Genomic DNA, 124,306 nt, shown 5'->3' with positions numbered 1-124,306 from the left:
AAGTCAGCGAGTCTGACCATCCTATCCCGTTAGTCGCCTGTTACGACAAGTATGGGTTACTGAAGACCGGTTCTAACCCGAATCGTCACGGGTTATTTGTCTTTGGACCATATGACGAGATTGAAATGCATAGAATTAATAGTGTCAGTTCCTCGCAAAAGACTGGGCATTACACTGTTCGTTCACTCAGACTCGTGGACCGTAGGTTCTTTTTTCCAGCTTGAACTTACTTCGTCAAATTGGTCAAGTTAGTCTGTCGGCGATTACAACGGAGCTTTTAGCTACATATCGCACGACATCCAGTGTTTTTCTTAATGGGACTTAAATATTAACATTTTTAAACTTTTCCAGAATAAACGTGACCTTGAAAAAGAGACACTGATGACCTTCTGCATGTGATATCCTTCTGTACAAGAAAATCTGGACTTGATTTACTTAAAAACATTACTATTACAAAGCCCAACGGCAGCCACGGAGACCCTATTACCATAAAGGAACATCCGCTTACAATTGGCAAGATGTTCAACATGGCAATCAGGTTAAGCAACACGACGTGCACGGTACGATGCTAGTCTATATCAGCGTTTCATTATCGCCTGGTGTCATAACTGATATTCCGGCAGTGGGGTAGCCTAGTGGTCAAAGACCCGGGTTCGATTCCCCACATGATGTATTTCTGGTGTCTCCGCCGTGAGTTTGCTGGAATATTGTAAAAAAGGCGGTGTAAAACCATACTCACTCATTCATAACTGATATTCAGTGATCCATTCATATATTGTATAGCCTCTGACAAGTACAGGAATTAATCTAGACTGGTTGCTCTCTTTCATTGACGTTAGATATGAACCAAATCTAACATTAAACCATTTAGGATACATAATGTTATAATGTTCTCTTTCATGACTGACTGACTGACTGAGTTTAGTTTTACGCCGCTTTTAGCAATATTCCAGCAATGTCACGGCGGGGGACACCAGAAATGGGCTTCACACATTGTGCCCATGTGGGGATTCGAACCCGGGTCTTCGGCGTGACGAGCCAACACTTTAACCATTAGGCTACCCCACCGACAAGATTTTTATGAAACATAATTACGAAAAATATTAATAAGATGTGTTCATTCCCTGCTTCTTGATTGAACCGGATATAACCAGTTCCAAAAGACAAGAAGCAGGTTTCCAATACTTCGGAACCAAAGCATTGTCTGAATATTAGAATGGAAACGTTTAAATTGTTGCTCAGGTAGTTCCGGCTCCAACTGCAGCACCGTTGATATTAGTCGAAGTATTGCAGTTTTGGTTTTACAAGCTGTTATAATAATTGTGTTTTTCGAAAAAATGGTACACGATATAACATGCCTTCCTAAACAAACTGATTTTCCAGGTGTTGCTGGATGGACAAGTTCTCGGTCGACTTAAAGTACGGCTGCAAGATTCGAAACCAAAAAACGATTGAGATAAAAAACTTAAAACACTTGACACGTGTTGAAATCTTCCAATAGCATCTCGCCGATATCAGATGAAAACTGGCCAGAAGTCTGACTGTATTTGGAATTAAGACACTTTGATTGACAGGGACATTATATGGAAGAGTACGATTTTTGTATTGTATTTGAAATTTGTTGTCGTGTAAATGATATATGTTTACTTGCAAGCTTCAACATTGGACATTGTAATAAAATCACGAACGTAGTAAGTTGTTTCTGTTGAGTTATTCGCATTGGATACCATTAAAGACAATACACTAGACGGATGTCAACTTCTTTATCACATTATGATGCGATGTTCTTTTACAACACAGGGCAGACATGTATCTAATATGGCTTACCAATAACCATCCTCGATAATCTCCAGGGTATACGTTACGATCACTCTCCACTCAACCCTGGATGCATCCACGGCTTGGCCCGATAATTTTATTACCTCCCTTTGCTGGCTCCGCATTCTCACAGTAGCCAATCAGCTAAGCCGCCGTTACATCCGAGCTTGCCAGTGTCAACAAAGATAGCAATCGCAGTCGCGAAGGTTTGTTCGCAGTGCCACTCATATTTTTGGGAGAAATAATACAGACAAATTGACAGATCTGAAACTTTAAAAAATATATGAAAGAACTCCTTCTACCTCTTTCAGAGTACCTCTGCATCAATTGTGTTGCCAAATTTAAACGGTTAGATAATTTAAGAAGCGAAAGTGAGTTGTGATTGGTTTGCTCAACTTCCCAGCGTAGACACCTGATTGGATAAAAAGCCAGCTAAGGGAGGTAATAAAATCATAAGCCGTGGATGCATCCAGGGTATAGTGGAGATTGATCGTAACGTATGCCCTGGAGATTATCGAGGATGAACAATAACATGATCATGATGATGGGGAATAACAACAGCAGCACTGAAAGCGGACATGGTGACCAATACTGTAACAGCTGGAGGAACAAAGGTTCTAAAGTAGAGAAGCTATCCATGCCATTTGTGTACGCTGGCAAGCCAACAACAGTCAGCTGTCAATCATGAAGAGCATCCTACACGTGGTGGGGGGTGCTGGGCAACGCTAAGAGCTTTACCCCTGTAGAATATAGGTCCCCATTGCTGGTCACAAAGAGCAAATGGATTGTTTCCCGTGGGTTGCGAACCTGTGTCTGTGGTGGGAGGGATTCTGGTGTTTGAGGGCGCTTGTTCCAGGAATAACGTTAAAGAACGAATAAACTTTTGTTTTTTGTACATATGAAAGACTTGTGGTTAGTCTGTAGTGGAACACCAACTTCATACTTAAAAAAACTTGTGGTTAAGTAATACCAAGCGATTAAGAGTTGCCAAAAAGTCGTCTGCTTCACTCTCGCCCGCCAACGAAACCCTAGACAGGTTATGTAACTCTGTCGCCAGAGGCACTGCAGCGAACCGGAAGTGCAATATGTGAGGAAGGATTTTCAGTGTAACAAGGTCGTCATTTTGTTAATTTCTCGACGTTTTCATCGAGTAAAAAAATAAAAACTACTTACTAGGTGTAGTAAAATATGTATGTGATTGATGACCAAAAGGATTTTGCATGACACAACTTGTAACATAACGATTTCTTCCTCGGAAGCGAGGTTGTGGCCGAAGTGACAATAATATTGTAAGTAGTATTATATTGCCACCCACCTCGCTTCCAAGAGAGAAATTGTTATGTTGTATGTTATTGTTATATCTATGCCATGCAAAATCCTATTGGCCATCAATCAAATACATATTTTACTACCAGTAGCAAGTAGTTCTGATTTTGTAACTGGGTGAAAACAAACCTAAATAGCATTTATTCTCAGACTGCCGGATGTTCGCGACAGGGTGCCGCCATTTATAAAAATCGTGACGGCACGGGCTAAAGTCTGTTCGAGAATCAATATGATCATGGTTTGTTTTCATCAAGTTAAAAAATCAATACTACTTTCTACTCTTAGTTAAATATGTATTTAAATCATGACCAAAAGGATTTTACATGACACAACTTGTAACATAACGATTTCTTCCACGGAAGCGAGGTGGGGGTCGAAGTGAGCTATTGCTCGATGAATTTCTTGCTACATTCGCGTGGTTAACGTCCACTCACCACTGTGTAGATAGTAGTCGATCTTCTTCCTGTAACCCTGATGAGCGATTCTGATCATCGTTACTATCACTATCGTCAGCCTAGCTATTGTTTCTTCAATGAAGATTGAATGGAAAGATTGTCGCTGTCTCAATTATGTCAGGGTCTGCTTTGTACCGAAATGCCAACCCACTGTATTCACCATATTTAAATCACTTGACATGACATGAATGGTTACACACCCGAGTAAATTGGAGAACAAAAGCCAGACCTAGCCAATAGGTAACCCTTATGACAACAAGAGATTTTGACAGAATCGTCTATGAAAACAAGTCGGAAGCTAGACAAAGCAGGTGACAAGATTAAATGACAGTAGATTGTGAAAACATAAAGCTTTCATTTTTCACAACAATTCTCACGATTTCAGGTTTAGACAAAACTGTAAAGAAGATAATTTACCCCCGGAAATGTACATGAATTCTACAGCGCCCATCACATGCATACCTGAGATTGCGTCATGCACGAAGACGCGCCCCTCCAATTTTGGTTGAAATTTCGTTCGGGGGAGAGAATTGTGCACTGTTGTCAAAAAGGTCGATTTAAGTTAATTAAATGTCGAAATGAGTAGTTTTAATGACGGGGTTTCATTTACAACAATGCCAAACATTTGTAGCGGCAGAGCCTCATTTTTAGATTTCCACGATTTCCATGTTACTGTTTGTCAGTACTCGCTGTACGACAGAGCACGCTGCACGACATGTTTGCAAGGATTAGAAGGAGCGTAGTGTTCCAATATACAAGTGCTTAGATGTATCACAATACTGATTAATATTTATGTATCCAGTTAAATGAATTGGTCTCAAAATTCTGGACTGGTTCTTGTACTAAGTTGTGCAATAGGACGGAACCCAGTCAACAGAAAACGAGACTGTTGTGTAATCAATGTTTTGACTTGCACCACCACCACCACCACAACCACCACCACTACTACTACTACTATAGGTGGTGGGGTAGGCTAATGGGTAAAGCGTTCGCTCGTCACGCCGAAGACTCGGGTTCGATTCGATTCCCCATATGGGCACAATGTGTGAAGCCCATTTCTGGTGTCCTCCGTCTTGATATTGCTAAAATATTGCTAAAAGCGGTGTAAAACTAAACCCACTCACTACTACTATTACTTATGCAGATGTATTGCACAAGGATCATGCATCGAATTGCTGAAAAGCATGTGCAAATATCGTGCATGTGAGCAGCTGCGTTCTGGTGTAAAGTTTTGTTGAGACTTCACCAATTTTTACTGATTTTTATCATTTATTGACCTCATGACAACGTTTCAACGTTACGAAGTTGTTTTACAATACATTAGTTCATGTGTAAACAGTTACTGAGCACCTTTAAACAGTATGGAATATTTGGCAAAATGTAGTTTAGCACATTTGCCTGAAGTAAGTGCCTATATTTACACAATTTACACAAGACAAATGCTGGGCGCTTATCCCAGTATAACCGATCTTTCCTGCCTTCTGTTGTTAAAGCATGGAATGCACTTGATATCAATATCAGAAATGTAGATTCCCTATCTAGGTTCAAACAATTGATTTCCACAGATATTCAGATTTCTTCAAATTTTATATACATTGCTAGTTATGGCCAGCGACAATACCAAGTGATCCTATCCAGAATTAGGCTAGGTTGTAGTGATTTAAAAGCACACCTATTTGACAGATTCCTGATTGATGATCCCACTTGTCCATGTGGCCATAACAGAGAAGATGCTATCCATTTTTTTCTGTCATGTCCCCGCTATGCCCAGTTTAGACCCGACAAATACTTTGTCCTTAACCACCTCAGCATATATACCATACTTCACGGCAATGACGACTTATCTCCTCTAGACAATGAAAACCTAATAAAATCCGTACAGAATTATATAACTGAAACTAACCGCTTTACGGAATTCAAGTAACAACCTATAAACATAAAATGCACTTGGTATCTTGTTCTTTATTTTCTTTTCTTTATTTTTATTTTGTTTTGATTCATTCGTTAATGTTCTATTGTCTGCTCCATACAATTAAGTCACGGTAATAATGAATTATATGCGGAGAAGCATTGACATAGGCCATATGGCCTGTTTGCTGATCCTATTTCCATTTTCTTATGTTGTGTACTCTGAAAAATGTAGACATTATTGGAAATAAAATACTGTTTAAATCATATTTACACTAGTGAGTCTAAACTTTTGAAACTAAGTACACCCATGTAATATATTGACAAGGGGGGCAGTCATGTGCTATATACACTTAGAGTTCTGAAAGGCACTGTAATACAAATACTGTTATTATGGAAAGGTCCAAACCGTTACACTGCCTGGTTCATTCAGCTGACGTTACAAGACCAGTATATTTTTGATGGTCACTTTCTAGTTCTACCCAGTTCTCAGCCGGGGCCTACAGTTGCAGTCAGGTGACCGTATTGTCTGTATTGCTATAATTATTATTATAGAGTATTGTTATTGTGTTTGTACTGCCATTACAACTCTTTGCAGTGGTTTGTATTGATTTTAAAAGTGTCTAATTTTAAACTACAATTGCTAATAGTATACCTTTTCTTTGTTGTTAGTTGGTTTCTACCTGAATTCTTTTGGGTATAGAGATCTGGGTTAATATATCTTTCTATCTGGAGCAAGATAGAAACAATATCCAGTGTTGTAGAATATACATGCCTAAAATCAGTACTAATTGTTAGTGTCAGACATATCATCTGTGTGATGACAGTGCCAGGTAAGCATTGTTTCTAACAAAAAATCACACGTTACATGTTCGAAAAAGTAGGTGTTGTTTAATGCCCATGAATATAGTATTTTGGCTAAGGTCAGAGACCTCCAGCCTCGGACCAAGTTCGTTCCAGCCCATTCAGTGTGTTCCATCAGTCTCAGTAAACTTAGGCTCAACACTGCCTTACTGAGTCCAACAAACCCTAGTAGAAGGTCGCGTCAGCTAACCTTTGAGCGCCCTATGACCGTCCAATCGGCTTGTCCCGGAATAACACGAGTTGGTCACGAATGTAGCTACTCGTGAATATCGGTGTAACCTTGCTGTCACACCCCTGGTGGAATTTCAAATGAATTCGATGAAAAAAATATGAATGACCAAAAAACACTCAGACTAAAAGATCCCCAGAGCTATGAAATATAAGCCCAATGTTAAAGATTAAGGTTGATTAGTTACATACAAATACGATATTATTGTTTTGAAACTCATAGCGATCATAATTACATTTCCTAAAATTGGTCGAAGCGCAGGTACAATCTGCATAACAAGCCCGCAAGATCGTCAGAAATACACTCAGTTGGATCCATGAGAGCAGTGATGTCAACAAACGCACGTGCGTGTATTTGAATCTCTCACCGTCAATCGCATGATTCTTATTAAAAACGTCATAATAGGCAGCAAACTCCTTTTAGCTATGTTCTTTGTACTTTCAATATGACGATATATGTTTTTCATGATTCTTTAAACAATGACATAATGCCATAAACGATTTAAGTACTCGGGATTATTTTTATCAAAGCACCGCGCTCATTTACGCGCGTTCTGGTTGGTTTGTCGTATTTTCGCACATAACAAGTATCGAGTGGGGGACGAGTCTTCTTGGAGGTTACGGAAAGGGGCGAGCGGTGACGAATGGAGTCGCTATTCGGCTTGTCCCGGAATAACACGAGTTGGTCACGAATGACAAAATGGTGACCAACTCGTGCTATTCCGGGACGTTACGGAAAGGGGCGAGTGGTGACGAATGACAAAATGGATTTTCTCTTCCCCATTCGTGACCAACTCGTGCATAAATCTGCATAACAAGCCCGCAAGATCGTCAGAAATACACTCAGTTGGATCCATGAGAGCAGTTATGTCAACAAACGCACGTGCGTGTATTTGAATCTCTCACCGTCAATCGCATGATTCTCATTAAAAACTTCATAATAGGCAGAGAAATCCTTTAGCTACGTTCTTTGTACTTTCAATATGACGATATATGTTTTTCATGATTTTTTAAACAATGACATAATGCCATAAACGATTTAAGTACTCGGGATTATTTTTATCAAAGCACCGCGCATTCGTAACTACTCGCCTCGTAACTAAGACTCGTACCCCTATCGTACGCCATTATTGCCCAGAATCGTGGCAAACCAATAAAATCTCGCGTAGTAAAACGCATTTAGAAGCATGAAAATGGCGGCACCGTTGAAGTTTGAAACTTCGCTAAAACTATGCAAAGCACAATTTAAACATAAACTTTGAGCTATAGGATCAGAAACTTTAAACACTGAAACATATTTTCAAAGGAAATGACTGTATTGCTGTTTTGCCCACGGGATATTGGATATTTTAAGTGCCATGTTTGAAAATTCAGAGTGATCTTTCCTTGGTAATAGTTCTAGACTATCTTCATCTCCATGCCCGTTTGCGCTTAGACAGAGCCCAGTCGTAAACACGGCCACGAGAGGTGTACGAGACGCCATTCGGCTTGCTGGAATGACACAAGTAGTTACGAATGAGCACCGCGCTCATTTACGCGCGTTCTGATTGGTTTGTCGTATTTTCGCACATAACAAGTATCGAGTGGGCCGTCTTCTTGGAGGTTACGGAAAGGGGCGAGTGGTGACACTGATCTCTCAACAGACGAAAATCCGCATAAAACACAGATGTTTGACCTGCAGTATATATACGCTTAGGGGCTTCTGATGACATGTTTACTATCAGCTTATAGTTCCGCCAAATGACATGCTGGAATATTTACAAAAACGCTATTCTATTTTCAGCATGAGTTACTGTTTACTCACTTTGGTGAATAACATTTGGCGTCCTCCATGTGTATAAATTGGAAGCGATCGTGCGGAAAATAGCATTCGGAATCGTTCGAGTACAAACGTTTCAGGTTACGGAAAGGGACGAGTAGTTACGAATGGTTTTTAAGGTAAATGTTCAAACGGTATTTCAACTTTCGAGATTTGGTAATCTGTGTTACTTTCTCAGTAAAGTACAGATTCCACTACTTTGATGGGTTGAGTCCAATCCGAGATTCGAACCAACACCTCAGAATCACCAGCACACTTCGAGGGTGTGGGTTGAAATCCCAGATGGGACTCAACCCAACAAAAGTACTAGAATCAGTCAGAACTTAACTGAGAAAGTGTAATCCCAAATATAACATGCTACATTTGACCACTTTCCAAATGGCGCGCTGTATTCATAGATAAACATGCTAAAAGCACTCATTTAGAAAATATCCTAAAACATGAAAAAGGATCTCAATTTGCTAAAATTGGCTGTACAGGTGCAGGTGTTGTCATGGGCGCTCTTTGTAGTAGTAAATTGGATGTGTTGAGAATTTCAGGTATATGCTAAAACATGTGTAAAGTACACCAAAAGTTTAAAAATAGAACAGGTGAGGTGAGGTGAAATGGGGTTTAACGTTGTACTTAAGAATATTTCACTCTTATGACGTGTGTATGTGTGGCTGCTTGTACTAGCCCAGACTTAAGATGGTTTTATAGTGCTAGCCCACTGAGATACCATGCCGCAGTGAAGCATGAATACCCCACTCAGACACATTATACTGACTCTGAGCCGACCAGTCCTTGTTGTACCCATTAATGCCCAGCGTCAGGCAGGTACCAACAAGTACCATATTTAAACGTCTTTTGGTATGACCGGCCAGGATCAAACCCGCGACCATCCGCTCACCGGGTGTACTACACCACGGAGGCCGTTACGACAGTCTGCTCTTTCTTCATATTGGTATGTCTGCTTCCAAACAAAAGAAATGTACCATCATGTCATATGTGTGGCAGAGGGACAATGCTGCCATCACTGTGCTGTCCTCCTTGATCTGCCCACAAATTAATAACACAAGAAATAAATCTCTGAATGAAATTTTATTTACAGCTTACAAGTTTTGACTGCGCTGACAACCAAAGACAAGAGAGACGAACAGTGTACAAATGAACTTTCTTACAAATATCCATTAGGACTGTTTACTAATTCCACTGTTACCTAACTGAAAGGCACCATGCATCAGATAACAGTCACCAAGGAACCAGAACCAGTCTCTTCGTGGCCTGATTCTGTCAGTCGTCACACACAATTACAGAAGAAAGAAGATCTTGAACAGGAGTACCATTTCAAAGATATATAGCAAGTTTGTGATGGAATGAAGAAAAATTAGAACAAAGTTTAACTAAAGAGTTGCCAGGACCACAGATGATCACTCTGCTTCATGTCCTGGTATGTACACAACGACTTCGAAACAGACATCACAGAAATAGTGAATAACTATCAGCGGCAGTCATAAAAAGTGGAGGTCACATGACTTGGGTCACATGACCAGCATGACATCACATACTGTACATACATACATTCCACTTGGTGACTGACTACCATGGCAGCGAAAGATACAATGCGTTGAACATTATCTGCAGGGTTCGAAGTTAACAAGTATCTTAATATCATCATCTTGAAGTTCCATTGACACATGTCTCAAGAAAGTAAGGGAGACCTAATATGCAAAAACATCAACAACTGTGGCATTAGAAAACCCGCCTTAATTTCCAACCCTGTAGCGTGTCCCCTTGGACCAGGTAGGGTTTTCTGGATGGGAGGAACCAGTGTCACAAATTAAGGGCGTCCTTGGGTTGTTGAGGTCCTCATATATTATTTGAATGTTGGGACGAATTCAATCTTAACATACCTTAGTAACTTTTAACATTAGGGTTCTGACAAGGACCCTTGGACTTTCTTGCTTAATTTGGGCCACTGGTAACAAAAGTATGAACTCGGCAGGAGCAACAGTTAACGAATGTTTTGGTGCTTCTGCAAAATGTTGACTTAACCTAGAGTCTTTATGACATATGCATTCTGCAAAGATCTTATATAATGTACACTATACATGTTACTTTCTTGACAGGACAGACTTGAAGAACAGCCATGGAGCAACAAAACTGCATTTCCTTAGACCAAATGATTATGCAAAGTGCAGTTGTTTTGTTTCCTTCTCTGACAAAGCAGTTGAAGTTTACAAACCGAGATCCGCCAAAATGAGAATGAACATGAAAGAATAGCATGAAGCAGCATGTGTCTGAAACATATCTATACACAAAACATGTTCACCTTGTAATACAGTGCAAATGGTCTTCAGATTTGGAAAACAATGACTGTTTGATGCAGTTGATTTCCTCATGGTATCAAACCAACTGGAGACTGTCAGAGCTAGTGATAAGCTCCGGCAGGGGATATGTTTCAACTGAAAGAAACGACTAATTCCTGACCCACCCAACAATGATGACCCACCCAACACAAGGAACTTCATCATGTTCTCACAACAGTCATGCATGCAAGGACACAATTGACATAAGTGAACTTTGACCCAGTGGTCATTTACACACAGCAAGCTATTTACAACTATATAATTACAAGTAGGTTTATATATATATATATTCCTATATACATTTAAAACTTCCAAACATACAATGGTTAAAAATGGCAGAGCATTTTCTACCTGACGTTCAGGAATATGTTAAGATGTAACCTAGGCCGACTTGGGACTCCAGGTGTCAAATGGGACAGACATGTGCAAGTAGCCATGGAGAACTGACACAACCTTTCCTCTTGTTACAGACTAGATGTGATCATGGGGGATAAACAAGCAGAATCAGATTCAATCAACTCTTGAGATCATGTAATTTGGGTGTACCAGGTTGTACTGTTGGGCCCAGATGGTATATCTTATAAAAGTATTAAGTACAAAAGAGTTCTATGCACTGGACTACATAATGGGAATGCAAGACCTTTCAGGTTCTGAACAGTACAAAAGCTCACGATGTGTAATCAGTGCAACATATTCTTGATGACGATGAGGATGTAGATCAAGAGTTGGTTGATAATACTACAGTCTACAGGGAAGATAACAAAACAACAGGGGGAATTAACAAATGATAAAACTCAGCTAAAATGACAAAAAGTGTATTCATTTGTGATTGCAATCAGTAACAAGTGAACCTAAAACCTGGATTCGTGCAGTGGAAACCTAAAACTGTCTCATGCCATTTGCTACAGGGCAGTGGTTATGACGCCTTCATCGATACTGGCGATAGTGCTTGTTTCATAATCCTTATCAGTAAAGATTGCTTGAACCCAAATGACCAACTGTCTGTCGTTGGCTGTCAAAGCATCCTGCTCTCAAGTCACATCAATTCCCACATAATTTCTGACATTAATACTTGAACAGTGTGCAAACAGTGTTCCAAGAATATGAAATATGCTGTTACAGAAAAAATGGTGTTTGATTAACCAAAGTTCACATTAGCTGAAAGATTTTTGACACTGGCATGAGTATGTAATGCTATTTAAGTTTGATATTACTTTGCGTCCAACTATGGCTTCAGACTGACTGCATGGGTGAAGGAAGTGCTCAACTAACTCTCAACTCTATACTATGATCAATTGTTTGGTGTGTGATATGGTCTCAAAACATTGCTGGCTAAGTAGGCATAATAGCCTTAAAAGTTACAGCCAGTTTAAATTTTACTAAGTTGTGACAATTTTTTTTTTGCACAATACTTGGCATGGGTTATCACATCAATTCATTTCTTTCATCTTGTTTTAGCATTTACAGAAATGGGAAATGTTTCCTAATCTAAACAATTCCATAAAAAATTCAATAGCCAGTGTTTGGCTGAATCTTCTGAAAGGTCCCAGACTTAAACTTCACAAGCCACAGGCTAGTGGGCAGGCATTGATTTCACTCAACTCTGTTGGAAGAATTGTCTCAACAAGACTGAAAATAGTTCACAGTCAAACATCAACAATGATTACACTGACAGGTTTGGATCAGGGATGACAGAAATTCCATGTGTTTTGGTGCAACTTGGACCTTGATGGACAAGCAGCCCTGAAAGGTTACAATTAATAAAGTAGTCACACAAAAAGATGTGTTCAAATATTGCATAATCAAATAGTTAATTGTGTAGAAAATAATCATGGAAAAAACATTATGTCTGACAATATCATTGTAAAATTTGGAAGATATTTCATCTTGACAGGATATCATTTCTGTATCAAGCTGTGTTGACCATCAAGCAACGTCTTCATTTGACTGACATATCAATTAACATAGTGCTCCCTACTCCAGTTGCACAGACAGGTCTTCCCGAAGACTCAATGTCAGCAGATCAGATGATCAGCAGGCTACGGTTTGCAGTAAGTACGGAGTCCAAATCAGGTCATTTACAGCGAAGATGTTACTTTCAAAAGTTGATGTGTAAAACACAAGCTAAAATAGAATCATACTTCCAATCGCCACAGCGACAGAAACAGACAAGCCAACTGCAGTTTTCCCGAATACCCTGATCAAGAACATCAATTTGGCATCCACCCACCTGTCATTCAGCACCAAGGTAATTTACACTAGGACCACATACACAGGGGTAATGTTGGCAACTAATACTACTTCAGATGTCAATATCACCTTGACCTGACTTAAAGATTACCTGATAAAGTGAGCGAGATAAGTTCACAGCCACAGTATTTCACTTATATGTAGGTGTGTCAGCTAGACGTGGGTGGACAGCCTTAAGTGATGCTGGGTCCTTATTTTCGAAACGTTCGTAGCCCTAAGAATTCTTAACTTTTATCGTAGCCAACCTGTTAAAAATGGGCTTAAGAAGTTCGTAGGGCTACAAACATTTCGAGAATAGCTAGCTAGGTCTCAGACTTTTACCACTTTGCTTTAACCCATGAGCATTGGCATAATGCTGATTAACCCAGAATATAACCACACAAGTAACCAATATGTTTTTGGTGTGCCTAAGGTGGGCAACTGCTCAGTGAATAGTGGCGCCTTAGCTGACTGAACCAAACATGCCCACTTTCACCCCACCCCTACCATCCAAAAGTGATCCTATCCTTGAAAGGATATTTCTGGTTACATACCAGATTAACTTTTGTCAGTTTTTGGATACAGACTTGGAAAAAAAGTGTCGTGTTGATTCAAATAATTCTTACTTGGACTCAATTTTATAACCATCTCAACAGTACAAGGAATTTGACCATGTGCGCAATACATATGGTGGGAACCCACAAACCCTTAAATATTATTACCCTAAAACATACAAGAACTACCCCTTAACACATGTAAGGAAGGTTGATGGACTGTGGTGTCAAATGACCTGTGTGTATTTGGACTTACAAGAACCAATGTGTCTATGATCAGTCTCATGGTGCATATGGCTGCTCTGACTGTTCATTGGGGCTTCGTTATCCTAAGTCTCGTAAAGATGTCATGTTGCAGCACACCACCACTGTACATGTCAATCCACACACACACCCACACACACACCTGTCACACCACATGGAAACACACTCTCCTGATTCACAAGTACAGACTTAAAAACAGTCAACATAATCAACAAGTTTAATATACTGGTAAAAATATGGCTTGATTGGATCTCATTGAATTCCAAGCAACCTACTATTACAGCCTCCTCAATCAGATGATGAAGTTGGCTCTCCTGAAGAGATGGGCAGGCTACACAAGAGTTGCACTAGATGTTGGTGTGTGTCCGTGATAGGATGAAGACGATGGTTCACAGTGTTGACCAGTGACTCACCACAATGACCACAGTTGTTGACAACACAAGGTGAAGAAGCTGGACTGGACACAGCTGTCCCAATGCCCAATACTGCACAGACACAGATAGAATAAGTCAGTCCAACAATTCTTCACAACTACATGTAACAATCCCAATTCCCTTCAGCAACAATGGCTTGCAATCAACCATACAGATGCATGTCACAGCCTCCATTCAAAATGTCTGTTTCTATGAGGAGGAACAACTCTGACAGTCACTGCAAAATATTCAGAGTTCTCTCCCCTTTCACTGCAACAGGTATCCATTCACCTAAAATCATTGTATGTTCATGGCATCAGCACATAACTCTGCTCCAACACTACCGAGCATGATCTAGTCGAGTCAGAAAGGGTGTTTCCTTCTCCTCGTCCTCTTCTCACCTGTCCCCTCACATCCCACCTGGAGAACACAATCTCCCACTGCAGTAGCTTTCTCAACAACAGTGCACAGCAAGCGACTGGACACTCAACATCCAGCCCTTAATTCATGGTGGGTGTATTGCAACAAGTCAACAAGTCATGATTGTAACATGTGATTCATATAAATAATAGTTGGGGTGGTAACCTAGTTGGAGCCTGCCTCATGCCGAGGTTCCAGCGGCCGCAGCAGCCCCTTGTGACGATGTGGCATCTCCGCCTGGGTTTTGTGATTTGCTGTCGTCTCCGACTTGGTCTGCTGACGAGTTGCTTTCAACATTTCTCACGTGGGGAGGTATTAAGGTTGCGTTAAGAGATGGGGCAATACTCAGTTCTGAAAGAGAATCATTATTGTATGAGCATTAAAAAGCAAGTTTGCCTTAAGGTATCTAAATCATAGCTGATCATAAAACACTGTATGATCACAACACCAGGTACTCTTTGTACCACTTGTCTCTTAAATCGACGAAAAGCAGAGCTAACCATCATTATCAGTGACAAAACTCAAGTCTACTTAACCAACCTGTCATCATTTATAGTAGATTTGTGTGTTCTGGACTATTAGCAAAGCTTATTAAACCGAAAGAAAAAATCAAAATCATGGTTTTAAGACTGATCCAGGCGTGCATGTGATGTGAGCCACCACACTCAACAATGCCCAGCCATATAATGGCAGCCCGTAAATAATGAGTCTCAACCAATGATTCATTACATCGAGGTATGGTGACACCCAATAAACCAAGATGCTTCTTACAAAAGGCACAGCTTGTTGGAAACCAATAGTGGCCCCCAACCCTGCATGATTCCATGCCTGCAGTTTAAAATGAGTACGTGTCTGGTACATGCTCCTCACCTTCTTGAGTGAAGTTGAAAAGTGGGGGTAAGGGTTTTTGGTTAGGCAGTCTTGTTGCTGGGTCCCTCAGTTCATGGAAGAAGGCATGTGCGCAGGCTTCCAGTGGAGAGATACGACTTGACGGGGTGTATTCCAGTAGCCTGCTCACCAGGTTAATAGCCTCGGCTGGAGTTCGCTGTCTAAAAACCTTCAAGAAAATTGAAAAGGAAAACTCCCGAATTATCACAGAACAGCCAGACCATGCTCAAACGCCCACCACCAAAACACCCTACTTACATCTGGTTGTTATGTGATCCCGACATGGATACCTTGTTGCAGTGTGTGGCATTCATAAATAACATGTAGCAGTCATAGTTACCAGCCTGGGTGCCATTGTTCAAAACAACCTTAACGCCAAGGTGATCGTAATTCCCATACCTTAACAGAGACTTACGATAGTCTTAGCCCTAAGGTTGTTTTGTACAACGGCACCCTGGTAAACCTGACTTCTACCTGGGTACCGTTGTTTAAAACAACCTTAGCGCCAAGGTGATCGTAATTCCCATACCTTAACAGAGACTTACAATAGTCTTAGCCCTAAGGTTGTCTTGTACAACAGCACCCTGGTAAACCTGATTTCACCTTATACTTGTAAGAGCATTAGGATATGGTCATGGTTTTTCTAAAATCTTCTGAAAATCTTCTCTAATTACAAGTAGGCACCATTAGTAATATCAAACCTGTCTGAGGTTCATATCAATCTAGTAGTCATCTAAAGGTTTGGGAGAAAACTATTTGTCTGTATAAGTGTTCTGTCAGATTAACAGACTGGAGGCAGGGTCTATCTCATACCAACCACCATTACATTTTAATAATTTCTAACAGTCGTCAGTCAATGTGCTAGAAAATACACTGGTCTGAATCCTTGGATATTAAGTACCAAATTTTGTTAAATATTTTGAGTGTTACCTTCAACTCTTTTACTGATCAATGTAATCTACCAGCTTACAGAGACTCTCAGGTATTGGCTAAAAGACAATAAACTGACTTAATTATGATTAAATGGATCAACGTGCAATGTCATTAAGCATATACAGAGACTGTCTGCTGCTTGGTTGTTTTGTAAACCTGAATATTAAGACCATGCATTACTCACAAAATTAATTCACTCTCATTTAAGAATTAATTCAAAAATGAATTAGTGTGTTATGAGAGTCTGTAAACAATGTGAGTTTATTAGACTATTACAAACAAAACTGATAACATGTTACTATTCTGTGAAAACAATAGCTACAAAAACATGCTGAAAGAGCATTTCAAATCCTTAAAATAATACATGCCTCAGTTAGCAAACAACTGATAGCAAAGCAAAGTGTGTATCATGCAACTTCACATAAAGACCACTTTGGACCAAATTTTTAACATTTTGGCATTATGAACAATCTGGATTATTTCCTTTTCCTCGTTTGAAGCTCCTACATTTCAATTCAATAAAAAAAACGGAATCATGGAGCAAATGGCTTGGCGGGACCAGAAGACACTTCTCATACACCTATTTCACGTCATATTTGAAATTGTAATAGGACTGAATAGTAATATGTAATGTCATACCTAAGTTTTAGAGATCAATTATATTAATATGCATGGAGTGAGTTCGGTTCAAACAGCTATTAAATATTCCTGCAATATTACGGTAGGGGACACTCGAAGACGGCTTCACAAAATGTGTCATTGTGAGGAATGGAACCCGTGTCTTCTGCGTGGCAGGCAAACGCCTCAACCACTAGGCTACTCCACCGCCACTATTAACATGTAACTGAAATGTTAGGATTGGAAACTGAGGAAGACATTCCAGGGTTCTTGCAATGATCCTAATATCACAAATAAACTATGATAATGAAAATATCCATTTGAGTTTCTTGCTTAGTGCCACAGACATATACCAGCCGTACATGGCCACCCGCCGTACATGGCCACCCCACATATACCAGCTGTACATGACCACCCGCCGTACATGGCCACCTGACATATACCAGCCGTACATGGCCACCCGCCGTACATGGCCACCTGTAATAATCAGCCATACATGGCCACCCGTAAATAATCAGCCATACATGGCCACCCGTAAATAATCAAGTCTTGGTCAAACATTCAAGTGAGCCAAGTTGTGAGCATCTGTCCACAGACATATACCAGCCATACATGGCCACCCGTAAATAATCAGCCATACATGGCCACCCGTAAATAATCAAGTCTTGGTCAAACAATCAAGTGAGCCATGTTGTGACCATTTGTCCACGACATCTGGTAACATGACAGCCATGAACCAAGTTAAAGAGTCTAACCATCTGATTCAAATAGTCGCTTCTTATGTCCTGTACAGGTTGCTGGGGACCTATTCTAAACCAGATTCCCTAAGAGTTCAAGAATGCCACATGATTTCTAACACTGCAAGTACATACTGAAGAACATTCATTAGTTGCTAGGCTAGTTCAACGGGTATCAACACAACAAACCAGAAGCAAGCATGACCAAAATTCACACTGATTGTCGGTGGTTGATGCTTACTTTTGTCCAGGGATGAGCTTTGATCTGTGGGAACTTAAACTCGGAATAGTTGGGATTCATCTCTCGGATCTGCTCCCGTGTTGGTGTACCAAGGACCTTGATGATTTCTACCAGCTGGTCAACGCCGCTGTCCCCTGGAAAGATGGGCTGACCCAGAAGTAGCTCTGCCAAAACACATCCTGCTGACCAGACATCTGTAAAAATAACACTAAAATATACCTGGCTGGAATATTGCACAAATCCTGTAGTCTTTAACAAACTGCTGATCAGACATGTGACATTACAGAAACATGATCAAGTCTGTAACGGCAGCTGACTAGAATTATATAACACTAAAACTGTAGTCCGTCACACAACACAGTAGACACCGTCAAAATAACCATGAATACAAAAGGCATCAGCCTTCCTCACTTTGTCTACGCTTACATCACCATTACATAAATTCAGTGACCTAACTGACTAAAATGGAAGTCTGATAACTGGTAGTCCAGATAACATACTTGTATTCCCCTCCGAGCGAGAGAGTTAGGTTTTACGCCACTTATATATTTAAGTAGCAATATTCCAGCAATATTGCGAAGGGGGACACCAGAAATGGGCTTCACACATAGTACCCATGGGATTCGAACCCAGGCCTTCAGTGTGACCTAATTCCCCCTCTGACTCAAAGTAGAATCTGCATATAACTGAGACAGTGTCATTCCAAATATAACATCTCACAGATGATCACTTTCTAAAGGAATTGTGTAATTACACACACAATACACATACCTAGCAACATAATCAACACCACTTTGTAGGCAACACACAGCCCTTGAGGTCAGCCAGGTAGTGATATCCTGGCCCCCAAACTACCATCACTACCCACCTATTTGTGCTGTGTAGTCTGTTGCCCCAAATATCAGCTCTGGGGCTCTGTAGTAACGTGAGCAGATGTATGATACATTTGGTTCTCCCTTAACAAGCACTTTAGCACTGAAACAAAGTCATATGTACAATTATTGAAAAAAGTCATTTCCAGGGCAGATTGTGATCCTAAGAATTCATAAAAATCTGGAATATATTGAGAAGAATGTTCTACCAAAGGCTGATAAAAACGTCCTATTGACATACATATCTTGCAAAAATCAATGAAACACGTCAAAGTGTTTCTTCAGAAAACACTGAAGAATGTGACAGCAAAACTGTGTAATGTGAACTGAGAATGGTTAAGATGGATCTTCACAAATATATCAGATCAAAGTGGACAATACTTGTGTCATTCAAGCTTCTAGTTGAAACAAAGCAGACCTGTTCAACTTAATCAATACAAGACTCATACATTGTTCATCCCATATTCAAAGAGTATAATACAGATACCACACATCTCATGTATATTTCAGTCAAGAAACCTACCTTCCAAAATCACACAGTTTCAGTATCCCAGTTTCTGGGTCTAACAAGAGGTTTTGAGGTTTGATATCCCGATGGCAAACTCCTTGTGAATGGATGTATGCAAGACTTCGCGGAACAGTTGATACATATACAACTGGAATAAAATTCATTATCATTAATAGAACATTTGTGACAAAAAACATTTACACACTCCCACAGCTGAGTTACCCTCATTGCTAGGCATCAGTTCTGCTGTATTTTGTAAGTCAATACTAGGGCTGCAACGAATACACTATGAGGCGAATATGATACGTATCATGAATATTGGGTAACGAATACGAATAGTTATTACGAATACAATATTGTAGTTAAGTGATTGATGTACAATATGGAACGCCCATGTTGACAGTTTTGATTTGTCACAGCAATAACTAGTGATCTTATGACACTCAAATTTGGTATGTAATAGTTATAATCGACAGTATCATGTGCAGTCTTGGCAAACTAACATGACTTGCACTACTGCAATGCTAGTACATGTTCCACAATGGAAAAGGACATATGGGTCAAGTAAAACATGCTCCCTTAAAAGAATCGTAAATATTCGTTAATATTCGGTTTTGGTGACCACGAATAACGTAATGAATTCATGAAGGGCTACGGTTCGATTCACCGAATATGCGAGTGAATCGTTACAGCCTTAGTCAATACTATATTGTGCCATAAGTTCTCTTGTATACACCAGCTATGAGATGTCCCCTAATTCGTTTATTGTTAAATATCAGCTTGTTAATGTCACAAATGGGTGCATGGGATGTCCAGACTGTGACATAGTATCTCCTGCACACAACAGTTTTGTTTTATCTCTTCACAGATTCATTGTTTAATATCACTTCTTTTAGATATCACTTCTCGGGGTTTTAGCTGGCTGCTTGAGCTTAGACAGTGATGTGACTGACTGACTGACTGAGTTTGGTTTTACGCCGCTTTTAGCAATATTCAAGCATCATCAAGGCTGGGGACACCAGAAATGGGCTTCACACATTGTACCCATGTGGGGATTCGAACCCGGGTCTTCGGCGTGACGAGCCGACGCTTTAACCACTAGGCTACCCCACCGCCCAGACAGGGATGTGAACAAAATGGGGTCAGATTGTTATGTATTAATGTATTTATTTTTTCAGTGTATGCATGTGTGCAAGTGAAACTACCAGTAACACTGTATACCTTGATGAAGAGCAGCGGGACCGAGTTCTTGCTCTTGCTGTAGTGTCTTGCTACCCTGTAGACAGTTTCTGGGACATATTCCAAGACCAGGTTGAGGTACACCTCATCTTTCTACAACACAGAAGCATCCCTGTTCATGCACACTGTAAATACAACATTTCTGTCCACATGTGATGGTCTCAGATTGAAACACGAGGAGATTGATGTTGTAGGTCGGGTCTTAACCTAAATAAACCTCAGGTCTTATAAACTTGCATGATTCACCGCAGGTGTTGAAAGCACATAATCTTAAACAATGCATAGTACATACCTGAGATCATTTTCTTGTTGGCTGAGATTTAGAAAACCCTTTTACAAGAAATGTTCAACTGAACAAAATCATCAGACCTGCAATTCTCCATCCTAATCACCAATGCAATAATCTATGAAGCACTGTTGTGATACTTATCAATCTTCATGTTTATGAAACATCTTCAGATCAGAATTCTGGAAGAATACTGTGGTGGTTCTTTTAAACACAAAAACTCAGGATGAACACAGGTAAGAATATAGATCCCGATCAACATATGCTTGTACCTGCAGGTGACTAAATGGATCAAGGTAATCTGGTGACTTGGTTGATTGTCATCTCAAATTTTGAAAATCACTAGATTGTCTGATCCAGCGAAATTGTTTACATACACTCATATAAATGGAATACTATTAATAAAGAAGAAAAGCTCCTGAGATTGAAAGTAATACTTGTTTTAAAATACCACTGATATAGCTACGAGGTAACTCATAGTGGCAAATTCTGCCAGAATTGATACTACGAGCATACTCGTGCTGGCAGTCAATGTGTTAAATTTAGTCATTAATACTGTTCACGGACATATCAGTGAAAACGTATGAAATGGCATGCTTATTTCGCCTCATTCTATATGCGTACAACCAGTGTATGACATAAACCAAAAATCCAGCCAGACATCAGGGCTCGTAACTTCAAAATGTTACCAGCCCAAAATGGATTTAACCAGACCAGACACCAAGATATGGTGAATTTACTCAGATGTATGGAACATCTAAACAAGAGTCATCAGAAGATGACATATCCCCCCGGCCCCCACATCTTTGAAAGAACAAATCATCTGACAGTTACTTAAAGTCCAGCTTGATTTTAGACTAAGTGCAAATCGTTTCCATGGAAATCATGAAAAAAATAAATGACAAAAATCTGCAAATAGCAAAAGGCACCACTTTGGGATCTGCCTCACATATCTGCTAAGTTTTGCTGAAAGATATTGAGAAATTTTCAAGTTGTGCTCCGGAAACGAAACCCACCCCTCCTTTAGGGACTAAGTCCGAATCGTTTCCATGGAAACCGAGAAAATAATAATATGCTCCGGAAACAAAATGATTACAGACGGACAGACAGACGGACGAGGCGACGACTATATCTCACCGCATTACATGCCGGTGGGATAAAAATTTACCAGACCATCAGGCTGGCTAGCTGTAAATCTAGACCGTCTGTCTCAGGCAGTCGGACAGGCCTTATTTCATACACTGGTACAACATCCGCTTACCATTTTGTGAGGGTCTGATATTCGCTCCTACAGAGATAGCACCAATTTCACAATATTCTCAGCAATCATGAACTGAATACCGTCTCGTCACCCATGGACCCCAAGACCAGCGTTACTGACGTATTGAAATCATATTTGACAGTTGTCAACATTTTGTTTTGCAATCAGAGTGGCATGTACCGCGGAAAGTCAACGGTGACATGTCAAACAGTGTCATGGGTAAAGTGTCTCCAGCCACGCAACCAAAGTGCTGAGCCTATGTTAATTATGTTAAATATGTACTTTGCGTGCAGACTCTCCCAGTGTTGTCACAGCCCCTAGTGTACAGTACACATCCCTGTGCACTTAGAAGAACCCACGAATCCGTTGGTACATGACCAGATGGTGGCCACATGAATACGTGCAAACACCTAGTTGCGGGTACAGCAACATGCAGTAAACTTGGACAAAATACTGTAATCATAGTTATTTTCGTGTTGGATTAATTTTCACGCTCTTAGCACAAAAAGATTGTGCGCCAATAATCATACCACGCGCGAAATATTCATGGTCAAGTCATGACAAACACTCAAGTAGGAATTTATTCTCTCAGATAACAACATCAAAACAATACATTAAGGAATAGAGGCATATATACTAGTAATAGCGATCACAATCAACAAATGTTTGTTATCAATTGATTGACAGCTGAATCACTCGTAATCACAACATGAACAAAGCTCACTTACGTCAGTCACAAATCACAATAGTCCAGCTTGAGTGAAACCACTCTTGATCAGGTCACTTTGCTTGGAGATGTTGTCATGGGTAGTGATTATCCACTGGGCGTGTGAAGAGGTTTAACAACACTTGTCTTGATGTCAACATCAATTGTCGATGTGGGATCGTCACATCTAACTAGTGTTTCATTTCATCTTTGAAAGTCTTGTTCATGGCGAGATCTAGAGGTCGCAACTTGTCAGTGCAAGAGGCAGGCACATACACAAATACAATGTTCTTTTTCGCCAACAGTTTCTGCACGGGTTCCACACGATGAGTACGATACACATAAAAAATGCAAAGTGCCTTCTGTTTCTTTGGTAAGCCAAGCCGAGCATGTGTCGCTGTCACGTCGGGGTCAATGACTTGAATGATGTACCTCATCATATATTCCTCGTTGCTCCAATGTGTGTCCGTATGTGTAACATCCCAATCCTCGGGAAATTTCACTGATGGGTGACATCGGTCCGTTTTACCACCATAAATCAGTTGGGATGGCAGGAATTCTCCGGACTTCGTGATGACGAGAAGGGCAGTGATTTGACGCTTGTCACCAATTCCAGAGATCGTCACTTGTTTAGTACCACGTTCGTCCCAAGTCCAGTCACCTCCAGGCACAAGCGACAGTCCAGTTTGATCCCAGTTTATTACGAGTTCATCAAATATCGTGATTCTCAATCACTTTTGACACTCGGTTGATGAATTCTGTCTTGATGTCTTCAAAATCAGCTGGTAGTCGTTTCACATCTTTCGTACCCTTCCGCTTGACAAAATCCATTCTACAAAGTAGTGGCTGGGCCCATGATTCTGTCAGCTCGATGTTCCCTCCAAATTCTTTGAGAAGCGATTCATGTCGTTTTTTCTTGATTCCATAAGCAGCTGCTAACAAAGTTCTTGTATTTATTGCTCCACCTGAGAGTCAAGTTTTTCGAACCCATGCCCTAATATCTTCTTCATGTTCAACTTTGGCATTTGACCTCTGACAGCTTTGACCAATCGGCATGGAGATTCGCCAGTTTTCATTTGCTGTTTTCGAAAACTTTTTTGTTTTTCATTCCCCTCACTGTCGACTCGCTAACTTTCCACTTTAATTCAGATGAAAATTTTCTGGATGCTTTCATCATGCCATTTTCAATTGCATAGACAGCAATTTTACCCCTAATTTCTTCATTGTAATTGGTGTACTCGCCACATTTTCTTTTTTTGTTAGATGAACTTTCTGACATTTCTTCCATTTTGTCAACTGCGTTATTGGCCGCTATGGTCACTTCAAAATCACCCTCGTCTTTACAGCAATTCGGATCAGGTAATCCAGGTGTCTGAGATTTAGGAGCCTTCGCTAACCACATTCGTAATACCATCCTGATTCCAGATTTCTATGCATAAGGTGAGATATTGAAATTGAATCATATATACACCACAAATTGAAACAAAGACAAGAAATGCAGCCAATCAACGATTTGGCCATGTGAACAACATGTGTTCATGAACAACAAACACTACTTTATGATTTCTATGTTTAATTATTGTAAGTACTTGTATACACTCTTCCTTAATTCGTTGTCACTTGATCTCGCATATAGGACAGGTGTTGTCATGTTGACATAAGTATAATCCCACCTCTCTCTCTGATTTTTTAGTAAGTGTTCAAAGTGTCGAAAAGTGTTCAAAGTGTCGTGGTGACGGCGTTGGACAACAAAAACATGACCAGTCAACCTCTCTTGATATCTTGCTCTTTAGTTGTTCAAACACACAAATATTTTCAAGACTGACTTTGACCTTGACATGAATGTCATAGTGTATGAAATATGCAAAGGGGTACCAAAGAAATTGAATATTGAAAAACATTCAACGGAAGTCTTGAAAGTCTATGAAGAAAATCCAGTGAATTCAGGTTAACATGCTGAAGTCTTCAAAGTGTCGCAGTGACCTTGAAAATTATGTGAAGGTCACCAAAATCGACTGGGCCTTGCATTTTGCCTAGATGAAGCTTGGTGTCAAATATGAAGAAAGTCCAGTGAATGTTTTTTGAGATATCTCACTGACCATCTTAACATGCAGGTTAACATACTGAAATCTTCAAAGTGCCGTGGTAACCTTGAAAATTAAGTGAAGGTCACCAAAATCGACTAGGCCCAGCGCCTTCCCTGGATGAAGCTTGGCGTCAAATATGAAGAAAATCCAGTTAATGGTTCTTGAGGTATCTCGGTGACAAGCATAACATGCAGGTTAATATGCTGAAATCTTCAAAGTATCACCATGACCTTGAAAATTATGTGAAGGTCACCAGTCAGCAGATCTTAAGATACTCCAATTCGTACATACGAACGGACGGACGGACGGACAGAGCCTAATTATAAATAAATAAATAAATAAATACTGTATATTACAACAGATAAGCCAAAGTTTGAAGACAACAAGCATTGTCACTAAGGTGACATAATCCCCTGCCGCAAATTATCAAATCAAACTTATAAAGTAATGAAAGTTTAAGTTAAATGTCAACAAAAACATGACCAGTCAACCTCTCTTGATGTCTTGCTCTTTAGGTGTTCAAACACACACATATTTTCAAGACTGACTTGGACATGAATGTCATAGTGTATCAAATATGCAAAATTAGTACTAAAGAAATTGCTTTTTGAAAAACATTTAAGGGAAATCTTGAAAGTTTTGAAGAAGATCCAGTGAACTGTTTTTGAAATATCTTGCTGACAATTCAGGTTAACATGCTCAAATCTTCAAAGTGTCTCTGTGACCTTGAAAATGAAGTGAAGGTCACCAAAATCGACTGGGCCCTGCGCCTTCCCTACATAAAGCTTTGTTTTGAATATGAAGAAAATCCAGGGAATGGTTCTTGAGATAGCTGAACATGTGGGTTTACATGCTGAAATCTTCAAAGTGTCGCCATGACCTTGAAAATTATGTGAAGGTCACCAAAATCGACTGGGCCCTGCGCCTTCCCTACATAAAGCTTTGTATTGAATATGAAGAAAATCCAGGGAACGGTTCTTGAGATAGCTTAACATGCAGGTAAAACGTAGAAGTCCCCTTGTGACCCTGAAATTAAGGTCAAGGTCACCAAACCTGACTTGGACCTTTCTTATACTGTGATGAACCTAGGTACCAATTATGAAAAGAATCTAGTGAACGGTTCTTAAGATATTCCAATTTGTATGTACGTACGTACGGACGGACGTAGCCTAATACTATATCCCCCGCTTCGCGCTAAACGCGTGGCGGGGGATAAAAAAACCCATGCAGCCTGTAGAAGGGGGTCAGATTATCTGGGGTTAACACTTTTGTCAAATATTTCTCTGGTGATCAAAAAGAAAAAGACATTGTATTGTTTCGCGTGAACAAAAAAGAGAAAACTACTTTGTCAGTGAAGACATCAAATTTGCAACTAAAACATCACTAGATAACATTATTTACCTTTTCAGTCCTAATTTGTTTTTGCTAGGCATTTTATTATGCAGGGATTAAGATTATCGCGTGTATTTGCCTCGTATATAGAGCTGGAAATAGCAATCAGCTGTGCACACATTTCCCGGCGATCTAGTTAAAACATACCCAATAATATAACAGGATGAATTCTGACGTAGTGATCGGTAAAATATAATATCTAAAACTATTATTTTACCAATATAAAATATATATCCCAGCATTGCGTTATATGGACCCTCACGAACATGGTAAGCGGAAGTTGTATGCGCATGGCCTCCATGGAGGGTGAGGCGGTAATCAGTACGTGATAGTTGAGAATAATGGTGCTATTGCAGTTGGAACGAACATGGTAAGAGGAAGTTGTACGCACATATGGAACGATGTGAAATAAGCATGCCAGTTTGTTGACATGTGAAACAAAATGTATATATAAACGTATCCATTTTCTGTCAACTAAACTTCCTTTTGAAGCAATATGATTGTAATTTCTGTGAATAATGCGGACCGAAGTTATAATTATTAGTAACTGTCAGTTGACCAGACAAACCAGTGATTGATCCATGTTTCGCCAAGTCAATGACATGCAAACCATGCAAGTCACCTCTTAAGAACAAAACAGATACCGTGGGACTAGCAATTCTCACCTGGAATCCCTATCACTATTTAGTCACCTCTTACAACCATGAATGGGTGCTGGGGACATATTCTACCAAAAAAGTCCAAAGGATAATAGGGATCTGGAGGCCTACTTGTATTCTCCCTATCTCCCTTGAAAATTATCTAAGTAATCATTTTGAGGATGATGAAAAGGAAGAAAGAGTAACAGTCTTCCTCAAGTACAAGTATGTTTTGACTTCAACCTGGAAAAGTTATGACAACATGTAAACAACTGGACACTACAAACAACTAACGCAATCAACAATGTTAGAGCAACTTGCTAAATCTAAAGGTTGTTAGACCAAGCAGAATGAAAAGTACTATCTCATAATGTCTATTGGTAGGATGAAGCCTGGGGCTGACCTTGGGCTCTCCAGCTAGACGCTCTATCTACTTAGTAACTCAACCAACAAACTACATCACTCAATGACCACTACTTGGAAAGTGTAAACTTCTATAAACAACTGATGATGATTAACACAAAATGATAGACTGTTGCATTCAGAGTTGGGAAGTCAGAAACTATTATTCTGTGTCAACAGGTGCAGGTTTGGGGCTTACCAAAATTGTATTGAAGTTAATCTTCACAGATAAGCCACAATATTAGTTTGTTAGTGTTTGCATTTTACAAGACTCATTCATCATATGCTTACTCCTCAATTAAGACCAGAGATTCAATTCTGTTATAAAAATGGAGATATGAAGTACTGCTTATAGAATGTTTCAGTCATATTTTACATCCGTTTTTTATACAAAGAATATGTTATCTGAATGCAACGGTCTTGTACTGCAGGATACAAATACTATTTACATCTGCTAATAAACATAAATCTGTCATAATATATAAGTGTTCACAATTTTTCAGGAATTTCGAGAGAGATATGTTGAAAACTATGCTGTTTAGACGTGACAAAAGACAATTACATAAATTAAAAAAATAAGATGTTCTGTCTGCAGCATCAAAGCTGTGTCCATGATTATGTTTTCGACCACATATATTTAACCCTTATTTAATAGTATTTGTATCCGTCAGCACAATGAGAAGGTGGCAACAGAAGAAACTAATGATAATGACACACCTTCCTTCTTACCTTATCGCCCGCTGAATAGAAGAAGTACTTCAGCTTCACGATATTCTGGTGCTCAAGCTTGCGCATTATCTGCAACTCTCGATTCTGGAAAAGAACATGGTGTATCCGACTGATATGAACAGGAAGTGTTTGTGCTACACTGTTGCAACACGTTAAACCATTGCATGGATCAGTGAGATACAATCTAGTGCCACAGCAACATCACAACAATATGGAACAGCTTAGAGTGAGTGAGTTTAGTTTTACGGCGCACTCAGCTATATGCGGCGGTCTGAAAATAATCAGATCTGGACCTGACAATCCAGGGATCAACAGAATGTGCATCGTACTGCGCAATTGGGATACGATGACCAGTGTTCACGAATAGCGTCTGACCCTCTGACAAATCCAGCAGATTCGCCAGCGGTCTGATAGAAGAGTGAGGACTATTTTTATGGATATATAACTTCTTTATTCTGTATAGGTGACGTTTTGACATATTTTCTAATGTTGTTGTCAAGCACTTACGTCGCCTACACAGAATAAAGAAGTTATATATCCATAAAATAGTCCTCATTCTTCATCTACCCAACTTCTAGAATGCCAATCAAAGAAGAAGGTCCGATAGAAGTCTTTATTACCCATACGGGTGAGGAGATCCCGTGTAATATCTTTTTGATATTTGCACAGTGTGCAATTTAGTGATTCTCGACGTTGATTGGTTGATCGTATATTTGTACATTTTCATTGGATGCCGGAACTACTTTCACACACTACGTTCATTCATAAAGTTTCATCGATTCATTGATAAATTGACATTAAGTAATGTAATCACACATTCCGAGAAAAAAAAAGAAAACAATAAGGTTAAAGAATATGAATATTCTTTTTATTAGACGTTATTATTTTGGAATAAAACTGCGTTATAAATAGTAGTCTTTTTAAATTATATAATCTTTAAAAAAAACACCAAACAATCGTTTGCATTGTTTGTAAACAAACATGGCCGCCGTTAGGCTAACCCCGATCAAGGTCACTTACCTAGTTAAAGTTGACGGTGACCAAATAGGAAGAGTGATAAGAATTTTACAGCCCTTGAACTCCCAAAACCTGTTTGTTGTTGAAAACTGAATTCGGGGAAATAGAAACAGCAAGATACCGACTAAAGATGTTATCTGAAAGTGTAACAAGTAAGTCGGACACGGCGTCCATGCCATCGAACCAGAAAACAGATCCTTTCTTACCGGAATCAGTGCTAAATGTTCTTCTTCAAGATGACTTTTTATATCCATGCATTCCTAATCAATCTGAGAGGTTGGTCCCAGTAGCTGATGCAGAGATTGACACATTTCATAGACTCGTATTCCGACTAGAGTTATCCTTCTTGGGACTGCTGTACTCTACTGAGAAGAGAGTGTAACACGCCTTCCACAGAACAAAATGTTGTTTAATCTTCAAACTTGTTGAGTTTCTTGACAGAAAACTTTTTCTGGATGTATTCGTGGGATGGTTGTCTTTTAGATTTCCCAACTTTTAACCGTTGACTTTCCCAAAAATTGACAGGTTTTTGCCAGAGTGTGTTTCAACACTACACCGTCACCTGTCACTAGAAAACACGTCAGTCGTGAATGAACGATGTTCCGTCGCACTGACTTGATCGAATAAATGTTTAGCTCTTATTAAGTTCAATGATATATTTAAAAGATCATTTTTATCATATTAACAAATGTTAATTAATTACTCCAGGCATAATAATTTTGTTGTATTTTAAAGCGATTTTATGATGTACTATTTCCATAGCGTAGTTACATTATTACCGCTGGAGAAGTTAGGTTTAATACGAGCATGAATACGAAGTCCTGTCTCCGGGTGGTTTTTATTTCGTGGTTCTTTCTTTTAAATTACATTATGGGTAATAAATAGACTAAATAGTCAAGGCTCGGCACTGTGAACATTATTTCAACTTGGGCATATTTCCCATAATCACTCGTACCTCGTTGGTTATTCTCTAAACAACCCGCCGGCCCCAGTGTCTGACTGTACATTTCACAATGACTTTGACTGACATTGTTATATGACATGTGACGCTTGTTTGCTGTTCATAAATCTTATGTTTGTTAATAATTTCAATGCATATTAAAGAAATGTCAAATCTGAAATGTGCTGTTACTTTGAAACACCATTCGTGAACACTGGATGACACGTGTAAACCCAGTCAGCAAGCCTAACCACCCGATCCTTTAGTCGCCGCTTAGGACAAGCATGGGTTACTGAAGATTAATTCTAACCTGGATCTTCACAGGTGCAACAGTTTTGAGTATCCTGAATGAGGGTGGTATGGAAAGGGGTTGGTTTATGCATGTGGAAGAGGATAGCTACATGTTTTCTCCAAGTGTCTCCACTAGAAAGTTTACTGGAGCTTCACACCAAGCTATGACCCCTGAAGATCCGGGTTAGAATTGGTCTTCAGTAATCCATGCTTGTCGCAAGAGGTGACTAACGGGATCGAGTGGTCCGACTTGCTGACTTGGTTGACACATGTCATCGTGTTCCAGTTGCTTAGATTGATGCTCATGCAGTTGATCACTGGATTGTCTTGTTCATAGTCAATTATTTAAAGACAGCTACCATATAGCTGGAATATTTCTGTGTGCAGTGTTAAACAACCAACCAAATAAACCAAGCCCTAACACTGCATTTGCAATGAATAATAATTACTTTAATAAATTTTGTAAACAGACACCAATTTCATTCGACTTCTGTTTCACACTGCATATTTCCTACAAAAACAGTTTGAATGCTCATCCCTGTGTTTTATCACGATTGGCCAGCCAACTGACATGGTACAAGATAAATCAATATCTGCCAGTGGAAGTGGAAGTAAGGATGGCAATACAATCTCCAATTAGATGGTGTACATTTTGCATAACCGTTATATACATATTGAATCTTTATGTAACCTGGTACTAATGAAACACACAAAAATATAACCAACAGTGAAATGTATGATAACATAAGGAATAGAGCTGCAACTCAATGTTACTGTCTAAAGAAATCCATTATATTGTTCCGGGGAATACTTTCTTTTTGAGATGACACAGGAAGGCTTGTATATTATAGCTCACTAGAAAAATACATCAGGCTACCTAGATCATTTTTTCACTATCAAGACAACAAAGTAGTCAAGGTCAACATGGCAGGTCCATATTTCACATTGATAACAATAACAAAAAAGACCATTTCGTGTACGTTGTGATATCTTCTTATAACTAATACAGATGTGCTAAAAGCATTGAGGCACTACGTTAAGTCAAGTTTAGTGTTATAGGTATCGACGTGACTTGGGCTTCTGACTTGACTGTTTATAGCAAGTTCACAAACATACCTTGAACCTCTTGTCCTGGAGAACTTTCTTGATGGCAACTAGCTCAGATGACTCGACGAGTCTCGCCTGATAAACAACCCCGAAGGAGCCATTGCCGATCACCTTGGCATCAGTGTAGCTGACCTCTATTGGTCGGTCACTGCCAATGCCTGGAGTGGCCACAACAGTGTTCACCTTTGACCCATCTTTCCCTGGAAAAAACAGTATGGGGAACATTAATCGGTGTCAAAGTTAGGATACCTTTCACAATACACATATAGAAGTAAGGGACAACTCTACACCTGCTTAATGTCATAGGCATTGTGTATAGGATCTTGGAATTCAACCATTGTGGTGATCAGGCCAAATAGAAAAATGTTGTGTTTCCGATTACACCTCTATAAATTTACCGTAGGTAGGTAGGATTTTTTTTTAAGAAGTTAAGTACAAACTAATAACATATTTATCAATGTGTAATTGTTTATTCAATCAAGCTTGTGGCCAACATGTCGACTTACTCTATCAGAATGACTGATGTCCGTTGGTGCCAGGAAAAAACAATGGTATCTGAAAGCCTATTTTATTCATACCTCTTAATAAAATATAGGGTTGGCAATCACTAATCACTTAGGTGACAAGTAAGGGTTTGGAACTGAAGGTTGCATTCTCTTCTCTAAGAGTTTGTCCATAATAAGTGTGGGAGTTGATAAAATATTTCTTGTGCATTTGCTGGACTGCCGACAAGTGACATTTTGCATGCATATACATGCTACAAATAATCATATGTAATAAAAGATGAAGGGATATCCCTTTTGGACCTCTCATTACAGTGGCTTGTTTATTACTGTTGATCTACGAGATTATATAAATAACATCTATTTATAACCAAAATAGATGGAGGTGTGTCATTAGGAGACAAATAGCTTTGTTCTGGTGACAAGGCTTTATGTTTCTAGTGAGCTTTTCTACATTTCCAGTGAATGACCAAAGAATTATTAATAGCATATTCATTTAATAAATTCAGACTTGTGGAATGTTGGTCCTTCAAAGGCCTCATGGATATATTTGCGAGCAATGGCAATGAAGCAATACAACAGTCCTGTCACGCATACCTTACTTCCATAGAGCATGTTGTTCGTGACGTAACAACATTAATGAACAAACACCCAACTTGCCCACAAATGGTGTTTATGTACGTGAAATAGTTGCCATTCAGTAGTACTCACAACCATTAGTGCCCGATTCTTATCAAACCATTAAACCAAAGTATAGTCTGTGATAATAAGCTATGTAATTATAGAATTGACATGATTTTATTTTTAAATAGATTTGGAAAATTGACAATCAAAATGCGAACTTTAAGAAACAGTTATGATTTTGAATTTTTGGTAACCAGATTCAGAATTAAAAGGTTTCATGTTTGTGGGGTTGGAAAAAATACGAGAATTCCTAATTCCTCAATATTTCATAAAATAAGCACCAGTCACAGTCTGGTCTGGGTTATGTAATCGGGCTATATCTGAATACTAAAACATGGAAAATGACTATGAGTCCGAGCCAGTGCCAATACAACAGACACTGCAGCAATTCACACATTATAGTCCTGATGACCACCATTATTACATGGAGAAGGAATTATTTCCCACAATGAGTGTTTCACTTCCTGCCTAAAGCTATAATTAGAGGCGAGGCCTGTCTTCTGTCTGCCCTCTATGGACCCAGCTATGGCATCCTGGGTAATTAACAGACTAAGCCCAAAGCTTTTCACAAACGTTCATCATTATGAGTGACAATGTGCCTGTCATTCTTTACTTTTGTCTCCAATCCGATATTTTTATCTCTCCAGTCCACACTTGAATTATTCTACTTCAGCTTGAAAATCAAGACTTCGACATTCATGACTAATACATGTTACTATTTTAACTAATAATATTGTTGTTCAAAGCAGCAGTAAATAACAGAACATAGGTAGAATCGACCTTCAATAACCAATGCTTCTCATAACAGACAACTAACGACATCGGTGGTCATGTTTGCAAGTTAGGTTGATGTGTCATCGTACTCCACATGCATAGGGTGATGCTCATGATGTCAGTCACTGAATCCAGATTCAACCTAATGTCCAGATCTGATTATTTACACACTGTCTTCATGTCGCATGAATAAATTGGAGTCTGTCATTAAACAAACTTGTTTTTCATAAGCGATTTGTTGGAAAAAAAAGCTGTGGACTGTAGACACGTCCATTGGTGCCTATATCTAACCATCAGAGTTTATAGAGACTTACGTAAAACGGAAAGATTATCAAAGACACCGTTCCAAACAAAGCACCTGTGCAATAATTCTACATATCTTTCCAGAAACATATCTTCTACTACAAACAGTGACTATTAGTTTCTGAGATTAGAAACCTCTCATAATTTAGCACTACAAAGAAAACAAAAGTTAACCGTTCAAACATCAAAGTACAACAGCAACCAGTCATCATTCATCTCAGGAGTAAAAAGCTCTAAGACTAAAATGCAAATTTAGTGTCAAGCACTTGTGCTTTCATCACTGAAACACTTCCCCAAGAAGAGGAAGGAACCAGACGTTGTTCATAAGCTGACCTCAAAGAGGGCACATGCAATTCATGTAGATATTAGCACAATAAATTGACTTTCATCTCAATATCCATCATAATTTAATGTGGTTATTTGTTGGATTACCTGGGGCTTTTTTATATCCCAGACTCATTTTGCATCATAAATAAGCACTGAGGTGAGGTGAGGTGAAATTGGGTTTAATGTCGTGCTTGAGAATATTTCGCTCAGTAAGCACTGAGAGAGACAAAGAAGATTGAATGCTATTTCATAAGTTGGTACCATTGAAAGCATTTGTCATTCGACCATGCATTGTCAATGTTCAAATACAGTAGCTGAACCCATGACTTGGTTTTATAGGCAAAATCATAAGGCAGGCTGTTAGCTACCTCAAGTGATGCACAAAATGCACACTCAAAGGACACGGGGAGCACGGACTCCATATTGACGATATGCATTAATGAGACAAAAAACACAAGCAAAGAGTTGCGATGCTTTACTTGAATTAACAACACTATCATTAACATGCAACACTTGTCTGGGAATGCCAGTTTTTAACTTTGGTTGCCCACAAGTGAAGGTTGCACTACTGTTTAGGGTTGTGTATTGGCAAACTAGCAATATACTAGTATTGCAATTTAGGTACAGTGTTGCAATAAGTGTTATGATAAATTGAATATGCATATGTATATTTCATACTAGCAAACTTTGATTATATAGTTAGGAATTCTATTTTATTTTTATAAAAAAAACAATATATGGTATGTGAAGCATGCCCTTTGAGCAATTAGTTACAAAGTTAATTAAGTTGTGAATGAAAGCGTGTTGATTTTTATGTAAACCATGGAGATACTAAACTTCATGTATTCCTTTTCCAAATACACTGATTCTCACAAACATTAATGCAATATGTATTGGTCGACAAGGGTATTGCGGTATACCAGAAATACCCTGCAGTCCTAATACTGATATTCCTGTTTTGCACATCATTACAACCGACAGAATGTCAACTTGTTTATGTCTGCCAGCTTCACAGCTGCGATAATTGTGCATGGCAATATACTGTAATATCTATTGCAATATGGACCTCATTATCAAAATATATTGCAATACAATATTCCAGGCAATACTCTAGCCCTATTTCTAACATTGCATTATCAAGGTGACAATCTAAAGTGTCATCACCAGATACTGTACAGACACATGTATTGATAGTATTTGAGTACACACTGAAATTTGCTGTTCATGCCATGCAGTTGCCTCATGGCTTCTGGCGTACACTAGATTAGGTCTGTACACTGAAACCAGTAACAACATATCTCTCCAGCATGTTAAATTCTACCAGTGTATTTACTCCTTTGTAAGGCAATTAGCTGCTGTGTGCATTGTATATCTACTGTTGGCAGTATAAATATCTATAGAAACAGTAATCGATATCTTGCTTCTGCATATTGTAAAACTGGTGTGATATATGTTGACTAGCAACACAAAAATGTATCAATAATCTTCTGAATATTTGTGGCTATAATATACATACCTCTTCTGCATAATAGTAAAAGCTAGGGGTGTTGTTTTTTTTGGATAGGTAATAGCTGACACACTCCCCATCAAATGTGTTGACTGCCACTGTAGTGAATGGGACTTAGGTCTAAAAAACAGTAGAATGTCTGATTTTTTAAATTTCTTGATCAGTTTCCCAATGCTCTAAATTAAAACCGTTTTTATCACCAGGTATATCAGTATGTGAGTGAGTTTTGGTATTACGTCACTTTTAGCAATATTCCAGCAAATATCACGGCGGGGAACACCAGAAATGAGTTTCACACATTGTACCAGTGTGGGGAATCGAATCCAGGTCTTCGCATGACGAGCGAACGCTTTAACCACAAGTTATAGTAACCCCCCGCCCCAGGTTTATTAGTTCATTATAAAGCACTATATTGGGAATCAATACACGCCCATTTCGGATTTTATCATGAAATGTTTACGCTCACAACAGTGAACAGAGTATATGTCAGGCTTGCTGACCAAAACGAACAGGCTAAAGGATCCTTTTCTTTGTCACAATAATCTGTTTTGGCTCAAATATTTTGAAACATCAGGTTACCACAGTCACAACCAAGGCTAATTTCTTATACATCAATATGGATTTTCAGTCAAGTCGTGGTAAAACAGTTTTCTGTTACCAAGTACCCTACATGAATTGTATCAGGTTCATGGCAACACATTCAAGGCTTCGGACACACTAACCAATCACAAATAATCAATAGACTTGTCAGGATGATACATTCACTGTCAGGGTATGAATCAATAAGTTCGTACAGATGAAGAAAACTGTCAATCCCTTGGAAGAAAAGCATCTTGATCTTGGAAACTGTAATCCCATGACTAGTGGTATGTGTCAAGACACATGGATGTTGCCTGAATGAGAGTCCAATCAAGTGTATAAATCCAAACTACCAGTTTCATTGTACTGGTTTTTATAATACACTGTGAAACCCTTAAATGTCAAATTTCTACTCGTCCTTTGATACCTTAAATGTTGGAAATTTTGGCAAGGGTCTATACACTGACTGACTGAGTTTGGTTTTACGCCACTTTTAGCAATATACCAGCAACATCACAGTGGGGAACACCAGAAATAGGCTGCACACATTGTACCCATGTGGGGATTGAACCCGGGCCTTCGGCGTGACGAGCCAACGCTTTAACCACTAGGCTACCCCACCGCCCCCCTATACAACTAATGTAAATTTTGATTGACGTCAAGTAGAACCATTCAAAATGCTAGCTTTTTTTTCCAGAGATCAAAATATGCTCTGATTATAGAAATGCGAAAAAGAGTTTTTGAATTTGATCATGTTGAACATTTGTTTTATACACTTTAATCTTGCAAGAAAGCGATTGCTTTTTGCCTTAGTATTCCCTGTTCAGGTAAACTAGTGGTTGACAGCATGTTCAATGCTCATAGCATGCGGGTATAAGACTATTATGAAGAGATCACTCATCACATATGTAGCGGCCATAAAATTTCCGAGTCCCGTGCTGGGATTCGAACAACGGACCTTCTGATCCGAAGTCGGACGCCTTGTCCACATGACCAAAGAGGTTAACCCTGTCAGCAAGCTGACAAGGTAAGGATGTCATCTGTAGGATGACTCCACGCCCTGCTACATACTCCCCCGTCAACAGAAGGCAAGTCCTAAACCGCATAGTTGTGTACTGAGACTTATTTTGCTCAAATTTGATATGAACGTGCTCAGCCCCACGTTGGGCGCCAATGTAGCGGCCATAAAATTTCCGAGTCCCGGGCTTGGATTCGAACCACAGACCTGATCCGAAGTCGGACGCCTTGTCCACATGACCAAAGAGGTTAACCCAGTCAGCAAGCTGACAAGGTAAGGATGTCATCTGTGGGATGACTCCACGCCCTGCTACACATACATCAACATAAGACTAATGACAAACTTTAGCTCAACTTCATGCAGGGACAGACCTTTCTTCCAATTGTAACATTTTTATTTTTGTGCCTGTCATTTTTAAAAGAATTGATGCCATCATTTTTCCAAATGTTTGGCCTACTTACAGTACTGGTCCAGAAGTGCATTTAATCAATGTCTTTGTTTTGAAAAATGAGTTCAACGTGTGTTGTTCAGGTAATATATTTTGGCACACGCTATTCACATTCTGAATTTGACATACCGGTAATCATGACTGCCTGACCATTTATCAGTGAATTCCAAGTTGATCACAAGACCAGAAATCTCATGTTGAGGGACTTGAAGACTGCAGCTGACATAATGAACTGGTGATGTTGTATAATGCAGGGATTTATCTAGGATTCCAAACAAAAGCCCTTGACAACCAAACTGTGACAAAAGGTGATATTGTTTAACATTTGATGTTCTTATTTTCATTCATTCAGAGGAACTGGGGAAGTTGTAATTCACATCGAGTATTTTCAGTATCATCTGCTGCAGGCACTGGACCAAACTTTGGTTGGCTGAGTAAGAGGCTTCATGAAGACACTGACAGTAAGCTTTTGAGTTGTTTATGATAGCTGTGTCATTGGCTGATAGTGCTTAGCTGTGCTGAACATCGGGTACGTTGTTCTATCACTAATTGTAACCAGGGTATCCCATTCACAAGACAGCCACATATTCCTCAATGGCCCATCAAACTGTTTAGGCCACATTTCAACCTTATTTTGCTATTCTTAATAATATTCCATACACCATTTTAGACCTTCTCGACATTGGGAGAAACAGTTGAAGATATGAAATTATGCAAATGCAACTAAGGGCGACAACAATGAACAAATCATGATCTTCATGAAGAAAGGAAGAGACTAAAAAATTGGATTTACAGGAAAATATCTGCAACATTTGATACAAATCAGTATTTAAAGTAACTTGGCCAAAACAAAGAAAAATTTACTTTGTGATATGTGTTCTTGAAAGGAAAAATCCCATGACTTACTGGAATACTGACAATATTGTGCATGCTTAGTATGATGTGATGCCATCATATTAGATATCAATGGAAATATACTGCCTTCCATACATTTAGATATGTCCAATACTATACAATAATAACGAAAGAAGCGGTACACATGCATTATACCGGATACCTGCCTGCTATATTTTATTAGGTCACGTGATGCGAGCGTGGAAAGGTGAAAAAATATCAAACTGAGATGTAAATAACCCTAACCCTGCTAGGTATCTGGTATAATGTATTCTAGCCAAAGAAGCTGCTAAATGGGTTATTATACAACAAGAGCTTTGATTAAAAGATCAGTATGGTTTCATATGCTTTTCGATTAACTGCTGATTGCAATAGTTTGCAAGTAGAGGAGATTACAGACATTTTTTTATTACATGCAGTTATCATGGTTATCTATGGAAATGGGAATTCTGGAACACTGGATAAAACTATTTGTAACCAGGACAAACATAGGTCATCCATATTCTCACCTCAGTTTCATCAATTTCTTCTTACAGGTTAACATAGCATCGAAGTTTATCACAAATAGGCATTTCCTATGAATATTATTAGAAGATTTAATTTAGGGCTCGTCCACAACTGACAGTCTGTACGGCTGTCAGTGTCAAGTCTACGTTCGATAGACATTTCTGACCTCATTAAATGACACAATGAATCTACACACTAGCAATTTTAATAACTGAAAAAAGAATATACTGGCATAAATACACAATCAACAATACGAGTACCACTGTTGTCTGTTTTATAAAGACAGGATGCTGACTGCTGGATTGATCTGTCCGCCATCTTTATCAGGTTTTCATGCCTGACCCAGAATAACGACGGATAGGCTTACCGAAGGTTTTCATTCCTCCGAATGCAGGCTGTCCAGCCCGTCCTCCTTCGGCAAAAGAAGTTGTCCTTGGTCTTCCGCTCATTATATGGCGTCGAAAGATGCGATTGTGAGACTAACTTCCGTACAGACGAAGAGAGATCTGTTACATTTCCAGGAGCTGATCCGAAAAAATGGCCAAATGTTCTGTTACGACACCAGTAAAAAGGGAAAATTCTCCTTTCATTCAAGGCATAGGCTTTCTTCTCGCTGGCCGAAACCAAGAAGATGTCCTTAAGTACACTCCTTATTGGGATACTTTATCGAAATCGCTTGTTATGCGGTTAATCGGTTGATAAAAGACGATGATTGTTTGTCGTCTTCTTGATTTCGTTTCCAATGGCTGGTCAGTTCCGTACAATGACGAGTGAGGCAGTAGTGAGAAAGTACCTCGGTAACCATCGTTATCCAATCAAACACGTCGATGCCTCATAACGGGAGAAATCGGAAACGAACGGAAATAGCCGAGGCGTCTGACAGATCGCAAAATTGATGACGTATACACATAATGTTATCCACAGACAGTCAGTCGCCCGCACACTATCGCTTGGTGGAACGACATGAGACAGTAAGAGTGGAGATGCGGAATATTTGGGGGTCATCAATGGGAGAAGCCAGTTAATATTCAAGGCACTTAGTAAGAATGACCTTTATATAAAAATCTGTGCATTTGCGTGTCACTGGTCGTTTCAAAAGAATATTGCAACGCCCCAGGTGCTCTTGAATCGGCTTGATTTGTGAGTTGCGTTTCATTCATGAAAAAAAACAAAAACTACCCAACAGTGAACGTGAAAAGTATCGCTTTACACTGAAAAATGTTGGTGTAATCATCGCCCGTTCACTGGTGTTTGTAGTCTAGTCAAGTGACCTGTAGTCTCATTGTTAATGATCCCCTTTGAATAATATCAGAGAAACTAGGCAATAGACTAAGGCATATTTAGGGAAACTAAGTTCTATGGATAGTCAACTTCATTATTGCAATGAGTGCGATGTTTCGGTGTAGGTACTAACACCGTTATCAAGCAAGTGATGTTAGTACCTACACCGAAACGTCGCACTCATTGCAATAAAGAAGTTGACTATCCATAGAACTTAGTTTTCATTCATCTTCACAACTTATAAAATGCTTCTCAAAGAACTAAGGCATATTTGTCTTGCTCAAACCTAACATTATATATAATCACTTGCTTAATATTATAATATTCTATGTTTAAAACTAGCGATCCTCCAGTGCTAGCAGGGGTGGGAAATAACCCATTGGCCGACGTCCGAGTCCAGTGTCTTTTTCTGTCGGGCAAGCAAATTTGTATATCACACTGTACCGGTGTCCAGTTGACTTTCCAATGTAATAATGTTGTTTATTTCAAAAATCAACAAGAAAACAGCCGGTATAGTGGGAAAATGATCAGGGCAAGTGATTTTACATGTGCCACTGTACCGGAGTACACTAGCAATTTTAAAGTTATTTCCACCCCTGGCTAGAGAGGTTACCCTAGGTTTCCATGAAGGAGTAGTGTTCCCCATCACTTCATCCTATTTCTGTTTCTTGAAAATGAAAGAAAGCATCCACTTCGGAATGAAGACACAAAAAACATTAACCATCTTATTGCTCTAGATATATTTTATGCCATCATGTTTCTGAGCAACATCAAAAGTGTATTCATGTTCTGGGTGTGCTTTAGAGGCGGTGGTGTAGCCTAGTGTTTAAAGCGTTCGCTCATAGCGCTGAAGACCCGGTTTCGATTCCCACATGGGTACAATGTGTGATATTGCTGAAATATTGCCAAAAGCGGCGTAAAACCAAACTCACTCACACACACACACTGGGTGTGTCTTCATTTGTAAAAGTCAAAAGTTGAAATGAAGGAGTAATGAACTGAAGCCAAATTGTTTTTGAAAGTAGATGTCTGATTAACTCAAGATCACATGCAATCATTCAGACTTAGTTAAATTCAGAGTGCATCCACGTGACACATTCTCCTGTGGTTTTCTAAGAGCATCATGCAGAAAGGTCTTTCCACCAATAAATCTTTGTTTAATAACAATACATTAAAAATGTCTACTACCTAAGTCTTATTTTAGGTATCTGACAGGCCTAGTTCCCTAATTTCTTTTCTGCAACAATAATTGACTAGGAACTACCAGGGAGTTTTATAGTCTTTATATCAGATGTTCCGTCCATACTTAGAACAAAGTGCCCAGTGATCGCCACCTTTTGATGTAGATGATATAGAGCCTGAATCTAGCTGCAAACCGCCTCCTTTGTCTAGTTGATATGGTGTCTAGTTGATAGGCCATGTACATGGTGTTTACACCTGGTCTAGTTGATATTGTGTCCCTCCCTTGGTCTAGTTGATATGGTGTCTACCTGTAGACCGCCTCCTTGGTCTAGTTGATATGGTGTCTACCTGGAGACCACCTCCTTGGTCTAGTTGATATGGTGTCTACCTGGAGACCGCCTCCTTGGTCTAGTTGATATGGTGTCTACCTGGAGACCGCCTCCTTGGTCTAGTTGATATGGTGTCTACGTGTAGACCGCCTCCTTGGTCTAGTTGATATGGTGTCTACCTGTAGACACCTCCTTAGTCTAGTTGATATGGTGTCTACCTGGAGACCACCTCCTGGTCTAGTTGATATGGTGTCTACCTGTAGACCGCCTCCTTGGTCTAGTTGATATGGTGTCACCCGTGTAGACCGCCTCCTTGGTCTAGTTGATATGGTGTCTACCTGGAGACCGCCTCCTTGGTCTAGTTGATATGGTGTCTACCTGGAGACCGCCTCCTTGGTCTAGTTGATATGGTGTCTACCTGGAGACCACCTCCTTGGTCTAGTTGATATGGTGTCTACCTGGAGACTGCCTCCTTGGTCTAGTTGATATGGTGTCTACCTGGAGACCGCCTCCTTGGTCTAGTTGATATGGTGTCTACCTGGAGACCGCCTCCTTGGTCTAGTTGATATGGTGTCTACGTGTAGACCACCTCCTTGGTCTAGTTGATTTGTGTCTACCTGGAGACCGGTCTAGTAGATATAGTGTCTACCTGGAGACCGTCACCTTGGTCAAGTTGATATGGTGTCTACGTGTAGACTGCCTCCTTGGTCTAGTTGATATGACATGTACATGGTGTTTACGTGTAGACCGCATCCTTGGTATAGTTGATATGGTGTCTACGTGTAGACCGCCTCCTTGGTCTAGTTGATATGACATGTACCTGGAGACCGCCTCCTTGGTCTAGTTGATATGGTGTCTACCTGGAGACCGCCTCCTTGGTCTAGTTGATATGGTGTCTACCTGGAGTTGAGTATGGTGTCTACCCACCTCCTTAGTCCTAGTTGATATGGTGTCTACCTGGAGACCGCCTCCTTGGTCTAGGTGATATGACCTGGAGACCGCCTCCTTGGTCTAGTTGATATGGTGTCTACCTGGAGACCGCCTCCTTGGTCTAGTTGATATGGTGTCTACCTGGAGACCGCCTCCTTGGTCTAGTTGATATGGTGTCTACCTGGAGACCACCTCCTTGGTCTAGTTGATATGACATGTACATGGTGTTTACCTGTAGACCGCCTCCTTGGTCTAGTTGATATGGTGTCTACATGGAGACCGCCTCCTTAGTCTAGTTGATATGGTGTCTACCTGGAGACCGCCTCCTTGGTCTAGTTGATATGACATGTACCTGGAGACCGCCTGGTCTAGTTGATATGACATGTACATGGTGTTTAAGTGTAGACCGCCTCCTTGATCTAGTTGATATGACATGTACATGGTGTTTACGTGTAGACCGCCTCCTTGGTCTAGTTGATATGGTGTCTACCTGTAGACCGCCTCCTTGGTCTAGTTGATATGGTGTCTACCTTAGACCGCCTCCTTGGTCTAGTTGATATGGTGTCTACCTGGAGACCGCCTCCTTGGTCTAGTTGATATGGTGTCTACCTGGAGACCGCCACCTTGGTCTAGTTGATATGGTGTCTACCTGGAGACCGTCACCTTTGGTCTAGTTGATATGGTGTCTACCTGGAGACTGCCTCCTTGGTCTAGTTGATATGGTGTCTACCTGTAGACCGCCTCCTTGGTCTAGTTGATATGGTGTCTACGTGTAGACCGCCTCCTTGGTCTAGTTGATATGGTGTCTACCTGTAGACCGCCTCCTTGGTCTAGTTGATATGGTGTCTACCTGGAGACCACCTCCTTGGTCTAGTTGATATGGTGTCTACCTGGAGACCGCCTCCTTGGTCTAGTTGATATGGTGTCTACCTGGAGACCGCCTCCTTGGTCTAGTTGATATGGTGTCTACCTGGAGACCGCCTCCTTGGTCTAGTTGATATGGTGTCTACCTGGAGACCGCCATCTTGGTCTAGTTGATATGGTGTCTACCTGGAGACCGCCTCCTTGGTCTAGTTGATATGACATGTACATGGTGTTTACGTGTAGACCGCATCCTTGGTCTAGTTGATATGGTGTCTACGCTGTAGACCGCCTCCTTGGTCTAGTTGATATGGTGTCTACCTGGAGACCGCCTCCTTGGTCTAGTTGATATGACATGTACCTGGAGACCGCCTCCTTGGTCTAGTTGATATGACATGTACATGGTGTTTACCTGTAGACCACCTCCTTGGTCTAGTTGATATGACATGTACATGGTGTTTACCTGTAGACCGCCTCCTTGGTCTAGTTGATATGGTGTCTACATGGAGACCGCCTCCTTGGTCTAGTTGATATGGTGTCTACCTGTAGACCGCCTCCTTGGTCTAGTTGATATGGTGTCTACCTGGAGACCTGGTCTAGTTGATATGGTGTCTACCTGGAGACCGCCTCCTTGGTCTTGTAGATATGGTGTCTACCTGGAGACCGCCACCTTGGTCTAGTTGATATGGTGTCTGCCCTGGAGACCGCCTCCTTGGTCTAGTTGATATGGTGTCTACCTGGAGACCGCCTCCTTGGTCTAGTTGATAAGGTGTCTACGTGGAGACCGCCTCCTTGGTCTAGTTGATATGGTGTCTACCTGGAGACCACCTCCTTTATCTAGTTGATATGGTGTCTACCTGGAGACCGCCTCCTTGGTCTAGTGATATGGTGTCTACCTGGTGTCTCCTCCTTGGTCTAGTTGATATGGTGTCTACCTGGAGACCGCCTCCTTGGTCTAGTTGATATGGTGTCTACCTGTAGACCGCCTCCTTGGTCTAGTTGATATGGTGTCTACCTGGAGACCACCTCCTTGGTCTAGTTGATATGGTGTCTACCTGTAGACCGCCTCCTTGGTCTAGTTGATATGGTGTCTACCTGGAGACCCTCCTTGGTCTAGTTGATATGGTGTCTACGTGTAGACTGCCTCCTTGGTAAAGTTGATATGGTGTCTACCTGTAGACCGCCTCCTTGGTCTAGTTGATATGGTGTCTACCTGGAGACCACCTCCTTGGTCTAGTTGATATGGTGTCTACCTGGAGACCGCCTCCTTGGTCTAGTTGATATGGTGTCTACATGTAGGCCACCTCCTTGGTCTAGTTGATATGGTGTCTACCTGGAGACCGCCTCCTTGGTCTAGTTGATATGGTGTCTACCTGGAGACCGCCTCCTTGGTCTAGTTGATATGGTGTCTACGTGGAGACCGCCTCCTTGGTCTAGTTGATATGGTATCTACGTTGGAGACCGCCTCCTTGGTCTAGCTGATATGGTGTCTACCTGGAGACCGCCTCCAGACCACCTCCTTGGTCTAGTTGATTTGGTGTCTACGTGGAGACCACCTCCTTGGTCTAGCTTGATATGGTGTCTACCTGGAGACCGCCTCCTTGGTCTAGTTGATATGGTGTCTACCTGGAGACCACCTCCTTGGTCTAGTTGATATGGTGTCTACCTGGAGACCACCTCCTTGGTCTAGTTGATATGGTGTCTACCTGGAGACCACCTCCTTGGTCTAGTTGATATGGTGTCTACCTGGAGGTAGGAGTATCGATCTCACACGAATTGGGATGTGATGACATGTGTCAACCAGATCAGCGGACTGACCACCTGATTCTGTTAGTCGCCTCTTACAACAAGCATGGGTTACTGCATCTCGATAATCTCCAGGGTATATCGCTATCACTTCCACTATACCCCTGGATGCATCCTCGGTCTGATGATTTTATTACCTCCGTCTAGTTGATATGGACTAGTACAAGCAGCCATGTACACACACTCTTTTGTGATATAACGAATGTACCTCCTCAGACATACTCCCACGTAAAGGCTTGAGACTCAGGTCAGAACACACAGCTCAGGTTTGTCTCCTAAATCCACCACCACTACTCTTGCTGAGTAAACAGTTACCGTTTTTCAGTCAATCTTTTTCAGGCACAGTGTGATATATGAAGTTTTTAATCTTGAATGAATGTACATGTGCAGTGAGCACATTAATAACGGTCCTTAGGCCCGAAGCCGACTGAAAACCACTCGGACCCACAGCTTTTGTTTTCTGCAGGTCCTTATGACCGACAGCTTTTCATCCCCAATAGGGTGGTGGGTAGCCCCGGTTAAAGCGCTGACTGAAAACCACTGGTTCGAATCCCCACATGGGCACAGTGTGTGAAGTTCATTTCTGGTGTCCCCCGCCGTGATGTTGCTGGAATATTGCTAAAAGCGGTGTAAAACCAAACTCAGTCAGTCAGTCATCCCCAATAGCTAAGAGTATTACTTCCATGTTAAAATATAGGGCCTACACATTCTGATCCGGACCCACAACTTTTTATCATGGTCCTCAGGGCCTGCAGCTTTTCAGGGTTAAGAGCAAACACTGGCAGTAGATATTAGTTTGATGAGTTGGCTGTGATGGTGAAACTAGCGCACGGTCTTGGGGCATTGGCACACAGGGTACTGAAATGTCCCATAAATTTGTCCCCCATAAATATAAACTGATTAATCATATTTGTATAAAAGTATTTGTCATTTTCCCTCCCTGAAAAAAAGCGTTGACAACACACATCATCTATCACTCAAGCTGATGAATCATGTGATATTGCAGTGTTGAAAAAACATGCTCAATATTTAATCAAATAGTTTTTGTAGTTTTTTATTATCTCCAAGACTTCGTATAAAAGAATGATTCACTTAAGGAAGCATGTTTTGAGTTTGTGCCCACTGGATTTGATGAATTTACCCTGAGTGAGTGAGTTTAGTTTTACGCCACACTCAGCAATATTCCAGTATGGTGGCTGTAAATAATCGAGTCTGGATCAGACAATCCAGTGATCAACAGCATGAGCATCAATCTGCACAGTTGGGAACCGATGACACGTGTCATCCAAGTCAGCGAGCCTGACTACCTGATCCCATTAGTCGCCTCTTACGACAAGCATAGTCACCTTTTGTGGCAAGCATGGGTTGCTGAAGACCTATTCTACCCCGGATCTTCACGGGTCGTTTACAGTTCGTGGTGAAACTGACAGCATGAAACTGACTTGTTTACGTGTTTATCCCTCGGGCACATAATACAGGGGATAAAGTGCCTCATCTGTCTGTCCATCCATCTGTCAATCTGTCTGTCTGTACATAATCATTTCATTTCCAGAGCATAACTGAAAAACATTCAATATTTACACCTTGCTAATTTATACTTATCAGAGAGGTACAAACTACCGTGGTGTAAACTACCAGTGATCCAACTTCAATTTTTGTGGAAGCTGCAGTGGCTGACTTTGTGTGCTGACGATTAGGTGCCTGACTCTGAGGGTGTGGGTTCGAATCCCAGATGGGACTCAACCCAACAAAAGTACTAGAATCCTTACTTTACTGAGAAAGTGTAATCCCAAATATAACGTGTTGCAATAGTTTTCAACAAGAATTGGCAGGTATATCAAACAGAATCTAAAGTGGTGCCAATTTTTGTGATTGAAACTGACTTGTTTACATTCATTTTATTAGTAATTGATTCACCTGATACACACAACAGGAGAAGAATTGAGTAATGCTGGAAGTTTACAGCGATAAAACAGATGCCATGCACTTTGATGGGAAATGTCACCTGTACTGGTGCAGCCGGACAATTAAACTTAATTACACTAGTAATAATTTACCTGCACTGGTGCTGTCTGACAATGAAAGGTACCTGTACTAGTTATAATTTACCTGCACTGGTGCAGCCTCGATATAGTGGAATCGATCCCTGCTGCGAAATGTATTCACAAATCAAATTTGGTATATATATTTTTTCACTTGGTATTCAATGTGTAGTGCCTTAATTTGCTTACTGACTGACTGACCCATTCAGGGATCTAGATAATGTTTTGAAGTACTGAGTTTTTGTTCACAAACCTGGCGTTTCTTGTTTTCTGTGGATGTTCAATAAGCCTTTAGAGTGAGTGATTTTAGTTTTACGCCGCTTTTAGCAATATTCCAGCAATATCACGACAAGGGACACCATAAATGGGCTTCACACATTGTACCCATGTGGGGAATCGAACCCGGGGCGAGACGAGCGGACTCTTTAACCACTACACTACCCCACCACCATTATAACGCGAAGACTCGGGTTCGAGTCCCCACATGGGTACAATGTGTGAAGCCCATTTATGGTGTCTCTTGCCGTGATATTGCTGGTATATTGCTAAAAGCGGCTTAAAACTAAACTTACTTACTTTGTATCGATTCACTGTATCAGCGGCCCATGGATCGATGAATCGTTAACACCACTATACACTACCCCACCAGTAAACTGGAGTGCATTTATTTTTGCTGCCAACATTCATACAGTAAATCATACCTGCAAAGAAAAGTAGGTACAATAGTCAAAATACTTGCCCAAGCTTGTTAAATATTAACTTGCTCAAGCCCAAGACTTGACTGTGACATGTTGTAAATGTCAAGATTGTTTGTGTGTATACATTAAGGATTTGTCATGTTACCTTCTGGTACTTCCCACCAAGTATGGTTTGAATGTTACTGGAACAGTCCCCAATCACTGTTGCCATTGTCACCTGGTCTCCATCATAAGTTAACTGTTATCGTCCCTATAATCTCTTTATGATCATTCCTCAGTCCTCCTCACTCTTCACCCACATTACTCAATGTCCTCACTCTTAACTAGCTGTCCCACATGGGTACAATGTGTGAAGCCCATTTCTGGTGTCCCCTGCCATGGTATGGCTGGAATATTGCTCTAAGCGGCATAAAACTAAAGTCACTCAACTCAACTCACTCACTCTGTTCCAGATATTGAGATGTCTGACTCCTTTGCCCAGCCCAAACTAACTTCAACTCCATTCCCAAAGAAGAGAGGAAGGAAGAGGAAGCAGGATGCTCCTGTTCCCAGTGAGAGCCTCTCTGTTATCGAGGTGGTGGGGCCACGACTGGCATCACCAAGGCCGATGTACACTATCAAATCCAAGTGGACTACAACTGAGAAGAGACAGCTGATCTCCGCACTCAGAACATGGTAGGCAAGGGTTGGGTGTGAGACACAGGCATTCCGAGCATTGTAGGCAAGGGTTGGGTGTGAGATACAGGCAGTTAGAGCATGGTAGGCAAGGGTTGGGTGTGAGATACAGGCAGTTAGAGCATGGTAGGCAAGGGTTGGGTGTGAGATACAGGCATTCTGAGCATGGTAGGCAAGGGTTGGGTGTGAGATACAGCCAGTTAGAGCATGGTGGGCAAGGGTTGGGTGTGAGATACAGGCAGTTAGAGCACGGTAGGCAAGGGCTGGGTGTGACATACAGGCAGTTAAAGCATGGTAGGCAAGGGTGAGGTGTTAGATACAGGCAGTTAGAGCATGGTAGGCAAGGGTGAGGTGTTAGATACAGGCAGTTAGAGCATGGTAGGCAAGGGTTGGGTGTGAGATACAGGCATTCAGAGCATGGTAGGCAAGGGTTGGGTGTGAGATACAGGCATTTAGAGCATGGTGGGCAAGGGTTGGGTGTGAGATACAGGCAGTTAGAGCATGGTAGGCAAGGGCTGGGTGTGACATACAGGCAGTTAGAGCATGGTAGGCAAGGGTGAGGTGTTAGATACAGGCAGTTAGAGCATGGTAGGCAAGGGGGGGGTGTTAGATACAGGCAGTTAGAGCATGGTAGGCAAGGGTGAGGTGTGACATACAGGCAGTTAGAGCATGGCGGGCAAGGGTGGGGTGTGACATACAGGCAGTTAGAGCATGGTAGGCAAGGGTTGAGTGTGACATACAGGCAGTTAGAGCATGGTAGGCAACGGTGAGGTGTCAGATACAAGCAGTTAGAGCATGGTAGGCAAGGGTTGAGTGTGACATACAGGCAGTTAGAGCATGGTAGGCAACGGTGAGGTGTCAGATACAGGCAGTTAGAGCATGGTGGACAAGAGTTGGGTGTCAGATACAGGCATTCAGAGCATGGTGGACAAGGGTGGGGTGTGAGATACAGGCAGTTAGAGCATGGTAGGCAAGGGTGGGGTGTGAGATACAGGCAGTTAGAGCATGGTAGGCAAGGGTGGGGTGTGAGATACAGGTACATAAGGATTGGTTGGGAGATACAGGCAGTTAGAGCATGGTTGACAAGTGTGAAATGTGACATACATGCACTTAGAGCATGGACCTCAAGGGTGGTGTGTGGGGATGCAGGCACGTAGGAGTGAGGCAGTGAAGCTGTAATGATTGAACAGTGCACCACAGTTACTTATTTCCCGGTAGGTCTCACCATTTCAGACTTTTATTGCTGTAGCAATCAGATGATTTGTCATTCCAAAATTTGTTGGAGGGTAGGAACTTTATCATTGCCTGAAAACTTGTGGAACACAAATGCCCCAAAACATTGCTTGATTAGCTCATCAAATGCCATCTAGTCACTTTCAATTCACTGAACCAATTTCATGGATGTTGTTTAGCCCCTGTGAAGAAAGTCTGGAGAAAGTCTACAACATGGTCCCGAGTCGAACCCATCAGGAGGTGAGCAAACTGATAGTACATATACTGAGGGAAAAAATATGTGATCACATGCAAGCACAAGTGTTCCTATATTGTTTTCAAAGGTTTCTTCACAAGCTTTGTATTGCACATTTTGTTAAGAAACCTGGAACAAAATAAAGGAACACTTGTACTTTAATGTGATCCCTTATTTTTTCCCTTTAGTATACAAGAGTCATGTGTGAAAATTAACGATATAATGATTGACAAAACTATCAATACATTGCATTACAGTGATACATTATGATTACTGTTACATGACACACATAGCTTCAGTAGAATAAAATTACTTTCGAAGTGAGTTACGCACACAAACATGAAGATAGTCGGACAGAAATGCATTTTGTAAAGGGTGCCATTGAACACCAGACAGATAATTTATGTGGGCTTTTGTGAAAATATGTGTGCCCATACCTCCTGATGATCCAATTAAAACTAAAACATCCCAACAATTGTGTTACTTCAATGTATTGTTTAATAAAATCAGTAAACATGTACACCTGTAAACTTTAGTGGATTTCCTGAACACCTTGCCTGCAAGAACTCACTAACTACATTGTCATCCCAAACAGGACTTCCTGAACACCTTCCCTGCAAGAACATACTAACTATGTTGACATCCCAAACAGGATTTCCTGAACACTATCCCTGCAAGAACATACTAACTATGTTGACTTCCCAAACGGGACTTCCTGAACAGCATGCCTGCAAGAACATACTAACTATGTTGACATCCCAAATGGGACTTCCTGAACACCTTCCCTGCAAGAACATACTAACTATGTTGACATCCCAAACAGGACTTCCTGAACACCATGCCTGCAAGAACATACTAACTATGTTGACATCCCAAACAGGATTTCCTGAACACCTTCCCTGCAAGAACATACTAACTATGTTGACATCCCAAACGGGACTTCCTGAACACCTTCCCTGCAAGAACATACTAACTATGTTGACATCCCAAACGGGACTTCCTGAACACCTTCCTGCAAGAACATACTAACTATGTTGACATCCCAAACGGGACTTCCTGAACACCTTCCCTGCAAGAACATACTAACTATGTTGACATCCCAAACGGGACTTCCTGAACACCATGCCTGCAAGAACATACTAACTATGTTGACATCCCAAACGGGACTTCCTGAACACCATGCCTGCAAGAACATACTAACTACATTGTCATCTCAAACTGGACTTCCTGAACACCTTCCCTGCAAGAACATACTAACTATGTTGACATCCCAAACGGGACTTCCTGAACACCATGCCTGCAAGAACACACTAACTATGTTGTCATCCCAAACGGGACTTCCTGAACACCTTCCCTGCAAGAACATACTAACTATGTTGACATCCCAAACGGGACTTCCTGAACACCATGCCTGCAAGAACACACTAACTACATTGTCATCCCAAACGGGACTTCCTGAACACCATGCCTGCAAGAACACACTAACTATGTTGTCATCCCAAACGGGACTTCCTGAACACCTTCCCTGCAAGAACACACTAACTATGTTGACATCCCAAACGGGACTTCCTGAACACCATGCCTGCAAGAACATACTAACTATGTTGACATCCCAAACGGGACTTCCTGAACACCATGCCTGCAAGAACATACTAACTATGTTGACATCCCAAACACGATTTCCTGAACACCATGCCTGCAAGAACATACTAACTATGTTGACTTCCCAAACGGGACTTCCTGAACACCTTCCCTGCAAGAACATACTAACTATGTTGACATCCCAAACGGACTTCCTGAACACCTTCCCTGCAAGAACACACTAACTATGTTGACATCCCAAACGGGACTTCCTGAACACCATGCCTGCAAGAACATACTAACTATGTTGACATCCCAAACGGGACTTCCTGAACACCATGCCTGCAAGAACATACTAACTATGTTGACATCCCAAACACGATTTCCTGAACACCATGCCTGCAAGAACATACTAACTATGTTGACTTCCCAAACGGGACTTCCTGAACACCTTCCCTGCAAGAACATACTAACTATGTTGACATCCCAAACGGGACTTCCCGAACACCATCCCTGCAAGAACATACTAACTATGTTGACATCCCGACCAGGATTTCCTGAACACCTTCCCTGCAAGAACATACTAACTATGTTGACTTCCCAAACGGGACTTCCTGAACACCATGCCTGCAAGAACACACTAACTACGTTGTCATCCCAAACGGGACTTCCTGAACACCTTCCCTGCAAGAACATACTAACTATGTTGACTTCCCAAACTGGACTTCCTGAACACCTTGCCTGCAAGAACATACTAACTATGTTGACATCCCAAACGGGACTTCCTGAACACCTTGCCTGCAAGAACATACTAACTATGTTGACATCCCAAACGGGACTTCCTGAACACCATGCCTGCAAGAACATACTAACTATGTTGACATCCCAAACGGGACTTCCTGAACACCATGCCTGCAAGAACACACTAACTACATTGTCATCCCAAACGGGACTTCCTGTTATGCAGACTGGCATTCGAAATGGCCACGCCCAGGTTTAGTCCTGAGATTGAGAGTGCCACAGATAAACAGTGTGATGGGGAGCAAAAATAGGTTTTGAATCATTGGAGTATCAAATTTAAATGAATCATGGTGAGAAGTATTTTCATAATTTGTGTCATGCCACCAGCTCACATTGAAAATATTTATATGTGCAAATTTCAATATTTACCGTGGCAAGGCGCACATTAAGCACTGTTTTAATTCGGGTATGTCAGTGTGTCATTATTAGTCTCAATTGTTCCAGGTTGCAGCTGAGGTGCTACGGTTGCGGAACTCGGTCGTCCAACAAGGTAGGTATCCCAATCATCTGACTGTTGGCATGGTCAGTCTCAGGTCTCCATCCGTTCACTGTAGGGAAGCCAGGAACTCAATCAGACACCGCCACCATGGTGCAGCTGATACAGCGTCCTCCCGGTGAGCAGTCCGTGGTTCTGTCTCCAGGCTGCCATACCAAATTATGTTGTGGTACAAATGTGGTACTTTTTATGACCCAGTCAGAGCTCCAGATACGATTTAGCTCATGTGGGTACTGTACCCACTGTATTTTTGGGGAGTGGGTATTATGCATGTTGAGTTGGTATTTCATTTTCTGATACCCACTGCTTTCAAATATGTGGGTATGTTAGTGATTTTGCTCACCTTAGTATATGTCAAAACCAGCGCACATTAACATATTTCCATGATGTAGTACCCATGAAACCACAGCAACACAACACTACCGATCGCTGTCATAGCCGAGAGGTGTCTATAAATAGCAATGTTTTGGTGCCATAGCTATGTGGAAGATAATTATGCTTACAATGTTAGATTTATTGTTGAGTTATTTCTCAAAAATTGACTTGCCCCTGGTGCAAGTTAGACTAACAACTAAGCTGCACTTTGCAAGATTGGTTTGCACCAGTGCAAGTAATAAAGCACTAAATCGAGCCCTGCCTTAATAGTTACACCATCCGTACATACAAAAAGCAGGCACTGACTCCCAGGGTAGTGGGTAGAGGGTCCTCGCTGAGAGCCGGCAACTCCATCCCCAAGCAGCAGACAGTACTTGTTATAGGCCTATATTTTCGAAGCTCTCTTAGTGCTAAGATAGTCTTAAGGGCCATACATTAACAATAACTTACGACTATCTTAGCTCTAAGAGAGCTTTGAAAATATAGGCCCTGCATGGTAATTTTAACTGGTGACCTCCATCACTGGCAGTGTTCAGTATTAGTATTATAGTAATGAATAAATTAGTAGCGAAGTATAGTACAGACTGCCGTCACATTTCCAGAGTATTGTTGCAACACTTTGGCGGAAGTAAAGCACTGAAACAATAGACCAACACGACTCCAACTGTTTTGAAATTGTTTAAGGTAGAGTTATGCAAGAGGGGCTGCGCAAGGGGGCGTGGCCTAGTGGGTTAAAGCGTTTGCTCGTCAAGCCGAAGATCCGGGCTCGATTCCCCACATGGGTTTAATGTGTGAAGCCCATTTCTGGTGTCCCCTGCCGTGATATTGCTGGAATATTGCTAAAAAAGCGGCGTAAAACCATACTCACTCACTCAGTGCTAGAGCATCTGAAACAGTGAGTGATCATGAGGTCAGTTTCACGCCGCACTCAGCAATGTTCCAGCTATATGCGGCAGTCTGTAAATAATCGCGTCTGGACCAGACAATCCCGCCGAAAGCCCGGGTTCACCCCCCCACATGGGTGCAATGTGTGAAGCCCATTTCTGGTGTCCCATGATATGGCTGGAATATTGCTATAAGCGGCGTACATCGAAACTCAGTCAGTCAGTCTCTTCAAAGACCTGCAAGAGTTTGATCTGGCAATAACTGAACTACTATTCAGTGAGTTTAACTGCATGGACTGAAGTGTCACTTTTATTGTTGCAGGGCCAGACTTGCAGACTCCTATTGAAGTAAGTAGTTTTTTCCTTTTTGATTATATACTGAACCGTAAAAGAAACGTGACCCTACCAAACATTTTTCCAGATATGTTTCCTCTGAATGTTAATTAATTTTTCACTATTTATATTTTAGCTAGACCTGGTTCATAGCCAATGTTCAAGAAAATTTGGTTTCAGAAGCTGTATTTGATACAAAACACATGTCGTCAAAACGCAGTTACTAATGTAATGATGGGACGAGGTTTTTGTGCGTATTTCATGAAAATGACAAAGCATGTGCATCCCGAGGTGTCATCCCTATAAGAAGAGCCACCGAACATGCACCGAATCATTCAATGTTCGCCAGTAGCGACATGCCACGATTATCAAGGGAACAGAGGGACCAAGCTTTAGGAAGACTGAATGTTGGCCAGACTGCAAGACATGTTGCAAATCATTTTTCTGTTCATGTTCGAACAATATAGCAATGAGTTCAAGCCACTGGAAGCACAGCCAACCGTCCTCGCAGTGGAAGACCGCCTATGACAACTTTGAGGCAAAATCGGCAGATTGTCCGTCATCACCTGCAAAATCGTTTCGCTAGGGCTACGGAAACTGCACAGACAACCATTGGCAATCACCAGAGACCAATCAGCGCCGACACAGTGTGGAGGCGTTTGAGGCAGAGAAACGTCAGATGTCGCAGGCCTTACCGGGGTCCGATCCTCACTGTTTGACATCGTCGTGCTCGTCTCCAGTGGGCCACACATCATCGAAAATTGGCGTCACCAGGAGTGGCGAACTGTAGTCTTCTCCGACGAAAGACGATATTGCGTCTCGACAGCTGATGGCAGAGTGAGAATGTGGCGACGACGCGGAGAGCGTTTTGCAGATGATTGTGTCCTGGAAAGAGACTCGTGGGGAGGTCCAAGCATAATGGTGTGGGGTGCTATTGCTCTCAATCACAAACTAGGACCTATGTTGTTCCAGAATATTGGTCCTGGTAGAGGAAATTGTGTAACATCTGCCCGCAACATTGATCAAGCGCTGAGACCCTTCGTCGTGCCACATTTTGGTCGTCATGGAAACCAAATCTTCAGCATGACAACGCGCGTGCTTGCCCATACTGCCGGAGCAACTACAGACTTTCTCCGTCAACACGGCATACAAACTCTTCAATGGCCTGCCCTCAGTCCAGATTTCAACCTGATAGAACACTTGTGGGATGAGATTCAGAGGAGGCTCAATGATGTGCGACCAAGGCCGACAACTGCAGCTGAACTCTCCCAGGCGTATCACCGAGTATGGGTGCAAGTTCCTATGGCCTTCATCAACCGTCACATCCACTCCATGTACAGACGATGCAACGCTGTTGTCAACGCTCAAGGAGGCCATACACGTTATTGACTTTCGGGTCGCACTGTCGCGCCACCTGTCGTCATTTTCACTTGTCATTGTCTGAAATTCGTCTTTAAGTATTGATTATCAAACATGTCAATTTTGAAATCTTTCTGATAATTATTATGTTATTTACATGTGTTTGAATTAAAAAAATATTGCGGTTCAGTATAGTTGCTTCTTGTCAAAGAGTCACTGTCCTCCACTCCGATACAAAGTAAATGTTATGAGGTGATTTCCAAATTGTGACACAGATGTTAACTGAGAAATTGTCTTCACAGAAGTTGAAACCGAAATATCATAAAATTCACTAGTGCTTAGAAATGTGCCACAGCATGCTGAAACATTTTTCAATGTGTAAAGAGATGACAGATCACCGAGATAAGCTTTTGCACATTTGATGACATCGGCAGCATTGTGATGACACAGGGCATTGTGTTTTGCAACAAAGTTTCACAATTTACATCATAAGGTATTGGGACATGATAATAATATGGTGCTGAATTTTGGTAGACCTACAAATATGGTTGAAACACACAGTTCACAATCACAAGAAACAATACGATGGTTAGATTCTTGAGAGGCATTTAGAAGTTGGTGAATATATAAGACGAGTATATGGATGGCAACTTCTTGTTTATTGTTTATTGGTGGTATACAATAAACAAGAAGTATACATGTACTCGTCTTGTATTAATGCAATGGTTCAAACAACCAATGGCAACAAAAGCAACAGGTGCTACAACATATGCTTACCCTCGGACCCTATCGCCTCAGAAACAACTGCGGGGCGGTGGGGTAGCCTAGTGGTTAAAGCGTTGGCTCGTCACGTCGAAGACCTGGGTTCGATTCCCCACATGGGCACAATGTGTTAAGCCCATTTCTGGTGTCCCCCGCCGTGATATTGCTGGAATATTGCTAAAAGCGGCGTAAAACTAAACTCAGTCAGTCAGTCAGTCAGAAACAACTGGACCAGCATATGGTTAATGTGTGATTGTTGTTTCAGACCTGGCTTGACTTTGCCCGGGAGATGGTTCATTATGAGGAGGAGGATCTCTCTCGGAGCATGGCGAGGGTCAGTAAGTTTGGGGTTATCTCCATGTTAACTTTATCTTGAACTGGGAACGTACTTCAGACTGTTGATATCAGGGCATTTGGGGATTGTCCTGTGACACTTTGAATTAAAAACTCCTTGAATTTTAAGCATGTTTGGAAAAGACCTTGACAAGTGATTTGGTAATTAAAACAAGTTGTCCTCACCAGTCTAAATGTTGGTTTATTAAGTTAACATAATACATATTCATACTTAGAAATCTGTGGAAAAAATCTCTAAATAACATAACTTGTATTTTTTCTATCATTGATCAGTAAAAATAGAGTTACCTCCCTTCAAATATCCATTCAGGGTGAGTATCCAGGAATCTATACCCAATATAGTGGAAGGATCTGAACATGTTTTCATGTTCAAATTTTGATGTTGAAGCCCTGATAAAGATTTGGATTTAATGATGGTTTTGCTGCACACTGCACATGTCAATATTTGGGATATGTATTGTTACAATCTGTCAGTTGATCAAGATATATCCCAGTCTAAAAAATATAGTCACTATATTTTAGAAATGTTGATAGATATAGATGGCGGGTATTCTGTCATCTGGAGATTTATAAGCAGAATAATGAGCAGTCATAGCATTATATATTTACTGGGGTGCTGTGGTCATTGAGGTCAGCTATAGTAACTGGTTCAAGGACCCCTCTCTTAAGCCTTAAAGGCACAATGTCACACATTTTCAACAATATTTTGGCCTATATTATGTATATTGAGCCATATACACTCACTTTAGCTTCCTATTGAAGACTTATTATCCCTTACGACTTGCCTGAAATTGGTAATTGAAACTTCAACGCTAACAGCGTCCAAACAGAGAACACTTAGCATATATGGAATGTAAACAAAAACTGTGGTAAGTGGTGTTGTCGCTGTTTGTGGAACTGACCTCCATCACAAGTTGCATTATAGGATATTCGTAAAGAGGACTCCAAGGGACATGGCTCTATGGGGTTTGCTTGAAAATTGAAATAATGTTCGGCCGTTAGAGGGTGCGGGAATGTAGATTTAATGCAACGTTGCATTAATTCTTTCGAACTTTTTAATTTGATATTGTAATCTAAATAAGTAATTTTTATGGAATAAATCATATGATAGCTTCCCTGAGGGCTGATAGTATTGTTGAGAGAAATGCATTATTTAGTTTGAGAGAAGTGTGGTGTAAAATAGTGCCTTTAAACCTTGGTGCTGCTAAACATATCAAGTAACCTTCAGCTCTGGACAAGTATAACTTGACAGTGCTCTTGAATTAGCAGAGAATTTCCCCACTTTTGATGTTTGATGTTAGACTGTAATGGTTAAAGCTATAAAGCAAGGGGTATGACAAGGGCCCTCTTTAATTTCAAACAATGAAATGTTTTCAGGCCATGTCAATAGTGTCCAATTACGAGAGCTTTTCACAACCTGAAGATGCAATGTCCCCCAACTATAAACAGCTCTACAAGTATCTTACAGCAGTGCTCAATGGAGATGAGCCACCCAAGTTATCTCCCTTAGGTGAGTTGCCATTGCACTGGTTTAGCCTAATGTTTGGCAGGGTTAGATTCAATATAGTTTCAACAGTCCATAGACTTCTACAGATGTTTCAACTTAGTTGAACCATACAATATCGCTGAAAACAACCATACATGGTCATTGATTAGCCAATGAAATGGCTAAGAAGAAGTTAGGAAAGCTGAATCAGTGATACCAGAGTTATCTCCTTTGGATGAACTTTACATGAACTGTGTTTCCTATATGCACACAATTTGTTTGAGTATTTCCTGATAAGGAAGGCAGCTAGTAGATCCATTCCAATACAAGCTATTACACAGAAGGCCACCAACTGCGATGCACATTCTGAGAGTGGTGCTATATTATGTATATCATGTAACCTTCACATGTGGACAAGTATAATTTGATAGTGCTCTATTGAGGGGGAAACAACTATTTCGCTAGCGATAGTCTCTTGCAATATACTATTGCGATAGCTATATTTTTTCTTTATCCTGACTCATGCTTATTTGCTTGTCTTCTTCCTCTTGCGAACTTAGTGGAACACTTGTATCGCTTTATTGAAGCTCCCTTCAATAAAAAACGTGCGTAAAATCACTAATGACTACTCACCAAGAGTTGTCCCCCTTCCGTGTGCGCGGGAAAACTGGCGCCACTAGTCTCCCACATGCTTCACTCTCTCCTTCTTCACCCAGTGAGCAGGTTGGGAGAGCGCCTGTGTCTCCTTACGGCACTATATCCTTTATTATTTAGTTAGTTACCTCTACTAATTCATTATAGAGGTTTAGCTAGTATCCTTCATCAATATGGTTTGATATTTATTCGTATTTCTCACTGTTTATTCGCGGTTTATTCCGTGATTGTTCAGTAGTCTACGTTCATGAAAATCTGTTCCATATGTAAGTTTCGTTTCTCTGCTTCTGACCCGCACCTAACATGCCCTAGTTGCACTGTACCATGTTCTTTCAGCTCTCGATGCAGTATATGCAAACCTTTATCATCTTGTGCATTTAATAAATATGTTTTGGGTGTTTTGAGACGTTCTGCTGATAGGTCACGTAAAGCTGTTCCAGTCATGGAGAACGCAGCGGAGTCCCTCACCAGTCAACTGCTGTCGGACGACCCTCTACCGTCTGGTGTTCCGCTGGAGTTTCCCTTGGAGGAGAGGCGTGGGACGCAGTCCGCCACCTCCAAGAAGAGACCTGCTTCTCAAGACATCCCATCGTCGCAGCCTAAGACCAAGAAGCCGTCTACCACCCAGCACAGACTTCGTACCCCTAGAGCAGCGTCTAACACCAAGGAGAAGTCACAGTCTACCAGAACTTTCTCAGCCGAGATCGTTCCCGTCGCAGAACAGGGCCTCTACGATGATCAACCGATTATCATCCCAGATGTTCATCACAAGAAGCGACCAGTTTCAGCTACAGGGACTTCAGCTACAGAGACGTCAGCGCAGATCCACACTCAGCTTGATGTATCTACGCTGTCTACAGAGGACCGGCCCAGGGGCCCCGTCACCACCAACGCAGAGAGGGCAGCACTGGTACCACCGCAGACCTTCCGGGGCGACTTCATGCAGCAGTTCTCCCAGCAAATCATGGAAATGATGGAGCAACGCTTCAACCTGGAAAAGAGACAGCCCAGGATCCGAGCCTTCACAGAACTTGGACATAGACAACACATCTGAGGGACCTGCCATCAGCGAGACGTCTATCAGCATCACGAGGACCTTCGCGAAGGATGTCAGATCTACAACAGACAAGCTTCCACGAAGATTGACCCAGTCAACCCCTGTAGAGGATCCAGAGGATCAGCGTTTGCGAAGGCCTTCGCGAAGGACTACACGATCTTCACCTACTACGGACTCAGATGATCAACGGTCACAGAAGCGTTCCCGGAGGAGGAATCGTTCATCCCCAGATTATGACTCAGATCAGCCTTCGCGAAGGCCTTCCCGAAGGTCCAGCCGTCACTCCCCAAGTCCGGACTCAGACGAGCCTTCGCGAAGGACATCTACTACAGTATACAAGAAAGCTTCGTCTCACAGATCATCGAGGGACTCGCCAGCACCTTCACGATCCCACAGGTCACCCTACAGGCACAGCTCATCGGGCCACTCTCCACGCAGTTCTCCTCGCCGATCTCCACGCAGGTCACCACGGCGTTCGCCCTACAGGTCTCCACGTAGATCACCAGTCTTGCAGGACTCCACCTCGTTCACCACCGAGTTTCAGCATCCTCTTCTCAGCACTCCGATTACAGAAGACGATGGCGGCATCATTTTCCCGGACTCTGACATACGCTACTGGATGGCTAACGGATTAGACTTGGCATCACCATCTAAAGACGATAATTCAGCTCACACCTATCTGATGAGAGATGACGACGTTGACACGTTAACTCTACCTCTGATTGATCCCATCGCTACGGTTTCACAGAACTTGGACGCAGCCTTCAAGACAGCCACTAAAACTCAAGTACCACATTTACCACAGTTCAACGCCAGGAAGTTCTACACCCATAACATGGATCCATTCCTCAAAGCTCAGGATATCGACGAAAACTTTAAAGTTATCAACGATACAAAGGCCAAGTCCTACAAGATTGAAGACCGCAAGCTGGCTCAAGTAGAATCGATGACCAGAAGAATGTTCTTCGGTCTCAACAGATCTCGCACAGTCAACGAAACGCTCATCGCTGAGACAGGATGATTTACTCGGCCCTCCTCATGCAAAAGAAGGACCAACGTCATCAAACAGACAACTCAACGGTACTTGGGAAGATCCAAGTTTCCGGGATTACAGAGGGCACGGGACAGGAAAGTGGCTACCTCCAGAGGCCGGAAGGACTCTTTTCGTCGCTTTTCGTCGCCCATCCGGCAACTACAGAGGAGGATCCGGAAGAGGCAGGGCATCCAGAGGCTCCTGGATTTATCGACGATGAAATACGGGTTCGGAACGACTGGAGTCTTCCACCCCCAACCGTTCCTGTACAACCTTCACAAGTGGGTGGACGTCTACAACGCTACTGGAAAAACTGGAAAATACTTCAAGATCCTTACATAACCAACATCCTAAGACACGGATATCGCATCCAACTACAGGCCGAACCACCGCTGACAGTCAAACCACACAAGTTCAACTGCAACGTACAGCAGATAAAGAAGTGACGAGAAGTTGTCTCATCTCTCCTAACCAAGCAGGCCATAGAAATCGTGGATCAAGTCAACATCGAACCAGGTTTCTACTCCCCAGTTTTCCTAGTGCCAAAGAAAAATTCCAAGGAAAAGTTCCGTCTCATCTACAACATGAGCAAGTTCAACAGGGATTATCTAAGCAAACCTCCCAAGTTCCGCATGATACATCTACCTCAACTAATCTGTCTCGTCCATCCGATGGACTACATGGCAAGCATAGATCTTCAGGATGCCTACCTGCATATCCCGATTCATCCCGACTCGAGAAAATACCTCAGATTTACACTAGACGGTCTACATTACCGACGGAAGGTCCTGCCATTTGGAATGTCATCGGCCCCCTGGTTGTCTACAAGAGTAACGAAACCCATAGTCACATATCTACATCGTCGAGGGCTACGCAATGCATTCTACCTCGACGACGGGATTCAAGTAGATCAAGATCCTGCCCATCTCAAACTACAACTGAATTTCACCATCAATCTACTTGATCAGCTAGGATGGTTAGTGAATCTACTCAAGTCGGACCTACAGCCTACGCAGGACCTACAGTTTCTAGGCATCAGATTTCTCACGACGCAGAATCGTGTCATCGCACCAGAGGACCGATGGCTCAAGATTCAACAGACCATCCCTCAAGCCTTACTCTCTCCTTTGCCACTACGACAGTAGCAGAGTCTGTTGGGTCTCCTCACGTCCGCACAAGGTTAGACAGCCAGAGGCAGACTACAGCTACGCCCATTACAGATCCTCATCAATGCACATCTCGACGATCTACAACCTTTCGGTCTACCGAATTACCTCAGACCTCATCTACTATGGTGGACTCGGAGGTCGAATGTTTGCGAAGGCATCTATTTAGCAGAGCCGGAATTCAAGACCCACCTATACGTAGACGCGTCACTCCAAGGTTGGGGAGCTCATCTCGACAACCTAGTGACATCAGGGAGATGGAGCCAGGAGGAGAAACGTCTACATATCAACATGCTAGAAATGAAAGCAGCCATCAACGCCATACTACATTAGAGCACCATTCTACAGAATGCGCATCTAATGGTACACACAGACAACTCGACAGTGGCGTTTTATAAAAACAAGCAAGGCTCAACAAGATCATTGAACCTACTAGATCTCTGCTTCCAACTATTCAGCCTAATCGACGATCTGAATATGGTCCCCCCTTTAAAATTGACAGCTGAAAGAACTCTTTGCGTACAGCAGCAGAAATTAACATAATTACAGTGCCATTATGAAGTTCCCGTAGGGGGGGGGTTATGTTGGCGTAAATTCACTAATTAAAATCCTAAGTGCCTTTTTCCCACCTCCTTATCCGTCGGATTCTACAAGCAAATAGGCATGAGTCAGGATAAGGAAAAATATGTAATTTTCTGAATAAAATTGATATTTTATACTTATCCTGACTCATGAGGTAAGCCCTCCCAACCTCCCCACATGACACTTTGGATTTCCCTGTAAGTTCAAGTGTCGGGCTCGTATACAGGAGAGAGTGAAGCATGTGGGAGACTAGTGGCGCCAGTTTTCCCCGCGCACACGGAAGGGGGACAACTCTTGGTGATACATATCAACATGCTAGAAATGAAAGCAGCCATCAACGCCATACTACATTAGAGCACCATTCTACAGAATGCGCATCTAATGGTACACACAGACAACTCGACAGTGGCGATCTGAATATCCATATAAAAGCATGTCACATTCCAGGAGCCAAGAATGTCCTAGCAGACGCTTTATCTCGTCCAAATCTCCCAATAGCCGACAGAATGGATGCTTCATCCAGAAATATTCGCTCAGTTGATCAAGGAAATAGGAGCTCCGTTAATAGACCTATTTGCCACACGCTTCAACAATCAGCTAACAACATTCGTCTCTCCAGTCCCAGACCCACAAGCGTGGTCAACGGACGCACTCAGCATATCATGGAAAGGCCTAAATGCGTACGTGTTTCCTCCGTCAGTGCTACTACCGAGAGTATTACAGAAAATCAGTCAGACAGAGAGCCTCCAACTGATTTTGGTCGCGCCTATTGGCCAGCGAGAACAAGGTTTCCCATTCTCATATAAGAACTCGGACCACCAAAACTACAGCTACCAATGCGATCGAATCTACTTATACATCCTCACACAAAACAAACGCACAAGTACCCAGAGGTGTTCCAAGTACACGTGTGGACTGTATTAAAGCATGTTTAAACAAGAGAGGTTACTCAGCCAGGGGGCGAAAGCGGTCACGCTTGCTTTGCGCAATTTGACACGCAACTTGTACGACGACAAGTGGCACAGTTTTGAAACCTACGCTGTTAAAAAAGGATTTACAGCTAGAAATGCAACTCATCCTCAAGTGGCAGACTATCTTTGTCACCTACGACAAACCAAAAGTCTAAAAGGCTCTACACTCTCAACATACCTAGCAGCATTGAGCTCAGTGATAACTATGAGGACGGGTGCAAAGCTAACCAAGGTGCCAGAGTTACTGGCCTTATTACGCTCTTATAAATTGGAGGATCAGAAACAGAGATTTCACACTCCAGCATGGGACCTAAATATTATTCTCAAACATCTCACTAGCGACGGTTATGAACCTCTGGAATCAACATCGTTTGAATTCTTGACACAGAAAACACTGTTTCTGTTAGCCCTAGCAACAGCAGCAAGAATGTCGGAAATCCACGCGCTAGATTACGAGAGAACAAGATTCGATGAAAATCAAAACATAGTGCACATGGGACTATGTTGGGATTTCATCGCCAAGAATCAGTTGCCAGGTCAACCGGATAGACAGTTCCACGTTCCTGCACTATCCTCCATACTCGGACCGAACGATACGCTTGACCTATCATTATGTCCAGTGAGAGCATTAAGAATATATCTAAGACGATCCAGATTGATGAGACGTAAATTCAAGCGACTTTTCATCCCGATATCTACGGCAACACAGACGGAAGTCTCACGTACCACGATATCAATCTGGATTAGAACTGTCATATTACGAGCCTACAAGGCTGCAGGACTCGATCCTCCAAGAGCCTCTAACCCTCACGAAATCAGAGCACTAGCTTCAACACTCGCTCTACATGGGAATTGCTCGTTGAATACTATCATGGAGGGCTGTTTTTGGAAATCTGACATGGTGTTTGCTAACCACTACCTGAGAGATATCACCACCGAGGACGTCTCAGGCATTCACCATTTCGGCCCTCTGGTTGTCGCACAGCAGTTGACAGTTCCCCACAGAAGGTGAGACTCGCTGTGTTTCACATGACTGATATAGCTTACACCATACAGAGTTTTACTTCAGTATCTATGCACGTTTCAGAACTAGCATAATATTAAACCCAGTACTGATAATTACAAGTATTTTGGGTCGCTTCTCCACTTGGAGTCGCTTTTCCATATTTTATATTATCTAATAGGACCAACTTTACATTATGGTCCCCCCTTTAAAATTGGCAGCTGAAAGAACTCTTTGCGTACAGCAGCAGAAATTAACATAATTACAGTGCCATTATGAAGTTCCCGTAGGGGGGGGTTATGTTAGCGTAAATTCACTAATTAAAATCCTAAGTGCCTTTTTCCCACCTCCTTATCCGTCAGATTCTACAAGCAAATAAGCATGAGTCAGGATAAGGAAAAATATGTAATTTTCTGAATAAAATTGATATTTTATACTTATCCTGACTCATGAGGTAAGCCCTCCCAACCTCCCCACATGACACTTTGGATTTCCCTGTAAGTTCAAGTGTCGGGCTCGTATACAGGAGAGAGTGAAGCATGTGGGAGACTAGTGGCGCCAGTTTTCCCGCGCACACGGAAGGGGGACAACTCTTGGTGAGTAGTCATTAGTGATTTTACGCACGTTTTTTTATTGAAGGGAGCTTCAATAAGGAGATACAAGTGTTCCACTAAGTTCGCAAGAGGAAGAAGACAAGCAAATAAGCATGAGTCAGGATAAGTATAAAATATCAATTTTATTCAGAAAATTACATTCTATTGTGACCAACTGTTGCAATACTATTGCAGTGGGGCGAGTAGTGAGGTGGCTCTCAGGCTTACTGAGTTGATGAGGGGCCACTGTATTGTTCCTGACATTATGCGTCTGGTGTGCAGATTCTGCTGTGATGCTGGACCTGATGCACAGTCTGACGGACGTGCTGAGTACGACGGACACAAGGCTGCAGCGGAAGGTGATGAAGTGGAAATTCTCCATGTTGAACTGCAAAGTGGACATCAATAACTTACAGGACACTGCTGCCAGAACTCGAAGAGCTCTCACAAATGGTAGGTACACACAGCTGTCAGACCATCATCAATACAGGCGTAAACATTCCCTCTGGATTATGGTTGCCTTATTCCCGTGGTTACCACAGACACACAGAAAAAAGGTCCCTAAGTCATCGTTCCTTTGTGGTATGCCCTCACCCTGTGGAATTATCTCCCCTTAATTCGTGACATCAGAATGCACTCACAATTTTTCTGTTTGTGCTTCTCACAAGACGTATTCAGGAAATTGGAGTTTTTCTACTTAGAATTGTTGACATTGATTTATCTGTGATTCCTCAAGATAAACTGAACAGATTGGTGCTTGTTTCCCTTTAGCTGACATGCTGAATATTACTAGTATATCATTCCAACCAACATTAAACCTTTCTTACGCCCAGAATGTTGCTGAAAGTTGTATACAATCTCCCTCAGACTTTTTTTCCCACAGACATTAGTTTTAAAGTAATGACACCCAGTGTTAAAACTCACACACTCTTGTGTCTCGCGCTGTCTCATTACTGCAATGTTGCTGAAAGTGGTGTACAAGTGCCCTCACTTGTTCTAATGGATGGAGACATGAGATTATAATTGGTGACAGGCTGTCTGTTTCGTTTGTTGTAAAAGTGGACTACACTTTGATCTGTTCATAGGCTTGATAAGTACCTATTGCGTCTCTTCCTTCATGTCAAGGTGCCCCTAATATCCACACTAGTATTTCCAGCAAAGATTCTGTTATTTACAAGTTATTGTGAAATATTGCTGATGGCAGCATCCTACCACTTCCTTACTGTGTCACTGGTTACAGATGTATAGCCCATTTCTGGTGTCCCTCGCCGTAATATTGCTGGAATATTGCTAAAAGCGGCATAACACCCAACTCACTCACTCACTCACTCACTCCAATTGTTGCTGATAAGGCCAGGGCCCTGTTTCACAAAGCTCTCGTAAGCCTAAGAGAAAATTAGGCCTTAGGTTTACGAGAGCTTTGTGAAACGGGGCCCTGGCCTGATCAGTAACAATTTGAGCGAGTGAGTGAGTTGGGTTTTATGCCGCTTTTAGCAATATTCCAGCAATATTACGCCAGGGTCCCGTTTCACAAAGCTTTCATAAGCCTAAGACCCAGTAAATTTTCTCGTAGCAATCATACCTCCTATGCTGTAACATTGACTTATGATAGTCGTAGCGCTACAAGAGCTTTGTGAAAGGTCTGAAGGAAGAACATTAGGTGTATCCAAGGTTTGAATTACAGTTTGTCTGTCTGGGATGGAAGACAACCAAACGAAGACATCGTTCATGGTTCAGAGATAGAAATTTAGTTTTATGTTTCAGTGTTCCCAGACGACTTCAACTTCCCTTCTCAGGTCACCAGTGAAAGGAAAGAATCAACTCCCTCAGTGCCAAACTCAGACCAACAGAATCTCTCAGCTACCTCAACTGAACAAAGGGAGGCAACTCCTGGTCCTTCTGGTGACACTACCACTGAGCCTCCAAAGAAGAGAGGCCCCGGGGAAGGTTAGAAAGGGAGATCCTCCCCTGGAGAAACCCCTACTTTATTCTCTCAATCCCTTCTGTGTGCCGGTGGAGGTGCTCAAACTACGGTCCAAGAAAAGGTTGCTGAAGTCATGAATGTATATTTTTATGTGTAAATAAATCAGTTTATCAAATTGTGTAAGTGGTTATATTTTCTTATTCCCTGATATACCAAAAAACATTTAATGATGCTACTTGTTATACTGTCTGGTGCTCGGCATTCAAGTGCTGCTTGGCTCGGAGCATACCTCCAAACAAGTACAACACACATACTTGCATGCAGTTTGCTTTAAGTGCAGTAATCTTGACCCCAATGTTTTATCCCATCTCATCTCACTTCTTGGATGAATGTATTGAGACATCACACAATTGAAAAAGATTGCTCACTCTTTGAGTTGACCTGTAGAGACTGAGAAAGTTCAAGTGAGTGAGTGAGTGAGTTTAGTTTTACGCCGCACTCAGCAATATTCCAGCTATATGGCGGCGGTCTGTAAATAATCGAGTCTGGACCAGACAATCCAGTGATCAACAGCATGAGCATCAATCTGCGCAATTGGGAACCGATGACATGTGACAACCAAGTCAGCGAAACTGACCACCCGATCCCGTTAGTCGCCTCTTACAGAAAGTTCAAGTATAGTATGTGTCTAAATTCCTACAATGCATTGTGATTGCTGGAATATTGCAGCATAAACTAAACTCACTCAGTCAGTATTGTTACCCTGCAAGGCACCAAGTATTAAAGTGGAAAAACTAACACTTGTTGATTTCGAGTAGTTGTTGTGTCTGAGAGGAATTCTGTCATAAAAACGTTCCTGATTGTGGTCAATCTGCCAAGTGGGTGAAGGTCAGCTTGAAGAGATGACGTGTTCTCTCATATGGACTTATATTACCTATAGAATCTAACAACTGGTACTGCCAGTTACCCTGCTTGGCACTTGATATTAAGGTGTAGAACAAGGATTGTTTGGATCAAAGTCAAAACAGTCTAAGTAAACTTAGGCTCAGTATTGTTCGTTACACTGCTATACTGAGTCTAACAAATCCTAGTAGAAGGTCGCGACAGCTGACCTTTTGGACTAACCAATCAGAACACAGTTTACCAATCGCTAAAGTTAACATACCGTTTGAACCTTTACCTCGAGGTGGTGAGGTAGCCTGGTGGTTAAAGCGTCTGCTCGTCACGCCGAAGTTCCCGGTTCGAATCCCCACATGGGCACAATGTGTGAAGCCCATTTCTGGTGTCCCCCGCCGTGATGTTGCTGGAATATTGCTAGAGCGGCGTAAAACCATACTCACTCACTCACTCACTCAAAAACTTGAACAATTCCAAATGCTAATGTCCACATGATCGCTTCCAAGTGATACTCGCAATGAGTAAACAGTCGCTGAAAATAGCGTTTTTGTCAATATTCAAGGATGTCATCTTGCAAAAATACAAGCAAATAGTAACCATGTCATTAGAACCCATAAGCGTATATACTGCAGGTCAAGTATCTGTGTTTTATGCAGATTTTCGTTTGTTTATAGATCAGTGTAAGCAACCAGGTAAGAGAAAATGCCCAAACCGTTTTGTAAGTCCCGCCGAACCCTACCAAGTAGTTGTTGTCTGATTGGTTAAATCCGTTCAGCCGTCTCGCGTTTGATTGGACGGTCATAGGTCGCTGTAAGGTTAGCTGACGCGACCTTCTACTAGGTTTTGTTCGACTCAGTATAAGTTTACTTAGACTGAAAGTCAAAACGTGTCTGATAGCATTAAAAAAGTGATGTGAGCGAGTTGGGGTTTTACGCCGCTTTTAGCAATATTCCAGCTTTATCAAGGCAGAGGACACCAGAAATGAGCTTCACGCATTGTACCCATGTGGGGAATCAAACCCGGTCTTCGCATGACAAGCCAATGTTTTAACCACTAGGCTACCCCATCGCCCAAAACTGACGTGAATCCTGTCACAGTGTGTAACTGCTTTGTTGTTCCTGAGGTACCTGATCAGAAGAATAAAAACCAACACATTAATTAAGAAAAAATTAATTTTTATTATGGAAAATATGATTGTCCATGCATAGATCATATTGTAAAATATTTCATGCAAACAATTCCTGAAATGTTGAATACACTCGGAGCAGAGGAGATGCCACTAGGCTGTAAACATAGCCACAATCATGGCAACTGACCATGAATACTTAATTTCTGAAGCTGGGTTAATGTTCAAAGTACTTTCTGACAAAGCTTCAACAAGAAACAAAAGTAACAACTCAACAAATTCAACTGGAATTTCATACAAAACACAAAAACAATTGTAACAGCATGGATTTGAATGTTTAAGTCAAACATTTGAGGTTTTGTTAGTTTTAAGGATAGAATAAAATAAAATAACATGTCCACTCCTGCCACAAACCAGGTCGTCTTTATACTGCGGTCTGTGTGAAGTTGACATTCAGGATTTCAAATCACTTGCTATTATCTGTCACTATCATCCATCTATATTCTTCGAATTTGGTAAAGATAACACAGAACATCCTGTAAAATGTTGTCAAATCACTACTCTGTAAACTCTCAGGGTTGGGCACACAAGCGGTTTATTGCATGATCACCATATCAAAGTCACAGAGCACCATTAACTGATGTTTATAGGGATATCACGATACATTTATTTTAAGTCGATACAGGTGAGGTGAAATTGGGTTTAACGTCGTACTTGAGAATATTTCACTCATATGGCGACGTGCATGCGTGTGTATGTGTATGTGCGGCTGCTTGTACTAGCCCAGACTGAAGCTGGTTTTATAGTGCTAGCCCAATGAGATACCATGCCGCAGTGAAGCATGAATACCCCACTCGGACACATTATTCTGACTCCCGAGGCGACCAGTCCTTGTTCTACCCATTAATGGCGAGCGCCTGGCAGAGACCAACAAGTACCATATTTTAACGTCTTTTGGTATGACGGTCAGGATCGAACCCACCACCTTCCGCTCTCACCACTACACCATGGAGGCGGTCCTTAAGAAAATACAATTATTGATACATTCAAAACTAAGTATCGATTTAAATATGTTTATGTATTGTTTACATTTTGCAATTGTATCATGTTTTTTGATGGTATGAGAGTTATAAATGATTCTTTTTCATGCACAAAGATGGGAAATTAGAACTTTTTAATCAAAAATGTTGATCTTCTCATGGACAATTATAAAATGTAAAATAGTAATGTTCAAAATGTTATTAAGTTTACGCAATAATGCCGCGAAAATAGGTATCGTGATACGTATCGAATCGTAACATGGGTATCGTGATGCGTATCAATTCATGAAACTTATGTATCGTGACATCCCTATTTGTTTAACACCACTCTCTACTACTTTCCATGTATATGACAGCGGTCAGTAAATCTTCAAGTCTGGACCATTCAGTCCAGTGATTAACAGCATGAGCATCGATCTGCACAATTGGGATGAGATGACACAACCAATCTAGTGACCACCCAATCCCATTCGTAACATAATTATTAAAAAAACATTTTTTAACGTGGATATCATGCTTGCCTGACCCTGAGTTGTACATGTAATTATTGCATATATACATGGAAGTCAGAAAAGCATAGTTTGGGAGTTGGATTAAGACACAAATGTACTTTTCTAACACCACACAGATCTAATCTAACTAATCTTACATAAAGATGGCACGTTCACAACAAAGTAATCATAGATAATACTTCAGATCTTTGCTCAATATAATTAACAGAAATATCTAGAAAATTCACTTAAATTTGACTAGAGGCAACATGTTCACTGACATATCCATTTTGAACCTGAATCAAAGGGAGACAACTCTGAAACAATGCCCAAAAGGGTTTTCAAAACTTTATATACTGGACAAAATAAGTGAGGGATATTGGTATTTTTAAAATTGATATTTTATCACTGTCAAAGAATGAATAAATCTTTATTCATAATTTCAAAATTTACATATATCCCAAACTATCTTTGTCCAGTATATATTAACATAATTCTGGAACGTGCAGCCATGACACTTAACCATTCCCGTAGCTGTAGAACATTACCATCAAACTTCCTACTCAGTACGAAGAGAACTGATGTTAATACCAATGAAACATTCAAACAGGTCATAATATGATCTTTGGTTAAGGCCAGCCCATACTTGGACATGGTTGATACAACACAGCACCCCTCAACATGTACAAACATTTCTTTGGTTCATTTAGCTACAGTGGCAAGTCTTCGGTACAATGACCACAGTGATCTGTGTTCACTAAAAATATACCCCCTATACTGTTTGACTGCATCTCAACATGAGAATTTTGAGAATTGGGTTCTCAAAAGCTACAATTTGTTCATCAAACGTACCTAAGAATCCTGTGTCAAGTTAGTATCCCATTTAGCAAAATGAGACTGAGAACACATGGAAAGTAAAACTAACCTTGACATTTCTCTGACTGCTTGCCTCCCAAATGTGTGAAGTCATCATGCAAGACCTGGCTTGTGAATAACGAATAACCACTGTCTTAAAATTAATATCTTGCCTAGGAAGAAATTATGAACTTTTATCCTGCACTCGGCACTCAGAACGAGTCGAAAGCAACAGCAGCCATTTCCGGCACACCTTCAGTGGACCACGTGACTATGTCAGGCTCTACAAATGCCACTCTGGATTTCAGTTGGATTTGTTTCCGAAACATTAATACAAATATCAGAGACATGTTACAACAGGAACTACATTTCATCCTAGATCCTAGCTCTTAGATTTCAATATTGTAAAGTTAAATACCCATACAAAATTTCCAGTTTAATTAGGAAATTACACTACAAAAAGATTAAACATAAACGTTTGCCATTGTTCCATATATATAGTACAGCAATCATTGAATTTTCAGTAAACTGACCAAGTCATGATTTCATCACCATGGTAACCAATCCTCCAGATCAATTCTGATATATATAATCTACTGACCTTTATGTGTTAAGGAAACACAATACAAGATTATTGTCATGAAACATATACTGTTTAATCTTGGGCTAAAAATGCATAGTGTCTTTTTTATTGCTCAACATTCGTCATCATCAGAATCCATAGTTACGAATATCTCATAATAATATGGCACAAATAATCGTTACAAATACTGGTGTATACAAAACATATGGTTTACATGCACAGCAGGCACAGGGCTGTGTTTCTTAAAAATATATTCACATGCCCATAAGTATAATGCAATAACAATGTTTAAGTAACCATAGCAACATCATCTGGAAACATGCAAGACAGAACATTATTGTAAACCAGAACATGTATGTTATTAATGTCAATACTGTCTGCTCCAATCCAGATTTAAAACTAAAACCTTAAATCTTCTTTTTTGATCTTGGTAACAATTGTATAATTCTAAATCAAGGAAAAACAGTATGTCTTTCTCAAGATAAATAAAAACAATTAGTCATTTATCTCTTGATAGAGTTCACTATGACCTGGGATGTGTCTGACCTTTACAGGTTTACCATGTCATTTGCTAAACGTAGCAAGAAGGTCAAAATGCTCTCATGAATTCAAAACAACACTGTCCCATCCATTACAGCTATAAAAAGAATGTTGTGGTTCCGATTACCTAACCAACCCTTGAATTCTGGTGCCAACCCTATTTGTTTAAAGAGGAATGAATAAAATAAGCTTTCAGATACAGTAGAACACGGATATAGTGAACACGGATATAGCGTACAAGCGGATATAGCAAACAGATATCTGTCATTCTGATAGAGAAGGTCGATAAATGTGTTTACTAGTTTGTAACTTTACTTCTAAAAACCAAACAATCTCCGACCTACCTGCAAGGCGTGGTGTGCAGAGCAAAATAAATTTTTTAAGTTATATACATGTATTTTTGAAGAGGTGTAAACATGGAACCACATTTTCTAGCTTCATTTGGTCTTACAATTTCAAAAATAAATATTTGTAGCCTCACTAAAAACACTGTAAATACAATGGATTCCTAAATATGATTACAAAGACTGTCCCTGATGATACATCATCTACTGTAATGATAATGCCTCAGAGTCTGAGTGAGTGAGTTTGAGTTTACTTCTAAAAAACAAAACAATTCCGACCTACCTACTTTTAAGCAATTGGAACCACATTTTATTCATTTGGTCTTACAACAATTTCAAAACTTTCCTTCACAAAAAGACAATATGGATTCAAATATGATTACAAAGGAGACACCAGAAATGGGCTTCACACACTTTTTGCCACTTTACAATATTCCATGTAGGGAATCAACTCTTCAGTGTGACAAGCGAACTATTTAACCACAAGGCTACCCCACCGCCCCTGATACCTCAGAGAATCAGCTGACAAGCGAGTGAATCTTACACCACTTGTAGCAATATTCCAGTGATGATGAAACTACATGTACTAATAGGCTTCACACAGGCTTTCCCTGTGAAGCTAAATCCACCAGTGTTTATCTGTCATGACAAACTGAGACACAAGTAACATACTGCATCAAATCATAAATCACAGCTGATCTCTGTACAAATACTGGGTTGTGGCCCTGAGTAATGACATTAATGCCCCGATCATGTATTATTAGAAAACAGTAAGTCTGAAACCCCTGGGGATGCACAAAGATACTAATCACATAAATGATGCCCTCTTTTCAGATGCAGTCCATATTTTTTCCAGTGTTCTAAATTAAGAGCATCCATGGGGTTTTGAGGCTTTCATCGATGTATTTGAATCAAAATACCCATTAAATCTTTAATTTGTAACACTGTCAAAAAAACCTGAATAAACATTGACTTTTGAACATTCAGAATATCAAAGAAATATTCACACAATTTTACTCCAAATTACAGTATCATGATTAGAAACTGTGTACAAGGTATTAGAATCTTTGTGCATCCTTGAAAACACGCTGATCTATAAAAAAAGTACACGCCCACCATGACCAGATGCACAAACCACTCTTCAAAGCATTAGCACTGCGAACTAGGTATAATATTGTTGGTATATTGTATATCACAGGTCCAACTTCAAAATATTAGCACTGCAACCATCACATTTCACAGGTATATTGTCGGTCAAGGGAAAGGTCAAAGCATGCTTGCAGGAATGGTCACGTACACGGCACATGTTGTCACCTGCTTTTCCTGCCAAGGTCTACCAAAACAAATGCCCTTCACAATGTCTACAGGCCATACACAGACTCTAGAATATCAATTTTAGGTTTGTGTCTCAAAGTTTCTGACAGTCATTACAATGAAGGTGATGGGTGGAAAATTGTGAAAAACAACACAAAGAAAGGGTGTATGGAGCGACTGGTGGACATAGTTCTATTTTTGTCAAACAGGAAAACGACCAATGACTTCAAAATTAAGTAATCAGCAAAGAAACTGTGAGACAGAAATGCTGGCCTTGATGTATCCCTTGGACGTGTTTCACCATTTGGAGCGGGACTACGACGCCACATCTATGCCATGCAAGTCGTAAGTAAGCTGCAGAAATGGAGGTATTGAGGTTGGTGTATGGCACACGTGTACTGACCTCTGGAACGTCACAACCAAATACAGAATGACCTGTGCAAGAGGTGGTCAAGCAAATTGTTTTCAAATAATTGATTTCAAAGCCGTAAAGTTAACATAACATCACAAAGCTTGCCCAAGTGCAGCTTACTGTCAAAGTGACAGCACACTTGACCAAGTTCAGCTTATAGTCATTGTCACTTCATAATGCTTGACTAAGTTCAGTTCATTGCCAAGGTCGCTTCACATCGCTTGACCAAGGTCGGTTTATATTCAAGGTGACAGCACAACTCTTGATATTAAAGTTGAATTGACAGTCAAACGCACATCACTTCTCTCAGGTCACAAAGCAGCCAAGGTCACAGAAGAATTCTTGACTGAGATTCACCTACAGTCAAGGTCACAGCACTGAGATTGACAAAGGTTAAGGTCTCTAGTCAAAAGCAGTATATGTAGCTTTCTGCATGCAGAATGACGTCAAGGCAACTCAAGAAACAGTTTCGCTACTTGTGATACCAGCACCATGTCATTATACTGAATGTCACAAGCACCTGCTGAGGCCTATCATCCCAGCAGGACACGTCTCATCCTGTGTCTGGCATCGTCGACGTCGGAGTCGCTGTCACTGCTGGCGCCGCACACTGTGGGTTTGAGAGTGGTGCAGGACGGTGAACATAGGTACTGGAGCAGAGGTAGGCGGTACTTGCCGCAGAAGTCCACGAACTTGATGTGCTCTACTCGTGAGGTGAAGTACACACCTGGGGACAGAAAACACAACATGTCAACACAACAACACCACACAGTTGATCCACTAGCCATCACACAAACACATTGATGTTAACTTCTTTGAGTGGCATTTTTAAAAGTTGGAAAATCTGATGAGGTCAAACTTTATGGATGAACAACTTCTTTTTTCATTGATGTGACATTTCGAAACAGATTCTTGTATCGTTGTCAAACAGGTATAAATCATGTAGAAAACAGGGTTAAATATATACTGCATACTGACTGACTGAGTGTACTTTTATGCCGCTTTTAGCAATATTCCAGCTACATCACGGCGGGGGAACACCAGAAATGGGCTTCACACATTGTACCCATGTGGGGATTCGAACCCGGGTCTTCGGCGTGACGAGCCAACGCCTTAACCACTAGGCTACCCCACCGCCCCTTATATACAGCATATAAACAACAAAAACAACAAGATAATTGAGAAGTATCATGACAATGTGATGACAAGGGAATTACATCTTAATGTTGGAGAAGAGCACCAAAGTGGTAAGAAGAGAAGCATCATGTCACTAGTTTTACCACCCTATTCATTCAGTCCCCAAGTATTGGTAACTGGGAAAATCTTCGGAAGCATTTAGTGGAGAAAGAAGTCTTTCCAAAATGTATTTCAAATTTTCAGTTTTAAAGGACTAACCAACATATAAACCAGATTATTAGAGTGAGTGAGTGAGTTTTATGCCGCTTTTAGCAATATTCCAGCAGTATCACGGCTGGAATATCAGAAATGGGCTTCACACTTGTACCCAAGTGGGGAATCAAACCCAGGTCCTTGGCTTGACGAGCAGACACCTTAACCACTAGGCTACCCCACTCCCTAACTGAACTTTGTTGTGCTTACCTTTACACTTCGGGTTGACACAGCGCGCTGTGCAGAGTCGAGGTAGCGAATGAGGTTTTCAGGCAGATCATGACTACTGTAATTCACCTTCTCAATCTTCACACACCGTCCAGACAGTTCTAACAAGGTGGGTGGGTTGTACACTAGATCCTGGACGAAGCGTTTTACAAGGGGGTTGTTCCTCAGACTCAGCTCCACCAGGTTCAGAGACACTATCTCCGTCGGCAGCGTCGACAGCTGGTTGTTGTGCAGTGTCAGAGACTGCAGACGCTGCAGATGGATCATTGTCGGCGGCAAACTCTGGAGCTGGTTGTCACAGAGGACTAGCGCTGTCAGGCTGTGCATGTAGCCGATCTCGGCCGGGATGTCTGTCAACTGGTTGCCGCCCAGATACAGAACTTGTAACCTACAACATGAAGTCAAGTCAGATCAATGAATGTTCTCTTAATGATCAAAATATACTATCTATCCCAGATGGTCCTCAACTCTAAAATGTATTACATTCTCCGAGAGAGACTAATTCAAACTCTAACATCTTACAATTAATTTTTTTTAGACAGTATATATTTACATTAACAACCTCAGATATTTTTTGTTGTTTTTCAAAACTAGTCCACTAGTGTTTGCTGTCCAGTGTGTAAACCTTATTTTGCTTGTTTGTTGTGTAACTCCATTCACAACAATATTCCAGCTATAAGGTGGCAGTCTGTAAATAATCTGGACCAGACAATCCAATGATCAACAGCATGAGCATTGATCTACGCACTTGGGATACGATAACATGTGTCCACCAAGTTAGTGAGTCTGATCACCCGATCCCATTTGTCAGAGTTTTATTTGAATGCTACAAAAAAGTTTACTATGTGTACATTTTCAGCCACTTTTACAGAAACAATTTGTAACAAGGTTGAAGCAATGAGACCTGGTTCAGATTGTTAGCCCTTGGACAACAAGTCAATGAGTGAGTGAGTGAGATTGGTTTTATGCTGCTTGTAGCAATGTTCCAGCAATATCACAGCAGGGGCCACCAGAAATGGGCTTCACACATGGTACCCATGTGACACCTAGGCTATCCCACTGCCCCCCACTACTAATCAATGAGATTAAACACAGGACTTTGCCTAAGCACACATAGTAATAGTACAATATGATACTTTTGGGCTAGAGGACAAGAGTGAATTTTAAAGGCTTGAGTATAGTAAAATCATAGTTTAGCACTAAATACAATATGTTTTTAACATTTTCAAAATCTGGTCCTGATTGGAGATAAGAGGTTTATCAGGAGACAATCCCTTGACACACACAACCAAGATAAGTCCAGAACTAGGGCAAACAAGAAACCTTTGGAAAATTATTAGACAGAGCTATAGATAACTTTTTGGGTCACTGAGTTATGTACTCACTTGTGTTCATCTCAATTGGATATACTAATTTTCCTTTGAGTAACCAAATAATTTGTACTCACCTCACTCAAACTAATTTGGGTATTTTGCCATGTTCCATTAATTTTAAAAATATAATAAAGATTAAATGTTAGTGTTTGTTATTTATATTTGATCTGTAATATGAGAAACAATAAGAAAGACTGCAAGTTGTCAAGTTCATGTCCTGAAATAGAACCTCTCAGTATACCTCAGTTATTTTATCTATACACAGGTACGCAAGCTAAGATTTGACATTTTGTTTGTGCGCATGTAAGATCACATTTATTGAGCACTTACAAAAATTCAAGTGTACTTGTATGCAATAGACTTAATAGGAATTGAGTTTTCACAAAAATATTTTTCGTAATCTACGCAGATACGCAGCTTATCTGTACCTATGTTAGAGGATTAAATGCTAACATTCTTTCACTAACTTCAAACTAAGTTCATATATTGTAGATTCTCAACATGTAGAAAACAACCTATGGGTCACATGTTTGTGTTACAAATAACAAGTGCACTGTATAACACTATTTTACAATGGTTATATACCCTAGCTTGTCAGTTGTGTAGTTTGTATAACAGCAATGTTCCATCTATATTATATATATATATAATTATTACACAGTCTGTAACTAATTGAGTCTGGACCAGACAATCCAGTGATTGATATCATGAGCATGGGTTGCTGAAGACCAGTTCTAAGCAAGGCAGATGTCTGGTGAGTAGCTTTACAATACGATAAATATTCCACTCATATATAACACACATGCCAGGGAATATCATCGGTCTCCATTAGCTAATGAATCCAATTCCATTTCGCAATAAAGGAAACATAGAAGAGAACATAATATGAATGGATCACTGAAAATCTGTCAGATTTGTTTGTAAATCCCATAGCTGATTCCAGACAATATATTCTTATATGTAAAAACTGTTAACATTAACCAGACAGCAAGTGGTACCGGTATGTGTGTGTATGTGGGATGTACGTGAGTCAGCTATGTGACATCTGTTGTGAAACTCTAGAATAACATACACTGTTTTCTGTCCCATCGGACACAGTATATCTCCTGTGGACATACTTCTGTCCCACTGTCCAAATTTTTAATGTCAAGTGTTGATCTACATGTAATAATGTGTGAAACAGAGATATGGTCTTTGCAGTAGGGGCGATAACTAACTGCTGAACTGAGACACACTATTAGATCTACGTACTTTGTAACAACTGGAATAAATTTGATGAACATAGAGCTCTGCACCTTGGGATTAACCTTATACCCATCTCAAGACTACATGTCAAGACTTTATGGTTGCCTTTATGACAAGGCTAAATGTCAAGATTGTATGTCAAGACTATACGTCAAGACTATATCAAGATTATATGTCAAGACTGTATGTCAGGACTATATCTCAAACTGTATGTCAAGATCATACATCAGTGAGTGAGTTTAAGTTGATGCCGCACTCAGCAACATTCCAGCTATATGGCGGCAGTCTGTAAATAATAGAGTCTGGACCTGACAATCCAGCGATCAACAGCATGAGCATAGATCTGCGCAACTGGGAACCGATGACATGTACCAACCAAGTCAGTGAGCCTGACCACCCGATCCAGTTAGTCGCCTCTTATGACAAGCATGGGTTACTGAAGAGAAATATTCTAACCCGGACCTTCACGGGTAGACTATACATAAAGACTATATGTCAAGATTGTATGCCAAGACTATATATGTCAAGAATATATGTCACATATGTATCACAAGCAGGCCTTGGATCTAATGTACACTGTCAAGTCAAACTGAGACACTGACTTCCAAGAAAAATCCATGACATACAGTGACATGTAGATAGCAAATTGACTTTTCAGAAAACAATGCTAGTTTTTAATTACTTTAGCCAACCATCCACTGGTTCAATACGGAGTGGTAATGAAGTAAATATAATCACCGTGTTCTTCAACAGCAGTATAATATCTAAACAACTGGTAGTAGATTTAACCCTTACAGTAAAAGTGAACTGGCCGATTTTGACAAGATTTCGGTGTGGATGTTAACTGGACAGTACTGTAAAAGAAATCACCTCACCTTGTGAGATTCCGTATGGTGTGTGGCAGTTCTTGAATCCTATTGCCTCCTAAATATAAACACTTTAATCTTCGCAGTTCTGCTAGTTGTGGAGGAAGAGTTTCGAAAAGATTCCCACTAAAGTTCACAACCTCAAGGCTCTTCAATAGTCCGAAATCCTTGGGTAGAGATTGTTCGTCAAGTCTATTATTTCTGGCAGTGAATGTTCTCAGCTGTTTTAGTTTCACGATTTCGTCACTTATATGGGAGAGGTTGTTATTGCTGATGTCCAACACAATCAGCCGGTTAAATATGGACACTGTTGGAGGGAGAACGCTGATATTGTTGTGGTCAAGCTGTAGTGCACGCAGTTCATGTGCACGTGAAAGAAGGCACTCCGGTAAAGTGTCCAAGTCAGCGTATGACAAATCTTCAGCATTTTCTCCATGAAACTCACTATCCGAGGAAGAAGATTCATATGCCGCCATGTTTTCGGTATCCTACGGTATCCCCTGGGTATGTTTCCTTCCCTCTCTCACGTCTAACCTGTCAAGTTCTCTCACTGTACCGTCCCATATGTAGCGCCGCGTCATGCGTGTGTTACGTGTTTGGGTGAAGGACGGTGGCGTATTGTCACATTCTACAGCAGTTACCTCCCTTTAGACACTCAGTAGACCATAGTGTATGTCCTTGGAAAAGTATGTCGAGCGTGTGTTACCCAGGTTGGCCCATATTAATGCATATGGAAATTAATCCGTGTCACCACAGTGAAGTGGAAGACACACCGGTCAATGTCATTGAAAGTGCACGGGCTGGTTAACAATAAATCAATTGCAAATTCAGTATAAAGTGTTTGCATTTTGATAGTGAGATAGGAAAAAGCCATACGGATTCAGAATGGTTTTTTTCGGTGATCCCAAATTCCATGAGTTTCCTATTCGGTTGACTCCCGACATTGACCAGATGACCTTGGATGACAAGTTGTTTAAAAAACGACCTATAATTTGGTGATAAAGAGGGTGTTGTTATATAAGGCCCCACGCCGCTGTAGTCAAGCTGTAGGTGGGCTGTGAGTGACTGAGACTGGACCAGGTAATCCAGTGATTGATACTGCGAGCAGAGAAGCAGAGATGTACATCCTCGCGTGTGTTAATTATTGTTGTCGTTAACGTTGTATGGTTTTTTCTTCTTTTTTTTTTTTTTTTTTGTTTGGGGGGGGGGGGGGCTGGTAAATAAAGAAAGGTTGAATTTGGGTGATACTTTCGTTATGATTGCCAGATGAAAACCACAACATCATTTACAATTTAATTGGTATTTTTGAGAGCACATTACTCTGCAGAATGACACGTCCACATATGCACGCATGTTGTCCCCAAGATAATGCTGACATCACCGACCTTTATCTTCAGCTGGACGATAGCTGACTGCGGCGCCAACCAACATTCACCCCTACCATTGAGACAGAGCTAGAGACGTGTGTGTGTGTGTGTGTTGGGGAGTATTGGGGGGGTATGGGGGAGAGATGGGAGGAAAGCGCGGTTGGGGGGGAGATGGGAGGAAAGCGGCGGTTGGGGATCGAGGGGTACACCTGATTTCCCTCATTGGCACACATACGTACACACGCGCGAGCTTACACACATACACACACTTCACGCTTATACGGCCCCCCTGTTATGCGCTATCTCGCCTCAGCTATGTACAGCGGCACTTTACAGTTTGCATTCTGCTGAAATTAGGTTTTGCGTACATCTTCACTGAGGAGATGTTCCAATCTGTCCGTACAGAAACTACACGTACACTGCAATTGTGTTTCGTCTTTTCTCTTAACTTACTTTAATGATAATCCGTTTAATAATCCAAACTTTTCACACATTTAAACAGTACGTGCTCTGTTGCATGTCAGTGTCTGACGTTCGCCACCTGTCAGCCCTGTGACCGCCAAATACAGGGGTCATCTCAAAACACCTTATGCTTAAAAACAGTTTCAGAATAAAATGTTGTGGACAGGATTATTGACATTTTATCTACACTTGTTTGCTTAACGTTAATACACAGGTACGCTGTTGTGCGTTGGAACCGTACTTCTCCTCTTACAACTATTATATGAGCACTGCGCATTACGTCACATGATCACGTCGTCAGTTGGTGTGTACCCGCCATTGTAAAAGCACATGGAGTAAAGAACGCTGTAACCCACAACGCCTGGGTCGTTCTTTGTAGCGTTAGTTTACTAAAGTAAACAATGCACTTTAAACATGGTGTCAGAAGTGTTACAGTTGTGGTAAAGTGCTTTCCCCACGTATTCCAGTGAGGAACTACCGCCTGTAAGTGTTTTTTCGAACTTTTGAACTCCTGAAAGTAACGTTGAAAGTTGGAAAGTGGCGGCTCCGTCCCGCTCGACCGATGATCGATATTCGTCACGCCTCGCCGCTGATCAACAACATCAACATGTCTCCCCACCTATGTTCATGTCTAGAGGACCTGTAAACCTGAAACCACCTGAGTATTTAAACTTTCACTCTTCTAATCTGTCACATCGATGGAATAACTGAACTGTATCTGGACCTTACCACAGAAGACAAGTCCAACGACACGAAGGTGAAGTATTTCAAGTACCGTATCGCTCCACAAGGCAGGGAAGTGTTTGAAACAATGACTTTTACTGATGAAGAATTGAACTTGACAAATGTTTTCAATTCTTTCGATCTGTATTGTAATCCTAAGAAGTCTGAAAAGGTAGAGAGATATAAATTCTTTACCAGAAGTCAAGAAATCACAGAAAGTTACGATCAGTACATAACGGATCTCAAAATTTTGGCATCTACATGCAATTTTGGAACTTTGGACAGACTCTTTAGTGCGAGATCGCATAGTATGTGGAGTCTATGACAAACAGTTAAGAGAACGTCTCTTACGGAAAACTAGCCTTACACTGGATAAATGTGTACAGCTCTGTCGGGCAACTGAATTTTCTAAAGAAAATTTGAGGACAATCGACGAGGCACAAACCGTTCATTCCATTCATTCTACACGTCGTGTGAAATCAAAGACATCAACTCGCCGATGTGATTCGGGTCCCTCACACTCGCAGCGTGGGAGCTAAAGTATGTACATGATTAGCTGCAAATTCTGTGGTATGGAGCATGAAAGAAATAGGCACAAGTGTCTACACTGTAAAAGCAGAGCGTCTATGTGTCCTGCCCAAAATAAGCCTAACAAGCACCCTAAAGTTCATGCTGTTGAAGATTCAGACTCAGAGGACGACAGTGAAGAAGACCTCGTCGCTAAACTCCCTGTCTTTAGATGATTCCGACGATGTTTGTCTTGTCAAAGACGATTCCCAATGTGTCAATCGGTTGTTCACCAGCTTGAACATTTGTGGGAATCCTGTTAGATTTCAGATTGACACTGGGGCATCTTGCAACCTCATACCACATGCTATCCTGCCTGCAACAGTAGACATCAAGGACAGCAAGCACAGGCTAAGGATGTATGAAAAGACTTTAGTGAAAACTGTAGGGAAATGTGTGACCAAACTTGTCAACCCCAAAGTACAAAGTGACCTTTGTTGTAGTGAAAGACGACAAAGCAACCCCCTTTATTAGTTGTAGAGCAGCTCAACTTATGAACCTCATCTCGGTGAACAATGATCACGTTCTAAAGGTCACTAGTCAACCTCCTCCCTCCATTACTCTCAATGCTGTTAGAGAAGAATTCAAGGATGTACTCTCTGGGACTGGTCTTCTAGAAGGGACTTACCACATCAACCTGGACCAAAGTGTGAAACCAGTAGTACACCCACCTCGAAAAGTGCCTCTTGCCTTGAAACTGAAACTCAAGACTGCGTTAGATAGACTTGTTGAATGTCAAGTCATCGTACCGGTCAGTGAACCGACTCCATGGGTCTCCAGTCTCGTTACAGTAGAGAAACCCAACAAACTTAGGGTATGTATTGACCTGAAGGACTTCAACAGTGCTATATTGAGGAGCCACTACCCCTTGCCTACCATTGATAACATCATTCCCGACCTGGGAAATGCTAAGGTATTTAGTGTCGTGGACGCTAAGAATGGTTTCTGGCATGTGGCCTTGGACTACGAAAGTTCCTACCTCACAACGTTCAATACTCCATTTGGTAGGTTTCGGTGGCTGCATATGCCATTCGGAATCTCATCCGCATCAGAAGAATTCCAACGCCGTCAGGATCAAGTCATTGAGGGTCTCTGAGGAGTTCAGGGCGTTGCATATGACATCCTAATTTATGGGGAAGGTGAAACAATGGATGATGCAGTGGCCGACCATGACTCAAACTTCAGAGCACTAATGGAGTGGTGCAGAGAACGTAATCTCAGGATAAATCCGGACAAGGTGACATTCAAATCTCCGAAAGTCTCATTTGTGGGTCATCTCTTAACCTCGGAAGGTCTCAGACCGGATCTTGCGAAAACAAAAGCTGAGTTGGACATGCATAATCCTACAGATGTAGCCGACGTTCAACGCTTTGTCGGGTTCGTGAACTATTTGAGCAAGTTCCTCCCAAACTTAAGCGATGTGTGTGAGCCGCTTAGGAAACTGACCCTCAATAATGTAGAATGGTGCTGGGAAGACATACATGACAAAGCAGTAGAGAGTGTGAAACAGTTGGTAAGCAATCACCCTGTACTGAAGTTCTTCACCCTCCAGTGTGATGCGTCAATGAAAGGACTGGGTGCTGCACTCCTGCAGAATGGTCAACCCATCGCCTGCGCTGGCAGAGCGCTTAAGATGCTGAAACCAGATATGCCCAAATAGAAAAGGAACTCTTAGCAGTTGTCTTTGGCATGGAAAAGTTCCACCAGTACACGTACGGCCGATCTGTGAGTGTCCAATCCGACCACAAGCCACTGGAAGTCATAATGGTTAAACCGTTACACAAGGCACCGAAGCGCCTGCAACGCAGGTTACTGCGTTTGCAAAAGTATGAACTATGCCTCAAGTATAAACCGGGAAAAGAAATGCTTCTTGCTGATACGCTAAGCCGAGCTCCCATTGCAGGCTGTTCACCGAAAGAAAAGAAGGAATCCACCAACATGGTAGACTATGTTGCAGTTGCTCCAGAGAGACTGCGAGAAATTAAGGAACACGCCGTGGAGGATGAAGATCTTCAAACGTTGAATGACATCATCTGGCAAGGATGGCCAGATCAAATCTCCAATGTACCGGAAGCCGCCAAACCATACTTTCATGCCCCGGGATGAGCTTACTGTCCATGATGGACTGATCTTTAGAGGATACATAGCAGTCATCCCCAAAAGTCCTCGAAAGGATATGCTCTCCAAAGTTCACATGTCACACATCGGGACAGAAGGCTGTCTCTGCAGAGCCCGAGAGAGCATCTACTGGCCGGGGCCCCGTTCCTCAAAGCGATCGTAGCGCTACGACAGTCGTAAGTCTATGTTAAAGAATGGGAGTTACGATCACCTTAGCGCTACGATCGCTTTGAGGAACGGGGCCCTGGAATGAATGCAGCGGTGAAGGACTATGTTTCTAAGTGTGACATATGTCGTTCTAACGACACGGAACAACCCAAGGAACTAATGATCTCTCACAGTGTACCTGACCAACCGTGTCTAAAGTTGGTTCTGGTCTGTTTGTGTTCGATAATGGCAACTACCTGATAACAGTCGACTACTTCTCAAACTTCTGGGAGACAGACTATCTTCCCGATACACGCTCTCCAACAGTGATCAACAAGCTCAAGGGACAATTTGCCAGACATGGCATGGGATGTCTGCGTCACAGACAATGGACCCCAATATTCGTCCGATGAATTCAGAAAATTCGCCAAAATCTGGGACTTCACTCATGTCACTTCATCACCAGCCTACCATCAAAGCAATGGAAAGGCCAACAAGTAGGTGTTGGTTGTTGTTGTGTGTTGGCGGATATTCCTCAAACTGACAACACAGGTCCGTCTGCGGGTCCACAACGTTTATTTGTCAGCTCTTTAACTAAGAGCTTAGTGCTCAGCTCCCAGTTTCTAACTAACTCATAGCGCTCATTAATTTGAATATATCTCAGGTCTGATAATCAAACTGTATTCCTAAAATGGTAATATGGCAAGACCATGTGGAACCTCGTCCACAACCCACATGCCTCTCGTGCAGTGGTCATCAGGATCGTCCTACTCTTGACCCAATAAGACCATAGCAGAAAGCCACAGTCCCAGAATTTCAAGAGTATGTTTAAACCCTGCACCCATTATCAGGCCAGCGACCACACAGCTGACCAGTACATGCCTGACCTGTGACCTCCTTACGTCCCCCATGCGGTGTTAGCTAAGGGGAGAGGGGGAGACTATCAGTGTTACGACCCAGCCGGGAGTTCGCCCGGCGCACACTGCGCGTGGCACACCGTATAGTGTATGTGGTATACAGTATATTGCACTTGATATACTGTATACTGTGATACAAAGCAGTGAACACACGCTACATTGGAATGTGTACCCAGTTAGCACAACATCATACGGAACCTGAAGCGAACATCCAAGAAAGCCCACGCAAGTCTAGAAAATGTGGCAAGTCTAGATTTCCACAGCTTCAGCTTCTGAAAATGAAGTCTTAGGGCTCCTTTCCATTATATATTTTTTTTTGACTATGAACTTTTTTTCTGTAAAATATGTTCATTTCAGAGACAAGTTGTTAGTCTACGGTTAGCCATGTATTGAACAACTTTACTATATCTTCTACACTTGGGATCACTCTGTCTCAGTAAAGTACAGATTCCAGTCCCATCCGCCATTCGAACCAACACTCCCAGAGTCAGGCAGCTAATGGCCAGAGTCTAAAGATAGTCCTAACAAAAGAGTGAGATCGTAACTTTATACGCCTTGACAAACAGTTAAACACTACAATCAGTTCGCATTTTTGGACTATTACATTAAAGTGAGTGAGTTTAGTTTTACGACGTACTCTGCAATATTCCAGCTAAAAAGAATCTGTAAAAAGAATCGAGTCTGGACCAGACAATCCAGTGATCAAGATCATGGGCATCGATATACGCAATTGGGAACCGATGACATGTGTCATCCATCCAAGTCCACCCGATCCCGTTAGTTGCCTCTTACGACAAGCATGGGTTACTGAAGATCAATTCTAACCCGGATCTTCATGGGTTAGGTTCAACTGTCTGAGTTCTCGATATCAGTTCTCATAATAACGTTACTTAGACTACTCATTTTAACTTTTTTCATTTTAGGATTATTGAGGAAACTATTCTTTTGCTCTATTAATATTGAACAGACCAACACCTGTTTGTATGTAATTTTTAGCACACCTTAATTTGACGTAATCGGATTTGGCATACACGAATGGTGTCCGTCCGTCTGTATGTCCGTATGTCTTCTCTTTAGAAAAAAAACAACTTAGTATTATTGTGGATTAAACTTATAATATCTGTATAATATCCAGGTATAATACCTGTTCACCTGATGAAGGGACCTGGAATGGTCTCGAAACGTCGTGAGGGATATTATAAAGACATATAATTTGGGGCTCATCTACACTATTTGTTGTTAAAGAAATTTTCAAGTTTTGCACCGGAAACAAAAAAAAAAACCCAGTAAACACTGTTGCCAAAGACACACGAGAAATATATACTTTATAAAAGATAATTATGCAAAGGAACCTGTTCACTACTAGACATATCTACGTACAACGTTTGATGAAGAAATATTGTACGGGCTCTAAGAAGAGCTATGATATTCATTTAAAGAAGTTTAATCCATAAAAATATCTTGGACATCAATGTACAACTTCTAAATGCCACTGAAAGACAACGTAATATTAAATTTAAAATTTCCGTTTGCAAAACTATTGACAATAATTACCACTGACATAGTCCAGTGTTCTAGACAGCCCGCAAAATGATAAACTACAATGTCTCAGTGTCGCCAAACTCAACGTTACACCTTCCCACCACTGGAGAACTTCAAACTCCTGTGACATTTGATTGTGACGTTATGCTAACGATGTCGTCTCCTAAGATATGTCACCTGTATTCACCAGGCGATATCTCCTGTGTGTGTTTGAGACTGTCCCACACTGACGTCATAGCACTATGTTTAGACAACGTATTATCTGTCAGGAATCATTACTTCTTAGCTCCTTCATTTTTGTGCTGTGTACAGTTGCATAGGAAATAGACATTAGTTCACACGTGTCAGTTGTCCAACAAAGTAATCCATTAGTTAATATTATGACATTACCAGCGTTAATCGACTTTCTAAGTACATCCATAAGCCCCATGTCAATGACAACGCCTACGGACATGAGAATTTGTCGAGTATTGTGAAAATCGATTGTTATGAGGCAGTGTTTTACGTTATGCAGCAATGTTTCACTGCTTATACGTTGTACCTGTACATCGAGTGAGGGCCAGTGGTGCGCTATATTTAGACTTGTACTATAGTTAGACAGAGTGCTGGAATGTACAAGAACCCTCCTCTGATGCAGAGAATATTATAGAAAGATCTGCCTCATCGTAGACTATTTCAGCAACTTTATTTGTGTATATAATGGGAGCTGGCTATTGCTTTCATCTCACAGTACATCTCAAGTCACCAGAAGACCAGCCTTGTGTGTGACGATCAGTACCACCTGCACGTTGGGTTACTGGAATCTGGACCAGACAATCCAGTGATCAACATCATGAGTATCAATCCCATCTCACTGTGTTATGTATCCAAGAGTATTAATTGTGTGTAAATAAAACCGTCGTTTGCAAATACAATAATATTTTCCATCTATTGCAATCTGAAATATACTCTTAGTTAATCCATTTCAATAGGTTGTCTAGGTCTAACAATGAAATAACTGTCATAAAAAAATGTCACCGAAGTTTATTGTGTAACACCGCACTCAGCTATACTGCAGCGCAGGTAGGTAATCAAATCTAGACCAGGAAATCCATTTATTCACATCATAAGTCTCGATCAGCGCATAACGATGGCATGTCAAATAAGCCAGCGAGCTTGACCACCTGACCCCGTTAGTCGCCTGTTAAGGCGATCAGTTCTGCTCGGGACTGTCCCCGAAGTAAACATGTTGAGAACTCAGCAATAATACCACACCTGTTTGTGATATGAAGATTGGACTTTAATGTATGCACCGTTATTGTTATACGGATCTGTTACAGCGAGATAATCTATATACAGCGTTCGTAAACAACCAACCCCGTCACCGTATGCGCGAACAGCCATTTAGGTTTACATATAGGCTTCCCAGTTAGTGATCAACTAAAAGGCGATTTTCAAATTAATTTTATCCAAGAATCCGGGTCGATCCGATCTAATCTGAGAAATACGTAAATGAGCATAGAAGAAAATGAATCTTCAATAAATAATAATTACAGGTAACATGCAGTGTAAGATTAGCAGGTATAAGGTAATACCAGTTTCGGAATATTATAGCTCATCTTAGAATCCGTACAATATTTTTTCATCAAAAGTTGTACATAGATATGTCTAGTAGTGAACAGGTTCCTTTGGATAATTATCTTTTAGAAAGTATATATTTCTCGTGTCTCTTTGGCAACAGTGTTTACTGGTTTGTTTTTTTTGTTTCCGGCGCAAAACTTGAAAATTTCTTTAACAACAAATAGTGTAGATGTGCCCTCTTCTGTTCAGGTGGTCCATTCAATTTCTATTTTTTACATGAACAGAATGGTACCAGTAGGTTTCATTTCTAGAGCAGAACTAAAACAATGTGGTAGGTAGTTTGATGAACGTAACATGACCAGTGTATTGCTCATCCCACAACTTGAAGATTAACAGAAGAGACTACCCAGGGTCAAGAGGTGATCAAAACAACCTGTTGACAACCCGGAATATCTGTATCTGGTCGACGTTATCTCTCTAGTCACCTCGCTGTGTGGATAGTGGTCAAAGGAACAGGTGACCAGTCAGCCAGGCAACAATAACAGTCTAATTACTACATTTGGGGAGAGAAACAGTCCTCATGCCGTTAAACGAATGAAAAAAATGGGTAAATATCGAGGTATAAATTGGGGAAACCGAGAGAGACCTGGAGACTTCCCCGTTGGATACTTCTCCATGAGACGCTTCCAGAGTTTTCCATGAGACACTTCCAGACCTCTTCATGAGACATTTCCAGACTTCCACATGAGACACATACATACCTCTTCACGAGACACTACAAGACCTCTCCATGAGACACTTCCAGACCTCTCCTTGAGACACATACATACCTCTTCACGAGACACTACAAGACCTCTCCATGAGACACTTCCACGGAGACACATACATTCCTCTTCACGAGACACTACAAGACCTCTCCAAGAGACACTTCCACGGATTACATATTTTTGTATTTGAGTTTTATATGATTTGGATTTAGTCCATGAACTGGATTGAAGTGACCCGTGAGGATCCGGGGTAGAATTGGTCTTCAGCAACTCATGCTTGTCGAAAGAAAGCGCTAACGGGATCGTGTGATCGTTTACTTGGTTGACACATGTCATCGTATCCCAATTGCGTAGATCCATGCTCATATCTTAATTACTTACGTAATATATGTACCATATCTCGGGGTTCAGCATGCGTGGGTGAAGCCGAAGCATGACGTCATCAGACTGCATAACCAAAGCAAACAAGACCTTCCGCAACGCTGGTTCAGTGTCGTTAAGTGGTCTGGCTTGACTCAGCGAAAACCCTACTTAGGTTTGAAAATTGTGAATTACAGCCACCTATCAGTGGTTCTCAATAAATTAACCCTTATCAGCTGAATTTTATACAGACGTGTGGGTGAATGTACGGAAACCTATATATAAGGGCCATTCGGTGTTTTTTTTAAAATGTTTCTTGAAATTTCAAGATACTAACCTGAAATTTCAAGATTTTAATTTCAAGGTAGCGATCTTGAAATTTCAACTTCTTATCTTGAATTTCAAGATCACTTTCTGGAAATTTCAACAGAATATGTATCTTTTCAACTAGGCATCTTGAGATGTCAAGATAGCATCTTAGTATCCTTAAATGCCAAGAAAATATTTTTTTAAAAACCCGAATAACCTTAAAACACCGTACTAAAAGGCTTCCGTATGGAGGAGATCGATATACATTTAGAAGTTGGTATGCGATAAATCTGTTGTCATGTCACAAACATAGTTGGCGCCGGCTGATAGTGTTATTGACACACTGTGTGACATGACCGGGAATTATCCCTGACATCCCCACCTTGTCACCTTGGCAACTGGTCATGTGAACAACCGTCCAAATGCAGGACTCGGAAATTTTAGACCGCGAAATGAATGACAATATATATTGCAAAGCTGCTGAATCACGTGCTGTGTAGGTCATGTTTCAACCACGTGGAATCCGTGCAGTATGTGTACATACATCCACCCCAGCTGCGGTGATCGACTGGTTATAAAACGTAATCTTTGGTACAATGTTTTGTCTCCAGTTTGACAACCAGTTTACGATTCTGATTAACAAGAGGTGAGGTGAAATGGGGTCTAACGTCCTACTTTAGAATATTTCGCTCATATGACTACGTGCACGCGTGTGTATGTATGGCTGTTTGTACTAACCCAGACTTAAGCTGGTTCTATACCATGCCGCAGATAAGCATGAATACCCCACTCAGACACATTATACTGACTCCGAGCCGACCAGTCCTTGTACCCATTAATGGCGAGCGCCAGGCAGGGACCAACAAGTACCATATTTTAACGTCTTTTAGTATGACGTGGCCGGGATCGAACCCGCGACCTTCCGCTTTCCGGGAGGACGCTCTGACGATTACACCATGGAGGCGGTCTGATTAACAAGAACGCTTCACATGTTGACCCGAGGTGGGGATTCGAACCCGGGTCTTCAGTGTGACGAGCGAACGTTTTAATCATAAGGCTACCCAACGCCCCTTTATAGATTACAAAGGCACCATATAGGAAAGAGAGGGGGTGTTGGGGCGTCAGGGGCGGATACAGCTTTTTGAGGAAGGGCGTTTTGCACAGTTCATTTGAACCATTTCCCCCCCACCCACTCCACCCCCTTGGATCCGCCTATGGGCGTGGTGAACGCATTTTCACTCACAACTGTTTTAAATCAACAAGCACTGTAGCCCTTATTACAAAACCATTACTTTGAGGAATCAGTCTGAAATTAATGATTTGGGGTATTAAAAACATTGACGTGTCAGGATCGGTAGTGCGCTATGTTTTGTAAAACGATTCATTCATTCTACGAGGCATACTGAGTATGAATCTCCCAATGGCAGTTTGAGACAGTGTCCCACTCCTCTGACAGAGCCTGGTCAAGTTCAACCAAACTGGTTGGAGATTCAGAACGCATATAGCTCCCCTGTCTTGTTCAGTGGGGAGAGGTCTGGTATCATTGCTGTGCTGCTGGAGGTGACAGAGGAGGCTTCGTTCACGGTGAACACGTGTTGTATACGGGGCAGCAAAAGGTGTCAGTATGGTGTACCCATAGTACTGTTCATTGACTAAACATGGAATCGGGTTCGCTCAGTCAAGTGTGTCTTTTCAGCTCTACCAACGTACTGTGCTTGCACACCACTGATACCACAAGTCTTCCTCTTTTCCCATAGCCAAAACAAAATGTATGTTTTGGCTCCCGATTGTGCAAAACGCTGCAGGCGGATCCAGTGGCCCTCCTCTGTGACTGGCAGCCTGTCATCGCGCCTCTACTGCTGAGATCACTATGTCAGCTGACATATCTACACAATCAGCAGCATCCAGATAATATGAGACATTATTACCTACAAGGGCGAAAATATCGGGGGTCATTTTTTTCGCACGATGCCCTAGGGCAAAATATCACTTTGTCATGGCGACGTGACGTCATGAGCAATGCTATGAAGTCACGTTTCTTCTGTGACGTTGCGTTCTACATGCGGCGACGGCGGGTAGCCAGCCTATGTTTAAAGTAGATTTGGGTTTATTGTTCTCAATTTGACGACTTCGGTAATAAACAGAATATTATATTCGTGCTCACATCATACTATACTGAGTCAAAAAAGAAACTTCACATTCTTTCTTCAGGGCACTATAAAATAACAAGAGATGGTAAGATGGTTAAATTGTTATTATTTCATTGCTGAGATCTGTGTGATGTACTCGATACACTGACAGTGCCATAATCAGTTCCATTAGGCTACACCGCCGTTCCAAAACATGGGTATACAGAATGTCAAGTCACAAGAATAAAAATGCGAAATTTCTTAGTTCAATATCGTGTATGGCCGCCCCGCGCATTCACCACTGCCAAACACCGTCTCCTCATCGACTGCCTGATGCTTGTGAACACGTGGTTGGGGATTCTGCGCCATTGCTCTTGCAAGGCAGCGCCAAGTTCCTGCAAATTCAGAGGTTGGTTCCTAAGACCACGAAGCCTTCTCCCAAGTGCATCCCAAACGTGCTCTATTGGATTAAGGTCAGGGGACCTCGATGGCCAGTCCGTGACGTCGATTCCAGCGTTTTGAAGGAAATTTCTGTCAACATCGCGGTATGCGGCCGAGCATTATCATGCTGGAACTGTAGACCTGGGCCATGAGCCGCCATGAAAGGAATGACTTCAGGGGTGAGCACCTGGTCGCGGTAAGAAGCAGCTGTGAGGTTTCCACGGATGACCAGAAGTCGGGAACGGTTGTTCCCACAGAAAGCACCCCACACCATGCAACTTCCGCCCCCGAATCTGTCGACTTCCTGTACACAACATTGGACATACCATTCACGACGTCGTCTCCAGACTCTATGCCCGCCGTCCGCTAAAGACGACTCGATTCCAGTCTCTCTGGGTCCATCGGAGGTGGCGTTGGGCCATCAGCAGACGTTGACGTTGATGAAACGGCGTCAATATTGGCCCACGAGAATGGAGATTGGCAGCCCGCAACCGATTTCGAATGGTCTGTGAGGACTGTCGACCTCTAAACATCTCAGCCCTGGTTCGTGTAGCCGGCAGAAATCTGTCACGTAGGTGACGTAGGACGATTTGACGGTCTTCTGCTCGTGACGTCACACGTGGACGACCCGACCTTGGGCGATCAGAAGTGGTGCCAGTTTGTTGTAGACGACCTCGCAAGTCATACACAGTACGACGGCTGCATCCCATTGCTCTTGCGACGTCAATAACTGATCTTCCCGCTTGCAACATGCCAACGGCACGTTCACGTTGCACATTTGACAATCGTGACATTTCAAGTACCGTTAGAACTGTGGTTTAAAAGTGTTTTTTCAATTCTTGAGGCCAATGCAAAACTTCGATGCGAAGATCACGTGATCGACTGCACGTGCAAAACCTGATTTAGCACTAACGTCATTTGCACGACGAATGGATGGGTTTGGGTGGGTTTTGCTAACGTTTTTCTAGAGTCGAAAGATAGGGATCCCATTTTGGATACATAGATGTATCATCAGAGAAAAATTATTCATTATTTTTCAAATTACATTTTGTGAAGTTTCTTTTTTGAATCAGTATATTTCGGCGTGCCTACATATCGGTATATCCCTCGGGAAATACCAACATCAAGGCAGTCGTGTTGTAAACATAGTATGACATAGGCACTCATATAATATCCTCTATTTACAGACCAACATTAAGTGTTACATGTCTGGTAAAACACGTGTTTGGGCTGAACCACAGCTGTGTTCTTTCGTTTGTTTCAAGTAACTGTTTTCCATCGCCTTCAGTCTTGCACTTTTCAATTTTAATAGTCATTGTCTTGAAGAATGATCACAATTTGTATGGATATACAACTTCTTTTATTCTGTAAAGGGCGACGTTTCGACAATGTTGTATGTTGAAACGTTGCCCTTCACAGAATAAAAGAAGTTGTATATCCATAAAAATTGTCATCATTCTTCATCAACTCAACTTCTGAAATGCCCATCAAAGTAGTCGTTGTCTTGCCTTATCGAACCGCTTTTGATCAGATGCAGCTTGGGATCGAACCACAGACCTTCCGCTCGCCGTCAGAGGCTCTATCCACCAGACCATGGAGGTCGTCGTCGGTTGCACATAGCGTCACTTGTAATTTGGGAGGTGTTTTACAACCGTTGGGAGAGCGTACTGAAGCCAATTTCAAGCGCAATACATCAATCACCCAAAAAACAGAAACTGACCCCTGCCTTGACACCCAGTGACGTCAGAGTGAACCAGATCCATTTACTCTAATCCAGATAATAACAGTGACTATGCAGAACTGGACTGATAGCTGCTATCAGCCGACTGTCAGCTACATGCGCGTTGAAATACCGAGGTCACAGGCACAGGGTTAAACAGTTCTCAGTTGTGGAACGAGTGTGCCAGAGGACGGCGTTTGAGCAGAGTATAGACTGTCTCACCGTCCCTGAACCACATTATTTTCCCTCCTGCCCAGCCCTCCCTGCAATGTAGTCTGTCTCACAGTCCCTGAACCACATTATTTTCCCTCCTGCCCAGCCCTCCCTGCAATGTAGTCTGTCTCACTGTCCCTGAACCACATTATTTTCCTACTGCCTAGCCCTCCCTGCAATGTAGTCTGCCTCACAGTCCCTGAACCACATTATTTTCCCTCCTGCCCAGCCCTCCCTGCAATGTAGTCTGTCTCACAGTCCCTGAACTTCATTATTTTCCTACTGCCTAGCCCTCCCTGCAATGTAGTCTGCCTCACAGTCCCTGAACCACATTATTTTCCCTCCTGCCCAGCCCTCCCTGCAATGTAGTCTGAACTTCATTATTTTCCCATCCACCTTGCCCTCCTTGCAATTTTTATAGTCTGTCTCTCAGTCCCTGAACCACATTATTTTCCCTCCTACCCAGCCCTCCCTGCAATGTAGTCTGTCTCTCAGTCCCTGAACCACATTATTTTCCTTTCTGCCTAGACTATGTAACAGGGTTCCGCACCTCAAACCTATCACTGGGCTGACGGGGACGGTGGGGTAGCCTAGTGGTTAAAGCGTTCGCTCGTCACGCTGAAGACCCGGGTTCGAGTCCCCACATAGGTACAATGTGTGAAGCCCATTTCTGGTGTCCCAAACAGTGATATTGCTGGAATTGACGTTTTAATTATGATCAGTGTTTCATTGAGTATTATATGTTTATTAGTTTTCGAGTTACATTGCAATTCATCGGTCCGCTTTTGATCCAAACGGACTATAAGTTGCTTCAAAGGGTGTCTAACGAGCGACATATACCTTCTTTTGTTCATCAGTTTAGTTAGTGACTTCAGTGACCTCTTCACACGTAACTTTCTGCATTCAAGGGGCGGTGGGGTGGCTCCTCACGCCGCAGGTCCGGGTTCGATTCCCTACATGGGTACAATGTGTGAAGCCCATTTCTGGTGTACCCGCCGTGATATTGCTGGAATATTGCTAAAGTCGGCGTAAAACCATACTCACTCACTTCTCCCTTCAATCAGACTTGAAGTGATTGGCTGCGTCTCTAACGGACCACGATCCATCGATCTGTAACCTTGTCGTCGTACATGACAAATGAATATATATAGTTCGAATGTGAAATATATACAATGAATCTATGTTTAACTTGTATACAGTGCGAAGCGAACAGGATGACTATTTAGAAAGGTGTGAATCTCGGAAAGGTTATGCCAGAGTGTGACTTAGTAAACGAATATTCGAACGGGGTGGCGGAATAGCCTAATGGTGAAAGCGTCGCTCGTCACGCGGAAGGATCGTATGAAGGGGAGATAATTTCGTAACAGTTAAAACTTTTCAAGACGTAAAATGGGAAATTAATGAAGCCATTATATTAAATATCGCTTTAAACGTATATGTCTTGATATCAACTTCGCAAACAAAAACGTTTGCTGCCATGTTCATTCTTCGCATCTAAGCGAAATAGTTCCCCCATGACCTTTCATGCTCACGTGATCACAGCGAGGTTACGGTTGTCCAATCAAAATTAAAACAACGAGGTCAACTTGAACGTCACATGTGTGATATGTGGATTAACCATCTTGTCACCTGTTTCTTCTGTCCGTACCCGTGACGGTCCGGGTTAGAACTGATCTTCAGCAACCCATGCTTGTAGTAAGAGGCGACTAACGGGATCGGGTGGTCAGGCTCGCTGACTTGGTTGACACATGTCATCGGTTCCCAATTGCGCAGATTGATGCTCATGCTGTTGATCACTGGATTGTCTGGTCCAGTCTCGATTATTTACAGACCGCCGCCATATAGCAGGAATATTGCTGATTGCGGCGTAAAACTTAACTCACTCACTCTTCTGTCCGTGGGCAAACATAATGAAAATCCATGGTTCTTACAAGCCAAGCATAACACTTTACCACTTTCGGAATTTTCCATCCGCACCAGCAGCGGATCCTGCACAACTAAGGGAAACAAATTGAGGAACCCAGAACAACAATACCTCTTAATACTGTTTAAACCAAATTTTCCAAAGATTTCTGGATGTTATTCACTTGTCTATGCAATGTTGCTTGTAGTTTTACATTATGACGTTACCCGCAAGGTCTTCAGTAAACCATGCTTGTCGTAAGAGGTGACAGGTGGTCAGGCTCGCTGACTTGGTTGACGCAATGGCCGTATCTCAATTGCGCAGATCGATGCTCATGACGTCAATTACTGGCCTGTCTGGCACGGACTCAATTACCTACAGCCTGGTTGCATGTTACTTAAAAAGGGTACATATAAAACCAAAACAGATGAAAAATGTAAAAAAAATGACGGAAATGATTTTTAAAATGAATAATGAGTAACGTTCTACAGCAAGACGGGAGAATTGACTTACACACCGAATTTTATGACACGAGAATTCAGAAAGTCACAGGCTTCATGTATAATTCACTGTCCTCACCAGACAAGCGAAGGATTGGTAGCATGAGCATTTTAGTCTTTTAGCGCCTGTATGTAATCTTAAGGTAGTATAATAATTTATGTACTCTCTTAGTTATGGTTTTGTACGCTAGACATGCCTTCTGAATATTCAAGCAGAGACACCGGCTCTTTGTATAACTTTTTGTCCCTGGTTTATGTTCAGTCCTGTTTTTCAAATTATTCCATGTTGTATTTCATATATTTGCTGTTGTTGTCATATACATGTACTGGCATCCATACATGCAGTTATGACACTGGTATATATGTGCAGGATACGAAATACACCTTGAACATGAACCAATGCTGTGTTCGTTAACAACTGATAAAGCAGTATATCTCCCTTGAAATACAATTTTTAATGGGTTTTTTTTCATGTAACCCGTTGTTATATGACCAGATGGTGGCCACACGAATACGTGCAGACACCTAGTTGCGGGTACAGCAACGTGCAGTGAAGTTGGACAATGTACTGTGACTATGTGTCCCAGTCCATCCAGCTGTGAATGGGTACCTCGTTAGGATGAGAAAGCCACAATAACTCGGTGCGCCTAGTGGCAGCAAGAGTTGTATACTCCCCAGGGAGTTGAGACTGATAATACGATGTGCCGTTGAGATTGACATCCAATGATTGAGGGAAAAAATACCAGCGCCTTGAGCATGCACGGGTTGCGTGGATATGTGCCCTATATAAATATCCTATAATAATGATAAAAAAAAATATATTGAGTTGGGACGTCGGCCATAAATAAGGATGGAAAAATGAAATATGGCCAGATAAAACTGACTTTCTCTCTTGCGCCTGCTCTGTTGACTCGAGACATGAATGAAACATTTACAAGCTGAAACCAAATACCCCCACTCATAGTGACTTGCACATTTGCAGACCCCATGACGTCATCATTTCAATAGCATATAATTCATCTTTTTATTCATTGTCTTATATAGATATTTTTCTTAAAAATATTTGAGGTCGGACAATAAGTTCTGTGGGGGATTGGAAACACGCAGAAAACAAAGTCACCTACATTCTTCCTGTAGATGGCATACTGCCATGTCATGCATCATCTTCGATTGTATCACTCCAAAGAAATCAGGGCTTGAATTTCGTCGAACCACCAAGCAACATTTAGTTACCTAATAAAATGTCACACAGAAGAGGAGTCAGGTCAGGTCAGCCCTTGATGTCACGGTACGTAAACGATATATAACATTCTTTAGGTTATATTTTGGTACATCTGTTTCGCAGTAAAGTACAGAATATAATAGTTTTGGTTGGGTCCGGCACTAACTCTCGAGCAAAGTTAGATCTAACCTACTCAGCCGTCGTTATTTGATTTGCAGAATAACTCTTATGTCCCATGACCACGACAGACACATGACAAAGGAGACTACTCGTCGATTAGATTTAGGAACACGTTATTTTACACTTTATGCAATGTCATTCGAAGAGAGAAATCACCGACATGAAATGCGAAGCCTATACGTTCACTGGAGACCGGCTATTGTTCATATCACATATAGACTAGTGACGGAATGGCCTAAAACTCGGGCCAGGGCCGGGACAAGGCGGGCCAACTATATAATTGGCTAATAAATTCATTATCGACAACCATGCCTACAATTAATTAATCCAACATACACCCATGCTAATAATGACCAACCAAAAGCCACAAACGTGAATAATAATAACCTTATTACGAGTAAATCGCTTTAAAATCAGGAAGACGAGCGGCCTGTGAAAGTGACTGAGCAAGGTTACGTCTAAAATAAATAATCGTTTAACGAAACAGGATTTAAAACGTATAAATACTTCAGTCAATCCCGATACACATTTCTCTCCGTCCGGAAAAGCTTTTTACATCTATATGCAAGCACATACCACCTCAGAAGCTCACTGTTCGTCGTATTTATGCCCACTTGTAAATGATACGATCACTACATTCTCTACATGAATCTCTGTTATCATAATTGTTTGGTCTGACTTTCATTTTCCGGTTCCTTGCTTCCTGCGTGGGAGTTTCTGTTTTTGAAATTCGCAATTGTTTGACCAGAAATTAACGACGGAATGGTTACCAGGCCACGAGGAGGCACAAGGAATTGCTCGCCCCACAAGTATATTACTGCAAGCTCCAGGGTCATAAGTTCGTACATACATATCATCCGCTACAGTTCTCACCAACATGAGTAAGCTACATTACCAACTACACCAAGCTTTCTCAATGTTGTACGTCCCACAAATTTCAACACCATAAAACTCTAATTAGGCAAGACATTTTTTTTATTTCAATGACTCGCCCGGAGAATTACACCGGCCTGTAGAGTGGTATGAGTTTCAAGGTGTTGCTGCACATAACTCTTCTTGGGCACGTGGCTATCAGGCGTACTGCCTGGCCATCTCGCCACTTAAGTTAGTACACAACGAGGCAAAACGGTCAATTTTAGTACAATTACATGGTATCATTGCACCAGGTACATACAGCAACCACTCTCAACATTGCCATAGAATATTGCATCTGAAAAATATTCGCTATAGTATAGCCATACCTCGACCACAACATATGGCGTCAGGATAATGAGTCGCTTAATCGTTTCAGAAGTGTCAATATTCTGTCGCCGATAAGTATTTCTATTTTGTGGCAATACTGCCTTTCGTTTGTTCAGTCTTGACAGGCGGTATCTTAGGGGTGTGAAATGTTTCTACCGTTTTCAAATATATTGAAAGGATATCCTTACCATATATTGAGTAGCGCAATTCTTGACGTAGAGCTGCGGCCAGTTGTAACAACTGATTATTCTTGATACAAATGCAATCTCATAAACATGTTTTCGTCACACATGGCGTCATGCAATCGGTATATTGATGGATACTTTCACATCGTGTGTCTTTGACAATCAGAATTCGTTTGAGAAAATTGACATTCACGTTGGCATTCAAATTGGTCTGCCAGCTGATTTAATTAATGTTTTGTGGCATAAATTCATACATCGCCTGCGTACCCTTAAGAGATTCAGTTTATCCTAAGTCTTTAGAGTAACTCCCCTTTATTCTAGTGGTCATGACTGACTGAAATATACCAACGGGAAAAAGTAACTGTGCATACATAAAATTGCATGAAATAAAAGTTATTAAAAAAACTAAATAAACATGAAGCAAGTACTTTGCATAAACTTTGATGTCACGTATGGCGCATGGCACGTGTACTTTGTGTCATTTACTCATTTACAAAATGATACTTAGGTAGATATAACTCTGTTCTATAATAGCTCTAAATACAATTTAGGATTGGAATGAATAAGACTCTATGAAGTGATATTTGCCCTTTAGGTCGAACTCTAGTAAATTGTAAATTAACACAACTACATTTGCCCACTGACATTCGTCAATATCCACTTCTGTTCTACACAGAACAATAAAACAGTATGCTCAGTATTACAGTTTAGGCATAAAACAAACCGATTCTTTTTTTAAATTAATGTTACTTCCTCAGACCATTAATTAGTATAATTTCAAACTAGGCTATAGACCACTAGCGACCAAAGGAAGACCACCTTCCTGGGGATTAAGGGGACTCTGCTCCCTGCATGATTACCAGGAACATTTACACCATCATTCTGCCCACTAGTAGCTGTAGCACGGTAGTGCTTGCTGGGCACTCAAGGTGAAATCATTGTTATTTGCTTACGGATCGATTCGCAGAGGTTTGGATTCAACAGAGTGTTGGATGGGCTGATATATTCTTACATAGTTCAGGCAAAGATGTGTGGAATTGAGAATCAAATCTGGCATGAAAATAGTCAATCCTGCTCCAAACTTCAACTGTTCGTTGCTATAAAAGATCATTCAACATCACAACTGGGTTCGATTTATCGAGGTAAAATTATTTCAAATTAATATTTTAAATTTCTTGGATCTAATCACTGTCTTGTAACAGAAACGGGCAGATATTATAAAATTCCACGAAATAAACGTGTTTGCCCGTTTTGTATTATACCAGTTGTCGAGGATGAATTTCACTTTTGCCTCGTGTGCCCATTTTACCTTGATCTGCGATCCAATCTTATACCTCAGTATTATTATATGTTCCCAACTCGCGAGAAAATGGTCTTGTTATTTTGATCCACTAATCAAAACATATGCAAGAATCTGGCAAAATATATATTTCTTGCTGCTATGAAACGTGATTCCTGTTTCAAAGGGATATCTGTGAATAGTATCTGAGTTACACTGGTGTTCTCTATGTACGTGTGTTTTATACAGCGCTTATGTTACAACTGTACTGATCATACCCTGTACCTGTATAATGGGCCGGGGGTGTGCGGACAAAATGTCTTCGGAAAAAAAGTACAGGAATAAAAGTCCTAAATTGATCTAGGAAAAAAGTCCTATTTTGAAAAAGGCGATTTTTTACAAAAGAACATAAAGTATTTCATAATTTTTCATAGCGTTTATTGATATATTCATACAACAAATGTAAAACAGACAGATTTCGTATACATTGGAGAGGTTAATACTGATGAATATTAATGTATACTCACGAAAATGTAAGTACTTCATGTAAATGTACTTACATACAACGCATGCCTTTGAAATCATTGTTTTAAAGATCAAAGATCGATTTGAATATCTAATCTGTCCGTTATAATCACAAAATGTACTTTTTTACCGAGGACTTTTTTTTCCTTTACAGAAATTAAAGCAACCCATGTGGGGAACTGAAAGACAAAAAGTAGCTGTATGCAAGACTAACCAATATTAAAAGGTCTGTGACTACATGCATAAACAGTGGATCGATTACTCCATCTTCACAATGGTCAGTCTTCAACCCGTCAGTCCGCACCAACAACAATGTTGAAGGTATATATAGTTAAATATAAAGTTATGTGTGTAATACTATCCTTAAATCGAATAATGATTAAAAAAATATTAAATATATTATATAATATATATACAATATTCAAATGTCAAATCGAACCAAAAATATATGATATTTAACAAATATCTTTTAAATTTTTGGTTGGCATCGCTGGATGAATGTAAGCACATCGGATCAACAATTGGGCCTGTAAAAGTTGATTCCTGCTCTTCACAAAGAAGCCAGTCTCCTGCCACTCCACGCCCAGCTCCTCCATGATGGAAAACTCACAAGATTTGTGAAGAAGTCTGCTTCAGATCTGCTGACCAGTCGGAAATCTTCGCTGCTTGGCGGCTGTACAAAGAAGGAGAACTCAGCCCAACTGCGCTTCTGACAATGGGCTCAAGAGTTTATGCTCCATGTGTGTTTGATTAAATTTTTGAAGGAACTGAAACATGTTGGAATGAACCTTAAACTTTAGTGGTATTTTAGTGCTTAAGTGAGTTTAGTTTTACGCCGCTTTTAGCAATATTCCAGCAATATCACGGCGGGGGACACCAGAAATGGGCTTCACACATGGTACCCTTGTGGGGAATCGAACCCGGGTCTTCGGCGTGACGAGCGAACGCTTTAACCGCTAGTGCTTACGATGTTATGAAGATTTTACTGGCTACATTTTTAGTGAAGTATTACATTATGAAGTATGTGTACATTAAATGCCAATACATGCTTGGTATGTTTCATTACTGATTGATTATTGTTATGATATTATGTTTTACTGCCGTATATGTCAATCAAAAATTAAAAACATTAGTAAACGTTTTTTTGTTCAGCCGAAGATGAAGGCTAATAATTTTTCACGGCCCTTCTCACCACCCCATTTGTCCCATCGGCCCATTTGACTTAGCATCCCAATGTTATATTCGGCCCATTTCACTGAATAATGTGGTCTACTTTCTGAATAATGTGGTCTAAGGTAAGTTCGTTTAGCTAGATTTTCGTAAAACAGAAAAAAATATACCAAACCAAATAGAGTTGTGTTAAAAACTGAAATAAGCACAAGGCAAAACACAGCCTATCATTTCTGTATCAGTACTTCGCAGGCACATACGCCAGTTAATCGTGTAAAGGGAGACAAATACATGCCCTATAGATATTCACTTTTACAGGTTTGTTGATTGTTGGAAGCGGCCCGCTAGGTGGCACTGAAACTGTCATGGCGGACAAGGGTCAGAACGTGACTCCTTTGGGGGATGAAAACGTTGATAAACAGACCGAAAATAAACAATCGTCATCTGAAGCAAAACCAGACGAAGACAGCGAACTAAATGATCTCCTAGATAGTGAGTGTCACGTGATTAGGAAACGTTTTTTGTCAGATATCAATCAAAGTTGTGTCTGCTGTGATGCGATGCGAATAATTTGTGGACATGATTTGCAGAATTCACACCTTAGTGTATCATGCTTGTTTTGGGCTTGTTTTTAATATGAATGTAACGTTGATCATTCGCATACATTTTCACGTTTATTTGTTATTTTATTTGCTGCTAGTTTTGTAACTTTGGATAAAATCCATGAAATCAGTGTACACACGATTTGCTACTGCTGCACTGCCACATCTCACATGTAGATCTACAATATATTGAAAAGAAATGCACTAAGACTTACTCGCAATAATCATGTGGTTTGCATTATTTTCTTTTAGTTTTTTTTGTACCAAACTCAGTTGATAATATTGTACTGTTATATGTTATGTATACTTTGAGATAGACTACAAGGCTGTAGGTGAATTCGTAGCCCAGACTGGTTCGTAGACGTGGAAATCCGGTGGATACGTCGATGTTAGTAAAATGGGGAAACTTCAACATCATTGATAATTAAAATGGATGTTATGACTTTTAGGGTATTTAGTGTAAACCAAAAGTGTTTGAGTTTTGTGAAATAAAAAAAATATATTAGGTAAGTATGATCAGTAATGAAAAAAAAACATGCTTCGGCCAGGTCTGATAACTTCTTCCGCCTATGGGACGACTTCCAGGCCACTAATAAATTAAATTGAGTTTTGTGAAGTAACAAAAAATAAAATTCATTAGTTAAAAAAAATAATATATATATTAGGTAAGTATGATCAGTGTGAAACCCCCCCCATCAATTATCAACATTCAACTACGCAGACCAGCAGAGAAGTAGCAGTAGAGAAGAAGGATAAGGTGGGTCACCGACAAAGTAATTAACAAACACTTCAATATACACACAGTGTTTCACAATCAAAACAACTCACCACTTCCTTATTAACATTCACATCAACTCAGTGCAACCTGTTTTCGATGAGTAGACTAATTTATTTTAATCCACCGACAACCTAAATGACAGTGAAAACATACATGAAATTATATACATAATAAGTCTATCTAATAGCATGCTCTTATATCCTTCTGATTGATTATAAATAGTGATTGATCCAGTACCTGGTAGTAAACGTGTCGTTGATTCTGATTGATTCTGATGGACCATGAGTAGATAGTAGCTGAGAATCATTTATGTCATCATTATTATTTGCTTAAACTGTAGTCATTCTTTCATTTTATTCATAATTTTACTTAACATGCTCAACATCAGTATAAACCGTTTAGATATTTATTTAAAATGATTAAAACATTATTACAAATTCAAATCAGCATGAAAGTTGTATATGACAAAATATAACTAACTGTACAGTCAATGATAATTATTACTGTTTTAGTTTTGTTCCTTATTTCCTCCATACTTTATGGCATGTTGGTTGAAGTGGTGGTGAGTGAATTATGTATCTTATGTTTAGGTGCCTTGGAGGACTTTGACAAGACAGACCAGCCAGTTGCCAGGCAAGTGGGTGATGGCAGTGATGTTGACACCTCGTTACCAGCCCCTGCCGGTGGAGCAGGTGCCATGCCCAGCCCGGTGAGATACTCCACAGGGATTTAGAAATATATGTGGTCCTCTGTACTGAAGTAGTGAAAAAAGGTGACAGATCAGAGGAAGAAGAGCAACTCTGGTGGGGAAGAGTAGCAGATGGATGACTATGTTTGGCCCCTGAGCTACAGAGACCTTGTATGCTTTTGTCCCTGACCCATACTGAAACACATGAAGTGCTTGTCTGCTTACAGACAACTTTCTTCTTTGAGTGGCATGTTTAGAAGTTGGAGAATCAGATAAGGACAAAACTTTATGGATGAACAACTTCTTTATTCGAATGATGCGATGTTTCGATACAGATTCTTGTATCGTTGTCAAGCAAGTATCAACCTCCAGCAATCCACATAATTCTCAGACTCTTCTAGAAGCTGTGTACGATTATGGTTTGAAGTGGAAATTGAAGTATAACGTCAGTAAAAGTGCCTTGCTTGTATTCAATACAGACAGATATCTTACACCAGTTAGTCTGTATCTCGGTTCTGTGGCCATCCCTCTCATGCAATCTGTTACGTACGCTGGAGTTCAGTTGTCTTCATGTCATAAATCGTATGATAGAACAATGTCATCATGTGAAAAAGCACGTAAACTGGTTAATATGTATCATGACCTTGGCTTGTGCTATGGTTCTCTCAATCCTATTTGTGCTTGTCGTATATGGAACAATGTCATTTTACCATGTGCTTTATATGGTTGTACTGTCTGGAGCAGCTTAACGTCAAAAGAATTGGGCGTGTTGGAGTTAACACAAAGGTATTTCTGTAGAAAGGTACAAGGTCTGCCTAAGCACTGCTTCTCCTGTGGTTCTAGATACCCTGGGCCTACTGCCAATTCAAGGGTATATAGAAAAATCTTGTTTGCTTATGTTTGGTAGAATCTGCCGTCTAAATGATGCCTATGTTGTTAAACAATTATTTCTCCATCGTCTATTTGAATCCAGATGTATGACTATCATTGGTAAATCCCCGTCACCTATCCTGTACATGGTTAAGCTCGTAAACAAGTATGGCTTGTTTGACACTGTTAATACATACATCACAACAGGGGTTATATCTACTAAAGCAAAATGGAATGATATTGTTAAATCCAGAATCTGTGATGCTTACGAGAGTCTGTTGTGTCATCAGATAGCAGTGAGAGAGGATCTCTCCAGATATTGCCTTATCCAAGAGCCTTTTAATCCAAGTAGACTGTGGGAACTAGCCTTGATTAAAAAGCCTAAATTTTACAAACTCTCTCATATTATTCACATTGGCTGTAAAAAGATTGAATCCAGAGAGTGTATATGTGGAATAGTAGCTTCTGATATTGTTAAACATGTTATTATGTCCTGTACACATCTTAATGATTTGAGAAATGAAATGTTTGAAAGGATTTGTGATATTATATCAATATCTGATTTTATTGACTTTTGGGAAAATGATGACGATGTAATAATTGCTGATTTACTTGGTGGATCTTGTACAACACTTGGTAACTTAAATATGACAGAATGGGCGGAAGTTATGTTATTAGTGGCTGAGTTTATGTCAGTCTGTCACTCTAAAATGTCTGCACAATTAACTGTCTACTGGGTCATTGTATATTCAACTTGACACTTTTTTGTAACATGAAACAATCTTCATATTTTTGGAGGAAATAAAGATAATCTATCTGTCTATCTATCTAACTAAGGCCTGATTAACAGTCATCAGAGGAAAGAGAAAAATTAATGAAAGAAATATTTCATTTGAAACCATTAATTTGCTTGGTTTTTTGAAGGCGGACATAGCAAAAATGTTCGGTGGAGGTCAAGGCCAGGACGATGCTATATCGGAGGAGGTTGCAGATGAGATGGCCAACCAGTTTGAGGAGGCGATGAAAGCGTTCATGTCGCAGGACCCGGATATGATGCAGCAGATTGAGAAGTTGGCCGATGCTGCTGGCAATGCAGGTCAGTACACAACCCACCTGTACACAACCCACCTGTACACAACCCATCTGTACACAACCCATCTGTACACAACCCATCTGTATACAACCCACCTGTATACAACCCATCTGTACACAACCCATCTGTACACAACCCATCTGTACACAACCCATCTGTATACAACCCATCTGTACACAACCCATCTGTATACAACCCACCTGTACACAACCCACCTGTACACAACCCATCTGTACACAACCCATCTGTATACAACCCACCTGTACACAACCCATCTGTACACAACCCATCTGTACACAACCCATCTGTACACAACCCATCTGTACACAACCCACCTGTACACAACCCACCTGTACACAACCCATCTGTACACAACCCATCTGTACACAACCCATCTGTACACAACCCACCTGTACACAACCCACCTGTACACAACCCATCTGTACACAACCCATCTGTACACAACCCACCTGTACACAACCCACCTGTATACAACCCACCTGCACACAGCCATCTGCACACACCCTATCTGTACACAACTCACTTGCACACATCCCATCTGTACACAACCCATCTGTACACAACCCATCTATACACAACACATCTGTACACAACCCATCTGTACACAACCCATCTGTACACAACCCACCTGTACACAACCCATCTGTACACAACCCACATGTATACAACACACATGTACACAACCCATCTGTACACAACCCATCTGTACACACCCATCTGTACACAACCCATCTGTACACAACCCACCTGTACACAACCCATCTGTACACAACCCATCTGTACACAACCCATCTGTACACAACCCACCTGTACACAACCCATCTGTACACAACCCATCTGTACACAACCCACATGTACACAACCCATCTTCTCTAGGCAGAAATCTTCAGAAACTCATTCTTGTCGCAAGAGGCGACTAACGGCATCAGGTGATCATGCTCGCTGTCTTGATTGGCACATGTCATTGTATCCAAATTGCATAGATCAATGCTCATGCTGTTGATCACTGGATTGTCTGGTCCAGACTCGATTATTTATAGACCGCTGCCACATATTGCTGAGTGCTGATCTGAAGAACTGTAACTGCAACGCCGCAACTAAACTCACCCACTGTGTTGTATGTAGGTGTTTGTAAGATATGTTTGTTCCTATAAACAGACACTAGTTTCAATGGCTGATGACAGCTAATGTATTTGTGGAACTGTTTTAGGGGACTCAGCAGAGGCCCAGCAAGAGTTTGCCAAGACCCTTGGACAGACACTGACGGGGATGGCTGAGAACGCAGAGACGCTACAGGTGTGTGTGGGGGGGATTGTTCTGCAGAAGGTTGATGAGGTTTTAATAGATGTGCAGCTGTATAGCTGTGGCGATATGTGTATCTGTTATGACACCTTTATGTTACAGCATTATATAGTGAATGTGGAGGAGATATTTGTATCTGGTTATAACATGGGTTTATAGGATGCTATGGAAACATGGTATGTCTCAAGGAGGTATGTTTGTAACATGTTTATAACATAGTGCCTGTCAGAGAGAGATTATCTTTCAGGTTATAACATGTTGATACCATGTTACAGAAACATGGTTAGTTTCAGGGAAAAATGTTTATTGGTTAACAAACACACATTATGTTTATATCAACATTGTCAGGTATATTAATCTGGTTATAACACACATTATGACCTTGTTATATCAACAGTGTCTGTCATGTGTTCATCTGGTTATACCACACATGACCATGTTATATCAACAGTGTCTGTCAGGTGTATTCATCTGGTTATATCACACATTATGACCATGTTATATCAACAGTGTCTGTCTGGTATATTCACCTGGTTATAAAACTCATTATGACCATGTTATATCAACATTGTCAGGTATATTCATCTGGTTATATCACACATTATGACCATGTTATATCAACAGTGTCTGTCAGGTATATTCATCTGGTTATAAAACTCATTATGACCATGTTATATCAACAGTGTCAAGTATATTCATCTTGTTATAACACACATGACCATGTTATATCAACGATGTCTGTCAGGTATATTCATCTTGTTATAACACACATTATGACCATGTTATATCAATGATGTCTGTCAGGTATATTCATCTGGTTATAACACACTTTATGACCTTGTTATATCAACAGTGTCTGTCGTGTATTCATCTGGTTATAACACACATGACCATGTTATATCAACATTGTCAAGTATATTCATCTGGTTATAACACATTTATAACCACAGCAACAAATGTCAGAGGAGGAGCTATCACAGGCCTTCACAAACATGGGTGGGAGGCGGTGGAGGGGCGGGGCCGGGCGGAGACATGTTTCCCATGATGCACGGTATGATGAAGATGTTGCTGTCCAAGGATGTCCTATACCCTTCTCTCAAGGAGATATCGGACAAGGTGAGCTCAGTCTTCCTACTATGGCCACATTTGAAACAGGAGCTAATTGCTGTGCCGAGTTGCATCCCTGTAAAAACTTTGGTGGTTTGTTTGTATCACTGCTTTGCGGAGGCTAATCATCTGTGTCTGTATCCAAATTCATAAGTTTTCCTCACTGATTTAGGGTGATTTTCACAGATTGGTTACAGTCTCCGATTTTTTGCCACTCCATTACGTCCTCAAGATACAATGTTGAACTGAAAAATGTTCAGTCCTCCCATCAATGACCCTCTGACATACAGCTCTTAAGAAATTAGATAATGAAAAATAATGTCATGATAACAGCAGATAGTTTGCTGTTTATTTGAAAACACGTAAAAGCAGACTGCTGTGATAGTGAGGAATGGGTACAAGAGATGCTGTTGTGAATACAAGGGCCTGTGTTAGTTTTGGCCTTCAGTAACTGATGCCTGTTCTGAGAGGATCTGGGGCGGTGGGGTAGCCTAGTGGTTAAAGCGTTGGCTCATCACGCCGAAGACCCGGGTTCGATTCCCCACATGGGCACAATGTGTTAAGCCCATTTCTGGTGTCCCCCGCCGGGATATTGCTGGAATATTGCTAAAAGCGGCATAAAAACGAAACTCAGTCAGTCAGTCTGAGAGGATCTGGTGATCGGACTCACTGGCTTGGTGAATGCATGTTTCATATCTCGTAGTGTGGCTTGAAGCTCATAATGACTGGATTGTCTGGTCGTGGCTGGATACAGGCTGCCATTGTATAAGTGAACTATTCTGGACTGGTGCAAACAAAAAACAAGGGCATGGCATCTGAACAACATAATTATGATTATTTAGTACCCTAAATGGCTGGAGGAGCACAAGGACACAGAGCCAGCCACGTCACTAGACACGTATCGCCGCCAGCACCACCTCATCTCCAGCATCTGTGTGGAGTTTGAGGCGGAGACTCCTACCGATACAGAGGAAATCAAGTCCCAGCGCTTTGAGAAACTTATGGACCTCATGCAGAAGGTGGGTGGCATGCTCCTCACTGTTGTCTCCCCTGTTTTACAGTTCTCCATTCACTCGTCACCACTTGTCCCTTTCCGTAACCTCCAAGAAGACTCGTCCAAAACAATCAGAACGTGCATAAATGACTGCGGTGCTTTGATAAAAATAATCCCGAGTACTTTATGGTATTATGTCATTGTTTAAAAAATCATGAAAATATATATCGTCATATTGAAAGTACAAAGAACGTAGCTAACAAGATTTTGCTACCTATTAGGACATTTTTAATAAGAATCATGTGATTGACGGTGAGAGATTCAAATACATGCACATGCGTTTGTTGACATAACGGCTCTCATGGGTCCAACTGAGTGTATTTCTGATGATCTGGCGGGCTTGTTATGGAGATTGTACGTGGGCTTCCAACAATGTTAGGAAATGTAATTATATATCGTTACGAGTTTCAAAACAATAATATTATATGTGTATGTAACTAATCAACTTTAATCTCTGGGGACATTTTAGTCTGACTTTTTCTGACTTTTTTATTGGTCATTCATATTTTTTTCAGCGATTTCATTTAAAATTCCACCAGGCGTATGACAGCAAAATTACACAATTGTTCAGTTTGAGAAATATTTTATAGTCACTCTTGAGTATGTGCTTTGGGATTTTATGTAGCTGAAATTTTAAAACTTTTATTGGCATATTAAATAAAACAATTCCCATTTGTGATTATTAAACCCTATTTAGAAAATTAACATAATTGGAAATATAAGGTGAACAGCTGGTAATAATTACATTAGAATAATGTCTTTAATGAATATGTTTTTATTCCCTGCTGCGGGTTTATCCCTCGAAGCGGGGATATATAGTATTAGGCTCCGTCCATCCGTACATACGTACGGACGAATTGGAATATTTTAAAAACCGTTGACTAGATTCTTGTCATATTTGGTACCTAGGTTCATCGCGGTATAAGAAAGGTCCCAGTCAGGTTTGGTGACCTTGACCTTCATTCTCCTTCTTTTAGTTGTATCAAAGAAGTTTAATTCTTTAAAATAAACAAGTAAAAAGTAGCAAGTAAAGTAAACAGCAATACAATGTACAAGTGCTTCGGTGATGTTAAGTAACATTGGAATCAAACAGGAATAGAGTTATCGTTCTTATTTAACGTAGTTCTGATGTTCATGCGCCAATATGAAATCCTTCCAGAGGGGCATGAGTCGCTGTTCGGCTTGTCCCTGAATAACACGAGTTGGTCACGAATGTTCTCCATTGTTCACAGTTGTCTCCCTTGTTCATAGATATCTCCCTTGTTCAAAGTTGTGTCCCTTATTCCCCGGCCGCTCCTCACTGTTGTCTCACTTGTTCCCCACCCAGCTTTTTTGCAGTTGTCTCCCTTCCCTTGTTCCCCACCAAGCTCTGTTGCAGTTGTCTCCCCTCCCTTGTTCCCCACCAAGCTCTGTCGCAGTTGTCTCCCCTCCCTTGTTCCCCACCAAGCTCTGTTGCAGTTGTCTCCCCTCCCTTGTTCCCCACCCAGCTGTCGCCAGTTGTCTCCCCTCCCTTGTTCCCCACCCAGCTCTGTCGCTGTTGTCTCCACTCCCTTGTTCCCCACCCAGCTCTGTCGCAGTTGTCTCCACTCCCTTGTTCCCCACCCAGCTCTGTCAGCGGTTGTCTCCCCTCCCTTGTTCCCCACCCAGCTCTGTCGCAGTTGTCTCGACTCCCTTGTCCCAGCTCTGTTGCAGTTGTCTCCACTCCCTTGTTCCCCACCCAGCTGTCGCAGTTGTCTCCCTCCTTGTTCCCCACCCAGCTGTCTCAGTTGTCTCCCTCCCTTGTTCCCCACCCAGCTGTCCAGTTGTCTCCCTCCCTTGTTCCCCACCCAGCTCTGTCGCAGTTGTCTCCCTCCCTTGTTCCCCACCCAGCTCTGTCGCAGTTGTCTCCCTCCCTTGTTCCCCACCCAGCTCTGTCGCAGTTGTCTCCCTCTCCTTGTTCCCCACCCAGCTCTGTTGCAGTTGTCTCCACTCCCTTGTTCCCCACCCAGCTGTCTCAGTTGTCTCCCTCCCTTGTTCCCCACCAAGCTCTGTCGCAGTTGTCTCCCCTCCCTTGTTCCCATCCAGCTCTGTTGCAGTTGTGTCCCTCCCTTGTTCCCCACCCAGCTGTCGCAGTTGTCTCCCTCCCTTGTTCCCCACCCAGCTCTGTCGCAGTTGTCTCCCCTCCTTTGTTCCCCACCCAGCTCTGTCGCAGTTGTCTCCCTCCCTTGTTCCCCACCCAGCTCTGTTGCAGTTGTCTCCCCTCCCTTGTTCCCCACCCAGCTCTGTTGCAGTTGTCTCCACTCCCTTGTTCCCCACCCAGCTCTGTCGCAGTTGTCTCCCTCCCTTGTTCCCCACCCAGCTGTCTCAGTTGTCTCCCTCCCTTGTTCCCCACCCAGCTCCGTCACAGTTGTCTCCCTCCCTTGTTCCCCACCCAGCTCTGTCGCAGTTGTCTCCCTCCCCTTGTTCCCCACCCAGCTCTGTCGCAGTTGTCTCCCTCCCTTGTTCCCCACCCAGCTCTGTCGCAGTTGTCTCCACTCCCTTGTTCCCCACCCAGCTCTGTTGCAGTTGTCTCCACTCCCTTGTTCCCCACCCAGCTGTCTCAGTTGTCTCCCTCCCTTGTTCCCCACCAAGCTCTGTTGCAGTTGTCTCCACTCCCTTGTTCCCCACCCAGCTGTTGCAGTTGTCTCCCTCCCTTGTTCCCCACTCAGCTCTGTTTGCTCCACTCCCTTGTTCCCCACTCTCCTCCCTCCCTGTTCCCCACCCAGCTCTGTCGCAGTTGTCTCCACTCCCTTGTTCCCCACCCAGCTCTGTCGCAGTTGTCTCCCTTCCCTTGTTCCCCACCCAGGTCCTCACTGCCCTCTCCGTTATTGTGATCTTAGTATAAGTATTACTATTAGCATAGGATATTTATATAGCGCACATATCCACGCAACTAGTGCATCTCAAGGCGCTGGTATTTTTTTTTCTCCTCGATCATTGGATGTCAATCTCGTGGCACATCGTATTATCAGTCTCAACGCCCTGGGGAGTATACAACTGTTGCAGCCACTAGGCGCACCGAGTTGTTGTGGCTTTCTCATCCTAACGAGGTACCCATTCTGAGCTGGGTGGACTGGGACACATAGTCACAGTACTTTGTCCAAGTTCACTGCACGTTGTTTACACATATTCATGTGGCCACCATCTGGTCATATACCAACTTATTCGTGGGTTCTTTTAAGTGCACAGGGTTGTGTACTGTACACTAGGGGTTGTGACAACATTGAAAGAGTCTGCACACAAAGATGACTTCAAGGTTTTTACACCCGGTCACAGGTGGGCTCGATCCCCAAACCTCAACCTCGCTGGATCACTAGCCTGGCACTTTAGTCAGCTGGTCACTATATGGCTGGAAAAATGCCGATGTGACGTAAACCCCAACTCAACTCAACTCTCCCTTGTTCACATCCTACAGTTATCTCCCTTGCTCTGCACCCACCTCCACACTTACTGTTCTTTCACTTGTTCCTACCCAGCTCCCCACCCATCTCCCCTGTTCCCCCACCAACTTATCACAGTTTACAGTCCACACACTGAGTTACTGTTACACACCACACACCACCTCCCTTGTTATCCAAACACCTGTGGCCGTATGCACATATCGGGCGCAGTTAACTTCAGGCGTAACACACTACGTTGGGCTTAGCAGCACGTCATGTGCTTTACACGTCATGTGCAACGTCGGTTTTGCCAAGGTGTTACTATGCCCGACTTAACGGATTTACGTCCAGGCGCAGTGTGCTATTTGTAGATTTTCAAACGTTTTTTAAACTACCGTAAGAGGCATGAAACAATTTCAGTGCTACGGGTTCGTTTTGGTTGGAAATATAATCAATATCACCTCTGATTGTATTCACTATCTTGAAAATGTCATTTGTCCTGAATCTAAATATTCTGTACAGATCAGGGTCGTAGTATATTTCTAAAGGTTTTTGACCCATCTCTAAATATACGGTCTCTGTAGAACTGTCGTCTGCGATATCGGTATACGACTGCTGTCATTACAGGGCTACGCCTGGCTTACACCTGCTGGGTAGGTGGTGTAAAGATGAAGCACTCCGCCTGGCGGAACTTTAGCTACGTCTAAGATATGCATACCGGTTTAACGGTACGCCCAGGTGCACATTTTACTTATGCCTTTACTAGAAGTTACTCCCAACATATGCATATGGCCACTGGCTGGTTGGTTTTATAGTTTTGTGGGGAAGCGGGCCAATAAGAGGGCTATTTGCACCTCCAGCTAATCACAGTTGCCTCCCGGTTCCCCACACACTTCAGTTCATCTCAGGTGCCTCCATTGATGGTAGTCAGACAAAAGACACTAAAAAGATACTGGAAATGGTTTGGTTTCCCTGCCTGGTTCTTGTCATTAACAGGATTAAGTTATTTAGCTTTAGAGAAATCTGTAAACCAAATATGGAATGTCTTGCCACTGATGTAGGATATCTACAAATTTTAAGAATTTCATCTTTTCATTTTTCTGATTTAGATGCAAGAGTTGGGGCAGCCCCCAAAGGAAATTGTTGGAGAGATGGTAAGTTGTGTTCTTTCTTGAAGAGAAGTTTCTATCTCTCGCACACACATGATCTGACCTTCATGTAAATGTCAACCTCACATGGCAGTTGGCTGGAATTTTGCTGACTATTAAGCATGGCTTCATATTGATATTTTATCTCCAAATTAATGATTAGTGTAATCAATGTGTTCTACAAAATTCATCAGAGCTTAACTGTTAGTGTGGTTTAAACAGCCATTAGAATTAGTCATATTCTGAAAATAGGTTATTCACATAATTCCTTCAAATACCTTGACTCTATCAAAACCCATAACCATATTGAAGGAAATAATGAATTAATTGTTTTATTTCAGGCACCAGGTTTAGAATTTGATGACAATGGGATGCCCAAGTTGCCGGGGATGACAGACCAGTGTGTGATCATGTGAAGGAGCGACAGTATTGACCCATCCGTCTTTCCACTGTCAAAGGGAGACAATTTGAGGTGCAAGCCCAGAGTTTTGTCCCTTGGATCCAGCCAATGAAGGACAGATATGTTGTGGTTGGAGACAGCTTATTGTGTGTGTATATTTAATGGTTGAATGAGACTGTCATACACGTGTGCATGTGTCAAAGGATGTTATTGCTGCTGAATAACGCTGGATTAAATGGAAGGAATGGTGCACTGAAAACAGCTTGATGACTGATTGGTGTGAAAATATATTTCTTCTTGACCAAATCACCAAAGAAGTAGATGAAACCAGGAGAGGAGTAATATCAGAAATGAACAATTATCATTCTTTTACACCGTCAATAAAATTAATACTATGTTTGATTTCTGACCCAGCTATCATTAACACTGACAACCTCTCACACTTTATACAGCTTGGAACTGCCTTCATGCTTGTGGATAAAACACCTGCTTAGACGGCAGTGTTGTATCATCACATGTATGAGATCAGTCTTGTTATTACTTTGCTGGCGCCTAGCATGGAGGGGACAAAACAGACACCGGCTGGTTGTCAGTTAGACTAACACTTAAGCCCATTTTACATGCACAGTGAATTCTCGTCTCTTGGCCTCAAGGGGAGACAACCAGGACTCGCTAGCTTGGTGTATACTGTGTCCAAGTGGGTATCTATGCTGAACAGTGTCTTAGTGGGCTGGCACTGTAGAACTGGAAAAAGTTGAGACACAGAAGATGATGATAAACCATGTGCCACCTCTGGTTCAAGAGGGCACAACTTAGTCCTCTAGCTGTCCTCACACTTCATTCAGCTGTGGTAGTTGTAGTAGTCACGATATAGTTCCACTTATTAAACTGTTGGATGTAATTTAAACCTGACTTGAAGGTCCAGAATATTTAACCAAGGTCTTGTTCCTTTATGATCAACCCAGTCAGGCTCTCTTTTGTGGGTGTTAAGTTGGTGGTCTGTCTTTGGGTAAAAGTGTGGTGAAGATTTATCCCAGGTACTTCTATATCATCACTGGCAATTACTGATGAAGTGCAGGTTACTTTTGCTTTAAATATATCATGAAAATGAAGTTGCTGTCAAATTGTTTTATTCCCGATAGTCAGACACATGTTATTGTCATTAGAAACCACCGATTGATCGGGTACAACAAAGTTCCCACCATATTTATGGCTCATTATAATGTTGCATTGTGAAGTCTGCTGTTAGAGATACTCCAATTTTAAAGGGATATTTTATCTTAACATAAAACACAAAAATTATTCTCACAATATATCTTTTAATATATTTAAATAGAATATGCATGGTTATCACCCTCAAAGAGGAGTAGTTTGAGTGAGTGAGTGTGTACATGCATATGAGTGTGAGTGCATGCATGTGCATGTGAGTGCATGCAATACATATTGTATATTATTACCAACGAGGACGAAAATATCGGGGTTCATATTTTTCATACGATGCCCTAAGGCAAAATATCACTTTCTCACGGTGACGTGACATCATGGACAATGCTATGACGTCACGTTTCTTCTGTGAAATTTTGTTCTACATGCGGCGAAGGCAGTTAGCCAGCCTATGTTTGAAAGTAGATTTGGGTTTATTTTCCTCAATTTGACGACTGCGAACAGAATATTATATTTGTGCCCATATCATACTCTGTTTACAACACTCGTGCCTATATCCCTCGCTCTCACTCGGTGAAATACCAACATTTAGGCACTCGTGTCGTAAATATAGTATGACATGGGCACTCATATAATATCTTATATATATATATTGTGTTGAGAGAGGGAGAGAACCTACCACCTGTATGTTTGGGAGAGATGTGTGTTCCCCGAGTGTGTGCTACAGTATTCAGTGGTGTATATAATGCGGACTAAGCTAACATTTGTGGCTTCATGTTAAACCTGAATGCATCCATTATATTAATGGGACTGTAAACATGATAAACAGGAGATACAATATGTTAACTCGTTGTTTTTTGTTAATTTGGACACTGGAGCGGATACAGCTTTTTGAGAAATGGGGGGTGCACACTTCGTTTTCACCAAGTTTCAGTGGTCATTAAATAAACTTTCAGGACAAAAGGGGGGATGCGCAACCCTGCACCCCCCCTCTAGATCCATCTATGGCATATGTTGTAATATTCCAGCTGTATCAGATGTGGACCAAACAATCCAGTGATAGCATGAGCTGATATCTACACCAGGATTTATAGACTCTTCTTCAACCAAGTCATGAAGAATGACCACCCAAACCTGTTTTCCCATTAGACGACGTGTTGTGTGGAAACTCAGGATCCAACTGTTGAACACTTAGGATGCGGAATGAGATTTCCAATCTCGTACTGGCAAGTGAAACCAGTTTGCTAATGGCTGTGGTTGTTTCCTACTGCAAGCCTATATTGCCCGTGTTATTACTGCTGGACAGAGTTTGTCTTACGTCCCTTTTAGCAATATTCCAGCAATATCTTGGAAGACAATTTGTCGTGGATGATGCTGGTTCTGTTGGATGTCAAACACCAAATGAAAGAACCCAGCTATCAATTGTGCAGCATTAACACTGACAACCTCTCACACTTTATACAGCTTGGAACTGCCTTCATGCTTGTGGATAAAGCACCTGCTTAGACGGCAGTGTTGTATCATCACATGTATGAGATCGGTCTTGGTATTACTCTGTTGGCGCCTAGCATGGAAGGGACAAAACAGACACCGGCTGGTTGTCAGTTAGACTAACACTTATATATTTCATCTAACAAATAAACCCATTTAAATTGAAAAGGAGCCCCAGGGAGACCAGAGATTCAGAACCTGCGGAAATCTACACTTGCTTCATTGAGGGCTTTAGCATTGCAGGAATATAATATGGTTCAGGGACTGAGACTACCTGTCAGTATACTTTGTCTGAGTGGGGCATTTGTGTTCAACATCTACTGGCAGTCAGTATACAGTGTCTGAGTGGGGTATCTGTGTTAAACATCGACTGGCTGTCAGTATACTGTGTCTGAGTGGGGTATCTGTGTTAAACACCGATTGGCTGTCAGTATACTGTGTCTGAGGGGGGTATCTGTGTTAAACACCGACTGGATGTCAGTTTACTGTGTCTGAGTGGGGTATCTGTGTTAAACACCAACTGGCTGTCAGTATACAGTGTCTGAGTGGGGTATCGGTGTTAAACACCGACTGGCTGTCAGTATACTGTGTCTGAGTGGGATATCTGTGTTAAACACCGACTGGCTGTCAGTATACTGTGTCTGAGTGGGGTATCTGTGTTAAACACCGACTGGCTGTCAGTTTACTGTGTCTGAGTGGGGTATCTGTGTTAAACACCGACTGGCTGTCAGTATACAGTGTCTGAGTGGGGTATCTGTGTTAAACATCGACTGGCTGTCAGTATACTGTGTCTCAGTTGGGTATCTGTGTTAAACACCGACTGGCTGTCAGTATACTGTGTCTGAGGGGGGTATCTGTGTTAAACACCGACTGGATGTCAGTATACTGTGTCTGAGTGGGGTATCTGTGTTAAACACCAACTGGCTGTCAGTATACAGTGTCTGAGTGGGGTATCTGTGTTAAACACCGACTGGCTGTCAGTATACTGTGTCTGAGTGGGATATCTGTGTTAAACACCGACTGGCTGTCAGTATACTGTGTCTGAGTGGGGTATCTGTGTTAAACACCGACTGGCTGTCAGTTTACTGTGTCTGAGTGGGGTATCTGTGTTAAACACCGACTGGCTGTCAGTATACAGTGTCTGAGTGGGGTATCGGTGTTAAACACCGACTGGCTGTCAGTATACTGTGTCTGAGTGGGATATTTGTGTTAAACACCAGCTGGCTGTCAGTATACTGTGTCTGAGTGGGGTATCTGTGTTAAACACCGACTGGCTGTCAGTATACTGTGTCTGAGTGGGGTATCTGTGTTGAACACTGACTGGCTGTCAGTATTCTGTGTCTGAGTGGGGTATCTGTGTTAAACACTGACTGGCTGTCAGTATACTGTGTCTGAGTGGGGTATCTGTGTTAAACACCGACTGGCTGTCAGTATACTGTGTCTGAGTGGGGTATCTGTGTTAAACACCGACTGGCTGTCAGTTTACTGTGTTTGAGTGGGTATCTGTGTTAAATACCGACTGGCTGTCAGTATACTGTGTCTGAGTGGGGTATCTGTGTTAAACACCGACTGGCTGTCAGTATACTGTGCCTGAGTGGGGTATCTCTGTTAAACACTGACTGGCTGTCAGTAAACTGTGTCTGAGTGGGGTATCTGTGTCAACAACGACTGGCTGTCAGTATACTGTGTCTGAGTGGGGTATCTGTGTTAAACACCGACTGGCTGTCAGTATACTGTGTCTGAGTGGGGTATCTGTGTTAAACACCGACTGGCTGTCAGTATACTGTGTCTGAGTGGGGTATCTGTGTTAAACACCAGCTGGCTGTCAGTATACTGTGCCTGAGTGGGGTATCTCTGTTAAACACTGACTGGCTGTCAGTATACTGTGCCTGAGTGGGGTATCTGTGTTAAACACCGGCTGGCTGTCAGTATACTGTACACATCCTGATCCTGTTTGGACATGTGCACAGCTTCCTGTTGATTTGTCAGACGAGACAATTGGCGACTCTCCACTCGTGAAAGTAGTTCAAATTTAGACATGACTTCCTCGTTGCTTGATGTGTTGAAGGTTGTCAGCAGGGAAGTTATACATAGTTGGTCTGTTTGATTTTTTCTCAGAAATATTCCAGCTATAAGAAGATGTCCTGGTTGAGATTGAGTCTGGACCAGACAATCCACTGACTGACGCTGTGAGCAAAGATCGACTTTGAGATTTAATTTTATACTGGGGTGTGAAGTTAGTTGTGGGGTGTCTCATCCTCACCTTGGAATTCCTGTATCCACTTCTTCCCCTTGAATCCCTGCAGACACATCCTCACCTTGGGATTCCTGCTGACACATCCTTACTTGAGGATTACTGCTGTCACATCCTCATCTTGGGAATCCTGCTGCAACATCCTCAACTTATTATTCCTGGTGACACATCCTCACATTGGGATTCCTGCGGATATATCCTCACCTTGGGAATCCTGCTGTTACATCCTCACCTTGGGAGTCCTGCTGACACATCTTCACCTTGGGATTTCTGCTGAAACATCCTCACCTTGGGAATCCTGCTGACACATCGTCACCTTTGGATTCCTGCTGTTACATCCTCCCTCTGGGAATCCTGCTGACACATCTTCACCTTGGGATTTCTGCTGAAACATCCTCACCTTGGGAATCCTGCTGACACATCCTCACCTTCGGATTCCTGCTGTTACATCCTCACTTTGGGAATCCTGCTGACACATCCTCAGCTTGAATTCCTACTGACACATCCTCACCTTTGGATTCCTGCTGTTACATCCTCACCTTGGGAATCCTGCTGACACATCTTCACCTTGGGATTTCTGCTGAAACATCCTCACCTTGGGAATCCTGCTGACACATCCTCACCTTTAGATTCCTGCTGTTACATCCTCACTTTGGGAATCCTGTTAACAGATCCTCAGCTTGAATTCCTGCTGACACATCCTCACCTTTGGATTCCTTATGACACGTCCTCACCTTGGATTCTTGTTGGCACATCTTCTTTAGATTCCTGCTGAGAGATCCTCATCTTTGGATTCTTGCTTTTACATCCTCAGCTTGGGATCTGGCTGACACATCCTCACCTTGGGATTCCTGCTAACACACCTTCATCTTGGGATTCTTGCTGACACTGTCTCACTTTGGGAATCCTGCTGATACCTTCTCACTTGAGGATTCCTCCTGACACATCCTCACCTTGGGATTGCTGCTGACACATATTCTCCTTTAGATTCCTTCTGACAGATTCTCGCCTTGGAATTCCCGCTGACACATCCTCACCTTTGGATTCCTGCTGACACATCCTCACTCTGGATTCCTGCTGGCAAATCCTCACCTTGGATTCCCGCTGACACATCCTCACCTTGGGATTCCTGCTGACACATCCTCACCTTTAGATTCCTGCTGGCAAATCCTCACCTTGGGAATTCTACTACAACATCCTCACCTTTAGATTCCTGTTGGCACATCTACTCCTTTAGTTACCTGCTGACAGATCCTCACCTTGGGATTCTTGCTGACACATCCTCACCTTAGGATTCGTGCTGACACATCCTCACCTTGAGATTCCTGCTGTCATATCCTCACCTTGGATTCCAGCTGGCACATCTTCTCCTTTAGATACCTGCTGACAGATCCTCACCTTGGGAATTCTGCTGCCACATCCTCACTTGAGGATTCCTGCTGTCACATCATCACCTTTAGAATCCTGCGGCAACATCCTCAACGTGGGATTCCTGCTGCAACATCCTCACCTTTGGATTCCTGCTGACACATCCTCAACTTGGGATTCCTGCTGACACATTCTCACCTTGAATTCTTGTTGACACATCCTCACCTTGGGATTCCTGCTGACACATCCTCAAATTGTGAATCCTGCTGTCACATCCTCACTTTGGGAATCCTGTTGATACGTTCTCACTTGAGGATTGCTGCTGACACATCTTCACCTTTTGTTTCCTGTTGACAGATTCTCGCTTTGGAATTCCTGCTGACACATCCTCACCTTGGGATTCCTGCTGACTTATCCTCAACTTGGGATTCCTGCTGACACATCCTCACCTTGGAATCCTGCTGGCACATCTTCTCCTTTAGATTCCTGCTGTCACATCCTCACCTTGGGATTCTTGCTGACACATCCTCACCTTGGGATTCCTCCTGACACATCCTCACCTTGAGATTCCTGCTGTCACATCCTCACCTTGGGATTTCTACTGACACATCTTCACCTTTAGATTCCTGCTGACAGATTCTTGCCTTGGAATTCCTGCTGACACATCCTCACCTTGGGATTCCTGCAGGCACGTACATGCTTTGGGATTCCTGCAGGCACATTCTCACCTTGGGTCTCACCTTAGTCCTCGCCTAGGGATTCCTGTTGACAAATCCTCTACTTGGTATTCCTTCACTGAGAATAGCGACCACGGTGTCACGTGTCTTTTTAATCTTAGTGCTGCTACACAACCGGGATTCGAACATTCTGAAGTGCCCAGGTAATGCACTCTGCACTGAGAATAGCGACCACTGGGAGACGTGTCTCTTTAATCTTGGTGCAGCTTCACAACCAGGATTCGAACATTCTGACGTGACCATGAGATGCACCGTACTGTGAATAGCGACCATTCGGTCACGTGTCTCTTTAATCTTGGTGCTGCTACACAACCGGGATTCGAACATTCTGGCGTGACCAGGAGATGCATTCTGCACTGAGAATAGCGACCACTGGGTCACGTGTCTCTTTAATCTAGGTGCAGCTACACAACCAGGATTCGAACATTCTGACGAGCCCAGGATATGCACTCTGCACTGAGAATAGCGACCACTGGATCACGTGTCTCTTTAATCTTGGTGCTGCTACACAACCGGGATTCGAACATTCTGGCGTGACCAGGAGATACACTCAGCACTGAGAATAGCGACCACTTGGTCACGTGTCTCTTTAATCTTGGTGCAGCTACACAACCAGGATTCGAACATTCTGGCGTGACCAGGAGATACACCGTACTGTGAATAGCGACCACTGGGTCTCTTTAATGCAGGTGCTGTTGCACTCTTTACTGTGAATAGCGACCACTGTTTGCCTGAGCCCGAAGTTTGAATTCATTCCAAAATTGAAGATAATCTGCATTGTGCACACACACCTATTACTTCTGTAGGAGTTC

The 124,306-nt window shown here is 41.7% G+C and overlaps 4 protein-coding genes across 4 annotated transcripts; 2 read left to right on the top strand and 2 right to left on the bottom strand.

The window, feature by feature from the left end:
• Positions 1-9,483: 9,483 nt before the first annotated feature.
• On the bottom strand, positions 9,484-39,858 carry LOC124261735 (glycogen synthase kinase-3 beta-like). The gene is given in 10 exon segments (XM_046696087.1): positions 9,484-14,997; positions 15,517-15,703; positions 18,064-18,257; positions 18,932-19,038; positions 19,459-19,568; positions 19,571-19,591; positions 20,665-20,775; positions 28,184-28,267; positions 31,548-31,738; positions 39,450-39,858. Coding segments are annotated over 10 exon segments (1,257 nt in total). The 5' UTR covers positions 39,532-39,858; the 3' UTR covers positions 9,484-14,827.
• A 114-nt stretch (positions 39,859-39,972) lies between these two features.
• On the top strand, positions 39,973-67,946 carry LOC124261737. Its single transcript, XM_046696089.1, has 9 exons — positions 39,973-40,122; positions 48,664-48,886; positions 50,299-50,359; positions 53,181-53,226; positions 54,814-54,839; positions 57,211-57,279; positions 58,677-58,809; positions 66,127-66,297; positions 67,609-67,946. Exons 2-9 carry the CDS (start codon positions 48,672-48,674, stop codon positions 67,794-67,796), a joined length of 909 nt encoding a protein of 302 aa, XP_046552045.1. The 5' UTR covers positions 39,973-40,122; positions 48,664-48,671; the 3' UTR covers positions 67,797-67,946.
• A 6,011-nt stretch (positions 67,947-73,957) lies between these two features.
• Positions 73,958-81,072, bottom strand: LOC124261736 (leucine-rich repeat-containing protein 58-like). Its single transcript, XM_046696088.1, is given in 4 exon segments — positions 73,958-76,097; positions 76,970-76,994; positions 76,997-77,375; positions 80,481-81,072. Coding segments are annotated over 4 exon segments (1,065 nt in total). The 5' UTR covers positions 80,948-81,072; the 3' UTR covers positions 73,958-75,903.
• A 23,283-nt stretch (positions 81,073-104,355) lies between these two features.
• Positions 104,356-118,484, top strand: LOC124261734 (peroxisomal biogenesis factor 19-like). Its single transcript, XM_046696086.1, is given in 9 exon segments — positions 104,356-104,511; positions 105,990-106,108; positions 107,882-108,053; positions 109,282-109,367; positions 110,324-110,370; positions 110,372-110,489; positions 111,323-111,499; positions 116,042-116,086; positions 116,422-118,484. Coding segments are annotated over 9 exon segments (966 nt in total). The 5' UTR covers positions 104,356-104,384; the 3' UTR covers positions 116,497-118,484.
• Positions 118,485-124,306: the final 5,822 nt, after the last annotated feature.

Source organism: Haliotis rubra, unplaced genomic scaffold, assembly GCF_003918875.1.
Source record: "Haliotis rubra isolate DU_JTF1 unplaced genomic scaffold, ASM391887v1 Scf806, whole genome shotgun sequence".
Classification (NCBI taxonomy): Eukaryota; Metazoa; Mollusca; class Gastropoda; order Lepetellida; family Haliotidae; genus Haliotis; species Haliotis rubra.
Note: the sequence above shows the minus strand (reverse complement) of the source record. Positions and strands in the feature narration are given on the sequence as shown.

Coding starts and splice junctions, on each gene's coding strand:
- LOC124261737 (XM_046696089.1), top strand. CDS start 48,672: ATGTCTGACTCCTTTGCCCAGCCCAAACTAACTTCAACTCCATTCCCA. Junction 53,227..54,813: donor GAACTCGGTCGTCCAACAAG/GTAGGTATCCCA, acceptor TTATTGTTGCAG/GGCCAGACTTGCAGACTCCT. Junction 66,298..67,608: donor TCGAAGAGCTCTCACAAATG/GTAGGTACACAC, acceptor TTTATGTTTCAG/TGTTCCCAGACGACTTCAAC.